Source organism: Erythrolamprus reginae, chromosome Z (assembly GCF_031021105.1).
Source record: "Erythrolamprus reginae isolate rEryReg1 chromosome Z, rEryReg1.hap1, whole genome shotgun sequence".
Classification (NCBI taxonomy): Eukaryota; Metazoa; Chordata; class Lepidosauria; order Squamata; family Dipsadidae; genus Erythrolamprus; species Erythrolamprus reginae.
Window position 1 is genome coordinate 8,955,006 of NC_091963.1, and position 131,401 is coordinate 9,086,406.

Sequence of the window (131,401 nt, forward strand, 5' to 3'; positions counted from 1 at the left end):
AACAGAAAAGGAATAGGAATACAGTATCGAAATAGAATACAGAAATAGAAATGAATAGAATAGAAATAGAATGGAATGGAATGGGAATAGGAATAGAATATAGAAATAGAATAATAGAATGGAATAGGAATAAAAATAGAAATAGAATAGAATAATAGACTAGACTGGAATAGGAATAAGATTAGGATTGGAATATAGAAATAGAATAATAGAACAGAAAGAGAAATGGAATATAAATAGAATATAGAAACAGAATAAAATTAGAATGGGCTTTATTTTCACTTTAAATGTATCCTGTAATCAGCATACATTAAAATGAAATAATAGCTCTCAAAGGCTCTCCACATCTAATATAAAGCTAAACATGACAAGATAAATTTGGGGTCTCCTCTCCGATTGGGGGTGTCTTTTTTTCCCTTCTTCCCACGTTACTGGAGAGGGAGGCTTACGTCAGCGCAGGCTCTTTCCCGGAAGCCATCTATTGCTAAGGAGTCCTATCCCAAATGCAAGCACTGCACTTCCCGGGAGGGCCCCTAGAGGGCCACAGCCGACCACAAATCGTGTGTGTTGTGGGAACCCTGTTTGACAGCCTTTCCATAACAGAGCAGCCCGGGAGGAGGGGGAGAGGAGTCGGAGGAAAGCCAGGCACGCCCTCTCCGACGCGCATGCCCATACCGACCTTCGACGACAGGCGATAAGATGGCGGCGGGAGATGAGACCGCCCATTACCCCGCCTCCCCTCCGCCCTCGGCAGGGCGGAGTTTTCCCCCCGTCGGCGCAGGAGCGTTCTCTCGCTTTCGTTTCTGACGTCTGACGGAGCCATTCGAACTTTATTTCCCCCCACTCCCGTCACACACCCTACTTCGCCGGGACCGCGCGCGCCGGAGAAGAGCTCGCGAAAGTGAGTGGGTTGTGACGCCCGCGGGCGACAGCCTGGGCGGTTGGGGGGGGGGGGCTCCGTCATCTTCCTCCCTCAGGGACGCCGGGGTCAGCCGCTGACGGGGATCGCTCCGGGCCGGTCAGCCGGCCGGCCGGCGTCTCTCTCTCTCTCGACAAGCGGGCTGGAGATCCTCGAGGGAGGGGTATGTGGGGTGTTTTCCCTCAGAAGGGTCCCTCTTTGTCTTTCACCTGAGCCTCCAGGTGAGCTGGGTTCCATCTTGGGGGATTGGGACTCGGGAATGTGGGGATGATAAGTGCCACCTTCCCCAAGATACGGTGCCATTTAAGGAGGCGCGTGTGACGTCACAGCACAAAGGACCGACGCTCGCGTCGTGACGTCACAGTGCAGGTCCCACCCTTGCACCGTGATGTCATCGGGCATGCCCCTCCCCCTTTCAACTCTGCTATCGAGACAAGCTCCACCCTCTTTGGAATTTCAGGTCAGCCTCCCTATATAAGTGGATGGGTGGACTTCAATTCCCAGCATGCCCCAGCCAGCATGTGCTGGTTGAGGCATGCTGGGAGTTGAAGTCCACCGGTCATGAAGATGGAGAAACCTGCCTTCATAACATCTTTTTTGTCTCTTGTTGGGGGGGACATTCCATAGCCCCAACCCCCACCCCCCATTTGCCTAAGTAAACCCTACAATATAATTTTGGGTGATTCGCTTCTGCTCATGGCATTGTTGTAGCAAACAAAGTAAACTCTTCCAAAACATCTTAACCAAGTCAAACCCAAATAATATTTATTTTATTTAGACATTTATATACCTGCCCCATCATATAACATTGGCTTGGATTTTTTTTCCTGGCATCACCATTTTTTATAAAAGTATTGAGGGTATGGGTAACTAGAGTTGTGGTGGCACAGTGGTTAGAGTGCAGTACAGTGATCCCTCGATTTTCGCGGGTTCAAACTTCGCGAAATGGCTATACCACGGTTTTTCAAAAAATATTAATTAAAAAATACTCCGCGGTTTTTTTCCTATACCACGGTTTTTCCCACCCGATGACATCATACGTCATCACCAAGAGTCACTTCTCTCTCTCTTTCTCTTTCTTTCCTGTCATTTTCAGCTTCAATCATTTTCTCATTTCTTTTTTTCTCCCCTTTTTTCTATCATTTCTCTCTCTCTCTCTCTACCTTCCACTCTCCCCCCTCTTGCTCTCTCTCTCTCTTTCTCCCTCTCCCTCTCTGTGAGAACGCCTGCCCCACCTCTCCTGCAGCCCCCTCGCTGATAGCTGGGACGAAAGTGCTCTCAGCTAAGGGACTGTGAGAGGGGCGAGGCAGGCATTCTCAAAGCGCTCAGAGCGGCTACCAGCCGAATGAGGAGGATGAGAAGCCGTAGCCGCCAGCGCTGCTGCGGGAGGACCCGTGTCCGAAGAAAGCCAGTGAGAGGGGTGGATCGGGCGGGCGGGCGGTAGCGGCGAGGGGGGCGGAGGTGCTGGGGGGGCGGGGGCAGCCGACATTCAAAGCAATCTTTGCCGGCCTCCGCACTTTCGTCGCTCCCTGCCCTAATTTCAAGCCCGGCTCCTTGCGCTGCCTTGAAAAAGGGTGCGTGGGGGTAGTTATAGGCTGTCCATAGCCAAAAATGGTGTTTTTACTTCCGCACCGCTACTTCGCGGAAAATCGACTTTCGCGGGAGGTCTTGGAACGTAACCCCCGCGAAAATTGAGGGAACACTGTACTGCTAACTCCCAGCTGTCTGCAATTTGGCAGTTCAAATCTCACCAGGGCACAAGGTTGACTCAGGTAAAAATGAAGACCCAAATTTCCATATGCTGGGTCTGTAAACCATGTAGAGAAAGATGTGAAGCATTATGAAGCGGTATATAAGTCTAAGTGCCATTGCTATTGCTAGAGTGAAACTATGGAAATACCCAGCATAAGGTTTGTTAAAGTGGACAAAAAAAAGCTAAGTGTCAGGCCGAAGCCATCCTTTGGAGTTAGAGACTTTAGCCTTCCACAATTAGAATAGTATCATGGGAAATGGGAGGGGTGATTGCATGAGAGAGAAAGTTACTAGCCATAACAAATTCCTTCTTGAAAGTCCAAGGTCATCCTTTGTTCAGCATCAACAGAAATATGGAGGAGGTCCCTGAACTTGCAGACAATCAAACTGGCCCACGTGATGAACTTGTGGGTGTGGGGACGAGAGATGAACCATAACCTGGGTGGGAAACTGTAGGAACTTTAGTACCGATTTGACTACTATTAGTTACCAGCATGATTCTGATAATAAATTGGAACTTGGAAGAAAGCCAAGGTTTGGAGTCTGATTTATTTCTTGGATGTTATTGGGAAGGCTGACACCAAGAAATGATGTGGTGCCTTACAATCCAAAAATTTAAACACTCTGCAAGTAGTCCTTGACTTACAACAGTTCGTTTAGTAACTTTTTGAAGTCACAGCGGCACTGACTTCACAATTGCAACCATTGCAGCTTCTCTGTGGTCACACTATTCAAATTCACCCCCTTGCCTCCTATTTATGACAGTTTGCAGTGGCTTGGGGTCATATGATCCCCATTTGCAACTTTTTGACAAACCAAGTCAATGGGGAGATCAGATTCACCTTTGCCAGAAAAGGTTGTAAAATGGAGCAAAACTCACTTAACAAATGTTTCACTTAAAACAGAAACTTTGGGCTCAGTTGTGATAATAAGCAGAGGACTACCTGTATTCACTTTACACTTGGATTCAGCATCCATCTCCAGTGGGCACAAGTTACAATTACATACAATAATTTTTTTTTTCGGTGGATGAGATTTTATGATGGTGCCCTGACAGTTGCTGCTTGTAATATGAGAGCAACTCCATGAGCAAATAGAAATAAAAACTATTCACCAAACTGTGTCCTATTGACAGACTGTTTGTTACTCAGTTTCCTCTATCTTATGAGTAGAAAGTCCTTAAAATCTGAGGTTCAGGATAATGGGATACTAGGAGGATTTTTACAGTTCTCCGCAATGTACGAACTTTCACCTAAAAGTCAACTTGTTTATGAACACTCGAAAGACAAGTCATGGGACAGTGGTCTTGAATTATTCAGATACCCTCAAGAGATTTTGGGAAGCTGTGTACATGTATAAAAATAAATATAGTGGGATGAATTTTCCTTTGGTGGAAATGTTATAAAATAGCCTTCCTTTTACAATCGCAATTGGGACCAGAATTTCTGCTGCTAAGCAAGATGGTTCTTAAGTGAACTGCTAGATCTGATTGTATGGGCTCTGTGCCACAATTGTTAAATGAATCACATGATTGTGGGGGGAAATCTGTTTTCCCTCGTTGACTTTGCTTGTCGAAAGCTGAATTTTAATCACACAACCATGGAGTATGCTGCAACAGTCCTTTGTGCATGGACCAAATTGTGAGTTCCTTTTTCTTCAAAAAGTGGCTAAACAAGTGGTTGTAAGTTGAGGACTACGTATAGATGAAATAGGGATTCATACCATGGCACTGGACCAGAATATCTCCGAGACCGCCTTCTGCCGCACGAATCCCAGCGACTGATTAGGTCCCACAGAGTGGGCCTCCTCCGGGTCCCGTCAACTAAACAATGTCGGTTGGCGGGCCCCAGGGGGAGAGCCTTCTCTGTGGCGGCACCGACTCTCTGGAACCAACTCCCCCCGGAGATCAGAACTGCCCCTACTCTTCCTGCCTTCCGTAAACTCCTCAAAACCCACCTTTGCCGTCAGGCATGGGGAAACTAAACATCTTCCCCTGGGCACGTTGAATTTATATATGGTATGCTTGTGTGTGTGTATGTTAGTATAGGGGTTTTTCTTAAATTTATAATATTTTAATTAATTGGATTATGTATTGGATTGTCTTTTCACTTGTTGTGAGCCGCCCCGAGTTTTCGGAGAGGGGCGGCATACAAATCCAAATAATAAATAAATAAATAAATAAATAATAAATAAACGTTTTCCTTTTTTAATTTTTTATTTTAATGCCAGGATGGCGCAGAACAAGTTTCTTGCAGCGAAGCTGAAAAGCTATTTGCGTGAAGACAGAATTCAGCTGTGGAAACCTCCATATACCAACAGCAACAAGGAAGCTGGAGAGGAGCTGAAGGTAAGTAAGCGAGCACATTGCCTCTCCTGTCGGGTTATGCATTTTTATGGCTTTTGGTATTCTTAGCAGATTCATGTGTTGTTTTTTTAATTGTCCTAGGATCTCACCCGGCAATATTCAGCCAGGCTCAATTGCAGTGACAGTACAATAGAAGCTCTTCTTGAAGAAATACGTTGCAAAGCTGTGGACAGAGGAATAGGAAATGAAGCTTTTAGGTCCACCGGCGTGGCAACCCTTGAAATAGCCTTACCACCAAGGATGGGCAAAGTAAGCAGCTGCTTCCCGTTATCCGAAGAAAAGCTCCGTCCACTGGGCATGAGGAGAGTGCGTTTTTGTGAGATATCAGAACGATAATTCAGGTGGTCCTCGACTTATGACTGTTGCTTAGTTATGACCTACAGACTTATGAACTGGATCCATCCACCTGATGGCCGCATTCCCCCACCCCCACCCCAGTCATATAGCCTTTGTTTTATGACAGTTTTGCTCAAATCAATCACTTGCAGTTGCAGCTTTCCAGATTCATATGATCACCATTCAAAACCTTCCCGCCCGGCTTTGGATAAGCAAAGTCAATGGGGGAAACCAGATTGGGTTAACAAGTACATGACTCAGTTAACAACTGCACGGATTCATTAAACAGCTTGGCAAACAAGGGTTATGAAAATGGATGGGGACTCGCTTAACAACTTCCTTGCTTAGCCATCCCAAAGTTTGGCCCCAAATTGTGGTCATAAGTCAAGGATTATCACTATTGAATTCTTAAAGACAAAGGACCTGTGTATTTACTTGAATTTGGTGCTTCTTGTATTTTAGTACAGGGGGCTCCAACCTTGACAACTTTAAACCTGGTGGGTTTCAAAGCTGGCTGAGGAATTCTGGGAGTTGAAGTCCACCAGGCTTAAAATTGCCCTAGTTGAAGATCCTGCCTTTAATAGTATTAATATCAGGAACAATTTGCAAGTGAAGAAATTTTCAAGACTGTCTGTTTTGCCAAAATCTTTCAGGTTTCATAGGGATTATTGCTGTTGTTAATTCTAGAATTGAGGCTTGCATTGTTCACTGCAGTTTCTTTTCATTTCCCCTCCACCTCTGCCTTATGTATGTGTGTTTGTAGGACTAAATTGAATATTAAGATTCCCATTTGCTCTGTGTTTACTAATGCATGTAAATTTGAAAGAAAAAAATTGAGAAAAGTTAGGAAGGATTGGAATGAAACCAAATTTGCGTTAAACAATGCTGCTAAGCTGGTCAGAACAATATCCAAAATTCCAAAATGTAAATACTGAAATTTTAATGTAGCGGTCCTACTCAGCAAATAAGGCCAACATGCTTGAACACCCCAAATCTTTTATATCCTCTTTAAATGAATCAGTATTTTCTGTTGTTCATAGACGCAAAAGAATATACTGGAAACCAAATTGGTTATCACAGGAAAAGAGCTGCGATCCCAGTAAGTATCTACTGAGTACTTGAGTGCTCTGCTAAAAGTTCCTGTAATTTATATAACTGCATACTATAATTATAGCATACATGCCATACAGATCATTTGTGTATATTCGTCTCAGAAAGGTAAAAACATAGAAGAAATTTATTTTACCTGTTCCTCAGTTTGAACATAAAAATAGATTTTCAGAGTATAGGGACTCTTCCATTTATGACCACAATTGTGCCTGGAATTTCCATTAAAAGTCACCGGGCTATAAAGCATCACATGGCCAAAAAGTACTTATCAGTATAATCATGAAGCTGAATTGTTTTGTGTAACTATTATGCTTCTTCCCAGAATAGTACCGAGGTGGAGATTTGAAGAAGAGTACATTAAAGTAATTATAAATAAGAAGCAATTGACATGCAAGATAATTTTGCAAAGTTAGCGGTTTTTTTCTTGAAAAGGTACATGGTTGTATAATGTTGAAGTTGAATTGCTTTTACTAGCTATTGTTCTTTTCCCAGAATAGCACAAAAATATGGATTTGAAGAAAACTGCATTAAAGTAATTATAAACAAGAAACAACTGGAATTAGGTATGTATCTTGGGTTTAAATGCATTTTCAGAATAATTGTTCGTTCAGCTTCTCAACAGAGCTGTTCAGAGCTAAGTGCTGAAGTTTCTACTTCGAAATATTCCCGCTGGCTTTGGCTGCAGCATCAATCCGCTTCCATTTTACAGGAAAGACGCTTGAAGAGCAGGGTGTCACCCACAATGTCAAAATGATGGTGCTTGAGCTGAAGCTGAGCGAGGAAGAAACCAGGAGAAAAATCCGTGAAGAAGAGATACAGTATGAACAGGAGGCCTTAAAGAGCAAAGAGATCAGTCAAAGGATGAAGAGGACCAAAAGGGGACTAGAGATACTTGCTGAAAGAGGTAGAGGAACTTTTCTCTTAAGTCGGCAATATGGTAAATGATTTAGCTTTACTAGATAAATGGTCAAAGCAATGGAAACTGCAGTTTAATGTTTCCAAATGTAAAATAATGCACTTGGGGAAAAGGAATCCTCAATCTGACTATTGTATTGGCAGTTCTGTGTTAGCAAATACTTCAAAAGAAAAGGATTTAGGCGTAGTGATTTCTGACAGTCTCAAAATGGGTGAACAGTGCAGTCAGGCAGTAGGGAAAGCAAGTAGGATGCTTGGCTGCATAGCTAGAGGTATAACAAGCAGGAAGAGGGAGATTATGATCCCGCTATATAGAATGCTGGTGAGACCACATTTGGAATACTGTGTTCAGTTCTGGAGACCTCACCTACAAAAAGATATTGACAAAATTGAACGGGTCCAAAGACGGGCTACAAGAATGGTGGAAGGTCTTAAGTATAAAACGTATCAGGAAAGACTTAATGAACTCAATCTGTATAGTCTGGAGGACAGAAGGAAAAGGGGGGACATGATTGAAACATTTAAATATATTAAAGGGTTAAATAAGGTCCAGGAGGGAAGTGTTTTTAATAGGAAAGTGAACACAAGAACAAGGGGACACAATCTGAGGTTAGTTGGGGGAAAGATCAAAAGCAACATGAGAAAATATTATTTTACTGAAAGAGTAGTAGATCCTTGGAACAAACTTCCAGCAGACGTGGTAGATAAATCCACAGTAACTGAATTTAAACATGCCTGGGATAAACATATATCCATCCTAAGATAAAATACAGAAAATAGTATAAGGGCAGACTAGATGGACCATGGGGTCTTTTTCTGCCGTCAGACTTCTATGTTTCTAAGTCCCAGACTGCTAAGAGTAGGGGGCACACACACACACACACACACACAGAGGGAGACCTTCTTTTTTTCCTTCAGATCTTCCAACACTTTTCATGCTACTTCTTTTTCCTTTAAATATCACTTTTACCGATCTTGTCAACTCCATCCAACCAGGATTTTCTTGGTCTTCCCACTGACTTGACCTTATATTCGTTTTGCAGTTTAGTAGTCATTAGCATTGGACATGCATTTCTGTTCAAGCTCAATAACCAGACCTATTTTTTTTGTTATGTCATGTAGATCTGGCCGAGAGTAGAGAAGTCCAAAAGCAACATGTAAACTTGTGTGGCTGAAAGTAGAGAGTTAATCTTAGATAAAATATGGCCCTCCCTCCCACCCCACCCCACAAATATTTGCTAATCATTGAGATATTATTTAGAAAGAATTATCCTCCCTTATTTTGTAAAATAAGCAACTCTTCTTTCACAACTATGGAAGTTAGTTAGCTTAGCCCACAACAATAGAAAGAAGCATGGCAGCTTCATAAAGCTAGCCTCTTTAGCACAACATTGTTATAGAGTTTTAATTGAGAAATTGAAAAATTCAGCATTTTGGGATGCAACATGATTCCTGATTGGGGGCCTCCTATTAAAATTATTGTCTGCAAATAACGAATGAGGGGATTAGATCAGGGGCCATTGTGATCCTAGTTTTATGGGCACACGAAGGAACTCTTGGTCCCCATTTATTTAAGGACTGCTTATCTGTTATTAGGCCTCATCCCTTTCAGCAGTTTGCTAGCTCAACCTTCCAAGAAAGCAGTTAAATAAAGCAAGGTTTTCCATATCATTTTCATTAAAAGTGTAGCGCTTGTAAAATTGTATCTTTTCTGTCACATTAAACATTAATGATAATGGGGGGGCAAATCTTCAGTACCTACACTAAAATCTTGGGGCAAGGGCTGTGCGGCCCTCAAAATTTAGGTTGCTCTCCTTTTATTTATTTTAAAATAAGTCGGGTTTATTGAAATGTGTTCGTTTTGTGTTTCTTTTTTAATGTGCGTGCTCTGTTACAGAAAATTCTTTTGATCCAGACACTACACCTTACCTAGACATAGCAAACCAAACTGGAAGAACTATCCAGATTCCTTCACAAGCCAAAAAAGTAAGCATGGATTTTTACAAAAGTTGTGTTTCTCTTCTTCCTGTCCTACTCCCCCACACCGCTTAATAACGTGTTTTGCTTGAAGAGCAATTTCTTTAATCTTTTCTTTTGGCAGGCTCTTCTGATAGCCATGGGGTACCATGAGAAGGGCAGAGCTTTCCTGAAGAAAAAAGATTATGCTGTAGCATTGCCATACCTGTTGGATGCAGATAAACACTTTTGGTAAAAACAAAAAATTTAAAAATCTCGCTTTTCTTTTTTTGCAAGACTTCTTTCAGCACTAATTACAGTGCTTCGCCTAGCAATTTTATGTACTTGTTAAAATGGGCCAAAAAACATTTCGCTTCTGTTCTTGTCATTTCCAAGTGTGCTTTGCCAACAATAATAGAAAGAAGCATTGCAGCTTTATAAAGGTAGCCTTGGCCTCAGCTTTATGGGCAATGCTGTCACTGAACAAACAATCCCAGAACGTGGCCATACAGTACAGATAGTCCTCAACTTATTGATTGACTGGTTACTTAACGACCATTCAGAGTTACAAAAGCTACTTAACGAGTCTGGTTCCAAATTGCCCATGTCCCACAATGGCACGGCTGAATTTTGATCCCTCAGAAACCAGCCCTCATTTATGGCTGTTTGCGATGCTCCAACAGTTTTGCTGGAAGAGCCTTTTTGCTTTTGGTTTCCAGAAAAAACTGGTTTTGCTTGAACGACCACTACAAAAAAGGTTGCAAAGTGAGTTCCAGTAACATGGTGGCCCACAATTTACAATTGTCACAGGTAGCAACCTTAATTATCGGGCTCCGTTGTGGTGGTAAAACTTGAGGACTATCTGTACTCAGAAAGGGAAAGAGACCTGTTTTGCTAGCAAGTCTGAAGATAAGGGCGTAACAAACTCAAGCTGTAGGCGTTAAAAGTTTGTTCGAGAGAAGCTGCAGGAAATACTTCATGATCCACCCTGTTAAGCATCCCTGACTGAAACCAGTTCAGCTCCTCCTAACAGTCTTTGGACCAGTTTCCATTCAGTCCACTCTAGCCAGTTTGTAAAGTTGTGTGGTTGTGGCTCGGAGAGAAAGGAGTCGACACATTGGTGTTTCTTTCGGGAATCGGGCATATCCCGCACTTACCTTGTTTATATTTTGGCTGTTCACTGTGTCCTTCGATGGACATTGCTGCTCCCTACCCTTCTTTGGGGATCACATTCCTGTCATGCTATTTCACTCATCCTGCCCCACAGATGTTCGGTGTAGGGTCCTGTCCTTATCCCCCTAGCTTAAGAGATCCCTGATACGAATTGCGGCTGAACCGGTAGTCCTTGGCTTATCATCACAGTTGAGAATCAAATTTTGGTCGCTAAGCAAGGCAGTTAAAAGTCAAGTCGCACCCGTTCTTAACGTTTTCTGCCACAGTTGTAAAGCAAATAATAGCAGTCACTAAGTGAATCACATAGTCATTAAGCAAATCTGGCTTGATATGGAAGGTCTCAAATGGTGATCTTGTGGCGCTGCAGCCAGGCGCATTTTTAGTGCTGTTGTAATTTTGAACGGTCACTAAAACAAACTGTTGCAAGTTGAGGACTACCTGTATCTCACACCCCTAGTATCTCTTAAATTCCACCTGCATTTCAGAAGCTCCTGTGTCCAATATGTTCTGCTTTTCAGTGAATGTGGCTCACACCTCCACACCACGGTGGATAATTACGCCGTGCTGCAGCTGGACATTGTCTGGTGCTATTTCCACCTGGGCCAGCTGGAATGCCTTGACGATGCCGAGAGAAAGCTCTTATCAGCCCATGACTGCTTCAGAAAGTGTTACGGAGAGAACCATGAAAGGCTGGTCACCATAAAAGTAGGCTGGTTACGTGTGTTTTAACAAGCCCCCATAGTCAGATACGTTGAATGAATATTGTACATGAAAAATAACTTTTTATATTTCCAGTTTTTGTTGCAAACCAATCCAGAGTCATTTTGGGTAGTGTAATACATAAATTTACTAATAAACGAAACTCTTCCTCATTTCCGTTGGATTAACATTAAGCAAGATATGCTGGAAATAGTATTTATTCCAAAAGCTTCAAGGAATTAAAAGTTTGAATGTTTATAGGCAAAATATCAGAAGCGTTTGATGGTGTGCCTCTTAAAATCATTTCATGTAATTCTGCAAAGTTTTACCAGCTCGGAACCAAACTGTTCCTCGTAAATGATCCTTGTATAGAACCCGCTGTTTACAACCCAGCTTCTAATTCTTTTGCTTAATCCTACTCAAATATCAGTGATTCCTAATTGGTAAACTTGGTTTGTTACTCTGCAACGCCCCTTGCATATTGACCCAGTTGTAAATGTTTCTTTTTTCTTCAGGGGAGCTCTGGGAGAGAGAAAGCTTTATATTTGAGGCTCTACCTGCTTGAAGGCATAAGCCATTATCACAATGGCCGAGAAAAAGAGGCTGCCGAATGTCTTCAAAGAGTGAGTTATCGTGCTCTTATCAAGGTTTAAAATCCTTTCCTAAAATTTGTAAATCTTCACATGTAATTCCTTGGATTAAGCCTCCTTGAATACGATTTCATTTATAGTAGATTAATACTATAATCTACTAAAATGCATGGAGTTTTCACCGCTGCACCTCTAAAGAGTAACCAATTTCTTCTGTAATTTACTCTTCTTGTTTCTCTCCCTTCCTCTCTTTGCAGGCACATAGCTTATTCCAAGAGCTGGTCATTGACCCAGAAAAGATCAATAGCTTGTTACTTCTGGGTTTCTCTGCTCAAGAGGCTCGCCTTGGTCTCCGAGCTTGTGATGGCCATTTGGAGCATGCTGCCAATCATATTTCCAACAGGAGGGAGGTAATATGCCTATTTTTGGGGCACCATGAAATTTCATAGAATAGTATGCAGGAAGTAGTGCAATGTTAGTTTAAAAAAATCACATTTCAAGCATTGGGTGCAGTGTTTCTCAATCTCAGCAGCTTTAAGGTGTGTGGATTTCAACTCCCAGAATTAGTGAGCAAAGCTGTCAGGGGAATTCTGGCAATTGAAGTGCACACTTTTAAAAAAAAGCTGCTGAGGTTGAAATCTTGTATTTCCCGTGAGTGTATTGTCTTACCTCAGTAACTCTGCTTCTCTTACAACATTGAAATGGCCAATTTCTCCTCCGTTTGCACTGAAATTACCAATAAATCCCACTATTTTCTCGCCGAATGAATGATTTCTAACTGTTGGCAATAGTTATTCTTAACAAGTTCAGTTCTGAGCTGGGATTAGGGGAAAAAACCCGTTGTATGAAATTAAGTTCTTTATTCTTCACCTAAGAGCACTAACAGCAAGCTGTTCGGTGAATGACCAGATTGCCTTCTCTATCCAGCACAGATAATGTTCATTAAAATCAGATACACTCCCTTACCCAGGCTCCCATTTCTCATCTCAGTATCATTCCACATGAGGAACTTCCTCCTCCCTTCTTTACCGAGGCCTCTTGACTTTTCTGGGAACACATTTATCTAAACATAAACTGACTTTGGAATGTACACCTTATCTCCCTTCAGGGCCCTTGGTAGTCTCTGATCTTGGTTGTTTTCTCTCACCAGATGTCTGGTGCTCCCCAATCTTGGTTGCTTTCTTCCTTTCGGACATCTGGCATTCTCAGAGCTTGGTTGTTTTCCCCCAGACATCTGCAAGAAAACAACCAAGCTGGAGAAAACCAAGGACACCACAATTCATCCTTGAACGATAAAATATTTTCTTCTATCGGTTATCTCACTTCCTGGATAAGCTTCTTTCTAGGCCTGTGAACAGTGAGGAGTAAGTAGGCCAGCCAAACTTAAAAGAAAACAAAACGAGACGTGGTTCTGAGTCTTAATGAAATCATAAATGCTCAAACAAAACTACAAAATATTACATTCTATTAAATATTCCAACCAACTGCTGAAATGAAAGAATTATTTTGACAGAAGAGTCCAGATTCTTAGAGAAGAATCTCTTAGACAATTTCGTAATTCCACAATGAACATGAATATCAGTATTTACAGGGTTGGGTTACTACTAGTACCAGATCTACGAATCAGTACTAGCGGCAGCAGGCTCCGCCCACCTACCCCAGACGCACGAACCAATAGCGGCAGGATTTGCAATCCATTAATGAGCTTTTAGCTAAAATAGCGCTATAAGCACACCTGGCTAAGGATAGATGGAAGAGAAAATTATGTATCTGTGTGGTTGCTAGAAATTGGCAGTGATTTTAAGACTTTGTGACCTGGCACGTGGTCGAAAGGGAGGGGGTGCATTCAAAGTTGAGAAACGATCTATAGATAAGAAGAAGTTGGGTGTGGAAGTGCAGTTTTGTCGATTATGTCTTTCTGTTGTTCTGGTGCAGGAAAAAGCTCTAATACGGAGGGAGGAGAAGGCAAAAAGGAGAAAGCAATTAGAAGGCATAAACTCCTTGAAAAGTATGGGCTATTCGGAGCGAGCAGCCAGAGAGGCACTTCAGAAATCAAAAGGGAACATTGAAGAAGCAGTGAAGGTAGCTCTTGTTCCTTGTTACTTATCTCTGTTCTCATTAGGTCAAAACATTGCCTGCTTTAGACAGTCCCACTCAACTCTACGGCCATTAATTAATGACATTTAAACTTACAGCAGCACTCAGAAATATGACTTAAAACCAGCCCTTGTATTTAACAACTGTTGCAGCAGCTCCACAATCACATGATAAAAAAAAAGATCTGGTTGCTTGATAGCCAGCATGTATTCCCACTGTTTTGCAGTGTCATTTGTGACTTTTCCAATAAGCAATGGGGGAAAGCAGGAATCATTTATCAACTGTAGTATAAATGTCATAAAGACAGGGCACTAATGACTGCAATCCTTAATGATGGATCCTCTGGCCCAGTTTTCATAAGTTGAGGACTGCCTATAAAGTGGAGGCAGTTGGTATTATCTTGGAATAGCCCTCCCTGATTTACTTCCTTGTGTTATTCATTTTCTGCTCTAGATTATACTTGATAATCCCCAATTGCTGTTACCAAATGATGATGCTTCTACTCCAGGGGAGGATTTTCAGGTTCCCCAGCAAAGTATTGAACAGGTAAGTTGGCAGCCTGTGTCTTGTGTGTATTTCCTGTTCTGTTCTTCTCTTAGCGGTCTTGTCCATTGTTTCCAACTTGTTGCAAGTTACTCATCCCATCTCCAGAGCATCTTGGTAGGGTGCAGAGGAGCATTGCAACTCAAAAATAAAAATAAAAATCCCAGTGTAACCAAGGAAGAACTCATATTGTAAGAAATGCTTTAAAAATCTTAGTTTTAGTCAGAATTTCTTGTTTGGAGAAACCCAGTTTTTCTTTGCCTAGTTTGGCTCAAATCTCTTTTTTGTCAAAAAATGCTAAAATAATGTGAGCCAACGTGGACAGAGTGTCTATTTTAATGTTCTCTGCCAGTGTCTATTTTAATGTTCTCTGCAAGTGTCTATTTTAATGTTCTCAGTTCTGGAGACCTCACCTACAAAAAGATATTGACAAAATTGAACGGGTCCAAAGACGGGCTACAAGAATGGTGGAAGGTCTTAAGCATAAAACGTATCAGGAAAGACTTAATGAACTCAATCTGTATAGTCTGGAAGACAGAAGGAAAAGGGGGGACATGATCGAAACATTTAAATATATTAAAGGGTTAAATAAGGTTCAGGAGGGAAGTGTTTTTAATAGGAAAGTGAACACAAGAACAAGGGGACACAATCTGAAGTTAGTTGGGGGAAAGATCAAAAGCAACATGAGAAAATATTATTTTACTGAAAGAGTAGTAGATCCTTGGAACAAACTTCCAGCAGACGTGGTAGATAAATCCACAGTAACTGAATTTAAACATGCCTGGGATAAACATATATCCATCCTAAGATAAAATACAGAAAATAGTATAAGGGCAGACTAGATGGACCATGGGGTCTTTTTCTGCCGTCAGACTTCTATGTTTCTAACCTAGTCAGATGCCAGCGAAGGGGAGGAAGAGGGGGGGAAGGTTTATATTTTAGAAGCTGTTGTAAGCTCCTGAACAATTCTTGTCAATAATTATAACTTTGAAGCCTATTCACCTGTATACGTGTGTGTGTGTTTTGTGTGTGTGTAATCCTTGCTTAGCAGCCCAATTAGGACAGATAATAGTTAAGCACTTCAGTCATTAAGTAGGTAAATCAATCACAGTGGTGGACTTTGCTTCTATGTTCTCCATGGAAGCTTGTCGCAACTTATTTGAGAAGCCTGCAAACAGCGATCACATGAACATGGGATACTCTGATGAATGGACATAAAAGCAACAATTGGTCACACACCTGAGGGTTTTTTTTACATCACTGTAACCTCAAACAGTCACTAAACGACACAATCCATAAGCAAGGACTACCGATGTATCCTCAGATTGTCTCCAATATAGTGCAAGAATCAGGCGGCGCAGTGGTTAGAACTCAGCAGGCTAACTGCTCACTGTCAGGAGTTCAATCCCGATGGGGCTCAAGGTTAATTCAGTCTTTGACCCTTCTGAGGTTGTAAAATGAGGACATAGATTGTTGGGGCATGGGAGGGGCAGGATGCTGAGAGGGTTGTAAAGCACCACAAAGTGATATATATGTACTATTGCTATTGGTCTCACAGCTGGACTTACTAACATCGGCATTCTTGCATTGTGCGTACTTCCATCTCCAGAATTCCCCAATCAGGACGGGCATTGCTGAGAATCTGGGATTCTGCCTGTTGGGAGTTACTTGAGGAAGGTGATTAGTGTCAGAGTTTGTTGCAGAAAATTAAATCCAGAAAGCACAGACTGATGCAGCAGACTTAATTTAAATAAGGAACTTCCTTATAAACAAGAATTTTTATTTATTTATTTATTTATTCATTCATTCATTCATTCATTCATTTATTCAATCGATTTTTTTTAATGCCACCCTCCAGGGCGGCTCACAACATGTTAGCAATAGCACTTTTTAACAGAGCCAGCATATTGTCCCCACAATCCAAATCCTCAATTCTATACAATTTATATAATACCAGTGTAGATTATTCTTCAAACAATTACAAGCAAACACACAGGCAGGAGAGAACAGTTAATTTCACTTCAGAGTTCAGAGTGGATTGAGCCAAGCTCAGCCTTCTAGCTTCAGTTTCGATTCTCTGCACAGACTCAGATGTGTTTTAAGCTCTCATGGGCTGACTTAGTTGCTATGCCTATTCATTGGCTCACCTTGTTACCATTGGCTCTTCCAGTTTATGAATAAACTGACAGTTAGAATCCATTGGATTCATGTCTACCTTTAAATTTTCCATCCATCTCTGAAGTTCTAAACTGCTTTCTTTATCTTTCCTCTCATATTAGGAAGTAGGTCTCTTCTGGGACAAAGGTATCAACCCTAAATTTCTTGGAAGGCGATTAAAATGTGGCTTCATTTATGTTTTCTCTTAGCTGGTATACATGGGATTTAACCCTGGCGTTGCGGAGCAAGCTCTGAAAGTATTCCGAGGCAACGTTCAGCTGGCGGTGCAGACCCTTCTTCATTATGGGGGATCCCTCCCTGCTGATTGGCAGACCCCTTCGGACAGCACCACCACCACGTCCAATGAATCCAGCTCATCCAAAGACTCCCCTACCGATTCTGCAGGTAAAATAGCCCAGTTCACGGATGACAAGCAGGGAATCGGGAGAGATGACAAGGCTCTTAATGTTACGTAGCATATGAAGATGGAGTTGGTAGAAGAACTATGAGTTTCTGTGCGCTGCAGAGAAGCCACATGATGTGTTGGAGATTTTAACATGAAGGGCATTTGATCTAATGCAGGAGTCCCCAAACTTGGCCACTTTAAGACTTGTAGACTTCAACTCCCAGAATTCTGGGAGTTAAAATCTGCAAGTCTTAAAGTATCCAACTTTGAAGACCTCTGGTGTAGTGGTCAAGGCACCAAGATAGAAACTGGATTGTATTGTCACTTTACGACAGGAAGAAAGTCAGCTGGGTAACTTTGGGCCAATAATTCTCAGCCTAACTCCAACAATGGTTTAACTAATTCTCACATTCATTTAGTGACTGTCACATAAAAGGCTGTACAATTGGATGGTGACCCTTTTTTACAATCAGTCACAAGCACAACCATATTTTTAGGGCTAAATTGTAGTTATAACACGAGGATTACCTGTACAAGCAATTCTCATGTTTATGACTATAATTGAGAATGTTCAAAATTTCTTTTTCTTTTTGCAAAAAGTTTTTTATTTTTTTCTCCATCACTCCACATATAAATCAATATACCTTCAAATATGGCAATATTACAATGAAATACTAAGTTATACTTTACTCCAGGTATATTTTACTAAAATAGTACTGCTTTTAAAAAAGGGGGGGAAATCTAATTTTGTTTCCTGGAATCTACCAATTAATATTAAAAAAAAATATTTTCCTCAAATTGACTGCTATTTGCTTAATTTACCAAGATAGTTATTCTTTCTATTTTTTTTTTCATTTTAACCCATATTGCTTCTTCGCCTATCTTAATATTTTTGTTCATAATTCATTTTTCTTGTCCCCTATTTTATCATAACCAAATGCCCCATAAAGATCAATACTCAGTTTTATAATTTTCTTAAGCTGTCGTAATGTGTCTCATATTAGACTTCATTATATACGTTATTCCAAGTCATTTTATTCTTCAAGTCTCAGCATAATGGATTTTTCAAATACATCCAAACCAATCTCATATATAAAATAATAAGCTATCATAATAACCTTTTTTGTTTGTTTGTTTGGTCTATTTCTATTCTCTCTAATTTTTAGTTTTCCACACTTATACTGTTAATTAATTATATTGAATAAAAAAATTAGTCTATCACCATTATCAATTCATCCATCTAATGTACGATATCAACCTATATAAACAGAACAGGAAACTCATCACTCTTAGTAAAATAATTATATTAGTTATATATTTCGAATTCTAAACAATTAATATGCTGATCAAAATTATATCTAGGATAGTAATTATAATAAAGGGAAGAACAAAAAGAAAAAAAATATTTCTATAGCATTCCATTTACTTTTAATTTCTCAACTACTTCCTATAAATATATGTATACTGCTCAAAAAAATAAAGGGAACATTTAAACAATACAATAACTCCAAGTAAATCAAACTTCTGTGAAATCAAACTGTCCACTTAGGAAGCAACACTGATTGACAATCAATTACACATGCTGTTGTGCACATTCAACTTTGTACAGAAACACACCCACCCCTCTTTTTCTCCTTCTTAAATCTGTTTTCTGTGTATATCTAATTTCCATACATTTTATCACCTGATACTTCTCAAAGTCATCATCATCAAACTGGACATAATCATTTTTTAATATCTTTTTCTCTTTTATCACTCTAAACCCCAGTGGAATCATTATAAGTTTCAATAGATTCATCAGAGTAATCATTAATCAATATTTCATTGTTAATATTCTTTCCCTTATCATCATTTATAACATTTTCTATCAGTCTTCTTTTCTTCTTCTGCTAACTTCTCCATTTTTTCCACTTGTGTTTCATAATTTCCTTTCTCACATATTTCAGTTCCAAGAGATGATCTGAGATCATTAAGAAGTTCTTTTTAAAAAATCCAACCAACTCTTCATAATCAATTTCCTCCATGACTTTAAAATCACAGTTCTCAGATTAAAAACAATTTTTTTTTGACAGGTTCAGCCTAATTTCAAATTTCATTCAGAGGTGTCACCAGTCCTTAATAATCGCTTGTCTCCATGTCTCAAAGTCACAAATCATTAAGTTTTCACACTCTGTCCAGTTGCTAATGAAAATGTATTCCATAGCCTTTTATAATTTGTAAATTTTTATTTGGTATTTAAAAAGACCTTCCTTGCCACCTTTGTGAAGGGAACATAGAAGATTGACAGCAGAAAGCGACCTCATGGTCCATCTAGTCTGCCCTTATATTATTTCCTGTATTTTATCATAGGATGGATATATGTTTATCCCAGGCATGTTTAAATTCAGTTACTGTGGATTTACCAACCACGTCTGCTGGAAGTTTGTTCCAAGCATCTACTACTCTTTCAGTAAATTAATATTTTGAAGATGTTGAATGAATAGCACAGCTGTTAAATGAATCTGGCTTTCCCGTTGATTTTGCTCATCGGGTGTTCACAAAAGGTGATCCCATGGCAACTGGATGCTGCAACCATCATAAGTGTGAGTCAGTTGCCAAGCATCTGAATTTTGTTGATGTGATCCTAGGATGCTGCAGTGGTTGTAAATGTGAAAAAAAGAGGCATACCTCGCTTTTTTTCAGTGGCGTTGTAACTTTGGTCACTAAAGGAACTGTTGTAATTCAGGACTGACGACCTGTGTTTCCATTTCCCACTGAACTTCATCAAAACCAGGAACGGTCTTAAACCTTGAGAAAATGCTTTCTGGTTTAATTAAGCACATTATTTCATAGAGGAGGTAAGAAATTATGGCGTAATCTATCACTGGCCAACTCCCATCTTCTCCTGGAAGATGCCCTGCGTAGAGAGGCTGGATTAAAAGAGCCTGGGAAGTGAACCTTTGCTCTCTGAACTTTTAGTTTTACATTTCTGTGAACTTTTAGTTTTTCATTTGTTTGTAGGCACATCTGGGGCTTCTACAGATGAAGATATGGAAGCGGATGCTGTCAGTGAAATCTTAGAAGATATACCGGAACACGAAGAAGATTACTTGGACTTAACTCTGGAAGAAGAGGAAGTTGTCATTAATGAGTACCTGTCCTATATAGGACATCTGCAGATCCCTTCCAAGTAGAGTCCAAGACTTTGGGAAGCTGCACCTCAGTTACGTACTTCTGGGTCTTTTGGGCTAGATCAGGCAGAGTTAGTTGCTTTTAAGTCTCGTGGAAATCAGCTAACTTAAGTGGAACTAATTTAGTCTCGATCCAGAGCTTAAGGTTAGGTTGCTTTCTTATATTTTGCCAGATGCCTTAAGTAGCTGCATAGTTTTGAAACGTTGGCATGCAAAATAAGTCTATTTAACCTCGATCTAAGGCCACCACTGGGGACAGTATTGTCAGTCGTAGAAGGGAAATATTTACAGAAATATTTTTGTAGAACACTTCAGCATATATATGTTGATGCTAAAATTGATTTATTTAAATCATAGCCTGAATAAAATCCATTTTGCATCCCTTCACAGCAATAGATTTTTTTAAAAAAAACAACCACCAGGGATTGATCTCAGTAGGGCAGCCCTTGAGTAGAGTCCCGTGAAGATTAGTCCTGGTATTCTCTCATTAGAAATAAGGATTTCTATGTAGAGCAGTTTTTCTTTCCTTCCTTTTATAATACAATTGTAAACCTATTGTGTGTGGAATTGAAATACCTTTTCTAAGCAGTCTTACTAATGCACTACTAACCAATAAAAATACATTTATCATGGCTACAGTGTTTTGAAAAGCTGAAAAATTACTAGCAAGAACAAAGGCTGTCTTGAAAACGCAGAAAAGAATGAGTGAGGGTGGGTGGAGGAATAGGGAAAGTCTGTGTGTATGAATGTGTCGGAGAGAGAAATAAAACGTCTCTGAAATTTCTCCCCTGAATTTTTGTAGCAATTCTCAGTCATCCTGTCGTGGTTGTCCCAAAGGTGCTTTTTCAGGAGCCAACTGGACTTTCTTGTTCTTATTACTTTTTCTTTTGAAGGTGTTTAGCTTCTCATCCAAGAAGCTTCTTTAGTTCTGTCTGGATTCCATTCCTCACCATCCCGTCAGAGCCGAAGAAACATAGAAACTTAGAAATATAGAAGACTGACAGCAGAAAAAGACCTCATGGTCCATCTAGTCTGCCCTTATACTATTTCCTGTATTTTATCTTACAATGAATATATGTTTATCCCAGGCATGTTTAAATTCAGTGACTGTGGATTTACCAACCACGTCTGCTGGAAGTTTGTTCCAAGGATCTACTACTCTTTCAGTAAAATAATATTTTCTCATGTTGCCTTTGATCTTTCTCCCAACTAACTTCAGAAGCTTCTTGTATGAGAAGCGAAATGCCTTCAAAAGAAAAAGGAATAAAAACAAGAAAGTCCAGTTGCCTCCTGAAAAAGCACCTTTAGGATCCCCTGAATGTTATATTTATATGGTCTTCCTTTTCACAAGAACCTGACTGGCTGGCGAGACCACACTTGGAGTACTGTGTACAGTTCTGGTCACCGCACCTCAAGAAGGATATAATGGAACTGGAAAAGGTGCAAAAAAGGGGCAACAAGTATGATCAAGGGAATGGAGCACCTCCCTTATGAAACCAGGTTGCAACGCCTTGGTCTCTTCAGCCTTGAAAGAAAGCGTTTAAGGGGTGACTTGATGGAAGTATATAAAATCATGCATTGGATAGAAAAGGTAGAGAAAAGATTCTTTTCTCAATCACAATACAGTGTTCCTTCGATTTTCGCGGGTTCAAACTTCGCGAATAGCCTATACCACGGTTTTTCAAAAAAATATTAATTAAAAAATACTTTGAAGTTTTTTTCCTATACCATGGTTTTTCCCACCCAATGACGTCATATGTCATCGCAAAACTAATAATTTTTGCAAATAAATAACAACAAAAATAATTATTGTTAATAAATAATTATGTTTATAAATATTAGGATCACTAAGTGTCTTATTCAATGGTGAGTACCAGTAATAATGGTGAGTAAATGGTTGTTAAGGGAATGGGAAATGGTAATTTAGGGGTTTAAACTGTTAAGGGATGGCTTGTGATACTGTCCATAGCCAAAAATGGTGTATTTACTTCCGCATCTCTACTTCGCGGAAATTCAACTTTTGCAGGCGGTCTCGGAATGCATCCCCCACGGAAATCGAGGGAACACAGTACTAGGACGAGGGGGCACTTCCTAAAGCTCATAAGTAAGAAAGCACAAGGACAAATAAAGGAAAATATTGGTTGGTTTGTGGAATTCACTTCCAGAAGAGGTCATCACAGCTGTCAGCCTGGATAGCTTCAAGGCAGGATTAGACAGATTCATGGATGCCAAGTGTATCGTGGGTGGTGATTGAAACGGATGTCCAAGTGCCGCCTCTATGTTGGTTGAGGCAGGCAGGATTCCCTCGAGTACCATTTGTTGAGGGTCAAGGGAAAGAGGGTTTTGCCTTTCTGCTCAAGATCCCCATGTACAATTGGTGGGCCATTTTGACACAGAATGCTGGACTTGATGGGCTTTGGCCTGATTCAGCATGGCTCTTCTTATGTTTTTATGATTTGCCTCAACTTTGAGACCCTGGCTTAGTTTGATTGCTTGCTTGCTTGTTTAATTTTTATGCCGCCCCACTCCCTATGACTCAGGGCGGCTCACAAGAATGGGTATAAATCAATGGGTTTCAATTTAAAATAGTCATCCATAAATTTATGGGCCGACCTCGCCCATCTCCCAGAGGTCAGTGGTCCTAGGTCTGTCGGAAAAGCCAGGTCTTTACAGCTTTCTCGGAGGCCAATAAGGTGGGGGCAGTGTGGATCTCAGGAGGAAGCTGAATTCAGAGAGTTGGGGCCACCACAGAGAAGGTTCTCCATCACGGACCCACCAACTGACATTGTTTAGCTGACGGAACCCAAAGAAGGCCAAATCTGTGGGCTCTCACTGGTTGCTGGGATGTATGTGGTAGAAGGCAGTCTCGGAGATACTCTGTCCCTCAACCATGTAGGGCTGTAAAGGTAATAACCAACCCCTTGAATTGTGACTGGAGACCAATAAGAACCCAGTGCAGCTCGCCAAGAATAGGTGTAGTTCAGTTCTATTTGGAGGCATCCACAACAGCTAGCGCGGCTGTATTCTGGACCAACTATAGTTTCCGAATACTCTTCAAGGGCAGCCCCATGTATACCATATTGCATTTCAATTTAAAATAGTCATCCATACATTTATGGGCCGACCTCGCCCATAAATCTCTCCCCGAGGTCTGTGATCTTTAGAGAAAGTGACATTTATTTGTTTATTTGTTTTGTCCTATAAGGGTCCAGAAAGAAATGCACCACATTTTTTTTCTTCAACAATTATTTATTGAACGCGATGAAGCTTACACACAATAAATAATGGTGTTTCTTGTGCACTCCCTGTTTTTCCATGTAATCTCCGTCCCATTCTATGGCCTTCTTCCAGCGAGACACAAGGGCGTGTATGCCCTGTTGGTACGACTCCTTGTTCTGGTCACAAAGCCATTTCTGCAAATCACCTCTTCGTCATCCTCAAAATGTCTTCCATGATTAACTGTACTTCTGTCAACTGCAGATTCTCCATAAATTGTACACAAAACGTTTGTGAATGTTCCCAACAGTTTCTTTCTCTGCATTGAGAAATGCTGCTTGTAACATACATCACTTACAGAAACACTTCTGCAGCTACGCTACCTGCCTGAAGAAATGCAAAATTTACACACCAACTCCTGACAATTCAAATACTAAAGTTTCGCATTCGTACCCTTACTGTAGACTAGGGGGGGAAATGTGGATTGCTTTCTGAGCAATCCTTGTATGTTTGTTTTTATGAATAAGGCAGCAAACATTTCCTGCTCCTATTTTCCCCTCAGCAACAACAACCCTGTGGAGGCTGAGAGAGAAGAACTGGCCCAGAGACACCTAGCTGGCTTCGATGTCTAACATGAGACTAGAACTGGTGGTTTCCCCAGTTTTTAGCCCAATGCTTTAACCATTAGACAAAACGGGTTCTCTTTGCCAGCTTCCTTTATTATCCTAAGCATCCACAACATGGCAAAAGGCAAAATATCACTATTATTAATGCAAACATGCAATTAATTGGACCAGAATTTCCATGCAAGCAAGGCAGTTGTTAAGTGAATCAGATCCAATTTTGTGAGCATTTTATGGTGGGTGTTAAGCAGATTGGTTGTTAAATGAATCATACTGGCATTAAATGAATCCAGCTCTGCTCATTGACTTTGCTTGCCAGAAGCTGACTGAGAATGGCAGTCACATAAACATGGGTTACTGCAGCCACCCTAAATATATACCAGTTGCCAGGGACCTGAATTTTGATGATAGAAACATAGAAACATAGAAGACTGACGGCAGAAAAAGACCTTGTGGTCCATCTAGTCTGCCCTTATACTATTTCCTGTATTTTATCTTACAATGGATATATGTTTATCCCAGGCATGTTTAAATTCAGTTACTGTGGATTTACCTACCACATCTGCTGGAAGTTTGTTCCAAGGATCTACTACTCTTTCAGTGAAATAATATTTTCTCACGTTGCTTTTGATCCTTCCCCCAACTAACTTCAGATTGTGTCCCCTTGTTCTTGTGTTAACTTTCCAATTAAAAACACTTCCCTCCTGAACCTTATTTAACCCTTTAACATATTTAAATGTTTCGATTATGTCCCCCCTTTTCCTTCTGTCCTCCAGACTATATAGATTGAGTTCATGAAGTCTTTCCTGATACGTTTTACGCTTAAGACCTTCCACCATTCTTGTAGCCCGTCTTTGGACCCGTTCAATTTTGTCAATATCTTTTTGTAGGTGAGGTCTCCAGAACTGAACACAGTATTCCAAATGTGGTCTCACCAGCGCTCTATATAGCGGGATCATAATCTCCCTCTTCCTGCTTGTTATACCTCTAGCTATGCAGCCAAGCTTTCCCTACCGCCTGACTTCCATTTTGTAAAAAGGATACCCCTCTTGCCGCCATTCGGATACCTTTTTTCATACATAATAATAATAATAAAAGTTATTATCTCGCAGTTGTCGAGGCTTGTGTTCTGAAAAGGTGTTGGGCAATTCCTAATGTGGCTTAATGGTTTTGTCCTGGATTGGACAGAAAACCAGGACAAAACCAGGACTCAAAATCCCTTGAGTGAGGAGCTAATACTACCATTCTGCCTTTAACAGTTTAACAGAGTTGGAAGGGACCTTGGAGGTCTTCTAGTCCAACCCCCTGCTTGGGCAGGAGACCCTACACTACTTCAGACAGATGGTTATCCAACATCTTCTTAAAAACCTCCAGTGTTAAACATGTTAATTAGGTGTGCAAAGATGTGGAGGAAATAGGGAGTAGGCTTTTCATGAGTGAAGTGTACAGGTTTTCCTAGTCTCCATAAATACACACACACACACACACACACACACACACACACACACACACATTGTGTTAGGTTTCCTGCACAATATGGCAGAGGCTAAGGATTTCAGACATTTTTGTGACTAAACTACAAATAACCAATTTTCAGAACCAAGATGGCATATTCTAAGGAAGATTTTAATTTGTTAAGAGTTGGAAGGGACCTTGCAGGTCATCTAGTCCAGCCCCCTGCTAAAAGCAGGAGTCCCTACACCATCTTAGACAAATGGCAGTCCAATCTCCCTTTGAAAGTCTCAAGGGTTGGAGTTCTCACAACCTCCGCAGGCAAGTTATTCCACTGGGTCATCACGCTCACTGTCAGAAATTTCCTCCTTATTTCCAGATTGAATCTCTCCTTGGTCAGCTTCCATCCACTATTCCTTATCTGGCCTTTGGGTGCTTTGAAAAACAGCCTGACCCCCTCCTCTTTGTGGCAGCCCCTCAAATATATATAAAGTTGTCGTGGTTGGCTCTGGCCCAGCTCCTGCCCCAAGGAATGTGGAGGTGGATGTGGGGGAAACATCCATATGCCACAGGCCTGTTTTGCTCCCGATAGAATCTGCCGACGAAGTCTCCTCTGATGAAGGAAGCATGAGTAGCAGGGACGAGGGAAGTTTGGCAGACAGCCCAGGAGGAGATCAATCATCCTTATCATCCCTGGATTCTGAACAAGAACTTATGACGGACCCACGCATGCATAGAGTGATGCATAGGAGAGAACAACTGAAGGATTATTACAGGAGATAAGTGAGGCCACCTGTGGTTGGGTGGGGCTGCTGTAATTAGTGCTACAGATAAAAAGCAGCGTGCTGGTTTAGCCTCATGGAAGTTTATCTGATTCATAATTTCGTCAAGATCGTGGTTTTCCTTCTATCCTGTGGTGTGTGTCTTTTTGGGCTAATTACCGTATAATTATGGGTGGTTGGGACACGCCGGCAGAACATAAAGTATATATAAATCAAGGATATAACCCTGGTGAATATTTAGCTATTTAAAATGGTCTTCAATGGGGATGGGATTCATTCAATCAACTTGGGAGGAGATGAACTTACAATAATAAATTCATACTTACATGTTTGTTTCCCCCATACTTGTGTGCACGCAACCTAGTTAAAGGGAGACTTTGGAAATTTGCTTGATAAGTGATCTATTTTGTTATTCTGCAGTTATAACTGCAGACATACCATTGCCTGGGGGTGGGTGGGACTGGGATCAATAACAATTTCCAGCCTATCTCTTCACCTTCAATAAATCACTTTGTTGCAAGAGAGCTAAAATGCAGTGAATTTAGATTACAGTAGTCCCTCACCTATCGCTGGTGTTACGTTCCAGACCTGGCCGCGATAGGTGAAATCCGCGATGGGGAATTTATCAACTGATAGTACTTATTTAAGTATTTATATTGTAATTGTTTGGTAAGTTTTCATTGTTTTAAGTGTTTATAAACCCTTCCCACACAGTATTTATTTTAGATACAGTATTTAAATACAATATTTACAATTTTAGATTTATTTATTTTTTTTGAAAAACTTGCCGATCGAGTTCGGCGGGCTGTTTAAATCTGCCGATCGGCTTCCTCAGAAACCCACGATGAAGTGAAGCCGCAGTAGGTGAAGCGCGGTATAGCGAGGGACTACTGTATCTTGCTTCTGTTTTATAGTGTTCAGTGGAAATAGACCTTCTCAGTTTTAATTTAATTTTTTTTTTAAATTTACAAATACGGCAGCTTAGTTCTCTCGCATGCTGAAGAACCATTTCTGAGCATCAGAAGAATCACTTCTCTGTGGTGGAAATGGAAAAACTGGATTCTTTCAATCTTGCCCAAATTAAAATTAAATAATAATTTAAAAAAATTAATAAAACAATGCAACCACTAGAGGGAAGATATGTCTATGTTTTCAGATCTTCCAAAGCATGGTCATATTTCCTAACTCAGGTTTCTTCCTTGCTTTATTGAACCTACTAACCTTGGACTTGCTTGGTCTGGGGAGGAAATGACTAGAGCATCCATTGCCCACAGCATCAAAGCAGCCATCAAGTTTGCTCCCAGTCAAAAGGCTTTTGAAGCTGACCGACTGCATGCCTAGACATCGGTGTGTGGCAGCGTTTTCACTTTTTCAAGCGCTAGCATTACCCAAAGCTCATCCCAATTGGTTTCCATGCTTCCTGTTTACAAGTACAAACCAACATCTGGGGGATGAGGAACACCGAGCGTCACCACAATGGAGGGCTGGAGTTGCTCCCTATTAGTGTCATTGTTCTGCCTTGCAGCTGGCAGCTTACAGTAGCTTTTTATTTTAACAGCGTGAGGCCAGCAGTCTTATAGGAATTCATGCCAGGGAGAAAGAAACAAACAGTGAGATATGGCGGGAAAGAGGGAACAACTAACCAGTCTTTGTTCTGTTGGGCTCTCTGGTAGAATCCTCCCAAAAATTCACAGGTACAAATTTCAGACACACACACGTTTGAAAATTCAAAACAATGTTCTTTATAATGAAAATTCACTTAAACTAAGCCCTCTTTTGGTATAGCAAAGAGCACTCGTCTCCAAGCAAACTGGTAATTTATACAAGTCCCTTATCAGTTCTGTGATACTTAGCTTGCAGCTCTGAGGCAATTCACAGTCCTTCTTCTTTCACAAAGTGAAACACACTTTGCTCTGGTTTAGTTTCAAAGTGGGGAAAAATCAGCACACAAAAGGTCAAAGTCAGTAAAGCAGTCACGAAACACAAGGATCAGATAATCCTCCACAATGGCCAAACCCACAGGTTGCTATTTATAGCAGCCTCACTAATCACCACAGCCCCACCCAACCACAGGTGGCCTCATTTTCTTTGATAATAATCTCTCAGTTGTTGTTGCCTATGCATCGCTCTCCGCATGCGTGGCTGTATCATTAGCTCTTGTTCTGAATCCAAGGAGGAGCTAGATAATTGATCTCCTTCTGAGCTGTCTGCCACACTCTCCTCCTCCCTGTCACTCATGTCTTCTTGGTCAGAGGAGCCTTCATCAGCAGATTCCACAGGGGGCAAAACAGGCCTGCAGCATGTGGATGTCTCCCCCACATCCACAGTCCTTGGGGCAGGCGCTGGGCCAGAGCTAACCACAACAGTCTTCTGAGAATGTACTTGTAGGTCTGTGATGGCAAACGCATGGCACTTGTGCCACAGGTGGCACGCGGAGCCATATCTGAGGGCACCTGAGGCGTTGTCCTATGTCAGCTCCAGGGTGCATGTGTGTGCTGGCCAACTGATTTTTGGCCTCCCAGAAGGCGGGAAGAGGCCATTTTCGCATTCCCCAGGCTTCAGGAAAGCCTCCAGAGCCTGTGGATGGCAAAAAACAGACCTGGTGGGCCTACCGGGAGTTCAGAAAGGCTTTAAGAATTTCTTTTTGCTTTAAGTTTCTGAGTCAACTTTGACAGGCTGGAAATTTTTTTCATGTTCCAACTTCAGTCCCTTCCATGTTTCTTTTATTTCAGCAAGAGGTGTGGACTTCAATTCCCAGATTTCCTTGGTCAGCTCAATACTAGTTTGGTTTAATAGTACCAAGTTGGAAAGCTTTGAGTTCTATTTAATCCTGCTTTAATAAGCATGAAAGTTATTTTAGGCCAATCCTTCTCTCTCAGTCTAATTTATCTCACAGGGTTGTTCTGAGGAAAATAGGAGGAGGAAGGAATATTAGGGCTGTTCATCACCTAGATTTGATTATTTGATTATTGGAAACTTCAGATCGTGCAGAATGAAGCTGCAAGAGCAATCATGGGCTTCCCTAAATATGCCCATGTCACACCAACGCTCCGCAGTCTGCATTGGTTGCCGATCAGTTTCCGGTCACAATTCAAAGTGTTGGTTATGACCTATAAAGCCCTTCATGGCACCGGGCCAGGTTATCTCCGGGACCGCCTTCTGCCGCACGAATCCCAGCGAACAATTAGGTCCCACAGAGTGGGCCTTCTCCAGGTCCCGTCAGCTAAACAACGTTGTTTGGCGGGACCCAGGGGAAGAGCCTTCTCTGTGGCGGCCCCGGCCCTCTGGAACCAACTCCCCCCAGAGATTAGAATAGCCCCCACCCTTCTTGCCTTTCGTAAGCTTCTTAAAACCCACCTCTGTCGTCAGGCATGGGGGAACTGAGATATTCTTTCCCCCTAGGCTTCTACAATTTATGTACGGTATGTTTGTATGTATGATTGGTTTTTAGCTGCTTTAGTATTGGATTATCGCATGTTGTTTTTACCACTGTTGTTAGCCGCTCCGAGTCTACGGAGAGGGGCGGCATACAAATCCAATAAAATGAAATGAAATGAAATGAAAATTATGGTGATGAGGAGGAGGAAGAAGGAGGAGGAGGAGGAGGATGAGAAGGAGAGAGAGTGGAATGGAATGGAATGGAATAGAATAGAATAGAATAGAATTCTTCATTGGCCAAGTGTGATTGGACACACAAGGAATTTTTCTTTGGTGCAGATGCTCTCAGTGTATATAAAATGTCAAGAATCATGAGGTACAACACTTAATGATTGTTATAGATTACAAATAAGCAATCAGGAATCAATCAATATTAATAAAAATCGTAAAGCTGAAAGCAATTAGTTAAGTGGGAGGAGATGGATGATAGGAATGATGAGAAGACTAATACCCTGTTTCCCCGATAGTAAGACACCCCCGATTGTAAGACGTATCGGGGGTTTCAGGGGGGGGCGGCTAATATAAGCCGTACCCCGAAAGTAAGACATATGTCTTACTTTCAGGGAAACACGGGGGTATTGCCGCCTCCCTCTCATCTAGCTGCGCGCCGCCTCCTGCCCACTTCCGCGCCGCCCCCCCTCCATACGTCACCGCGTCTGCCGCCTCCGTCTGTTCAGGTTGTTAATAAATGTTAATTTTATGGTTAAAACAAAAAATTCGACAATTTTTTTCCAATATAAGACATACCCCGAAAGTAAGACATAGTGGGGCTTCTGGGGATAAAAAGAAAGTAAGACACTGTCTTACTTTCGGGGAAACACGGTAGTAATAGTAATGCAGATTTAGTGAATAGTTTGACCGTGTTGAGATAATTATTTGTTTAGCAGAGTGATGGCGTTTGAGGAAAAATGTTCTTGTGTCTAGTTATTCTGGTGTTCTATAGCATTGTTTTGAGGGTAGGAGTTGGAACAGTTTGTGTCCAGGATGTGGGGTGTCTGTAAATATCTTTTTGACTGGTGCAGTATTCAGGTCCTCAATGGGAGGCAGGTTGGCAGCCATTGTTTTTTTCTGCAGTTATCCTCTGAAGCCTGTGTCTGTCTTCAACCCTACCAGACAGTTATAGAGATGCACTTGACAGACTCAATAATTCCTCTGTAAAACTGTATCAGAAGCTCCTTGAGTATTTTGAACTTCCTGAGTTGGAGCAAAAAGATCATAATGGAATAATAAATAAATATAAACATCAGGAGTGATTACATTGATTTGATGCTTTCATTTTCCATGAGAAGTTCTCACACTGATTAACGGTAACCATTATATAAGCAAGGCCCAGGTATAAGCCATCGCATACCTATATTTAGTGAAGGGCTACCAAATTTTTTACTACCACACTGTGGGCGTGGCTTGTGTAGGACGCCCTGCATTTTCTTCCAACATCTTGCAGTGCAAATTGGGTGCTGTGGGTGGAATTCCATTTTTGCTACCCCACTGCGTTTCCCTCCATGTCCGGGCAGCAGCCGACCCCTGCCTATATTTACAAAGTGATATATAGTGGCACCTCTACTTACAAACTTAATTCATTCCGTGACCAGGTTCTTAAGTAGAAAAGTTTGTAAGAAGAAGCAATTTTTCCCATACGAATCAATGTAAAAGCAAATGATGCGTGCGAATGGGGAAACCACAGAGAGGGTGGAGGCCCTATTTCCTCCGAGGAGATTCCTAGAGAGGCCCCACGGAGGCTTCTCCCTGCTTTTTCCAGCCCTGTTTCCTCCCAGGAGATTCCTAGAGAAGCCCCACGGAGGCTTCTCCCCACTTTTTCCAGCCATGTTTCCTCCCAGGAGATTCCTATAGAAGCCCCGCGGAGGCTTCTCCCCACTTTTTCCAGCCCTGTTTCCTCCCAGGAGATTACTAGAGAAGCCCCACAGAGGCTTCTCCCTGCTTTTTCCTGCCCTGTTTCGTCCCAGGAGATTCCTAGAGAGGCCCCACAGAGGCTTCTCCCTGCCTTTTCCAGTTACAGTTTCGGGGGCTCGGGTAAGTGGAAAATGGTTCTTGAGAAGAGGCAAAAAAATCTTGAACACTCGGTTCTTATCTAGAAAAGTTCATAAGTAGAGGTTTTTCTTAGGTAGAGGTACCATTGTATTGGTGTCTGTATAGATTCACATTTGAAAACAAAGGTAATGGGTTGGAATTCCTGTGCTGTCACCTTCACCTTTTCATAGTAATTTTAAATAATTAGAGTCCCATTTTCCTTGCTTCCAGTTAAGGATTTTGCTTCAATGTTGTGGGGTTTGTTTGTTTGTTTGTTTTCTGTTCTGTCTGGGTCACTCCAGAAGCCAATACCAACCCAAAAAGAGAAGCCAGACACACTGGTAAAAGGCAAAGGCAGTTTTATAAAATGCAAGAAAAACACAGGTAACAGAAAATGTCCTTACAAACAGGAAAACGCTGTAGCTTCAGATATATCCACGAAGGCAAAAGTCCATGCAGAAATACAGAATTCTTGCTGCCAAGCCGAGGCTGTAGATAGCAGACCTACACCTCCCACGGGTCTTCCAAAGCTGCTGGGCCACAAGCCAGGAACAGAGACGCCGAGAAACAAGACAGGATAACGCAACTCCAAACTGATAACACTCCACATGGCTTCAAGGGCTTGCCTGCCTTTTAAACCCTGCTAAGGAGGACCACACCCAAACCCAGCTGTTCCTAATTCAGTGCTGATAATACTTCTTTAATTGCTCCTTTCTTTGATCTGACCGTCTCTGTCGCATGTCAATGACGGCTTGAGCTTCATCACCTAATGACTCCAAACTACTGGCTGGGGAGAGCCCCCCCCCCCCGGGGCTCTCATGCTGTTCTCCTTCATCCCATTCCTGATTTTCCTCTCCCCCGTCCGACTGTTCAGCCCCCTCCTCTTCGCTGTCATCCGCCTCCGGGCATGGAGCCAGCAGAGACACAGCCGGTCCCTGAGCAGCCTCAGGCTGAACCACAACAGTTTTCATACCATCATTTTGTTGAGTTCTGAGTTTGAATTTGATGACTGCTAATTACTAAGAAGAGCCAGGCGTTTCTTCTTTGAAAGTTCACAGCATCAAAACCAGCCACTCCAAGGAAAATTTTGCTCAAGTGTTTGGAATTATCAAAGAAAAGGTATCGGCAAAAACATTAATCATGCATTCGACTCAGAAATAGGAAAAAAAACATTAAAAATGCATCCATCCACCTCAGTCAAGCAGGAGGAAGAATCGTGTGTGGAAACCACCCCAGCCTTTGCTTTTCCTTGAGTTTGAAGGAAATGAACCAAACACCGTCATTGTCACTTTCGTTTTGCCAATCTTCGTCTTCACTGTAATTTGTCAAAGCAAATGTAGAGCTTCGGGCTGAACTGAAATTCTTTAAGTCAGAACTAGGCTCAGAAGCGAAAAGAACAGATGAGATCTATTGTGATGGAAATTTACCATTTTTAACAAATGTGCCTATCTTCAGGATTGCAAGCCTTTGAGAACGTGGGTGTAGCCCCCCTCCCCCCCCTCCGGTTACATCCACAATTGGGAACAGAATTTCCGTTGTTAAATAAAAATACTTATTTGCTAAGTGAATCACATCTTCATTAAGTAAATCCAGCTTTCTCCATTGACTTGCCTTGTCAGCAGTGAAGGGCTGCAAAAAATTTCATTACCACTCTGTGGGTGTGGCTTGCTGGCCATGTGACCCGGTGGGAGTGTCTTGACGATCATGTGACCAGGGTGGCTTAAAGGTCATGTGACTGCCTTAAAGGTGGCCAACTTGACATCACTCACGTCAAGGGTTAGGGTTAGGGCGCTTCGCCTCAAAGAGATATAATTTCCCTATCTATTTACTATTACTGAACATCCAAAATATACTATTTAATTCTATGTATATATGCCATATGTGTACATACATATTACACACAGGCACACAAAAATACATCTACTATATAAACTTTATGTGTATGTACACGCACGCACAGCTCTTCTAAAATTATACACATCCAACCTCATTTACTGCGATAGGAAAAACATACCCAGAGCCCAGAAGGGGAAAAAAGAAAAAAAAATCAAAATTTTTCTACTGGTTCTGCGTACCTGACTGTACCTATAGGAGCCCATCACTGCCTTCATCACACCTAGAGAGTTTCCTTGACTGAAGGGTTTACCAGCTTTTTCAGGTAGACCAGAACAGGAAACAGACTCTGCAAGTCTAGCTAAAACTACACTTTATAGATGTAGGTGATAGTAGGCGAAACTTGAAAACCTGACTGAGCTTTCCTTGCCTTCCTTCTAGCTGGGAACTTCTGAGAGCTGAAGTCCAGACATCTTCAGGTTTCACACGTTTGAGAGACACTGCTCTAGTGAATTAAGGAGGAGCAAGTTTTATCTTCTTCACATCTTCTGTCCTGGCCTTAAAACGTGCTTCTGTTGTGTTATTTCTCTAAAGTTATTTCCTTGGCTTTCTATAGGAGGAAACATAATGCAGATCTCCCACTCTTTGTCCAGTAGAGTAGAGTAGAGTAGAGTAGAGTAGAGTAGAGTAGAGTAGAGTAGAGTAGAATAGAATAGAATAGAATAGAATAGAACAGAACAGAACTGTGTACCTGACCAAATTTTTTCTACCAGTTCTGTATACCTGACCGATGGTAGAAGCCTATCACTGTTTGTTAGGCACCCACTGGGAAGATTCTCTGTCCATTTGCCACAGGCAACCAGCTGAGGGACAAACTCATAACAGTAATAGAGCTACACCGATATAGAAGAAATGGCGGAATAGAATCCTTAAAGAAAGGATGCAAAAGGAGGGATAAAATAAAACATGAATGACAAAAAATTATATATATATATTTTTAAAATTGAATAATTAAATTGAATTGTTAAATTGTCCCGTGGCAAGTTGGTCATGGTGAGTTGGCTGTGGTGATTTGGTCAAGAGTTGGCCGCTGGGAGGTATCCCATTCTGAACTGGAAGGTTCACAAACCAACCATTGTAAATATATCCCAGTTACCAAGTGCTCAAATTCTGAACATGTAATTGGGATTGCTGTGGCAGATGCTCATTGTAAGGATTGGACATAAGTTAGTTTTTTCAAGGTCATAATTTCAGATGATTGCTAAATACCGTGTTTTTCGGACTAGAAGATTACGATACAGGATTTTAAGCAGGTGAGTAAGAAAAAAAAAGTTTTTTCTTCTACTGTTTCTTGATGAAGAATGTCAAAAAATGTCATTTCTCTTCTCCCAACCTTGGCTTACTAACACCATATATTTGAACTATCCTTCTGAGAAGATACTTTCCTGGATGGAGATACAAGATTATAAATTAGCAACAATTTATTATATTTTTTTCAGTTTCAGTAATGTAATTGGGACCGAAAAGATGCTTCTTCTTTTGCACTTGTTATGACCAAAATCAGTCTAAACTAAACCACAACATGTTCTCTTTAAAAGAATATTTATTTTCCAATTTCTTTTATCCCTTCCCTCCCATGGACAGTGATAGGATTACAGTATGTACCAAAGACCCCACCCCCAAAGTACACAAATGATTTTTAAAACAAAATTCAGCTAAAACAAAATGCACAATAACTGTTACATACTTATGGCTCAGTGGTTATCTAAACAAATACCAGGAACAGAGAAAAACTAGGATGAGTTTCATTCCCAGATACAAAAGCTCAACCAACCAGGAAATTTGAAGTATTCCAGAATTCTTCCCTCTTTGTCTTCTGAGAAATGAATTTGTTATTTTACAGCTGTTGCTCTGAACTTCTATTCTCTACCTCAAAATCAAGAGAGAGCCACATTAATTCATTCTGAATTCTGGAACACATTCCCTCAAGGATTTGTAGTTCAAGAAAGGACCTCTTTGGATAATCCATCCTATGTCACCTTCACTTATGAAAGACTTCCTCTCATTAATGCTCTAAGTCCTATGACAATTAATCAAAATGTCCCTTCTCCCAATAACTGACTGGGAGAGCCAAGGTAACAAGGTCAGCCAATGAATAGGCATAGCAACTAAGTCAGCCAATGAGAGCTTGAACACATTTGAGTCTGCGCAGAGAATCGAAACTGAAACTGAAACTAGAAGGCTGGGCATGGCTCAGCCCACTCTGTACTGACTGCTCTGAACTCTGAACTGGAAGCTGCTTGTAACTGCAGCAATGTTAAAGAAGAACTCTGCTAGTGGTGTTGTAAATACGCATCTGTTATTATGTATATAAATAAGTTAATGAATCCAGCTGAACCAGTTTGTCTGTGTGTGCTTTCTGGAAATTAATTTCTGCAACAAACTGTAACACCCTGCAAACTTTACATCTTCTAATCTAACCAATGGAATCTAAATCAATATTTATATCGACTTTCTCAATTTCAACAGCCGTGAATTTCAATTTCCAGAACCCCCAGCCAGGGATTTATCTCCAGAACAGAAGCACATCTTCCTAAGAAGAAGAGCTTGAATCAGAACTGAAAGTTCCCTTGGATCCAGTCTCTATAAAAACAAAAAAATGAAAACTACAAGGCGGGGTCAACGAATAGCATCTACAGAAAGTCCTTAATGTGTATGGCACAACAAACTGGTGCTTCAATATTCCTTGATACTCTGATGCCTTCAAACTATTTTGCTTTGCTGACGGATAAGTGCATCTTCTTAACTAAGCAATTGACAGTGGATTCGCTTTTAGAAACATCTCAAAATCTTTTTTCACATTTGGAACAATGGCCTGTTGAAAATGTTTCCAAATTGAAGTGTAAATTTAATCTTTTTTTAAAAAAGAAAAAGAGCAATTGTACTTTTTGTGGGTTTCTTACAACATGTGGAAATTAATACTTTCTTGGTGTTTATCTTTATACCTATCTATCTATCTACCGGTATCTATCTATCTATCTATCTATCTATCTATCTATCTATCTATCTATCTATCTATCTATCTATCTATCTATCTAATCTATCTGTTCTTTTCCAATGAAAAAACTCACTTCCTTTTCATTATCAGCAAACCTATATGAATGTAATTTGTTGCTTGTATTTTTAAGATTTTTATTAATATTGTTTCCTCATTGCTTATGGCAATCATTAATTGTTGTACCTTATGATTCTTCACAAATGTATATTTTTAATGTACATTGAGAGCATATGCACCAAAGACAAATTCCTTGTGTGTCCAATCACATTTGGCCAATAAATAATTCTATTCTATTCTATTCTATTCATATGTGGTGTGTGTGTGTGTGTGTGTGTGTATAACCCCAGACATCTTGGGTATTCAAGCCAATTCAGAGGAAGAGGAGATTACAGGAAATCCTTGATTTATAACCATACATTTAATGACTTACAATAACACTGAAAAAAAGGAATTTAAAATCAACCCTAAGGACTGTTGCACTAGTGAGTTTCACATATTTTTGCTTCTGGTTTGGAACTGTGAACACATGTGCACAGTGCTTCTGCGCATACACAGACTCTCCCTGATGACATCAGAGCAGATGGGCGGAGCCTCCCGCCACAGCCGCTACCAGTTTCCCTGATCTAGGGCGAACTGGTAGCAACCTACCACTATGTCGCAGTATCCAAGTCTGTGATCAGAATTTGAGTGTTTGGTAATTGGTATGTTAGAGTTATAGTTACAGTTTCCTGGGTCACGTGATGTCCATTTTTGGTCTTCTCAACCAACCTGTCACACGCAAAAGTGGGAGGGGGAGCAGGAACCCAAATTCATTTAATAACTGCGTCATTCGCTTAACAACTGCAGCGATTTGCAAGTGGGGGAGGAAAAGTTGTGGAATTGGTTGCAACTCACTTAATAATCATTGCTTAGCAATTGAAATTCTGGTCTCATTTGTGGTCATAAGTCAAGGACTGTCTGTAAGTCTAGCCTGCCAGTTGGCAGCTCAAAACTTGCTTTTGTTGGACAGGTTCCCCTGAGAAAGATTATTATTTACAATAATTGTCCAAAGAGCTATTTCTTCCATCAAATGTAGTTTTGTCTGGCCAATAATGTTGAGAAACATCGAAATTCATTTGTTCACATCTCGTTGCTAGCATTTGAAAGCGGTACCAAGCAATATGAAATTTATATTAAAATATAAATTTAAGCAGCCATCACACTAGTGTTGTCATGCTCAATTGTTTTAAGCTTCCTCCAGGCACCTGTGGAATTCACAGCATAGAATGATATTTTTTTTTAATGTAAAAATAATATACACCCTTGGGGAAGCAATGGTGGGAAAGGTGTGTGTTAAGGAAAGTATGATACATAGTTGTGATGTTTTTAAATCATTGGTGAAAACTGGACCGAACGGAATAATGGTTAGAAGTGCACAGCAGTGTTTTTTCAGCCTTGGCAACGTTAAGATATCTGGACTTCAACTCCCAGAATTTCCCAACCAGTTCAGTTCAACTGCCTGGGGAATTCTGGGAGTTGAAGTCCAGATCTCTCAACATTGCCAAGTTCAGGAAACATTGGCATAGAGCTCTGACAGAATGCCCTGTCGGTCTAAAATAGATTTATGCTGATTACTAATTAGTCAAATTCAGGATGCAAATTCAGAGTTGTTTTGGAGTGAGAGGGGGAGATAGTTTTCTCAACTATAAAACATGTTCAGCTGGATTCCAACTTGGCCTCAACAATCTGTAAAAGAAATGGGACCAAAATTAATTCCCATGAAGAGCATCTATTCTTTTTCTTATGTGTTTCTTAGTTGTTCCCTCTATCCAATTTGATAAGTACTGCATACCTGTTTCTTAAAAATCTCTTTCTCTATCCCTTCAAATAGTATTGGTTATTTGGAATTCAAGCCCTGGACCACATAATATAAACAATGTTTGGGCATCATCCTATGATCCACCAATCAAGAAGCAGTTCCACAGTTCAACAAACTAGCAGTGTTGGCCTCCTACTTGATTACTGTAATGGGCTCTACTTGGGGCTACCCTTGAAGAACATTTAGAGAGTTCAGCTAGTTTAGCATGTAGCCATGTTGGACGTATCAAGTTATTCCCACATTAGACCAGCACTGTGTGCTGCACTGGCTACCGATTGGTCTCCGAACGCAATTCAAAGTGTTGGTTATTACCTAGAAAGCCCTATATGGCATTGGACCAGATTATTTACGGGATCACCTTTTGGCGGGTCCGCAGGGGAGGGCCTTCTCTGTTGTGACCACCAATCCTCTGCAACCAGCTCCCCCTGGAGATTCGTACTGCCCCCACTCTCCTTGACTTTCGGAAGGCGTTAAAGACACACCTGTGCCAGCAGGCCTGGGAACTGCGAGTGACCGTTTCGCTACGGTCATTGCATGAAAGAAGTGGGGTTTTAGTTATTTGTAATGTTTTAAATTCTATTTACTGTAATTGTTTCTATTTTATTTCTGGAAGCTGCCCTGAGTCCGCGAGGAGAAGGGCGGCCTACACATCTAATAAACATAAAACCTCAACCTAAACCTTCATAACACTGGGGATATATTGGATTCAAGACTGCGAGGAAGCATTGTTCTAGCTCGTTAGAAATTGACCTCATATCCAGGAGGCTCATATGCTTTTCCAGTGATGGCGGACCTATGGCACAGGTACCACAGGTGGCACATGGAGGCACATCTGCTGGCATGCAAGCCATTGCCCTAGCTCAGCTCCAGTGGGCATGTGTGTGCCGACCAGCTGATTTTTGACTCACACAGCGGCTCTGGGAGGGCGTTTTTGGCTTCCAGAGAGCCTCTATGAGGACGAGGGTGGGCGTTTTATCCTCCCCCAGCTCCAGGGAAGCTTTTGGAGCCTGGGGAGGGTGAAACACGAGCCTACTGGGACCACCAGAAGTTGGGAAACAGGCCGTTTCCAGCCTTCAGAAGGCCTCCAGGAAGCGGGAGAAGCTGTTTTTGCCCTCCCCAGGCACTGAATTATGGGTATGGGCACTTGCACTTGAACAATAGCACACGCGCATTCTCTTTCGACCCCCGAGAGAAAAAAGATTTGCCATCATTCTGCTAGTCTGTTACACTGTCATATTCTAATCTCTCGTTTTCTAATCTGTTTCTTCAAGTGAAACAGAATCCCCAGGTAGACGCATGGCAGTGCCAACCAGGCACAAAGCAAAATGAGGCTTTGGTAAGGTTGAGCTCCAGTCTGCTGGTTATGGGTTTCCCTGGCTTGCTACTCATGTTGCTCATCCCCTCCAGTTTTCACTCGAGTTCCATCGTTTCCCGCGGTCCTCCGTTTTCCTGATGGAGCACGCAGCCCACTTTGTTGTTGAAAAGGCGAGGTAGGCTTCCCTTGTGGAAATGTCTACCCTGGACAGACCGCTCCTTCAAACGACGCTTGTTCCGTTTACAGATCTGCCGGATGTCCCAGATCCTCAGTGTGCCATCGTGGGAAGCTGTGTACAATAATTCATTGTGAATCTGGAACAACAGGGCCATACTTAGACTGCTTAGCATCGACAGTCACAACGCGAGGCGGAAGCAAAGACAGAGCTCGCTCGCTTTCAGAGCAGAGGGGAATTATTGTGGAAAGCACGGTTCAATCCAATACGTACAACTGAAGAAAAATCTAAACTCAACCACCCCGAGCTACAAAATCTAAAGTCAATTCCTCGTTTGCAAACAAAGGAACTAACGTTAGAACATTATGGGTGGATCGTATTTCTTTAGTACTTTGTTTTATTTCTTTTTGCAATATTTTTTATTTAGTTCCACAAAATTTCCATATACAGTGATACCTTGTCTTACAAACTTAATTGGTTCCGGGACGAGGTTCTTAAGGTGAAAAGTTTGTAAGATGAAACAATGTTTCCCATAGGAATCAATGGAAAAACGATTAATGCGTGCAAGCCCAAAATTCACCCCTTTTGCCAGCCAAAGAGCCCGTTTCTGCGTTGCTGGGATTCCCCTGAGGGTCCCCTCCATAGGAAACCCCACCTCTGGACTTCCGTTGCCAGCCGTTTTTGCGCTGCTGGGATTCCCTTGCTGGAATTCCCTGCAGCATCACAAAAACACGGAACTCCGGAGGTGGGGTTTCCCGTGGAGGGGAGCCTCAGGGGAATCCCAGCAGCACAAAAACAGGTGCTTCGCTGGCAACAGAAGTCCAGAGGTGGGGCATCCCAGTGGCGGCGGTGGGTTTGTACAGTGAAAATAGTTTGAAAGAAGAGGCAAAAAAATCTTAAACCCCGGGTTTGTATCTCGAAAAGTTTGTATGACGAGGCGTTTGTAAGACGAGGTATCACTGTATAGCCTGTACAGTGGTACCTCATCTTACTAATGCCTCTTCTAATGAACTTTTCAAGATACGAACCCAGTGTTTAAGATTTTTTTGCCTCTTCTTCTGAACTATTTTCACCTTACGAACCCAAGCCGCTGCTGCTGGGATGAAGGGGTTTCTTTTTTCCCCCTTTTTTGAAGAAAGAAAAGGGAGGGGCGGCTTGGAGGGGGAGAGTTTGCATTTTAAAAAGTAGGAGAACAAGGTGCTTGCACAGACACTGAAAGGGTGTCTTTTGAAGAAAGAAAAGGGAGGGGCGCCTCCCCCTTGCCTTTCTTCCTTCCCACTCACCCTTGAGCCTAGCCTTGCTTCTTCCACCCGCCCCCTTTAGCTGCTCCTCCCTGCCCTCTGTTCGCCTCCCTTCTATAAAGTTTGGGATTTTCCTGAAGGATTTGCATGCATTATTTGCTTTTACATTGATTCCAATGGGAAACATTGTTTCGTCTTATGAACTTTTCACCTTACGAACCTCCTCTTGGAACCAATTAAGTTCGTATCATGAGGTACCACTGTATATAGCAATGCATATACCTTAAAATATGTCAGTAACAAACATAATTATACATTTTTTTCAGTGAATCATAATTCAGTATCCCGTTTTGCACCGATTTATATTGATAATTGTTAATTCATTTCTTTTCCCTCCCTCCATCTCCATCCCTCCCCTCCACCTTCTTAACCCTTCTCTCCCCCTCCCTCCTTCCCTCTACTCCCTCTCTTCTTTTCTCCACTTTTTTTTTTTAACTGTAGGAGTTATTTATTCAGAACATTTTGAATACCTCAACTGATTCACCCATAGTAAAAACAGAGGATTTGAAATGCTGACATCTTACCTGGATACAGTTAATAACCAACTTATGGCCGCGAAACACTCTTTGCAGAATACCAGTCTTTGTATTAAAAGCTCGCGCACAAGCATCGCCACTTCCAGTAAACACTGATGAGAAACAGTAAGGATGGGAGACTTAGTCAGAGTATTTTAAGTTGTCATTTCTTAGAATATGTGTATCCCATTACATTATAGTCCCAAAGGAAAGGAAACAGTTGTTGTGGCACAGTGATTAGAACACAGAATTATTGCAGGCTAATTCTACTGACTGCCAGGTGTTCGATTCTCACCAGTTGAAGATTGACTCTTCATCTTGAGGTTGCTAAAATGAGGATCCAGATTGATGGAGGCAAAAGGCTGACTCTGAAAACTGTTTAGAGAGGGCTGTAAAGCATTGTGAAGCAGTATATAAGTGGTACATAATATAAGTCTAAGTGCTAGTGCTATTGTTATTGCTATTAGGCTACTACAATAAAATTAAAAATAAATAAGGGAAACAAAATATAATGCTGTAAATATAATACAGTGGTACCTCTTCTTACAAACTTAATTCGTTCCGTGACCGGGTTCTTAAGTAGAAAAGTTTGTAAGAAGAAGCAATTTTTTCCCATAGGAATCAATGTAAAAGCAAATAATGCGTGCGATTGGGGAAACCATAGGGAGGATGGAGGCCCGGTTTCCTCCCGAGAGATTCCTAGAGAGGCCCCAGGGAGACTTCTCCCTGCCTTTCCCAGCCCTCTTTCCTCCCAGGAGATTCCTAGGGAGGCCCCACGGAGGCGTCTCCCTGCCTTTTCCACTTACAGTTTCAGAGGCTCGGGGTTGTAAGTGGGAAATGGTTCTTGAGAAGAGGCAAAAAAAAAATCTTGAACACCGGGTTCTTATCTAGAAAAGTTTGTAAGTAGAGGCATTTGTAGGTAGAGGTACCACTCTACCAAAGATCAAGTTTAGGGACAAATCAGAAAGCAAATCTGGTGAAACAAAAATAGAGAACAAAATGGATGAAATATTAAGTCTTTTGGATTACCTAAACTCAAATCTATATTGTAAACAGGACAAAAGATTACTTCCTATAAACAATATCTATGAGAATCAGTGGTGAGTTTCAATTTTTTTTACTACTTGTTCTGCGGGAGTGGCTTGATGGGCGTGGCAGGAGAAGGATACTGCAAAATCTCCATTTCTTCCCAATCAGCTGGTATTTGGGAGGCACAGAATAGATGGAGACAGGGCTAGTCATATTTACTAGTTCTCCGAACTACTCAAAACCTCCGCTAACAATTGCCCAGAATTGGTCAGAACCTGCTGCTGTTGTTTTGCTGTTGAAATAAACCTTTCAAGTAGGCTACGAAGAACCCACTTTGTAGGTATCGATAAAATTCATGTGAAAGGGATTCTGAGTCCATTTTTGGGGGGAATGGGTTCTGTGTTCATTTCAGTTTATTTTCATCCTTTATAGAGTTTACTTGTCTGACTATATTTTTATTCCTGGAAGCTGTAGTAAATACTACCCCAGCTTAGAACTGTGATGGAGCCTGTGATTTTAGTTTTAATATGTGACAGTTGTAAAACAGGTAGCCATATCAATGTGCCTGATTTTACTACCTTTATGTAGCAGTCATTAAGCAAACGGGGAAGGGATCAATGGGCCACTTCAAACACAGGTGGAAAATAGCTTTTCCAGAGTCTGTTTTAAATTGAATGGTTGCTAAGCAACTGCTTGTAGGTCAATACACTACCTGTAGTGGAGATGTGCTTGTTTTTCAGAAAACCATGCCTAGTTACTGTACGTTGATTTATAATACCGTACTACGAGCTGAAACTATCATCAAGGAAATTACTATTAATTGTAATTACAGTAATTCAATGTGATATACAAAACTAAATAACCATATGGTGGAATTAGTATTTAAAGTGACTTTTTATTTTATTGCTAACATGAAAAGTCCAATAATGATGGTTTTGAGTGTCTAATGAATTCATTATATAGAAACAATTTAATAAGAAGAAAACAGGAATTAATACTTTTTGCCACAGACAATAGAATTTCCTTTACATCAATTGAGTGATGGATGGGGCAGAGCAAATCTGTATTTTAACTTCAGGGCAATTGTTCTGCTACATTTAGCTTATTAATAACAAAGCAAATCATCCATTCAGGGAAGCTAATTTAACAATATCTATTTGGGTTTTATTGGATTTATTGCAATCAATTGCAATTTATTAGGAACACCAAGTGACTTTTGAAATGTTTTACTAATAGAACCTCATTAGCAATATAGGATGGACTATTTTACCAGATGAATCTTGCTATTTATTGATGAGGAATTCACAATTAAAGGGATTTTTAACAGTAAACAACAAATCTCCGTTAAGTATTTGTGCCCTGCCCTACTCAAGATTTAATTTCTTAACATTAAAGTGCTCAAATAATTCCTTCTCCCTCCAAAATAGTATCGGCAGGCAAATTGTCAATTCTTGAAAACGCAAAAGGTCTTCTGCAGTCATGACATAAGCCTAAGATTGAAATTCAGGCTTGTCAGATGTTACATCTTTTTACTTTTTACTTTTTTCGTGAGCCTTTGTTCATTATGAGCTTTAGCTTTCCTCGCTTCATCTTTACAGGCTCGGGCTATTTGCTGGTATTCTGCCTTAGTTATTTCCCCTTCTTTTCACTTTTAATACTTGTCCTTTTGGTCTTTCAATTTGTCTGAGAGTTCTATATGCAGCCATGCTGGTTTCTTCTGATATTCTGCTAGTGTGGGCTTTTATAATCTCACTTTTCAAAATTTTCAAAGCTTCTTGAGTTGCTATCCCCTTGACAATTCCTATCCATGGAATCTTTCCCAAGTTCTCTCTAAGTTTATTGAAATTAGCTCTCTTAAAGTCCAGGATTCTAGTTTGAATTTGTTCTACGGTTTGTTTTTGCTTAGTGTTGAATTCCAATATTGCATGATCACTTGCCCCCTAGGTTCCTGTAGCTTCAATACCTTATTTATTTATTTTATTTATTCATTTGTATAATACATAAATACATAGGAATAAAATAGACATGTGATAATATAAAAAGAGGGTGAAGGTGAACTTAGAAGAGAGGATACATGAAAGGAAGAGAATATATAAGATAGGTGAAAAAAAGGAAAGACAATTGGACAGGGGACGAAAGGCACACCAGTGCACTTATGTACGCCCCTTACTGGCCTCTTAGGAACCTGGAGAGGTCAATCGTGGAGAGTCTATCATTTCATCTCTGTTAGTGAGAATTAAGTCCAATTTGGCTGATCCCCTTGTTCCCTTCTCTACTTTTTGGGTAACAAAATTATCCACTAGGTTTGTTGGATCTTCCACTTGGTGCAGAGTTTGTTTCCCAGTTGATGTCAGGATGGTTTAAATCCCCCATTACTATTGTGATATGCTTCCTACATACTTTAGTAAGCTGACTAGCAAAAAGTTCATCTACTTCCTCTGTTTGATTGGGTGGCCTATAGTACAGACCTATGGTAATGTCATTTCACACAAACACACCCTTTCATATTGACCCAAATGCATTCAAGAAGATTTACATTATCGATGTAGTTATTTCTTATATATACTGCAACTCTATCTCCTCTTTTATTTGGTCTGTTTCTTTTAAAAAATTTAAATCCCTCTAGCTGTATATTCCATTTGTTAGTTTCAGCCCACCAAGTTTTTGTAATGGCAACTACATCACATCTTCCCTCGTTTACTTGAATTTCTAATTCACCCTGTTTATTTCTCATATTCTGTGCATTGGTGAACAGTAAGACCTCACCTATCGCTGGTGTTAAGTTCCAGACCCGGCCGCGATAGGTGAAATCCGCGATGTGGAATTTATCGACTGATAGTACTTATTTAAGTATTTATATTGTAATTGTTTGGTAAGTTTTCATTGTTTTAAGTGTTTATAAACCCTTCCCACACTCTTACAAAATACATATCACAGTAGTACATATATAATATAACTTAAAACTAATAAAAATAATAAAAAACAATAAAGCAACAACATTCTCTTTCTCTCTCATACGTATACATAATCTCTCTCTCTCATATATCCTAAAAATATTTCTTGAAAACCCGCGATGAAGTGAAGCCGCGAGGGACTACTGTATAGACATTTATGTTCATTTTGGTTGACCCTATGTTTACTATCCACATAACCTTTGTTGTGCCTGACTGCCCCTACTTTCTTGCCACCTGTTAGTGCCACTCACTATTAAATTATTATTATTATTTATTAGATTTGTATGCCACCCCTCTCCGCAGACTCGGGGTGGCTTGGCTTTGCTTGACAGCAGGGCTGATGAACTTAATCCCACTCATATCTATGTTGTGTGCACTGTTAACCCTATTAATTTTAGATTTATGGGGACAGAAATGATCTGTATCAATTAATTCTCTGTCCCTGCTGTTCAGTTTAAAGGTTTATCCAGAAAATCTGTGAATTTAATATCAAGCAGCTCAGTCCATTTCTTTGATGGATACAAGCCATTTCTTTTGTACAGTTTTTCATTGGAGTAGCTGCAGACATCATGACTAATAAAACCAAAGCCTTCCCTTTTCTATCACTTAGAGATATTTATGGATCCTTAGAACAATCACAAGTATTGTAATGAATCATATACACCAGCTAAGTCTGGTATTTCCTGATTAAAAAGTTAGTTGTTTTAAACAATAGAACAATTCACTTTCTAATCTAATGTCTTCCCAAAAGGCTTTTTCCAGTGGAATGCGATAGCTTCTCCCCACCAATCCCAATTCCATCTGAAAGATATCTACTACTGAAAATTACTCCAGGTTAGTATGTCAAATCCAACAGACCAGCTGTTACCCTTAAAAGCCAGGCATCCCAAAAGCCAAAAAACAACTTAAAAACTTACAAGATTGGAAACAAAATTTTACAGCTGCCATACTGTTCCAACACTGATATCAATAAACCTTGAAATTATTTCCATCATCTAATCTGGGTGGGGTAACTGAGTCATTCTTTCTGAATGCCTCCAAAGACATTTATAGACTGCTGTAATGAAGCCACTCAAAAGTTTGGCCCATGCTTTATTTCTTTCATTACATAGATGGCTAAAGATTTCTTTTTGAGATGAACTTCATCGTCATAGTGCAGGTAGTTCTTCAGTTACAAACAGATGTTGTATTCAGCAGGTTCTGACCAGCTTTGGAGAACCGGTAGAGGAAATTTTGAGTAGTTCAGACAACCGATAAATACCGCCTATGACTGGCCCCGCCCCCATCTATTCGCTGCCTCCCGAATCCCAGCTGATTGGGAGAAAATGGGGATTTTGCAGTGCCCTTCTTCTCCACACCCACCAAGCTATGCCATGCCCATGAAGCCACGCCCACAGAACCGGTAGTAAAAATTTTGGAATCCCACCACTGCTTACAACCATCCGTTTAATGACTATCTGAAGTTCGAGGGGCACTGCAAATAGTGACTTACAACTGGTCCCCATATTTAAGACTGTCACACTATCCACATGACTAAAATTAGGGTGGATTTATGATGGTTACAGCCAGGGGCCAGGGGAGTCCCATTACCGCTGCCACCAGCTGTACATCTGGTGAGGTATGGGGTGAGGTATCATCAGTACGCTGATGATACCCAGTTATACATCTCCACCCCATGTCCAGTCAATGAAGCAGTGGAAGTGATGTGCCGGTGCCTGGAGGCTGTTGGCGCCTGGATGGGTGTCAACAGACTCAAACTCAACCAGGATAAGAATGGAGTGGCTGTGGGTTTTGCCTCCCAAGGACAACTCCATCTGTCCGTCCATTACCCTGGGGGGGAAGTATTGACCCCTTCAGAGAGGGTCCGCAACTTTGGCATCCTCCTCGATCCACAGCTCACATTAGAGAAACATCTTTCAGCTGTGGTGAGGGGGGCGTTTGCCCAGGTTCGCCTGGTGCACCAGTTGCGGCCCTATTTGGACCGGGAGTCACTGCTCACAGTCACTCATGCCCTCATCACCTCGAGGCTCGACTACTGTAATGCTCTCTACATGGGGCTACCTTTGAAGAATGTTCGGAAACTTCAGATTGTGCAGAATGCAGCTGCAAGAGCAATCATGGGCTTCCCTAAATATGCCCATGTTACTCCAACACTCCGCAGTCTGCACTGGTTGCCGATCAGTTTCCGGTCACAATTCAAAGTGTTGGTTATGACCTATAAAGCCCTACATAGCATCAGACCAGAAAATCCCCAGGACCGCCTTCTGCCGCACGAATCCCAGCGACCGGTTAGGTCCCACAGAGTGGGCCTTCTCCAGGTCCCATTGATTAAACAATGTCGTCTGGCAGGACCCAGGGGAAGAGCCTTCTCGGTGGTGGCTCCGACCCTCTGGAACCAGCTCCCCCCAGAGATTAGGATTGCCCCCACCCTCTTTGCCTTTCATAACCTCCTTAAAACCCACCTCTGCTATCAGGCATGGGGGAATTGAAACATCTCCCCCTTGCCCATGTAGTTTCTGTGTATGATTCGACTGTGTGCTTGTTTTTTATATATTGGGGTTTCTTTTGGATTTTTTAACTTAAAACTGTAATTTAGGTTGCTAAATGTTAGATTTGTTAGTACGTATTGTTTACCATTGTTGTGAGCCGCCCCGAGTCTACGGAGAGGGGCAGCATATAAATCCAATAAATCTAATCTAATCTAGTATGTGCATATTAGCGTGTTCTTGTTTCTGCGCATGTATAGGAAGCAAAATCTTGCGAGGGGATGCGGCACGAGAAAGGATTCGGTAATTTTCTTTTGCTTCCACGCATGCGTAGAAGCGAAGAATCACCAAAACCTTGTGCGTGTGTCCCCTCGTGAGATTTTTCTTCCTGCACATGTGAAGAAGCAAAAACACACTGGGATGCATACACACACGCGTGCGCAGGTGAATAGAAACTGTGCACGCAGCACAATCTTCGCTACGGGTGCGCCGTCCACATCCATACCGGTATCAAACCAGTGCAGCATCCAAAGATCATGTAACCTTACCTTCTGTCTTCCGGCAGGTGAAGTCAATAGGGGAAGCCAGCTTCACTTAATGACTGCATGATTCATAGTGACTGCAGTGATTCGCTTAACAACCATGACTAAAAAATGGTTGTAAAATCAGCTGGGACTGATTTGAAGACTACCTTCTTCGTGCGCCTTCTGCCGCACAAATCCCAGCGACCGGTTAGGTCCCACAGAGTTGGCCTTCTCCGGGTCCCATTGACTAAACAATGTTGTTTGGTGGGTCCCAGGAGAAAAGCCTTCTCTGTGGCGGCCCCGACCCTCTGGAACCAGCTCAACCCAGATATCAGAGTTGCTCCCACCCTCCTTGCCTTTCGCAAGCTCCTTAAAACCCACCTCTGTCGTCAGGCATGGGGGAATTGAAATTTTCCCTTCCCCCTAGGCTTATAGAATTTATACATGGTATTCTTGTATGTATGATTGGTTTTTTTTTAATTGGGGTTTTTTAGATTAATTTTAATATTAGATTTGTTTACATTGTCTTTTTTATTGTTGTTAGCCGCCTGAGTCTTCGGAGAGGGGCGGCATACAAATCTAATAAATACAAATACAAATACCTTGCTTAGCCCAAAAAAAATGGTTCTAATTGTTATAAATTAAGGACTACCTGTAAAAGTATGTATGCATGTATGCCTGTGAATGTAAAGCTTTAATCTTGTTGGAAGCACCTAAAGTTAGTTATATAACATTTGTACAGAATATAATATAATATAATAGAATGGAATAGAATAGAATAGAATAGAATAGAATTTTATTGGCCAAGTGTGATTGGACACACAGGGAATTTGTCTTGATGCAGATGCTCTCAGTGTACATAAAAGAAAAAGATAAATTTGTCAAGAAGAACCGTTGTACATACCTGAACGGTCTTCTCGATGCACTGGAAGGAGAGTCCAACATGGGTAATTCACCAATCTTATTGGTAGAGACTGAGTTAATTTAAATATTTAAATATGAGGTAGTCACCGCCCCTTAGCAGCCCCCAATACCTCAGTTTTAAAAACGAAGCCAGTTTAAGGAAAACCTGTTTATTGAACAATAACCATATAACCTCATAACTGTTTAACTTGTAGTCCCAAACTCCGGCGACCTGGCGAAACAACCATGCCGGGTGGGTTTGGACTCTCCTTCCAGTGCATCGAGAAGACCGTTCAGGTATGTACAACGGTTCTTCTCCACTGCATCTGGAAGGAGAGTCCAACATGGGATATGCCAAAGATTACTGCCCATGGGAGGGAAAAGGCTGAGCTACGGTCGCAGGAGTTGAACACACTTGCTGCAAAACCCGTCTCCCAAACGAAGCTTCTGCCGAAGCTACTGAGTCCAGTTTGTAATGGCGTATAAAGGTGGTAGGAGACGCCCACGTAGCCGCCCTGCAAATGTCCTCTATGGACGCCTGAGTTCTCCAAGCCACCGAAGTGGCTGCACTTCTAGTGGAATGTGCTGTTACCCCGGTTGGTGGTACCTGAGACCGGGCTTTGTAAGCTTCCTCAATACAATCTCTCAGCCAGCGACTGATGGATCTAGCTGACACTGCCAGACCCATTGATCGCTGACCAAAGGACACAAACAGCCGCTCAGATTTCCTGAAATGTCCAGTCCGTCTGATGTAGATTTTCAAGGCCCTCCGAACATCTACCTTGTGCCATCTCAGCTCGAGAGGGTGCTGTCCATGTGTGCAAAAGTCTGGCAACACTAACTCTTGAGCCCTATGAAACCCAGAGTTAACCTTGGGGATAAATGTAGGGTCTAACCTCAAAACTACCCGATCCGGGTGGAATATACACAAATCTGCACGTGTAGACAGGGCCGACAGCTCCGACACTCTGCATGCCGACGTAATTGCCACTAAAAAGGCAGTCTTTAAGGAGAGCAATCGTACTGGAATCGTCCTCATCGGCTCGAAAGGAGGGGCTGTTAACGCCTTGAGTACCAGGGAAAGGTCCCACGTCGGGAATCTGTGCACTGGAGGCGCATGGGTGTTAATCGCGCCCTTAATAAAATCCCTAATCCAAGGATCTTGTGCCAGGGAGCGAGCGTGGGGTACCCGGATGATGGTTGCCAGAGCAGCTAAATGCCTTTTCAAGGTATTCAGGGCTAACCCTTTCTCTATCCCTGACTGTAGGAATCGTAAGATTGACACAACCGAAGCCTCCCCCGGATTAAGGTGGTGATCCGAACAAAACTTACAGAAGGCCGCCCAAGTGGCCTGGTAGAGTCTTACCGTTGATGGGCGACGTGCTGCCTGAATGGTGGATATAACCTCGTCTGGCAAGGCTTGCTGTCTCAGACCCGCCCTTTCAAGTGCCAGGCGGTCAGTTTGAACCACTGAGGGTCCGGATGGCAAACTGACCCCTGAACTAACACTACCTCAGAATCTGGAATCCTCCACGGGGGAGACACCGACAGGGCTACTAGGTCTGCAAACCAAGGCCGTCTCGGCCAATAGGGAGCCACCATGATCAATTCCACCCCCTCCCGAATTGTCTTGTCTAATATCCTTTGAATGAGACACGTGGGGGGAAAGGCATACAGTAACCCCTGGGGCCATGGTGACCATAGGGCGTTGACCTCTTCCGCCCCTGGCGTCGGAAACCGGGAGAAAAACCTCTGTAATTGGGTGTTTGCTGGGGTTGCGAAGAGGTCCACCAATGGAAGACCAAATCGTAGCACTATCTGCTTGAAGAGTGCCGGGTCCAGTTGCCACTCCGAAGGATCCAAAGTGGACCTGCTCAGCCAGTCCGCCTGCACATTGCTGGTCCCGGCAATATGCTCCGCCGTCAGAGAGGCCAGATGAGATTCGTCCCAATCGAAGAGGTCCGTGGCTTGAGCCATGAGGCGATGAGATCTCGTACCTCCTTGATGGTTCAGGTGGGCTTTTGTGGCCACGTTGTCCGTCAGAACCAGGACATGCCTGTCCTGAACCCAGGGAGCGAAGGCCTGAAGGGCTAAGAAAACCGCTCTGAGTTCGAGAACGTTGATATTGACCTGGGTTAAGTCCTCCTGAGACCACAGGCCCTGAGCTATATGAGGCCCCATATGGGCGCCCCAGCCCGACAAGCTCGCGTCTGTTGTGATAATCACACGCTCGTGGCTGTGAAGAGGAGAACCCTGGATCAAAGCTGGGGACAACCACCATGCCAGCGACTGCTTGACTGAAGCTGGGAGTCGCACCTTTCGGTGGGAGTGACTCACCTTGTCCCTCTGGGCCGGAAGGAGAAACCATTGGAGGCCCCTCATGTGATGGCGAGCCCATGGCACAATCCCTATGGAAGAGACCATAGTCCCTAGTACCTTGGACAATGTTGCCAACGGTGTTTGTCTTTGTCGACGAAGGCTGGTTACCAATCTCCGGATATTGAGGACCCTCTCTGGCGTTAGTGAGACCGTGTCCTCTGCGGTGTCTATGATGGAGCCGAGGTGTTGTATTGATGTGGTGGGATGAAGATGGCTCTTCTCCACGTTGACCGTGTACCCATGCCTCTCCAGAGTTTCCCGTGTGAGCGCCAGATGGTGTTGCGCTTGGACCATAGACTTGGACATAACGATTATGTCGTCCAAGTATGCCATAACTCTTATGGACTGGGCCCTTAGATGTGCTGTCAGAATGTCCATCAGCTTCGTAAATGTACGGGGAGCCGAAGATAGGCCGAACGGCATGGCACGGTACTGGTAGTGGACCCCGTTGAGACAAAACCTGAGGTAACGACGATGAGCTGGCCAAACCGGAACATGCAGGTAAGCCTCTTTGAGGTCGATAGAGGCGAGAAAATCGTTGTGCCGAACAGAGGCCAAAATCGATTGTAGGGAGTGCATGCGAAATCTGCGATACAGAATGAAGGTGTTCAGGAGTTTCAGGTTTAAGATCATCCTGAACCCCCCCGAAGACTTCGGCACTAGGAACACAATGGAATAGAATCCCGTGCCCTTGGCATGTTCGGGCACCTTCTCTATCGCTTGTATTTTGAGAAGGTGTGTTATCTCCAGTTGTAGATGACGCCTTTTGAGTGGGTCTCGCGTTAGCGGACAGGTGACAAACCGGTTTGGTGGGGGCTGCAAGAACTCCAGGCGCAGTCCTCGTGATATTGTGGCCTTTGCCCATTTGTCGGTGGAGGTAATCCTCCAGGAGGCACTGAAGCGTTGAAGTTTGTCTCCTATGGGCTGTAATGGAGCCAAGTCATTTTGTGCGCCTGAAGCCCCGTTGGTTCCCTCTAAAAGGACGCCGAGACTGTTGGTATCCTCTGGGCCTATCCTGAAAGGCCGCTCGGTCCCCTCTAAAGGCGGGTTGGCCATACTGATTTTGAGTGTATGACCTATTGCTCTGTCCAGCCGAGGAAGAGGGGTCCCAACGAAATGGCTGACGGCGAGCGTAAGGATTGGGTCTACGCTCTTGGCGTCGGTATGCTCTGGGGAGGGTCTTACGTTTGTCCTTATCCTCAATGAGGACAGGGTCCAAGGCTTCTCCAAAGAGTTTCTCCCCTTGGTATGGAGATGATGCCAGGTTCCATTTGGACTTCAGGTCCGCTGGCCAGCTCCTCAGCCAAAGGAGGCGTCTGGATGCAAGTGACGCCGCCATTCCTCTAGCCGAAAACTTTGCGGCATGGAGAGTTGCATCTGCTGAAAACTCCGCAGCTGCCAATAATTTACTGAGGTCCTGACGTAAGCGACCTTCTTCTGGACCTAGGCGGGCCTGTACCTCCTGTAACCACATTATGGAGGCCCTATTGAAAAATGAAGCTGCGGTCGCTGCCCTAAACGCCCAGCTTGCCATATGATGGGATTTTCTTAGCAAAATTTCCGCCTTTCTATCCTCCGGTTTCAAGCTATCGCCGGTTTCAGATGGTACTAAGGCCTTAGAGATCAAGGTCATTACAGGCTGATCGATGGGCGGAAATTCTAGCAGCTTCTCCATGTCATCATCCAAGGTATAAAACTTCCTTTCGATGACTGAAGGACCTTGAGCTGCTGCAGGCTGTTGCCATGGGCGTTTGATGCTCTGTCTAAATATATCCGAGGATGGCACATGTTCAGTCTCGGGTTGGGGCTCTTTGAAAAGCACTGCTGAAGGCTTAGGGTCCTCTGAGGCCTCGGAAGCCTTGGTGGGACCCGGTAAGTCTGCTACCTGTTTAGCTTTGTGTAGCAGAATTTTGAAAAGAGGAGCCTTAAAGAGTCCAGCTGTCACAGGAGGATCTGGAGCTGATTCATCATCTGAAAAGTCGTATTCTTTTTCAGTTTCCTCTAGGGGGGACGGCTCCTCCATCCAGGACCCCATACCCGAGGGGGGCGGTGCAGCCCACAGGTTCTTGGGCTGTGCAGAGCGGGGGTGTTGGGCCGTTTGTTGCACCCCCACAGCCATCCCTTGTGAGTAAGCATCAGAGATGAGGCCTTGCAAGGCAGGGGACATCTGCTGCCAGGTGTCAGGTAGCACACGCAACCCAGCCGCAGTGGGTGTAAAGGTGGCAGATGGTGCACTCCTTACTGAGTGGCTGGCAGACCCTGGTCTCTGTTGCTGAGGCCCAGTTGGAGGAACCACCTGAGGCATGAAATACTGCCTCTCTGGAGACCACTCTCTCTCTGATACAGTCTCTGATGGTCTCAAATTACATTGGGCTGGTGGATCCCTTGCCTGCAATAAGGGAGAGGTGGTCCTAGGAGTTAAGAGGGCTGCCTCCAGTCTCTGCTCCAATGCTTTAATGCGCCTCTCTGCCTCCTTAAAAGAAGAAGAGGCTGGGGCCTTAGATTTCTCTTTTGACTTCCCCTTGCCTTTATCCTGAGGCAACCCACTGGGGGAAGAAGCCTTCTCCAAGGTTTTATCCTCCATTACTCACGGTTAACAGTTTTTCTATTATTAACAGAAGCTGAAACACGCTGACAGATATAGCTGTCACTGAGCAAATGCACTCAAAATGGCGTTTTGGCACCTCAGAGCCTACGCCTGTGTTTGACAGGTTGGTCGCGCCCAGTGATTGGGCGGAGAGCAACCTTATACCCACCTAAACAGGGCGGGCGCAGGCATCCGTTGCCTCAAAATGGCGTTCCCGCTCTTTTTTGCCGCCCTCGCCAACTCAGGGAGCTTCCAGCAATCGATGCCCCCCACACACAATTCGCTTTCTAGAGCCAGCCGATCCAAGCGGCTTCCCGGCTCTGCAAACGGCTTTTCGGCTTCGGCGGCAACGGCGGCGTCAATCAAAAGCCGCCGAACAGCTGAGAGGCGCTGGCCTGGCGCCAAATCAAGCCGCCTTCATTCTCTGCGGAAATCCTGCAGTTCTCCGTTGAAATTCTGCAGTCCAAGCTTCCCAGTGAGGGGGGCGGACCCCCTCACCTTCAGCTGACAGCCGGGTATAACCACTGAGGTCGGGGACCCTAGGCTGAGGTGCTCCTCGTTAGGCATGGTACCCTCTGAGGGAAGGGAAGCCCGAGGAGAGTAACGGTGGGGGTGATTCTGCCCACGGAGGGCAGAGACCCCTTGAAACCCTTTTCCTGATTCACAGCACCTGTAAATAGAAAGGGAAGAAATAACAGAAAAATTAATAAATTTTATTATGATTATTATTATTATTATTATTATTATTATTATGATTATTATTAAATGCTTCATCAGAGAAGCAAACTCAACAGTCTCTACACTAAGACTGAGTTTTTAAAACTGAGGTATTGGGGGCTGCTAAGGGGCGATGACTACCTCATATTTAAATATTTAAATTAACTCAGTCTCTACCAATAAGATTGGTGAATTACCCATGTTGGACTCTCCTTCCAGATGCAGTGGAGAATCATGTGGTACAACACTTAATGATTGTCATAGGGGTCAAATAAGCAATGAAGAAACAATCAATATTAATAAAAATCTTAGGATACAAGCAACAAGTTACAGTCATACAGTCCTAAGTGGGAGGAAAAGGATGATGGGAATGAGGAGAAAAACTAGTAGAAGCAGAAGTGCAGATTTAGTAAAAAGTCTGACAGTGTTGAAGGGATTATTTGTTAAGTAGAGTGATGGCGTTCGGGGGGAAACTGTTCTTGTACAATAGTTGTACAGTAGTTGTACAAATGCTTTAAATCAATGAAATAAAGGTACAGACAGTGCATTCTCATAAATCCAATGTTTCATGGGAGTCTAAATTTGATTTTGAGTCCTTTGAAGTAGATCCTTTGAAGCTCCAAATTGCAAGCTTTTGAATTCTTGCAATTTTGACAGGAATTGAACCTTGTCATTTCTGGGCCTTAGTTCTACACCATATTGAATCTGGTTAATAAGAAATTGGTAGAACCCTAAAGGAGATAATGGTCCATCAAGCTAACTTTATCCCCCAAATGTTCCCATATTCTATAGAGTGAAATCAGTGTTTTCTGAACAGGGAGATTTCAAGATGTGTGGACTTCTTCAATTCCCAGAATTTCCCTGCCTGCAGAAGTACCACACATCTTAAAATTTGCTAAGGGTGAGAAATGCTGGTTCTGACTGACTCACTTAGGAATGTTGTGAAAACACCAAATCTGGCCAACTGTTTCTCCCAGGAGCATCAAAAAGAGCTGCACAGAAATTGCAATTGGGAAAAAAAACCTGGCCAATGACAAAGAATGAGGTGGATAGCAATGGATGGATAGCAATGTTTTGGAAAGGCTCTTCCCCTGGAGAAGGTGGGGAGGGATTCGATATTCCCCAAATGGCAAGTTTTGATTTTGTTAGTGTGCGGATGAGATCCCCACGCCTGCACTGGCTGCCGATCGGTTTCCGGTCACAATTCAAAGTGTTGGTAATGACCTTTAAAGCCCTACATGGCATTGGGCCAGAATACATCCGGAACCGCCTTCTACCGCACGAATCCCAGCGGCCGATAAGGTCCCACAGAGTTGGCCTTCTCCGGGTCCCGTCGACCAAACAATGTCGTTTGGCGGGCCCCAGGGGAAGAGCCTTCTCTGTGGAGGCCCCGGCCATCTGGAATCAACTCCCCCCAGAGATTAGAACGGCCCCCACCCTCCTTGTCTTTCGCAAATTACTCAAGACCCACCTTTGTCGCCAGGCATGGGGGAGTTAGGATATTCCTTCCCCTAGGCCAAGTTACGTATGGTATGTTTGTGTGTATGTTTGGTTTTTATAATAAGGGTTTTTAGTTGTTTTATTAAATTGGATTGTTACATGTTGTTTTTTGTCATTGTTGTTAGCCGCCCCGAGTCTGCGGAGATGGGCAGCATACAAATCCAATAAATAATAATAATAATAAAGATGTTCTGCTATAGCTAATTAACAGAATGGCAGGTTTGGAAGGGACCTTGGAGGTCTTCTAGCCCAACTCCCTGTTCAAACAGGAGACTCTATACCAGTGATGGCAAACCTATGGCACAGGTGGCACACGGAGCCATATCTGTTGGCATGCAAGCTGTTGCCCTAGCTTAACTCCAACATGCATGTGTGTGCTGGCCAGCTGATTTTTGGCACGCACAGAGGCTCTGGGAGGGCGTTTTTGGCTTCCAGAGAGCCTCTGGGGGTCTGGGGGAGGGCATTTTTACCCTCCCCTGGCTCCAGGGAAGCCTTTGGAGCTGGGAGAGGGTGAAACACGAGCCTACTGGGCCCACCAGAAGTTGGGAAACAGGATGTTTCCAGCCTCCAGAGGGCCTCCGAGGGGACAGGGGAAGCTGTTTTCGCCCTCCTCAGGCATTGAATTATGGGTGTGGGAACTCACGCATGCTTTTTCGGCACCAGAGGAACAAAAGCTTCACCATCACTGCCCTTTACCAGTGGTTCCCAGCCTTTCTGGTTTTGTGGACTCGTGGCAACAGTGGAGAGGGAATGGTTCCTGGCAAGTGCACAAGGCTATATGGAGTTTCACATGCTCCCATGTTGCTTGCACGCCCATTTCCCAATAGCCCACAGTCAAGAATTGGGAACCCCAGCCCTCGCCATTTTGAACAAACGACTGTCGGTTCTCTTCTTAATGGTTAAAAGGCTAATAGTTGAAATACATTGTGCAGAATAGTTAGCCTAACGAAGAGAAAGCATCATAGGGTGTCCACGTTAGCAGTCTTCCAATATTTGAGGGGCTGCCACAGAGAAGACGGGGTGTCAAATTATTCTCCAAAGCACCAGAAGGCAGGATGAAAAGTAGCGGATAGAAACCGATCAAACAGAGATGCAACCTGGAATTAACGAGAAATTTCCTGGCAGTGAGAACAATTAATCATTGGAATGGTTTGTCTCCAGATGTTCTGGGTCTTCCACAGCTAGAGGTTTTAAATAAGAAATTGGATAGTCATTTGTCTGGAAAGGTATAAGGCATATATAGTAGCTCCAACTACTCAGGATATCACGCCTAATCGACAACCATTAACTAATCAGCATACCTCAGTTACATCAACAACCCCAGGTGTTACCCCACTGACTCACCAGGAAGTTTCTACACAGCAGGCAATTGCTGAGCCATCAAACCACACCCAGCCACCAGTATTTATAGAAGGAAGGCAGCTCAGGTCTCGCTGTGTTCGCCCTAGATCAAGGACAGAAGCACCAGCCTGAAGATGACGAGTGGGACCTCGTCGAAACGTAGCCAGAAGTTTCCAAATCCTACACGGGAAGAAACCCGAATATACCAAGACCATCATACCTGTACCCGTTAAAATCTACGAAAAAATATATCACGGGTACAGGTATGATGGTCTTCTTCGCCCTAGAACAAGGACAGAAACACCAGCCTGAAGATGACGAGTGGGACCTCGTCGAAACATCGCCAGAAATTTCTAAATCCTATACGGGAAGAAACCTGAATATACCAAGACCGTCATATATATATATATGTGTGTGTGTGTGTGTGTGTGTGTGTGTGTGTTTTTCCGTAGATTTTCATGGGTATATGTATGTAGATTTTTCTGAGTTTGGGTTTTACTCCGTATAATATTTTGAGTGTCTATGTGACGTTTCGGTGAAATCACATTCACCATCATCAGGCCTGATATAAAAATATGTAACTCTTCCCTGGTGCAGAGCTGAAGGGATTGGATACTATAGCCTAGAGGATAATTCTCTGCCTTACAAGGCAAAGGTTGCAGGTTCAAGTCCCAGTGGGTATGGCTAGCTGATGAGGCCAAAATAAGGCCGAAATAGATCTAGTCTCCCTTAATTTTCAAATTCAGCAAAAAAAATGTGACATATATACATATCCAAATATGGGTGGAGCTTAATGCTTTCTTTTGCCTCAGCCCAACCCAGGACCATATCCATATACAGTACAGTATATCCATCTATATCTATATCTATATATCTTTATCTATATCTATATCTGTCTGTGTGTGTTTGTGTGTGTGTGTGTTAGATGGACCATGTATGTGTGTGTGTATAATATTGCTACATATCCACAATACAAATGAGTTGCTAGTGTCAACACATCCTGAAAGGATATGAAATTTTAAAAACTCTTTTCCTCTTCTCACTGACAAAAGAATAAATCAAACCCGCTTTGCCAACTGCTGGGATAATTATTTTGTACCATCTGGAAGCATTTTTTTTTTTTTAATGAACAAGACTCAGTCTGCTGCTCAAGAAAGGGAGAGGGTGACTGCACCCTGCCTGCCTTCTTCCGAATATTTACCAGAAACTGCCTTTCATTTCTGAATTGCCTTCCAGGAAGAAATGGGATGTAGTTAACCAAGCCCTGGGACAGTGATACATCTTTAGGAAAGTCAGAATGGAGGATGGACTTTCCATATGGTGAAAATAGAGGACCAGGGTCAGAGGTGGGTTCCTATCGTTGTGGCCCTGATGTGTTGCTCTGTTAGTGGCCCACCGATTACACAGTTCTGGTGTGACGGCTCCAGAGCTGTCTTTGACAGTCTGTCCACACCGCCATTTACCCCTCCTGATGTTCAGCGATTTTTCAGCTCTCTGAGCATGTGCAGAAGTAAAATCATCCCTCTGCGGTTGTGGGGAAGCGAAATTACACCGAAACATCGCAATCCACGCTGATAGGAAATGGTAAGAGGAACCTGCCCCTGACCAGGGTGGAAAGGAGTGGTGTGTTTCACATTTTCTTAGCACTGGTTCGCTTCGCATGGGCACACTCGATTTGCACACCCATGTGCCTTTCACACATGCCCGGCATCCCATGCATGTGCTTTGCTCTCTCGTGCATCTTTCACGCATGCACCTGTCCTAATAAATGTGCCTAAATAGGAGAGCATAGAGCCGGAACAGCTAGGCAGGTCCACCTGCAATTTTTGCAACCAGTTCGGGCCTTCTGCCGCACGAATCCCAGCGACCGGTCAGGTCCCACAGAGTTGGCCTCCTCCAGGTCCTGTCGACTAAACAATGTTGTCCGGCGGGACCCAGGGGAAGAGCCTTCTCTGTGGTGGCTCTGACCCTCTGGAATCAGCTCCCTCCAGAGATTAGAACTGCCCCTACCCTCCTTGCCTTTCGAAAACTACTCAAAACCCACCTCTGTCGTCAAGCATGGGGGAACTGAGACATCTCCCCCTGTCTATGTAGTTTTAGTGCATGATATGACTGTATGTATGTTTTTTATATTGGGGTTCCTTGTTTTTAGATTTTTTTAAATGTACAATTATTATTTTAGATTTTAAATTATTAGATTTGTCAATACATATTGTTTTTATCACTGTTGTGAGCCGCCCTGAGTCTGTGGAGAGGGGCGGCATACAAATCTAATAAATAATAATAATAATAATAATAATAATAATAATAATAATAATAATAATAATAAATAAATAAATAAAAAATACCACTTCTGTTGGTGAGATCCAGGTTTAATCCCAGAAACTATTATAGAAGCTATAGAATGACTTTGGGCCGGCCAGCCTCTCAAGCCCATGAGGCAGTGTGATGTAGTGGAGCGGATACTGGACAAACTGTTTCAACTCCTACCCTCAAAACAACACTATAGAACGCCACACACCAAGCTAGACACAAGAATAGTTTTTTTTCCCTGAACGCCATCACTCTGCTAAACAAATAATTCCCTCAACACTGTCAAACTGTTCACTAAGACTGCACCACTATTCAGCTTCTCATCATTCCCATCACACCTCCCACTAATCACTGTATGGCCATAATTTTGTTGCTTGTATCCTTACAATTTATATTGACTGGTTCCTCATATGATTGGATTGCTTATTTGTATGCAAACTATCATTAAGTGTTGTACCTTATAGAAACATAGAAGTCTGACGGCAGAAAAAGACCCCATGGTCCATCTAGTCTGCCCTTATACTATTTTCTGTATTTTATCTTAGGATGGATATATGTTTATCCCAGGCATGTTTAAATTCAGTTACTGTGGATTTATCTACCACGTCTGCTGGAAGTTTGTTCCAAGGATCTACTACTCTTTCAGTAAAATAATATTTTCTCAATATTTAACCCTTTAATATATTTAAATGTTTCGATCATGTCCCCCCTTTTCCTTCTGTCCTCCAGACTATACAGATTGAGTTCATTAAGTCTTTCCTGATACGTTTTATGCTTAAGACCTTCCACCATTCTTGTAGCCCGTCTTTGGACCCGTTCAATTTTGTCAATATCTTTTTGCAGGTGAGGTCTCCAGAACTGAACACAGGATTCCAAATATGGTCTCACCAGCGTTCTATATAGCGGGATCATAATCTCCCTCTTCCTGCTTGTTATACCTCTAGCTAATGATTCTTGATGAACTTATCTTTTCTTTTATGTATATGTACCAAGGACAAATTCCTTGTGTGTCCAATCCCACTTGGCCAATAAGGAATTCTATTCTGTTCTGTTCTATTCTACTCTACTCTGTTGGACAAAGAGTGGAAGATCTGCATTATGTTTCCTCCTATAGAAAGCCAAGGAAATAACTTTAGAGAAATAACACAACAGAAGCACATTTTAAGGCCAGGACAGAAAATGTGAAGAAGATAAAACTTGCTCCTCCTTAATTCACTAGAGCAGTGTCTCTCAAGCGTGTGAAACCTGAAGATGTCTGGACTTCAGCTCTCAGAATTTCCCAGCCAGAAGGAAGGCAAGGAAAGCTCAGTCAGGTTTTCAAGATTCGCCTACTATCACCTACATCTATAAAGTGTAGTTTTAGCTAGACGTGCAGAGTCTGTTTCCTGTTCTGGTCTTCCTGAAAACTCTTCAGTCAAGGAAACTCTCTAGGTGTGATGAAGGCAGTGATGGGCTCCTATAGGTACAGTCAGGTACGCAGAACCAGTAGAAAAATTTTGATTTTTTTTTTCCTTTTTCCCCTTCTGGGCTCTGGGTATGTTTTTCCTATCACAGTAAATGAGGTTGGATGTGTATAATTTTAGAAGAGCTGTGCTTGTGTGTGTGTTTGTGTGTCTACACACACATACAGTTTATATAGTAGATAATGTATATTTTTGTGTGCCTGTGTGTAATATGTATGTACACATATGGCATATATGCATAAAATTAAATAATATATTTTGGATGTTCAGTAAATAGATAGGGAAATTGTATCTCTTTGAGGAGAGGAGAGGCCAGGCACCCTAACCCTAACCCAAACCCTTGACATGAGTGACGTCAAGTTGGCCACCTTTAAGCAGTCACATGACCTTTAAGTCACTCACAGTCACATGATCATCAAGCCACTCCCACCTGGTCATATGGCCAGCAAGCCACACACCCCAAAATAAGCCACGCCCACAGTGTGGTAGTAATAAATTTTGTAGCCCTTCACTGGATGAAAGATAAACCTGGCCCTGGGAATAGGCGAACAAACTATTAGGGTAGTAGAAGATTCAGGAAACACTGCTCAGTATCTCAAAGGAGCAGAAAGAAACTCAAAATAGCTCTGCCTTGTTTGGTGTAAGATAAACTCTGGCAGGTTCTCAAAGTTCAGTTATGATGTCTACAACAATAACAACAGGAATAGCATTTAGACATGTACTACAGTGATCCCTCGATTATCGCCAGAGTTCCGTTCCAAGACCCCTTGCGATAATCGATTTTTCGCGATGTAGGGTTGCGGAAGTAAAAACACCATCTGCGCATGCGCGCCCTTTTTTTCCCATGGCCGCGCATGCGCAGATGGTGGAGTTTGCGTGGGCAGCGGGGAAGACCCAGGGAAGGTTCCTTCGGCCGCCCAGCAGCTGATCTGCTCGGCAGCGCAGCAGCAGCGAGCAGACGAAGATTGGGGTTTCCCCTTTGCGTGGGCGGCGGGGAAACCCCGATCTTCGTCTGCTCGCTGCTGCTGCGGCCGCCCAGCAGCTGATCTGCTCGGCAGCGCAGCAGCAGCAAGCAGACGAAGATCGGGGTTTCCCTGCCGCCCACGCAAAGGGGAAACCCCGATACGGCTCCTCGCTGCTCTGGCGCTGCCGAGCAGATCAGCTGCTGGGCAGCCAAAGGAACCTTTCCTGGGTCTTCCTCGCTGATGCCCCCGCTCGCCCGCCCGCCCGCCCGCCACCCGCCGCCCGCCGCCCGCCCGCCGCCCGCCAGCAAGAGGGGGAGAGATAGAGAAAGAGAGAGAAGGAAAGAAAGAGATGAGAGAGGGAGGAAGAGAGTGTGAGAGAGGAAGAAGCAAGAGAGAGAAAGAGAGAGAGAAAGGAAGATGAGAAAGGAAGGAAGAGAGTGACGTCATCGGGTGGGAAAAATCGCGATATAGCGTTTCGCGAAGAACGAGATCGCGAAAATCGAGGGATCACTGTACTCCATAATGCTTTATAGAACTCTCTGGGATGTTTACAATGCCAGCCTCTTCCCCTCAACAATTCTAAGTCTTCATTTTACCAACCTCAGAAGGATGGATGGCTGAGTTAATCTTGAGCTGGTTAGGATCAAACTCTGAGTTGGGCGTCATATACTGCAACAACCTGTTTGCCCAGAAGCAAAAATGTGAGCGTATGTGCTCAGCATCCCTTTGGGGGTCGAACAACCGTTTCACAGGGGTCGCCTAAGACCACGGGAAAAGACAAATTTCCCATGGTGTTAGGAACTAAATCTTCTATTCTGGTGCCTTGGGACATATTTTTACAATCCGACCAATCAGGCGCTTACGGTGGGGGTGTCCCTCTGACCTTCCTGCCAATCAGCTTAAAGCTCTGTTGGGAGAATTAGCGCTAGACTTATGGTTAGGGGTCACCACAATATGAGGAACTGTATTAAGAGATCACGGCATTAGAAAGGTTGAGAACCACTGCTCCATGATAAGGAAAAAGTTACAAACACTGCTCTACCCCAAACTGGCTCTTTACATGGGGTAGGACTAGAGTGCAGCTCTTCTCTCTCAACTCAAACTATTTCAGAGAACTGTTGTTGTGGCAAGAATAACAGGAGGATGCAGGTTTCAGAACATAAACAGAACACACAAGTGAGCAAACACATGATGGTGCCAGTAGGAACTTACATATTCCAGCATGGTATTTCAGAGCACTAACAGTGTGCTTATGAGCCTTGTAAGTCCGTATCCTCTCTCCAGTGTCCGCCAACCAACACTTTACTGTTTTGTCCGTGCTACCTGAATACAAGCATCGATTCACAAGCTGAGGCAGACAAAAAAAAAAGAACAGAACATTAAGGAAGTGAGATTGATGGAAGTCACAGTTACCTTCCATCTGTTCTTTCTCTTCATTAACTGAAGGAGGTACATACAGTAACAGCAACGTTGAAAGTGTAAAGTAGACCTTTGAAAATACATTGTGTATTGAATTAAATCCTAGTGACCATTGAGAGAGCTCAGAAAGTAGGTAGGGGGGATGTTTGCTAAAATCTTTGTGTAAGATGAAGCTGGTCTTTAACACTAGTGAGGCAGTGCTCCGTAGGACCCATGGGTTTGTTTGGTCCAAGCAATGTTTTTATTAATTGCATTTGATTAAATTTACAGGGTACATTTCTGGGGATAATAAACATCATCTGAAAAAAAAAATTTAGTCCACAACCCCGTGTGAGCAATAGAAACATAGAAACATAGAAGTCTGACGGCAGAAAAAGACCTCATGGTCCATCTAGTCTGCCCTTATAGTATTTTCTGTATTTTATCTTAGGATGGATATATGTTTATCCCAGGCATGTTTAAATTCAGTTACTGTGGATTTATCTACCACATCTGCTGGAAGTTTGTTCCAAGGATCTACTACTCTTTCAGTAAAATAATATTTTCTCATGTTGCTTTTGATCTTTCCCCCAACTAACTTCAGATTGTGTCCCCTTGTTCTTGTGTTCACTTTCTTATTAAAAACACTTCCCTCCTGGACCTTATTTAACCCTTTAATATATTTAAATGTTTTGATCATGGCCCCCCTTTTCCTTCTGTCCTCCAGACTATACAGATTGAGTTCATGAAGTCTTCCCTGATACGTTTTATGCTTAAGACCTGTATTCTGTAGATAAACTTCGCATTCCCTCTCAATTTTATCAGCCCAAGATTCCCACGTATGGGCGTAGTCTTTCTTTCTATTGTAAAATTTAGATCACAATTGCCTAGCTTCAGCGAGTACTCCATGTAGTGTGCCATCAAATATTAACAGATTAACAGAGTTGGAAGAGACCTTGTAGGTCATCTAGTCCAACCCCCTGCTCAAGCAGGAGACCCTACCCCATTTCTGACAGATGCCAGCCCAGTCTCTTCTTGAAAGCCTCCAGTGATGAAGGTCCCACAATGAGGAAAGTTTGTTCAAATGTTAATTTAAAAAAATGGGTTAAAGCAAATTCAATTACTTTTTAGATTTTTTTTCCTGTCAGTCATCTGCAGCAGTTCGTGTACATTGCTTGGAGCATTATTAATTTTTTTTTAGAAAACTGTATTGTTTTTTTTTTTAATTCTTTAAAAACAATAACATAATTATACTTTTAGTAATTCTGCATTGATACATGAAAAAAAGAAAATCCCCCGGAGATCAGAACTGCCCCTACTCTTCCTGCCTTCCGTAAACTCCTCAAAACCCACCTTTGCCGTCAGGCATGGGGGAACTAAACATCTCCCCCTGGGCACATTTAATTTATACATGGTATGCCTGTGTGTGTGTCTGTTAGTATATGGGTGTGTTTTTTTTTTTAATCTTTAAATATTTTAATTAATTGAATTATTTATGATTTGTTTTACACTTGTTGTGAGCCGCCCCGAGTCTTCGGAGGGGGGCGGCATACAAATCCAAATAATAAATAATAAAATAATAAAATCACATATCTACATTTCATCACAGTACTTTCATTCAGACATTGTTTCCTTAACATAATATAATTATATATTTCTGTTTACAATTACATATTTTTATATCTTTCTATTTACATATTTACATTTTCCATTTTTACTACCAGCACAAGCAGGTGTTGCAGGGGGCCCATTTCCTCCCCCCTCTTTTCTCAACAGCTGATTGGCACCCATTCACCTAGCTACCCAGCCTGAGGTGGGGGGGTGACCCAGGAAGGAGAGCGTAGGAAACGCGAAGCATATTGTCACCCCAGAGAGCGACACTGGTGAGGTTGTAAGTCGAGGACTTAACAGTTCATTTGAGCGATGATGATCATTCAAGCCACTCCTACCTGGTCACATGGCTGGCAAGCCACTCCTACTCAGTCACGTTACCATCAAGCCACACCCAGAAAATAAGCCACACCCACAGTGTGGCAGTAAAATTTTTGGCTGCCCATTAGTGCGCGTATGGACACGCGACCATCATAAGAACACAAGAACATAAGAAGAGCCATGCTGAATCAGGCCAAAGCCCATCGAGTCCAGCATTCTGCGTCACACAGTGGCCCACCAATTGTCCATGGGGATCTTGAGCAGAAAGAGAAGGCAAAACCCTCCCTTTCCCTTGACCCCCAACAAGTGGGACCCAAGGGAATCCTGCCTGCCCCAACCAACAAAGAGGTGGCACATGGACATCCGTTTCAATAACCACTGATACACTTGGCATCCATGAATCTGTCTAATCCTGCTTTGAAGCTATCAAGGCTGACAGCTGTCACGACCTCTTCTGGAAGTGAATTCCATAAACCAAGGACCCTCTGGGTGAAGAAATATATCTATCTATCTATCTGTCTATCTATGTATCTAGTCTGTCTGTCTGTCTGTCTGTCTGTCTGCCTATCTAATCTGTCTGTCTGTCTGTCTGTCTGTCTGTCTGTCTGTCTGTCTGTCTGTCTGTCTATCTATCTATCTATCTATCTATCTATCTATCTAGTTGTCTGTCTGTCTGTCTATCTATCTATCTATCTATCTATCTATCTATCTAGTCTGTCTGTCTATCTAATCTGTCTGTCTGTCTGTCTGTCTGTCTGTCTGTCTGTCTGTCTGTCTGTCTGTCTGTCTGTCTGTCTGTCTGTCTGTCTGTCTGTCTGTCTGTCTATCTATCTATCTATCTATCTATCTATCTATCTATCTATCTATCTATCTATCTATCTATTAGATTTGTATGCTGCCCCTCTCCGTAGACTCAGGGCGGCTAACAACAATAATAAAACAGCAAATGACAAATCTAATATTTAAAATAACTAAAAAAAACCTTATTAAAAACCAAACATACACTTTGTCCTCGCTTTCTTACCTATGAGCTTTAGGGAGTTCCCTCTCGTCCTAGTGTTGTGTGATAGAGAATAGAATTTTTCTCTATCCACCTTTTCTATCCCATGCATGATTTTATACACTTCGATCAAGTCACCCCTTAAACGCCGTCTTTCAAGGCGGGAGAGACCAAGGCTGGCCTTTGTGCATAGGGACTTGCCAGAAACCAGAAGGGTTGGTCTTCTATTTTCCGGCATGAGAATGCATGCTAGCCAGCTGATTGTTCCGTGCGCATGTGCAACAGTAATTGGGAGACTTGCTGGCCAGAAGTTCATTTTCCAGTGTGTGTGTGACTCCTGGGCAGCCCCACTTCCTGGTTGCTTCCCAGGTGAGTGTGTGCTCCCTTCTCAGCACTCAGTGCCAAAAAGATGTATGATGTTGAATAAGACACCCAGACCAGTGATGGCGAACCTTTTTTGGTCTGCGCACCAAAAAGGGGAGTGTGCGTGTGCTAGGATGCGCACACCTGCCCACATCCATTCCCTGCCCCCATTCATGAGCATTCCCACTACTGCCCTGCGCATGCACACAATCCCCGCCAATCCCGCGCATGCATACAGGCCTCACTGAAGCCTGGGATGGACTAAAAAATGGTCAAACTGGAAGATCGGAAAAAACAGATTTCCGGTTTAGTCCCTTGTGCTGTTTTTCTCCTTCTGGAGCCTTCAGGAAAGCTCCAGAGTGCGAAAAACAGGATAACAAACAAACCAGAAGTCTGTTTTCTGCGTTGTTTTGCTTCCCGGGGCTACGCAGAAACTTTCCTGAAGTTTCCTGGAGAGTGAAACAGGGTTCACCAGGCTTGCAAATCAGCTGGCTAGCACGCGCATGTACATTGGAGCTGACATAGGGCAACCCCTTGCGTGCCCTCCGATATGGTTTCATGTGCCGCCTGTGGCACGCATGGCATAGGTTCGCCATCATGGGCCTAGACAGTCTGAGCATTGAACCATGTGAAGGCTGAGTGGCTTTAAAAATATTAGAGAAGACCCTTGAATTAACTTCTTTAACAGGGGTGTCAAGCTCAAGCCCTGTGGGCTGCATCTGGCCCACAAGGGTCCTTAGATCTGGCCCATGGGGTTGGGCCGTCCTGGAAACAGCAAAGAATGGGCCATGGCGCCTCTGCCAGTGAAAACAGAGTTTGAGAAGGCCACATGCAGCCCCCCTGGGCCCCATTTTCACTGGCAGAGGGCTAGAAAAACAAACTAAAAGCAAAACAAAACAAAAGGAGAAATGTTTCCCCTTTCGCCTTCGAGCATGCAAGAAGGGACAGGAGAGGAGAAAGGGAAAGAGGAAAGAAAAAGAAGGGAAGATGGGAAGAGAGGAAAGAAGGAAAAAGAAGGAAAGAGGGAAAGGAAGAAGAAAGGAGAATGAAGAGGGAAGGGAAAAGAAGGGGGGAGGGAAGGAGGGAGGGAGGGAGGAAAGAAGGAAAGAAGGAAGGAAGGAAAGAAGGAAGGAAGGAAGGAAAGAAGGAAGGAAGGAAGGAAGGAAAGAAGGTAGGAAGGAAGGAAGGAAAGAAGGAAGGAAGGAAGAAAGAAAGAAAGGAAGGAAAGAAGGAAGGAAGGAAGGAAAGAAGGAAGGAAGGAAGAAAGAAAGAAAGGAAGGAAGGAAAGAAGGAAGGAAGGAAGGAAAGAAGGAAGGAAGGAAGAAAGAAAGGAAAGAAGGAAGGAAGGAAGGAAGGAAGGAAGGAAGGAAGGAAGGAAGGAAGGAAGGAAGGAAGGATATTATAATCAGAGTGAGGGAACCCTTAACACGAATTACTTTGAGTGGCTATGGTCGCACCTACCCTGGCCATACCAACCCCATCCCCCCAGAGGTCAAACACAACCCTGATGTGGCCTTCAATGAAATTGAGTTTGACACCCCTGTTCTAATTAGCACATTATTTCTCAACCTTGACAGTTTGAACATATGTAAACTTCAAATCCCAGAAATCCCCAGCAGGCATGCTGGCTGGAGAATTCTGGGAGTGGAATTCCATACATCTTCAAGCTGCCAAAGTTGTGCAAACATTATGTATTACCCTGTTTCCCCGATAGTAAGACACCCCCGATTGTAAGACGTATCGGGGGTTTCAGGGGGGTCGGCTAATATAAGCCGTACCCCGAAAGTAAGACATATGTCTTACTTTCGGGGAAACACGGGGGTATTGCCGCCTCCCTCTCATCTAGCTGCGCGCCGCCTCCTGTCCACGTCCGCACCGTCCCCCTCTCCATACGTCACCGCGTCTGCCACCTCCCTCTGATCTTAATGAGCACCACCTCCTGCCCACTTCCGCGCCGCCCCCCCTCCATACGTCACCGCGTCTGCCGCCTCCGTCTGATCCAAATGAGCGCCGCCTCCTGCCCACTTCCGTGCCGCCCCCCCTCCATACATCACCGCATCTGCCGCCTCCGTCTGATCCAAATGAGCGCCGCCTCCTGCCCACTTCCGCGCCGCCCCCCCTCCATACGTCACCGCGTCTAAATGTTAATTTTATGGTTAAAACAAAAAATTCGACAATTTTTTTCCAATATAAGACATACCCCAAAAGTAAGACATAGTGGGGCTTTTGGGGATAAAAAGAAAGTAAGACACTGTCTTACTTTCGGGGAAACACGGTAGTGAGTTTGAAAAACACTGATACCTCTGAAGGGGCGTGCATAAGTGCACCAGTGTGCCTTCCGTCCCCTGTCCAATTGTCTCTCCTTATCTCATTTATCTTTTCTTCCTTTCAAATACGTTCACCTATACTTTTATATCTTATCTTCTATTCTTTTCTTTACTTATATTATTACATATCTTTCTCTTTCAATGTGTATTATGTATTGGACTAACTAACTAACTAACTAACTAACTAACTAACTAACTAACTAACTAACTAAATAAATAAATAAATAAATAAATAAATAAATAAATAAATAAATAAATAAATAAGAGATTAAATAAGCGCTGTGGTGGCCCAGTGGTAAGAATGTGATATTGCAGGCTAATTCTGTTGACAGCCAGCAGTTCGATTCTCACCGGCTCAAGGTTAACTCAGCCTTTTCTTTCCGAGGTTGGTAAAAATGAGCATCCAAGATTGTTGAGGGCAATAGGCTGACTCTATCACCCACTTAGAGAGGATTATAAAGCTTCCTGAAGGGGTGTATAAGTTTAAGCACCATTGCCAAGGTTAAAACGATCTCCGCTTGTTGCATTTCTAATTTAAAATTTTCTGGAATCTATATTAAGGACAGATACTGTATTTCTGAATGAACTGTGAAAAGCAATTCAATTCAAACTAAAAAGTTTGAAGCAAGATCGTCTGTAAGTATTTACTTAATAACGTTCAAACATAAAAGTAAAATCTACATTTTTTATTTATTCTGCCAATGTTTGTATTATTGAAAATCTTCCCTCCTAGGCAACGTTTCTCAACTTTGGTAGCTTTAAGACACGAGGATCTCAGTCCCCAGAATTCCCCAGTCAGAATGCTGGGATTTGCAGTTCATATTTATGAATAGTCACGCTAAGGGCTTGATTATTTACAGTGCTGTCTCCTGCCACGTGCCTCCCGGAGACCAATAAGATCTCACAGACTCGGCCTTCTCTGGATCCCATCGACTAAGCAATGTAGGTTGGTGGGACCATGAGGGAGGGCCTTCTATGTGGCTGCCCCGGCTCTATGGAACCAACTCCCCCCTGCTCCCATTCTACTGGCCTTCTGAAAGGCTGTCAAGACCTGGCTTTGCTGGCAGGCCTGGGGGTCGTGAATTTTAACATCTGGAACGGCCAAGTCATGTTTGATTGGTATGTATGTTGTCTGATAGATTGGATTTATGGGTTCTATAATGGGGGTTTATAGCTTTAGCATATTAGTTATTTAATTGGGTTTTTTATAGTTTATTATTGATCTTTTGACTTCTTTTTATTTTGTGTTATATTTGTAGTGTTGTAAGCCACCCGAGTCCTACAGGATTGGGCGCCCTAGAAGTTAAATAGATAGGTAGGTAGGTAGGAGATAGATAGATAGATAGATAGATAGATAGATAGATAGATAGAGCTGCCAAGATTGAAAACCGCTGCTCTGCAGAAAGTTTTTGGCAAATACTTGATTAATATTCTTTTTTACAAAGCTTCCATGTGCTGCAAATCCATCATTCCATTCTCAAAAATCTCTTGAAGGAATGAATGCTTCTAATAGTGATCCATTATTTTATTTTATTTTTTTTTAAAATGTCCATGCAATCTCCCACAACATTCATTTGGCTAATGGGATGGAAAAATAACCGAGCCTCGGGCTCAAAGTATCCTATATCACCAGACACATACCAAGTACATTACAAGGAAACCTATGCAGGTCCTCTGCTGTGTTTATTGTCAAAATAAAATAAAGTGGTCAATCAAGGAAAAACACACTTTATTTTTTTCCCCTCTCTTTCATTAGAAAGACAGACGTGCCATTCATCAACAAAAGCAAGGATTGATTTTGCTTTTAGGGAGAAGGGCGGCATACAAATCTAATAAATAATAACAAGAACAACAAGAACAACAAGAACAAGAACAAGAACAACAACAACAACAATAATATATTTTCTAAGATTTGGAAGGGACAGAAGTGGTAGTCGGAAAAAGAATCTTTTTAACAATAGTTTTTTCAAATATACCATGTTTTTTGGAGTATAATAATAATAATTAATAATAATAATTTATTGGATTTGTATGCCGCCCCTCTCCGTAGACCTTTTGCCTCCCTAAAAGAGGCTGATAATTTAGGTGTGTCTTATACTCTGAATGTAGCATTTTTTTCAACCCTAACTAGAAACATAGAAACATAGAAGACTGACGGCAGAAAAAGACCCCATGGTCCATCTAGTCTGCCCTTTTACTATTTCCTGTATTTTATCTTACAATGGATATATGTTTATCCCAGGCATGTTTAAATTCGGTTACTGTGGATTTACCAACCACGTCTGCTGGAAGTTTGTTCCAAGGATCTACTACTCTTTCAGTAAAATAATATTTTCTCATGTTGCCTTTGATCTTTCCCCCAACTAACTAGTTGCTAATGATCTTCCCAGCTCTTACCTTGCAGGCCCTAAGTCTTTGCAGGTTTTTTCATAGCTCTAATTTGCTCTAACCAAGTGCTAACGACGTTCCCAGCTCTTACCAACTTGCAAGCTCTTTCATTGTTTCTCTCTGTGAAGAATGTTTTCCAAGCCCTAAGTCTTTGAAGGGCTTTTTCCATTGGTCTACTTGCTCCTATTGTTTCTTTCCAGGTGCTAATGATGTTCCCAGCTCTTACTGGTTTGCAAGCACTTTCATTGTTACTCTCTCTGAATAAAGTTTTTTTTAAAGCACTAACCATAAAATAATGTGTTGAAGCTGACCAGACTAAGGACGCTAGTTAGATGAATACCTGGGAAGCAGATTCTTTCCCCTATTTTTCTCCCCCAAAACTAAGGTGCATCTTATACTCCAAAAAATATGGTACATAGTCCTTGATTTACAACGATCCATTTAGTGACCTTTCAAAATTACAGCAGCACTGAGAAAGGGGACTTACAACCGTTTTTCACACTTACAACTGTTGCAGCATTTCTTTGGTCACGTGATCAAAAGCCAGACCTTGTCAGCTGACTCATATTTACGACGATTGCGGTGTCTAAGAGCCATATAGTCACCTTTTGTGACCTTCTGACAAGCAAAGTCAATGGGGAGATTAACAATCATCTTATTAACAATTGCAGAGATTCGTTTAACACATGAGTTATAAAATGGGGCAAAACTCAGTTAACAAACATCTCACTTAGCAATATAAATTTTGGGCTCAGTTGTGGTTGTAAGTCAAGGACTACCCTGTTTCCAGGGGCGGGTTGCACTTATTGCTGCTACTGAAGCGGATATGCTACTGAAGCGGATATGCCAGCAGATATGGCTCTGCGTACCACCTGTAGCACCCGTGCCATAGGTTTGCCATCACTGGACTAGGGGGTTGAGTTCGTGCTAGTGCTGCGTCCATGAGGCAAGGCAAGTATTGGGGCAAGGATGGCCTGGATTTGGGGGCCCGGCTGTGAGATAAACCCATGTGGCAGAGGTCTTCAAACTCGGCAACTTTACGACTTGTGGACTTCAACTCCCAGAATTCTATAGCCAGCAAAGTTGGCTGGAGAATTCTGGGAGTTGAAGTCCATAAGTCTTAAAGTTGCCAAGTTTGAAGACCTCTGCCATGTGGGGTGTGTGGGGGCAGCTCCACTCTGCCCCACCTCACGGCGGCAGCATTGATGAGCCACTGCCGCAAGCAAGCAGAAGATGTGGGCCTCCCTTACATGGAAACAAAATAAGACACCCCCCCCCCCAAAATAGTGCATATTTTCGGACCCAAAAGAAAATAAAACCTGGTCTCATTTTCGAGGCAATGCGGGGTACCTATACAGTATATTTAGTTTTAGCAATAACTTTTGTAAAGCATGGCCAGAGAGAGACAATTCCAATTTATAATCCGAAGATGGCTTAGCTGGTCTCCTCAGCTGGCTTTGAAAAAGGTTTTATTTGCTCTGTTGGAGCATGGCACAGATCACAGGAAGCAAGAACAATTTGACTCGGAGCCTGTTCCAAGCCTTGATAAAAGATCAAAATATTCCTGGAAAAAGCAGATGCTAATATTTCATAGGTACGTCAAAGAAATTTGGAACACTGTGGATTCCTAGAAGAATTTATTTTTATTTATCGAAATTATTTATATAGCAGCCCGTCTTCTAATCTAACCAAATGTCTCCTGCACACCCACTGGCAGAAAACAATTATTTATATTTCGAGTAACCAATTGCTGTAATAATCACTCCATCATGGATTCTTTTCCCCAAAACTATCCATAATTTTAAGGTGAGCTATCCAGCCATCTGCTTTTCTAGGCACAGGTAGTCCTCATCTTACAACCATTTGGTCAGTGACCATTCAAAATTTAAATGAAAAGAGTAATTAGCAACCAGTTATCGCAGTAGTGGGATGCTGCCAGAAGTGATAATTTTGTGCTGCTCCATGGCTCTGGAGTGCAAGTGTGGGATCGAGCGCAATTTTGCTTCTCACACCTGTGCAGGTAGCAAAATCTCACACAGGGATGTGAATGCGGGCGCGTTTCGGTGAGGTTTTTTGCTTTCCTGCACAATTTTGCTTCCCCGCACGTGTGTCCAGGGGTCGGCAGCAGGCAGGATGGGGTGGAACACAGTTCCACCAGCGGAAATGAAGATGTGTGCGCAGCTGCAGCTGATCGGTGGCTGTCACTTCCTGGATTACTGGTCTCGGCTTGGCTCTCCTTTTTTCCCCTGCTGCTGCTGCTGTGTCTGTGCTCCTTGCTTTTTTCCTCTTTCCTCCTTCCTGGCCTCAGACGAGCTTCCCTCTCTCCTGCCCGGCTCCCCTCCAGCCTCCCGCGGCCACCTCCCGCCTGAGGTGCAAGCAGAAGGCGTGGGTGGAAGCGGTGCTGGCAGCATCTATGCTTCTGGCCGCCCCCGTTCGCCTAGCTACCCAGCCTGAGGCAGGGGAATGACCCAGGAAGGAGAGCGCAGGAAACGCAAAGCAACCCCAGCGAGCGACACTGGTAAGGTTGTAAGTCGAGGACTTAACAGTTCACTTGAGCGATGATGACCGTTCAAGCAACTCTCACCTGATCACATGGCCAGCAAGCCACTCCTACCCAGTCATGTGACCATTAAGCCACACCCACAAAATAAGCCACACCCACAGTGTGGCAGTAAAATGCTTGCCTGCCCATTACTGCATGAGATTTTGCTACCTGCACAGGTGTGGGAAGCAAAATTGCCCTTGACCCCACACTCGTACTCCAGAGTCATGGAGCTGTGCACAATTATCCCTTCTGGCAGCAGCCCCCCAATGAGTTATCACCCTTATGACTGTTAGAACAGCCTTGATCACAAATTTGAACTCTCGACAACTAGAATGGATTTATGATGGTTATACAGGGTCCTGGGGTTACGTGATTTCCATTTGCAACTTCCTATCTGGCTTCTGATAAGAAAAATCAACGAGGGAAGCCAAATTTCTTTAATGACCATGTGTTTCACTTAATGACCACTTTGGTTAACAATGGAAATTCTGACCCCAATTGCGTTTGTAAGTTGAAAACTACCTGTACCAAAGTATTACTTTTTCTTAATTACCTTACATACATATTAAACACTTTCCTTGGAATCTATGATTTGGCTTCACTGCAGGTATTATTGTTCAACCAAGAAATAATAAAAACAATACTAAGAAAGAAAAGGACACACCGACTGACATCTATTGATCTTACTTTTGCTCCCCAGAAATTCTCCAGGTTTTGCTACGCATGAGTATACGCATCTCCAACACTACTTCCTCATATGATTGCTTCCAACTCCTTTCCATGGTTTTTATAAACTATGGTTCCTTGAATAAACCACAATATGTGGGCCCACAGGTTACTGTCCTAAATCATGGGTTAGAAACCACAATAGCTAAGTTTTTCTAATGGTATGATCCAAAACCCACATTATGGATAACAGCAGTCAAGTTAGTTTTCTTCTATTCACCATGGGATAGGCTGGATTGTGAATCTGCTCAGCTAGCTATCTTATGGATTACAATTCTCTCTTAGCAAGAATATTTTTTTGTCATTTTTACTTTTTTTAGAAGTAATTGTCTTTTAATGCTTTCAATAGTGTAAGCCACCCAGAATTGTTTTGAAATGAGATGAGTGGCAAAAAAGAATTAATAAATCAGATCCATAGAGGATGGAAGGATGGATGGATGGATGGATGGGTAGATAGGTAGGTAGGTAGGTACGTATGGATGGATGGATGGATGGATAGATGGATGGATGGATATAAGACAGATGATAAATAGATAGATATACTGTAGATAATATAAAGATAGGCAGACGACAGACTCTACACAAATAGAATGGAATGGAATGGAATAGGAATAGGAATGGGAATAGGAATAGGAATAAGAATAAGAATAGAATAGAATAGAATAGATGAATGGAATGGAAAGGAAAGGAAAGGGAAGGAAAATATAGAATGGGATGGGATGGGATGGAATAAATTAGAGTGGAGTGGAGTGGAGTGGAGTGGAGCGGAGCGGAGCGGAGCGGAGCGGAGCAGAGCAGAGCAGAGCAGAGTAGAGTAGAGTAGAAAGACAGACAGACATAGATAGATCTGTTAGGATGCTGCTGCTTTGTTAAGAATCCTTCCCCAATTCTATATGTCCAGCTCTTCTGTCGTTCCTTCTTCAAACCAGTTTCCTGTCCTGCACTTCTTCCTCCCCACAAAAAAAATTTCAGTTGCACACATGCTGCAAACGTCAATGCCACCTTTGGGAGAAACGGAGCCTCTCTTACCTCGAGGCAAATGATGGATCCTTGGTGCTCTTTGAAGACTCTCAGCTGTTCCCCTGTCACAATGTTCCAAGTCCGGATGGTGTAGTCAGTGCTTCCCGAAAAGAGCTCCCTATTCGGAGCGTCAAGTATCAGGCATAAGACGGCCCCAGTGTGTCCCAGCAGGGTCTGGTGGCAGCGCCCAGTGGACACCCACCAGACCTTGACAGTGCAGTCCGTGCTCCCCGTCACCAGGAAGTCTTGGCTTAGCTCCTCCACCTCTTCCATCGCTTCCTCCATCTCTTCCTCTTCAAGGACGTCCTTCGGAGAGTAGAGCGCCAGGGCCAGGACGCAGTTGCGATGGCCCCGAAACTCCTGGATCGGTTTTTCCTTATCCACACTCCAGCAGCGCGCAGTCCTGTCGTAGGATCCACTGAAGAGGTAGTCCTTGAAAACTAGGATTCTGTTGGGAGAGAAAAACGCAAATTTGAGCCGAGGTGGTGCAGTGGTTAGGGTGCAGAACTGCAGGCCACTAAAGCTGACTGCTAGATCTGAAGGTCAGCGGTTCAAATCTCATCACCGGCTCAAGGTTGACTCAGCCTTCCATCCTTCCGAGGTGGGTAAAATGAGGGCCCGGATTGTGGGGGCAATAGGCTGGCTCTGTTAAAAAGTGTTATTGCTAACATGTTGTAAGCCGCCCTGAGTCTAAGGAGAAGGGCAGCATTAAAAAAATCAAATCAAATCAAATCAAATCAAATAAATAAACAAATAAAATAAATAAATAAATAAATAAATAAATAAAATAAAATAAATAAAATAAATAAAATAAATAAAATAAATAAAATAAATAAAATAAATAAAATAAATAAAATAAATAAAATAAATAAAATAAATAAAATAAATAAAATAAATAAAATAAATAAAATAAATAAAATAAATAAAATAAATAAAATAAATGAATGAATGAATGAACGAACGAACGAACGAACGAACAAACAAACAAACAAACAAACAAACAAAAAATAAAAATAAAAAAATAAACAAACAAACAAATAACCAAACAAATAACCAAATAAATGAAGTGGAGTACGTGGGAAATGGTTCTTGAGAAAAGGCAAGTAGGTAAGTAGGTAGCAGTAAAAGAGGAATGGAAAAATCCCTATTTGTAGATCAGTGTTTTTCAGTCTTGGAAAGTTTAAGGTGGGCAAATGTCATGCTCTCTGGGGAATTCTGGGAAAGAAATCTGAGAAGGAGAGAGGGAGAGGGACAAAGAGAAATAAAGAGAGAGGAGGGAGCAGGAAACATAAGTAATCACCCTTAGTATGTACCTATTCACAATGGATGTATGTCCACGATAAATAGCAAGACACCTTCCAGTCATCATATCCCATTTTCTGATAGTGTGATCTGCACTGCTGGTGAAAGCAACTTCGTTTTCTAAGTGACAAAATGTGATGTAGCTTTCATGGCCTGGAATGAATGAATAAACAGAGAGACAGACAGATCAATCCTATTGCAGTCATTTCAATGATGGATCAGGTAGGAATAGCAATAATATTTAGACATATATACTGCTTCATAGTGCTTTTACAGCTCCCTCTAAGCAGTTTGCAGAATCAGCCTATTGCCCCTAACAATCTGGGTCCTCATTTTACCCACCTCGGAAGGATGGAAGGCTGAGTCAACCTTGAGCTGGTGGTGAGATCTGAACTGCAAATTTGAACTACAGCTAGCATTTAGCTGCAGGGATGGACTAAATTCCAACAGAAATGGATCCACTATTGGAAGTTCCGAAGGACCAGATTGGAGATACAGTAGTTCACCCTGGAGAAAACCAATCTCTGTGGTTGTTGGGGGATCAATATTGACTAGATAAGGGGTCTCCAAGCTTGGCAACTTTAAGCTTTGCTGGCTGAGGAACTCTGGGAATTGAAGTCCACAAGTCTTAAAGTTGCCAAGCTTGGGGAGTCCTGAATTAGATGGTTCATAACCCAGGCATACAAAAATATTTTTTTTGTAATCATCACAATTTATCTTGCACAAGTGCATATAGTTTTTCTGTAGCAGGTATAGTTTCCATGGAGCAGACCATTATTATAAGGAATAGAATAGAATAGAATAGAATAGAATTTTATTGGCCAAGTGTGATTGGACACACAAGGAATTTGTCTTGGTGCATATGTTCTCAGGGTACATAAGAGAAAAAGATACATTTGTCAAGAATCATGTGGTACAACACTTAATGATTGTCATAGGGGTCAAATAAGCAATGAAGAAACAATCAATATTAATAAAAATCTTAGGATACAAGCAACAAGTTACAGTCATATAGTCCTAAGTGGAAGGAAAAGGACGATAGGAATGATGAGAAAAACTAGTAGAAATAGAAGTGTAGATTTAATAAAAAGTCTGATAGTATTGAGGGAATTATTTGTTTAGTAGAGTGATGCGTTCGGGGAAAAAATGTTCTTGTGTCTAGTTGTCTTGGTGGGTGTTGTGGTTAGCACTGGCCCAGCTCCTGCCCCAAGGAATGTGGAGGTGGAGGAAACATCCACATGCCACAGGCCTGTTTTGCTCCCGAAAGAAGCATGAGTGACAGGGAAGAGGGGAGTTTGGTAGACAGCCCAGGAGGAGATCAATCTTCCTTATCATCCCTGGATTCTGAACAAGAACTTATGACAGACCCACACATGCGGAGAGTGATGCATACAAGAGAACAACTGAAGGATTATTATAGGAGATAAGTGAGGCCACCTGTGGTTGGGTGGGGCTGCTATAATTAGTGCTACAGATAAAAAGAGCAGTGTTCTGATTTAGCCTTGTGGAAGTTTATCTGATTCATAGTTTTGTCAAGATTGTGGTTTTGCTGTTTCCCTGTTCAAGACTGTGTGTGGACTTTCTGGACTTTGGACTTGGACTCAATTTCCCAATTACTAGGTGAGAAATTAATTGCATTTAACCTGTGCCTTGTGTGTATCAGAAAATCTCTTTTACAGTTTAAAAGGGAGTTTTTTCTGTTTTCTGTTGATAAAAACTTTTGGTTTTCCTTCTATTGTGTGGTGTGTGTCTTTCTGGATTAATTACCCTGTAATTACAGGACACGCTGGCAGAACAGTGTCCAGTGCTCTGTAGTGACATTTTGAGGGTAGGAGTTGAAACAGTTTGTGTTCAGGATGCGAGAGGAAATATACTGGCGACATTAAGAAAAACAGGCATTCAAAAAAATATTTTTTGTAAACAGTTGGCCTTGTACTTTTCTGAATCATTTTTTTGTTCCGGTTTCAAAAATGTATATAGTTTTTCTGTAGCAGGTATAGTTTCCATGGAGCAGCATCATTATTATAAGGTATAGGAAATATACTGGCAACATTAAGAAAACAGTAACACAGGCATTCAAAAAAATATTTTTTGTAATCATCACAGTTGGCTTGTAGCAGGTATAGTTTCCATGGAGCAGCATCATTATTATAAGGTAGAATAAATATACTGGCAACATTAAGAAAACAGTAATTACCACATACATTGAAAATGTAGATATAACGTAATAACAAAAATGCTTCTATATCAGAAACTTTATGTGATAGAGCAAAACTAAGCATATTTTTGGAATCAGCACATCAAACTCCATAAAACAGACATATTACCTTTGCTGATGGTTTTGTGTGTATGTGTGTGTTGACCAGTGTAATCAATTTACCATATTTTTGGAGTATAAGACGCACCCTTTTCCTCCCTAAAAGAGACTGATAATTTGGGCGTGTCTTATACTCTGAATGTAGCTTTTTTCCAGCCCTAACTAGTTTGTTTGATTGATTTGATTTGATTTGATTTGTATGCCGCCCCTCTCTGCAGACTCGGGGTGGCTAACAACAGTAAAAAGACAACGTAAACAAATCTAATATTAAAAAATCTAAAAACCCCAATTTAAAAGATCAGTCATACATGCAGTCATACCATACATAAATTTTATAAGCCTAGGGGAAGAGAATGTTAATGACCTTCCCAACTCTTACTTTGCAGGCTCCTTCATTATTTCTCTCTGCAAAGAATGTTTTCCAAGCCCTAAGTCTTTGCAGGATTTTTTTTTATTGCTCAAACTTGCTCCAAATAAGTTTCTCTCCAGCCCTAACTAGGTGCTAACAATGTTCCCAGCTCTTACCAGCTAGCAAGCTCTTTCATTGTTACTCTCTGCAAAGAATGTTTTCCAAGCCCCAAGTCTTTGCAGGGTTTTCCCCCATTGCTCTACTTGCTCCGAATGTTTCTTTCCAGGTGATAACGATGTTCCCAGCTCTTATTGGCTTGCAAATTCTTTCATTGTTACTCTCTCTGAATAAAGTTTTTTAAAGCCCTAACCAGGGGATAAATAAAGGGATAAAATGTGCTGGCTAAAGATGCTAGCCAGATGAATACTTAGAAAGTAGGTTCTTTTCCCTATTTTCCTCCCCCAAAACTAAGGTGCGTCTTATACTCTGAAAAATACGGTATATCCCAGAACCAAAAGACAAATTTTGGACCAGAAGATCCCTACCGTCCCTCCCAACTCTGTTATTCTGTAATTTGCCTACCTTGAAAGTGGGCCTGGCATTGGTTGTTGGCAGTGCTCCAGAGTCGTGCCGTTCCATCTTCACTGCCTGTTAACAGCCACTGCCCGTCGGGACTCAGGCTGATCCAGTTGATGCCGCCTTGGTGATCAGTGCAAATTTTGAGGGCTGAAGAACTGCTCCCCATTCTGCCACAAGGCAGGAGCTGGAATGGGAACACCCATCAAGTCCAGATCATCGTATGGTTAGGAGAAAGCCTTTGAAAAACAAACATTGTGAAATCTAGTTAAGCCATTTTTTTGGGGGGGGGGGGATCAGCAACGAGCCGTTGCTTTCTGTTACGAACACATAACATTCAAATGATACATTATCCTAAATTACTCAGGCGCACAACTGTATTTCCTTAGCCAGAAGTGCAGCCTCATCAAACAAAGCACATATTACTCCATAGTACATCATGAAGCTGACCTTGAAAAAAAAAAAATGTCAGGAGACTTCCGGTGATTCAGAATTTCACAGGGAGGGATATGGACCCAAACCTACTGAAGTGCTGACATCGTTCTCAATTTTCGAACAGAAAATAAGGGCTTTTGTTTGTTTGTTTTGTGCAAGAAAAGCAAAAAAATACAGGAAGTTCTCATCTATATACCATATTTTTTGGAATATAAGACACACCCTTTTCCTTCCCTAAAATGGCTGATAATCTGGTGCTTCGTATTATTATTATTATTATTATTATTATTATTATTATTATTATTATTATTATTTAGATTTGTATGCCGCCCCTCTCCGAAGACTCGGGGTGGCTCACAACAGTAATAAAAACAATATAGTAGTGGAACAAATCTAATATTAAAAACATATAAAACCCTATCATTATTTAAAACAGTACAGTGGTACCTCGAGATACGAGTTTAATTCGTTCCGGACCTGGGCTCTTAAGTCGAGCAGCTCTTATCTCGAACGACTTTTCCCCATAGGAATTAATGTAAATAATTTTAATTGGTTCCAGCCCTCAAAAAACTCACAAAGTTAGTCTAAATTATGCAGAAAGACATGTTTTTAATGAGGAAATGTACATGTACATATAAATGAATAATGAAGTTTCTTTCACTTAACTTGTAAACTTTCTTAAACTTTTAAATTTACATATGTTCAACTTCTCTGCCACCCAATCCTGTACGACAGAGGTCCCCAACTCTTTTTGCACCAGGGACCGGCTTTAAGCGATCAAGAGAGGAATGGGTGAATGAATGGACGGAGAGTGGGAAGGAAGGAAGGAAAGAGGGAAGGGACAGGAACAGAGGAAGGAAGCAAGGAAACTTATGAAAGGGGAGAGTAAGAGAGGAATGAGTGAAGGGAGGGAGGGAGGGAAGAAGGTGGGAAGGAGAAAGAAAAGAAGAAATAGAGGAAGGGAAGGTAAAAGAGAAAGAAAAAGAGCAAGCAAGCAAGCAAGCAAGCAAGAAAGAAAGAAAGAAAGAAAGAAAGAAAGAAAGAAAGGGGGAAGGGACAGGAACAGAGGAAGGAAGGAAGGAAACTTATGAAAGGGGAGAGTAAGAGAGGAATGAGTGAAGGGAGGGAGGGAGGGAAGAAGGTGGGAAGGAGAAAGAAAAGAAGAAATAGAGGAATGGAAGGTAAAAGAGAGAAAGAAAAAGAGCAAGAAAGAAAGCAAGAAAGAAAGGGGGAAGGGACAGGAACAGAGGAAGGAAGCAAGGAAACTTATGAAAGGGGAGAGTAAGAGAGGAATGAGTGAAGGGAGGGAGGGAAGAAGGTGGGAAGGAGAAAGAAAAGAAGAAATAGAAGGGAAGGTAAAACAGAGAAAGAAAAAGAGCAAGAAAGAAAGCTGCAAGCACCCCCCCGAGCCCCCCAGGCCGGCTGCAACCTTTTAAAACACGCGCGCCGCTTCGCAGCTGTCTCCTGAAGCCGAACGCGGAAGTTAGCGTTTGGCTTCAGGAGACAGCTCCTTGGCGCTTGTATCTCGAATTTGGGCTTGTAAGTAGAACAAAAATATCTCTCCCCTCCCAGCTCTTATCTCGAGTTGCTCTTAAGTAGAGCAGCTCTTATGTCGGGGTTCCACTGTACATTCATATATATATACTCTGAATGTAGCTTTTTTTCCCCAGCCCTAACTAGCTGCTAACAATTTTCCCAGCTCTTACCTTGCAGGCTCTTTCATTATTTTCAAACATTCTACAGATAATGTTTTCCAAGTCCTAAATCTTTGCAGGGTCTTTTTCATTGCTCTAACTTGCTCCGAATAAGTTTCTTTCCAGCCCTAACCAGGTACTAATGATGTTACCTGCTTCCAAGCCCTTTCATTGTTACTCTCTGTGAAGAATGTTTTCTAAACTCTGCCTTTGTAGATTTTTAAAAATTCTCTACTTGCTCCAGATGTTTCTTTCCAGCCCTAAGCAGGTGCTAACAATGTTCTCAGCTCTTACAAGTTATTTCACTGTTACTCTCTGCAAATAATGTTTTCCAAGCCCTAAGGCTTTCTAGGTTTTTTTTTCATTGCTCTAACTTGCTCCGAATAAGTTTCTTTCTAGCCCTAACCAGGTTCTAACAATGTTCCCAGCTCTTACCGGCTTGCAAGCTCTCATTGTTACTCTCTAGGAAGAATGTTTTACAAGCCCTAAGTCTTTGCAGGGTTTTTTCCATTGCTCTATTTGCTTTGAATGTTTATTTCCAAGTGCTAATGATGTTCCCTAGCTCTTACTGTCTTGCAAGCTCCTTCAATAATTACTCTCTCCAAATAAAGTTTTTTTAAAGCACTAACCAGGGGATAAAATAATGTGCTGGAGCTGACTAGACTAAGGATGCCAGCCAGATGAATTTATTTTATTTATTATTTAGATTTGTATGCCGCCCCTCTCCGAATACCTTGTAAGCATTATTTTCCTTGCCAAAAACTAGGGTGCGTCTTATAATCCAAAAAATAGGGTAAATAAAAATGAAAATGTTTGTTTGTTCATGATCTAAAATCTCTGAAAGTTCATCACAAATTGAGCAGGGGTTGGACTAGAACACACCCAAGGTCCCTTCCAAAGTCTGTTATGAAAAAATTGAGCAAAGGGTTCAACTACAAGACCTCCAAGGTTCCTTCCAATTCTTATTGTGAATAAAAGTTGAGCAGGGGATTGGACTAGAAGACCTCTAGGTTCTTTCCAACTGCATTACTTAATTGATAAATAAATAAATACTGCTGGCAGTGGGCAGAGATTGCCTGCAAGGCTGCATACTAACCATTGTGCCACTATACAGTACAAATAACACAATCACATTTGCAATAAATCTCACACCAGTGATACAGCAGTATTTGTGCCGTTAGTGGAAAAAGCTGTTCAGATATGCTGGACTGATTCCCTGCATTAAGCTACTTGAAGCCTTAATGCTTTGTTTTTATAAGGCTTTTTAATGTTTTTTAAAAGTATAGATAATTTTTAGATACTTATTGTTTTAGCTTCGTTGTACATCGTCTAGAGACCCTTGATCAGTATGTTGAGCTACATGAAGTGGACAAATAAATAAATAAAATAAGTGAAATAAACTCCGGAATTGCAAAACATCTGGGATAATTCCCATACCACTATTGTAACTGAAAGGTGATACGCCATTCACCTCTGGATCAACTCTTCAGTTGCATAAACATTTCTTACTAAGACAGCAAAAAAATATTCAAATAAAATAACATAAAGTATTAGGCACTTACGATTCACAGGAAGCACAATTTATAAAGCACCTACAATTCGCAGGAAGTCAGCAACTTTGGGGAGTTTTAGAGACTTTTCAATGTGAATGAGATTACCTGTTGCAGGGCCTGGACAAATCTTTTTTTCATCATAAAAGCTTACAGAGATCTTGCATTGAGCAGTTTTATACTGCTCTATTCAAGTAGCTTAATATAATAATAATAATAATAATAATAATAATAACAACAACAACAACAACAACAACAACAACAACAACAACAGAATTGGAAGGTACCTTACAGGTCTTCCAGTCCAACCTCCTGCTTAGGTAGAAACCCTACACTATTCCAGACAGATGGTTATCCAACATCTACTTAAAAACCTCCAGTGCTGGGGCATTCACAACTTCTGGAGGCAAGCTGTTCAACTGATCAATCGTTCTGACTGTCAAGAAATTTCTCCTTAGTTCTAAGTTACTTCTCTCATTTAGTTTCCACCCATTGCTTCTGCTTCTATCTCAGGTGCTTTGGAGAATAGATTGACCCCTTCTTCTTTGTAGCAGCCCCCGAGTTATTGGAAGACTGCTATCATGTCTCCCCTGGTCGTTCTTTTCATCAAACTATCCATGCCCAGTTCCTGCGACCATTCTTCATATGTTTTGGCCTCCAGTCCCCTAATCATCTTTGTTGCTCTTCTCTGCACTCTTTCTAGAGTCTCAACATCCTTTTTGCATTGTGGAGACTAGAATTGAATGCAGTATTCCAAGTGCGGCCTTACTAAGGCCTTGTAAAGTGGTATTAACACTTCATGTGATCTTGATTCTATATCCTCTGCTAATGCAGCCTAGAACTGTGTTGGCTTTTTTGGCAGCTGCTGCACACGGCTGGCTCCTATTTAAATGCTCGTCCACTAGGACTCCAAGATCCCTCTCACAGTTACTACTGTTGAGCAAGGTACCATGTATACTGTACCTATGCATTTTGTTTTTCTTGCCTAAATGTAGAACCTTACTTTTTTCACCATTGAATTTCATTTTATCAACTTGACCTTGAGGTCCATTCTAAATGAAAGGACCAAGTCACTTTTTTCAGGGTCACTAAATGAATGGATTAGATCTGGATTCCATGCATGCACAGCAAGCAAAATCTTTTTTTTAAAAAAAACTTTATTAATTATTAACATTAAAAACAAGACAAAACTAATACAGAACGAAGACTAAAGACCAAAAATAAAACAAATATAAATTTGCCAACCTACTTGTTGGCATTGCAACTACAGCTTTCTAACTATTATTTTCTATAAGAGTCTTAGCCGTGATAATTTCACACTTATGTCCAATATTTTGAAAAAGATTTTGCAAGCCAAATCTTATGAGGACATGTGCACGAGCGAGATTTCGGTGATTTTTTTCAGATATTTTTGCTTCCGTGCATGCGCAGGAGCGAAAAATCGCCCAAAATCACTTAAATCTGGCTTGCGTGAGCATCCTCACATGGGATTTCCCTTGCTGCGCATACACAGAAGCCAAATCTTGTGCAGGGTGCACATGCGCACTTCATGGGTGTGCAGCTGCGCATGCATCCCATAATTTCCTACTGGGACAGAGCACTTGACCGCACCGGCTGCTGTCCATCACTGCTGGCATTCCATTTGCACTGGTCCTTCTGGTTTCTGGCACATGATGCCAGTAGGTCAGTGCACATACAGGAAATTGGAAGATCATGTTCCCGGCATGCGCATGTGCACCGAGTGGCTCTCTTCCAGTTTCCAGTGCTGCCCTGCATGTAAAGACCAGCTGGCTGGCATGCCAGAACCCAGAAGAGCAACGGGCGACAGTTTGTGTGCCTGGAGAGATGGCTCTGCGTGCCACTTCCGGCACACGTGCCGTAGATTTGTCATCAGGGCTCTATACATCACCCATCATGTCCAAAATAGACAACATTTTTGATGGAAGTTGCAGAGATGAAGCCCTACATGGCATCGAACCAGATTATTTACGAGACCGTCTTCTGCCTCATGTCTCCCAGCGGAAGGTCAGGTCCCACAGAGTCGGCCTTCCCCAGGTCCCATCAGCTAGATAATGTCGCCTGGCAGGGCCTAGGGGAAGAGCCTTTTCTGTGGTGGCCCTGGCCCATTGGAGCAAACTCCCTCCAGAGATTCGCACAGCCCCCACCCTCTCTGCCTTCCGCAAGAGTCTAAAGACCCATCTTTGCCGACAGGCTTGGGGCCGCTAAGATCAACATCTAGCCCCAGCTGACGAATTAATTCATGCCTGAATATGAGTGACTGGTTTTTTAAGAAACTGGGGTTTTTAGTATGCTTTTAATTTTAGATTTCTACATGTGATGTATTATTTTGTTGTGAGCCACCCCGAGTCCGAGAAATAGGGTGGCATAAAAATCAATCAATCAGTCTAACTAACTAACTAATAATATCCTTTGAATCTTTGCATTTTGATTCTAATCTCTCCCCTTTTTCCAAATAATGCCCCGAGGAGGTGCCTGGGAGCCGAAGGGAAGCCTTAGTTACCTTCTTTGCACCCTTAGATTAGTGTAATATGTAAATATTCATAAATCATTTTGCTCCAGGAAGCTGGTTGTAATGTATAAATATTCATAATTCATTTTGCTCCAGGAAGCTGGAGGCATATCAGGGAAGCGTAAGGCCCAACTCGTATTAATTCATGTTCTGTTGCGATCTCATATTGGAATGTCATGCACCGCGGTACCAAAGTTTTGGTGTTGCGTTTCATTGTTTTGTGTGGCACTTAGTTACAGGCACATGAAAAATAAATCAACTAATTTTGCTCTCTTTATCACCGGATTTTGCAAAGCACCATTTCTCAACCTTAGCAACTTTAAAATGTTTGGGTTCCCCAGGCAGCAATTTTGAGAATTGAAATCCAGACATCTTAGAAGCTGCTGAGGTTGAAAAATGCTTCTCTGGAGTCCAAATTATATTTCTTTTATCGCCGAGACTTGAATACTGTCCACCAACAGGCCACGGCAACTTCATATATGACATCATGGCAAAAAAAGACACCCGTGATGACATTTGGATCATTTTCATACAGTTATCACTTGCTCCATGAATACCAATGAACTACAAACAATCCTCAACTTATGACTATTTGTTTAGCAACTGTTTGAAATGATGAGTGTGTTTAAAAAACTAACTTAGGGCGGTCCACATACAGTGATACTTTGTCTTACAAACTTAATTGGTTCCAGGACGAGGTTCTTAAAGTGAACAGTTTGTAAGATGAAACAGTGTTTCCCATAGGAATCAATGGAAAAGCGATTAATGCCTGCAAGCCCAAAATTCACCCCTTTTGCCAGCTGAAGCGCCCGTTTTTGTGCTGCTGGGATTCCCCTGAGGCTCCCCTCCATGGGAAACCCTACCTCTATGTTTTTGCGATGCTGCAGGGGAATCCCAGCGTCGCAAAAACGAGCGCTTCATTGGCAACGGAAGTCCAGAGGTGGGGTTTCCCAGTGAAGGGAGCATCAGTGAAATTGCAGCATTGCAAAAACACCAAAGTCCTCAAAACCCCACCTCCAGACCAGTGTTCCCTCTAATTTTTTTTTGGGGGGGGCCCGGAAAAGTATAGTGTCTGAGCGGCAGTCCTTTCAGGACTGGGCGGCACAGAAACAATAAATAAATAAATAAATAAATAGATAGATAGATAGATCGATAGATAGATCGATAGATAGATAGATCGATAGATCGATAGATCGATAGATCGATAGATCGATAGATCGATAGATAGATAGATAGATAGATAGATAAATAGATAAATAGATAAATAGATAAATAGATAAATAGATAAATAAATAAATAAATAAATAAATAAATAAATAAATACCCCACCCTGTTTTGCCTCAGAGAATTTCAAAATAAAATACTGTACTGTACTGTAAGTGAGCTCATAATAGGGCAACTCTATCAATATCAAAATGCCACTTAAATAGTTGAGCTACTTTCAAACTAGATTTTGATTTTCTTTCTCTCTTCCTTACTCCCATTCTTTTTCTTTCTCTTTTCCTTCCTCTCTTTTTTCTATCTGTTTCTCTCTCTTCCTCTCTCTCCCCTTCCCTCTCACTCTTTCCCTCTCGGCTTCTGGGCAGGTTTGGAAAACTCTGAGTTGATGATGATTTTTAAGTGAGCGATTGCTCACTGCTCAGCTTAGAGGGAACTATGCTCCAGACCTCTGTGTTTTTGCGATGCTGTGATTTCACTGAGGCTCCCCTCGCTGGGAAACCCCACCTCCGGACTTCCGTTGCCAGCGAAGCGCCCATTTTTGCGCTGCTGGATTCCCCTGCTGGGATTCCCCTGCAGCATCACAAAAACACAGAAGTCCAGAGGTGGGGGTTCCCATTGAGGGGAGCCTCAGGGGAATCCCAGCAGCGCAAAAACAGGGGCTTCGCTGGCAATGGAAGTCCGGAGATGGGGCATCCCAGTGGCGGCGGTGGGTTTGTAAGGTGAAAATAGTTTGTAAGAAGAGGCAAAAAAACCTTAAACCCCGGGTTTGTATCTCGAAAAGTTTGTATGATGAGACGTTTGTAAGACGAGGCATCACTGTACTTATTTTCATCACTCTAAGGCAGTGATGGCGAACCCTTTTTTGGCTTGAGTGCCAAAAGGGTGAGTCCGTGCACGCCATAGTGTGCGCGTGAGTGCGCACAACCATAATGAAATGCTCCCCCTCTGCACATGTGCACAACCCCCATGCATGTACACAAACACCCACACCCACTTCCACCCGCGCGTGCACCTAGGCCTCACTGAAGCCTCTGGACTTCCAGGAAGCCCATTGGGGTGTTTTTCACTCTCCCCAGGGTTTGAGGAACTCTTCTGAATTCTGGGGAGAGTGAAAAATGACACAATGGGCCAACCAGAAGTTCTCAACTTTCTGTTGGCCAGTTGAGCCATCTTTCACCATCCCCAGGTTTCGGCTTTCCTGAACCCTGCAGATGGCAAAAAACGGCCCAACAGGCCAACCAGAAGTTCGTTTCTGAAGTTCCAATTGGCCTCTTGGGCTGTTTTTCACCGTCGCCAGCCTTCAGGAGGCTTTACTGAGCCCTAGGGTAAGCGACAATGGCTGAAAAGGATGAAAATCAGCTGGCCAGCAAGAGCACACCTGCTGGATCCGATATAGGGCAATGACTTGCGTGCCCTCAGATATGGGTCTGTGGCACTGATGTCATAGGTTCGCCATCCCTGCTCTCCGGTCATCTGAATGCAATTCTGGTGCTTGATAATTGGTATGTATTTATGATGATCGAATGGCTCCTTGCCTGTCCATCAACTAAGTCAATGGGGGAAGCTGAATGGATTTTGCAGAAAAATTGGGCAAAGTCATATTTATCTATTTATTTATTTATTTTGACTTCTATGCCGCCTGATCCCGAAAGACTCAGGGCGGCTTACAACACTTATTATAAAATTATAATAACAGCAACAAGAAAAAGAAGTCAAGAAAAAGGACGACAAATTTAATAACTGAATCACTTGATGTTAGAATTCCGGTCCCAATTCTGCTTGTAAGTTGAAGACTACTTGTAGTTTACTATTCCCCAACTATAGGTAGTCCCTGACTTATAAAAGTGCACTTAGTGGCCATTTGAAAAGACAACAGCACTGAAAAAGGCGACATGCCCGTTTTTCACACTTATGACCATTGCAGCATCCCCAATGGTCATGTGGTCAGAATTCGGATGCTTGGCAACTGGCTCATGTGATCCCCTCCTGACAGGCAGAATCCTCGGAGAGAGGCGGCATATAAATCCAATGAATGAGTGAGTGAATGAATGAATGTCAAATGGGAAAACAGATTCTTTTAACAAACAAGCTGTTACTAACTGAACTATTGTAGCGATTTGCTTAACAACTGCAGCAAGAAAGGTCATAAAGTGAGGCAAAACTTATTTATTTATTTACTTATTTGTTTGTTTGTTTATTCATTCATTCATTCATTCCTTTTTTAATTAATTAATTAATTCAATTTTTATGCTGCCCTTCTCCTTAGACTCAGGGCGGCTTACCACATGTTAGCAATAGCACTTTTAAACAGAGCCAGCCTATTTCCCCCACAATCCGGGTCCTCATTTTACCCACCTCAGAAGGATGGAAGGCTACGTCAACCTTGAGCCGGTGATGAGATTTGAACCGCTGACCTACAGATCTACCATCAGCTTCAGCAGCTGACACTACCTGCTGCACCACTACCTACTCTATTAAACAAATATCTCACTTAGCAATGGACATTTTGGGCTCAATTGTGGTCATCAGTTGCATACTGCCTATTCTTCCGTGAAATGGGTGGGTTCCAGGGCCAGATTGCTACTGCTGCTGCTCCCGGTGCGCTGCATGTGCAGTTTCAGTTGTGTTGCATGTGTTTTTTCTTCGGCACATACACCGGAAACAAAAATGCACTGAAATCTCATGAGGAGACACACGCGCATGTGAGATTTTGGCATTTTTTTGCCTCTGCACACGCGCGGAAGCAAATAATTGCCGAATCTCTCTCGAGTGCATGTCCCCTCACAGGATTTGGCTTCTGTGCATGCGCATGAAACAAAAAATTATGAAAAAAGTTGGCGGCACCCATAGGACTGCTACCAGAGCGACCATGTGCAAATTGTGCAATCTGGCGGCCGCTACTGGTGGGTAGTCCGCTACTACACCAGCAGCAACCCACTACTGGTAGGATCCATAGTTTAATGCAATATAGTTCAGGGGTGTCAAACTTCCGGTATCACACTGGCCACGCCCACCTGCTGGCCACATCCACACCATTTAGTGAAGGAGGGGAGTTGTGATACGTCACATGATGACACCGGAATGATGCAAGTTTGACACCCCTGATCTAGGTTATTATGTGGGGGGGGATATATAGACCCCTTGCAATCCATGGCTGCGGTGAAAGAATAAGCAAGGACATCCATTATTTTTTATATAAAATTTTTAAAATTGATTTTTATAACAACAAACATTCACGCAACACATAACACTGTGCTCAGTGTTAAGTGACCACCACCAAACAACATTCATACCCCTGCACCAAAATGGGGGCATAATTTATACATACCATTTTAACTCAAGAACAATATACATCTATTTACATATTTAAAACGGGATTCTAATTTATTCTTTATAGCTTGGTCTCAAAGTCTACTGACCACGTATCCCATTGTCCCATAAGTTCCCGCAAATTAGTTTCATTCAGCCGAATTCATCCTCTTATCCATAATCTCAAATTGAATATGATCCACCATGTACCAATACCCACAAGGATATCCATTATAAACAATAATTATTTGTATGAACCAGTGACAGTATCTATGCAGCAGGTTACTCTATGCAGAGTTGCCAGTTCTTCAGGGCTGACTTCGTAAGCCACATTGACATGTGATTTGCTTACTTTTGGCTTAGCCATGGTACTTATAAATCATGGTTTATGATTTAATTGGTTGGGCTAAGACAGCGATTAAGAAATCCCAGAAGGTCAGGGCGACCTAATCTAAGTTCTGCTGAAAATAGTATGTGCCACAAACAGTACCAAGAATTCACAAAAGGAATAGAATTGATTATAGGAAGGTAAATAGAATCAGAGAGATTATTCTGCTCTTCTTAATTTTCTTATTTCACGAGACTTGACTTGGCTGATCTCAAAAAGCTAATTGTAGGTAGTCTTCAGCTTATGGTCACAATTGAAGCCAGAATTTCCCTGCTATACATGTTGTTTAGAGAGACATGCCTAATTTGACAGTGTTGAGGGAATTATGTTTAATAGAGTGATGGCTGTGAAAAAGCTGTTCTTGTGTCTAATTGTCTTGGTGTGTAGTATTCTATAGCATCTGTTTGAGCATAGGAGTTGAAACAGTTTGTGTCCAGGATGCAAGGGGTCAGTAAATATTTCCGCCGCCCTCTTTTTGACTCGTGCTGTATACAGGTCCTCAATGGAAGGCAGGTTGGCAGCAATTGTTTTTTCTGCATTCTGATTCTCCTTTGAAGTCTGTGTCGGTCTTGCTGGGTTGCAGAACCAAACCAGACAGTTATAGAGGTGCAGATGACAGACTCAATGATTCCTCTGTAGAACTGGATCAGCAGCTCCTTGGGCAGTTTGAACTTCCTGAGTTGGCGCAGAAAGAACATTCCTTGTTGTGCTTTTTTGATGTTTTTGATGTTAGGTGACCATTTTAGGCCTTGAGATATGATAGAACCTAGAAGTTTGAAGGTCTCTACTGTTGATATTGTGTTGTCTAGTATTGTGAGAGGTGGTAATATAGGTTTTCTTCTAAAACCCACCACCATTTCTATGGGTTTTGAATGTATTCAGTTCCAGATTGTTCCAGGTACACCACAAGGTTAGTTGTTCAACTTCCCATCTATATGCAGATTCATCATTGTCTCAAACGAGTCTGGTCACTGTTGTGTCATCTGCGAACTTAGTTTAACAGATGGATCGTTTGATTGGTATAGAGAAATGGAGAGAGCACACAGCCTTGGGGGGGCACAGGGTGCTGTGCTAATTGTACAGGTATCTGATGTTATACTGCTTAGCTTCACCTGCTGCTTCCTGTCCGATCCGAGTTTGCGGAGAGGGGCAGCATATAAATCCAATAAATCTAATCTAAATCTAATCTGTTAGGAAGCTTATGATCTATCTACAAGTGTGTTCAGGTACTGCTAGCTGATTCAGCTTAGTTAGAAGAATGTCCGGTATGATGGTATTGAATGCTGAGCTAAAGTCTACAAAGACCCTTGCGTAGATCTTTGAAGAATCAAGATGTTGTAGGAAGTAGTGCAGAGCATATTAACAGCATCATCGATCTATTTGCTTGGTATGCAAATTGCAAGGGGTCTAACAATGGATTCATGATGGTTTTCAAATAGGACATCAATAGCCTTTCCAATGTTTTCATAACTACAGATGTTAGAACAACAGGTAGTTGTCCAGTTCTTTGATGGTGGGCTTCTTCGGCTTTCAAAGACTTGTATGGAATTTGGGGAGCTGAAGTCCACAAGCCTTAATGTTGGCAAGGCTGGACAACCCTAAATGTCATTTTAAAAGGAAAACTTCTTTTTCAGGGTGGGATTTTTAATGGGGTGGCAGGGAAGAGTTCCTAGCAGCTCATATTGGCACCCAATCCAAACCTTTCCAAGCTCAATGTGGCTTCCTATTAAACCTGTTTAAGAGCATAAGTGACATGCTCTTATGTCCATTGAGAGCATATGCACCAATGACAAATTCCTTATGTGTCCAATCACACTTGGCCAATAAAGAATTCTATTCCATTTCATTCCATTCCAGCATTGGATTTAAATCAACGCACCCTGCTCCTCTTAGGTACATGGGTGTGCATAAGTGCACCAGCGTGCCTTCCATCCCATTGTAATGTTTCTTTATATTTTTTTTACTAGTATCATGTATATGAATATTATAGCATCTAATGTTTTTTCTTATTTTTCTTTTTAGTATCATGTATTAATAAATAATAAATATTATTATTATATCTTGACATACGTACTTGGATAAATAAATAAATGCATACATAAATAAACCTTTATTCCATGATCCTCGGCCAAATAGGTATGAGGGGGCTTTAAGATCCTCACATCTGGAAGGCACCAGATGTGGGAAAGCGAAACCCAACCTCAGCTTGGGGCCGAGATGGTCTTCGCATTGGGAGGGTAAGAGGAAGGGGAGAAGACAGGGAGAGGAGGAAGACCTTTCCCCTTCCACGGGGTTGCCCCCTGCCCACGTCTGGGCGATGTAGCTGAGCGCGTGCAGAGCCCGAAACCCTCCCCAACTTTGCGCCGCCGAGATTTCCCCCTACCCAAGACCACAAAGATGACCCCACTTTTTCTTGGGGGGGGGGGCCTACCCCACCCCCAGCCAGCCTTGGCTCGCTGCTTCCTCAACCCTGGAGGCGCCTTCCGCCCCCTCCCCTCGCCTCCCCGCGGCGGAGCAACGCCCCCAACCCAACCCCCGGCGACTTCGCCCGCTTCCTCGCCAGACGCGCAGCGCTCATTCCCAAAGACGCCCCCTCGCTTTTGTTTCTTTCTTTCCTCCCCCCCACCGGCGGGAAGGGGGGGGGAGATCCGGACGCCCACTCCCTCCCTGGTTTCTATCTTCCAGGCTTGCCATCCCCTTAGGACTCCCCCCTCCTCCCTGCGCATTCTCTCGCCACCTTCCCTCCTCACTTTCGCTGAGTGAGACGCGCCGCCGCCGCCGCCTGGCGCTCCCTTGGCACGCAACCGTTTCCACACGCGCGCACCTCCCCCGCCCCACTCCGCCCCGACCGCCGTATCTCCACGCGGGTGTAACACCCACGCGACCTTGAGAGACTGCCCTTGAGCGCGCGAGTAAAGGAACCCGCAGCCATACGCACGCACGGTTTTTTTTTCTTCTCGAAAACTCACCCAGTATTTGGTGAAAGTTCACTGCTTCGTTTAGATCTGGAATGCACGTACGCATGTTGCCACATTTCCCCTTCTTTTTCAGAGTGACAGTACCCCCTTATCTCCCCACCCCCAAATATCTCACAAGAGTATTTTCCCTACTTTTGGCTCCTTCAGTTTTCCAAGTGATTATATAGTTTGTAAGGACAACCACACATTGGTTGTGGGCTTCATATGCAAAGCCTACCTTGCAAAAAATGACTCCGTTTTGCTTCCAACTGCTCCAGAGCCTTAACTTCCTGGGAGGGGAGGCAGGGGCCAATTTACAAATGACCCCCGCCCCCCCTCCAACCTTCAAAAGAAAATCTACACGGCTTGTCTTTTTGAATGCAAACTGCCCAGGCACACCCCCCAAAACATAAAATATTAGAAAGCACAGCAATTTTCATCTTACAAAATTATTAATATTTAGGGGGGTGGGGGAGAGAGAATCCTGGAAAACCCAAATTCCAGAAAAGAAGCCAGTCTTAAAGAGTGATGAAACTCACTTCCTGGCGGATTATGATAACAAGACAAGAAAATGCAGCATGGAATGAGGGAAAGGAGGGGGGGAAGGAGAGGATACCTTGTTAGAATGGGTCTTGTCCGCAGCTTCTGTAATTCTCCAATCCTAACTCTGTAGATTGTTGGTTTGCTTTCTCCAGAAGATGATGGGGGAATGATCTTAAATCGGAATATAGTTTTAATTTGTTCGGCTGGCTGCTACGGCATCCCAGATGGAGGGGGATCCTGGATTTTTGTGCCTTCTTGTTTAAAAAAGTCTTCCTGCCTTTGTTTCCAGCTCTTAGCCACTCTGGCTGTGTTTGAAAGAGTTCCATCTGAATTCCCCACCCACCTCCATCTCTTTCGCTCTCTTTCCCCCCCAAACCTTTTTCCGCTTGTTTCTTACATTCATACCATTAGTTGTGCAAAGCATAACTTCTCCGTTTATTCACGCTCTGCAGGGGATCAAATACCACCCCTCCGATTATTTTCTACACGGTCCTAAAGAAAGCAGCATTTACAGCAGAGGAACGCCAGAAATTCAGGAGGCCCCGGCCAGTGCGGATTTCAGAAGAAAAAGGCCAATGTTGTAGACCTGCAACTTCCCCCCAGGACCTTGGAAGGATGAGACGGGACAGCGGAGAGTGAGGGGCTTGGCAGAAAGCGGGAGGTGACAAATGACGCAACACTTCTGCATTTATTAATAAGATCAACACTTTTCCGCATTCCGAATCTCAAGGCGAGTTATAGGTATCCCTTCACATTCAAGCACAACGGACTCCCCTCAAATTTCTGTTGTTAAGCAAGGCTGTTGTTAAGTGAGGTGTGTCCCGCTCTACGACCCTTTCGGCCACTGTTGTTAAGCAAATCACTGCAGTTGTTAATTGAATATGGTCATTATCCCCCGTTGGCTCTGCTTATGGAAAACTGGTTGGGAATACCGCAAAGCTTCTGCTCAGGCAATCTCACACTACTCACAAGAACCTACAAAACGTTTGCCAGACCCATCCTGGACTACTGCTCATCTGTCTGGAACCCATACCACATCTCAGACATCAACACCCTTGAAAATGTCCAAAGATATTTCACCAGAGGAGCCCTTCACTCCTCCACTCGAAACAGAATATCCTACGAAAATAGACTAACAATCCTGGGCCTAGAAAGCCTAGAACTACGGCGCCTAAAACACGATTTGAGTATTGCCCACCATAGTTCCCTCTAAGCGGAGCAGTGAGCAATCGCTCACTTAAAAATCATCAACTCAGAGTTTTCCAAACCTGCCCAGAAGCCGAGAGGGAAAGAGTGAGAGGGAAGGAGAGAGAGAGGGAGAGAGGAAGAGAGAGAAACAGATAGAAAAAAGAGAGGAAGGAAAAGAGAAAGAAAAAGAATGGGAGTAAGGAAGAGAGAAAGAAAATCAAAAACTAGTTTGAAACTAGCTCAACTATTTAAGTGGCATTTTGATATTGATAGAGTTGCCCTATTATGAGCTCACTGTTATAGACACACAGTACAGTATTTTATTTTGAAATTCTCTGAGGCAAAACAGGGTGGGTTTTTTATTTGTTTGTTTGTTTGTTTGTTTATTTAATATTTCTGTGCCGCCCAGTCCCGAAGGGACTGCCGCTCAGACACTATACTTTTCCGCCCAGCCCCCCCAAAAATTAGAGTGAACACTGTTGCCCACAAGATCATATGCTGCAACGTCCTACCGGTCAATGACTACTTCAGCTTCAACCGCAACAACACAAGCACACGCACCAGATTCAAACTTAATACTAACCGCTCCAAACTTGACTGTAAAAAATATGATTTCAACAATCGAGTTATCGAAGCGTGGAACTCATTGCCGAACTCAATTGTGTCAACCCCTAACCCCCAACATTTCTCCCTTAGACTCTCCACAATTGACCTCTCCAGGTTCCTAAGAGGCCAGTAAGGGGCGTACATAAGTGCACTGGTGTGCCTTTCGTCCCCTGTCCAATTGTCTTTCCTTTCTCTCATTTATCATATATATTTTCTTTCATATATCCTCTCCTCTAAGTTCACTTTACCCTTATATATATTACTACACGTCTATTTTTCTTCCTATGTATTTGTGTATTGGACGAATGAATGAATGAATAAATAAATAAATGGGCATCAGGTGAGCCTGAACCAGGGATGGATTGCTTCCGGCACAGTAGGTGACTGCGCACCAGTAGTGGCCGCCAGATTTCACAGTTTGAATGCGGACCGCTTCAGCGCCAATCCTATGGGCGCCACCATCTTTTTTCTTCAATTTTATGTATTTTTTGCTTCATGTGCACGCACAGAAGCAAACTCTTGCAAGGGAATGTGTGTGTGTGCAATTTCGGTGATTATTTGCTTACGTGCATACACAGAAGCAAAAAATCGCTAAAATCTCACACACATGTTTATCCCCTCACAAGATTTCAGTGTGTTTTGGCTTCCTACACATGTGTGAAAGCAAAAACACACTGTGGTGCACGCATGCACTCAAGACAACCACAGCGCACTGGTAACACCCGGTAATAGCAATCCATCCCTGTCCTGAACATGTAATTGTCATGAATGCATGCCAGTTTCCAAGTACCTGAATTTTGATCATATGAATGTAGGGATGCTGCAACACACCAGTTGTGTGTCACTTTCTTTAGGGCTGATGCGACTTTACTAGCGTGATTGGCTCAGGAATTCTGGGAGTTGAAGTCCACAAGTCATAGAAGAGCCAACTTTGCCTACCCCTGCACTAAATGGATGGCTGTGGAGGACAACCTGTGCAAAGATCTCCACAAGGAAAGGTCAAAATAATCAAGATGGCCTCTACAACAAAAGCAACCAAAACCACATCTTTTTTTTAATGCAACCGTTGTGGTGCATTGTAGGAATGGAGTGTGACTTTGGCTGCAGAGATGTGGCCCCTGTTTTAACCTCCTAAAAACACTCTTGGGGGAAAAATAAAAAATTGTTCCCATCATGGCAACCCTGTGAGGTAGATTGAACCCAGACTCACCTGATGGGTTTCTATCGGTCAAGAGTGAATTTGAATCTGGGTCCACACGCCACAGCATGCTCAGGCATGGATTATGGCTTGCAAACGATGCTGGTGAAGATCAGAAAACACACTTTGTGATGAACCAGAATGCATCAGAGAAACTTAAAAAACAGAAACCAAAATTATGGGATGCTTCCAGGGGTGGGCTGCTACCGGAACAGTTGGGATCGCTGATCCGGTAGCAGAAATGGTGATGCAGGTGCATCCCTGACACATGCACACATGCCCCTATGTGAGATTCAGCTTCTGCACATGCACAGAAACCAAATCTCTCACGGCATGCGCACCAATGCCAGATCCGCTCCTACCACTAGGAGTGTTCCGGTAATGTCGGCGGGCGGGCGGCCCTTCGCTGGATGCTTCAGATCAGAAGAGATTCAATATGTGACAGATTATTTCACCAATTGATTTAGAAGTGATGCTAAACCCAGGCATCTGGAACATACATTGCACTAAACCTAAGAGGGTCAAATCCAGGCTGAAAATATTCGAAGAGTCTCTAGGGGCAGCAATGATCATTTCATTATGTATTTACTGCCACCTAGTGACACAGAATATGGTGGCCCATATTTATACATTAGGAGCTGCATACCTTTACTTCACTATGAAACTGAACTCCTTGGCATGGAGTAGAATGTGTAAACTCACAGCGGTCTGGATGAGTCATGCCGACTGGCATTTGGAACAAAGTTATTTTCAGGTGGGGAGGGGGAGTAGAACATCTAACTCCTTGGCATCAGAGTGTATGAATAGTAATATAAGAAATCATTAATGGTATGATGGTCATTTTGTAAAATCCTTTCTTAGCAAGCACCTAGAAGCCAACTTTAAACAAGGGAGGCAGTGAGTCACGCCCGATTTTACAACCATGGTTCTTCGACAAATAACTGCATTTATTAAGTGAATCATATGAGTCTGGTTTTCTCTATTGATTTTGCTTGTCAGAAGCCAGAAAGGAAAGTCACAAATACCTGTATGATCACATGACCCCAAGATGCTGCAACCATTTCAAATGCCAATTGCCGAGTGTGGGCTTAGAGGTGTGGGGATATTGCAATGGACATCAATGTGAGGATTATTGATAAGTCACTTTTTTCAGCACCGTTGTAACTTCAATTGGTAGTAAGTCGAAAAGTACCCTACATTAAGCCATTATTTGCTTTATTATAGTTTTTTTTCAATCAAACTACATCACTCTTATATCTACAGTGGTCTGAGCGATACATTTAAAGCTTTGCTTGGTGCTATAACTACATATGCGTGGACATGGCTGCAGGAATCAGCGGAAAGATGTTAAGCTAAGTTAGTGAGCAGGACTAATGAAAGATCCATGTTCTTGGTTAGCTTACTTTGGGGACCCTGCTCTAGTTCTAACAAAATATGCTGAAAAGTCTACCATGACCTTAGTCCCGTTTCAACGATGTCCTCAGAGTAGGTCAAGAAGTTGAGTCAACAGCCTGGATGCTAGAATCAAACCTTTCCCTGGTCTTTATTTGCACTTTGCCTATAAAGCAGGCAAAGCTTCAACTGTACCATCATGGCAACCAGGGGTGGGTTCTACTGCTTGTTCACTCAGGGATGCACCTGAAGGCAAACAGCCCTCCCCCAGTGGGTCGACCTCTAGGGAGGCACAGAATGCCATGATTGCCACATCAAAATGAAGCAATGGAGAGAATTTTCTCAATGAGACGACCTCGGTTGAATCAAGATCACTCCTTTTATTGTATTTCACTTTTCCTGACATGTGGTACAGAATAACCAATTCGCGAACGCCACATACATTAAGCCATCCTCCAACTACCATTCACTCATGCGCTGTATAAGGCAACCTCCTCGTGACTTCCCTATAGATAATTAACGGAAGCTCCATTCTTTGCCTTTTCCTGGATTGTGTGTTTACTGGTGATTAGCAAAGGAATGAGAGTAAGGCATATATTTCCTTATATGGAAGTTAGCTTTAGGTTTTCTTCATGTTGTATATCAAGTTAATTATTTTCCACGTGGTCATGGATTCTGCAGCTTGCTTACTCAGCCTGGACTTTGCTGCCCCTTCATAGAGGAAGAATAAGGTTTATACAGCACCCATTAGGCTAAAACATCACTCTTCAGCAATATTCCATTCCAATGTTCAGTGCCTAAAAACCTATGATTACAACATGCGCCCAGTGAAGGGCTACCAAAATTTTTACTACCACACTGTGGGTGTGACTTATGCAGGATGCCCTGCATTTTCTTTCAACATCTTTCAGTGCAAATTTAGAGCTCTGGGTTAGAACTCCATTTTTGCTACCCCACTGTGTCCCCCCCTCTGGGTCTGGGCAGTAGCACACCCCTGGATGCACCGTAAGGGTGGGTGTACTTCACATGCGGACGCACACCCCTGTAGAACTAAAAAAACCTGTGCATGTGCAGAAGCAAAAAACAAGATGGCGGCGCCTATGGCGCTGCTGAGAGAACAGGCTTGGGGGCGTGGCTGGCTGGGGTCACTGCCGGTTCCAGCAATCCAGGCTGTCAAGTTATGAACTTGTCCGAACCGGTAGAAACCCACCTTTCAACAGCCCCATTTTCTCTCTGAAATATACGGGGCCCAGGAGAATATGACAGTGAAGTTAGATCCATCTCTATTATGACAGATCTGGAATGCATCCCGTCAATGATTCGAGAAAAGTGTGTCATAGATTCATGCATCCTGCCAGTTCTGTGTTATAATATATTTCACAAGAGGCAGAAATTTGGGGAACAGGCCACTTCTTTCAGCCTCCCTGAAATCTGGTGGTTTCCTATCGCTGATGGCTCCTTATGTCAAGTCCCCTCAAGTTTTCCAGTGGGATGTCTCCAAATGTCTTCGGACTACAACTCCCATGACGGCTAGTTTGGGGTATCAGTTAATGTAGTAGCCTAGAAACTAGGAGACAGTGAGTTCTAATCCAGGTTTAGGCCTGAAAGTTAGCTTTTGAATTTGGACCAATCACCTGGAGATGGCGAATTCTAGTTCCATCTTTGACATGAAAGCCAGCTGGGTAACTTGGGTCCAATCACCAGGAGACTGTGAGCTCTAGTCCTGCCTTGAAAGTGGCTAAGGATTGACTTTTGGGCTAATTGTTAGGAGATAGTGAGTTATAGTTCTGTCTCAGGCATGAAATCCATCTGGGTGACTTTGAGCCAATCACACTTCCCCAGCCTAACTCACCTCACAAGGTCGTTGTTACGGAGAAAACAGGAGGAGGAGGAAGTGCTATGTATTGTTGCCATCTTGACTTATACATGAATAAACAGAATAGAATAGAATTCTTTATTGGCCAAGTGTGATTGGACACACAAGGAATTTGTCTTTGGTGCACATGCTCTCAGTGTATATTAATTAATTAATTAATTAATTAATTAATTTGTTAGATTTGTATGCCGCCCCTCTCCGAAGACTCGGGGTGGCTCACAACAGCAATAAAAAACAATATAACAGTGGAACAAATCTAATATTAAAAACATATAAAACCCTATCATTATTTAAAAACCAAACAGCAACATTCATACCAAACATAAAACAAAGTATTAAAAAAAGCCTGGGGGAAAGGTGTCTCAACTCCCCCATGCCTGGCGGTATAAGTGAGTCTTAAGTAGTTTACGAAAGACAGGGAGGGTGGGGGCAGTTCTAATCTCCGGGGGGAGTTGGCTCCAGAGGGCCGGGGCCGCCACAGAGAAATCTCTTCCCCTGGGGCCCGCCAAACGACATTGTTCAGTTGACAGGACCTGGAGAAGGCCAACTCTGTGGTACCTTATCGGTCGCTGGGATTCATGTGGTAGCAGGCGGTTCCGGAGGTACTCTGGTCCAATGCCATGTAGAGCTTTAAAGGTCATGACCATGTATATAAAATAAAATACTGTATACATTTGTCAAAAATCATGAGATACAACACTTGATGATTGCCATAGGAGTCAAATAAGCAATGAGGAAACAATCAATATTGTTAACAATAATATTAATGATATTAATAAAAATCTTAAGGATACAAGCAACAAGTTATAACAAGCCATACAGTCATAAGTGGGAGGAAATGAGTGATAAGAAATTAGAAAAAACTAGTAGTAATAATAGTACAGACTTAGTAAATAGTTTGATAGAGTTGAGGGAATTATTTGTTTAGCACAAAGATAGCATAAAATATAATAAATAAATAAAAACCTGAGAACTATTGTCCCTGAACAACATCTGGAAGGCACTGGGATGCAGACATGAGGTAAATAGGATAAGGACAGCAAATGGAGGTTCTCAGTTTACCTCAGAGTTCAGAAGTTGAGCACATCTGGGCAAATATAATAACCTAGACTGGTTCATTAAGAGAGCTATTGTTTGCTCTATTATTGAATAACCTACAATTGACAGAGTTAAACTTTAAATAAACCAAATTAAGTCTTTTTCTGTGGCTATACCTGTGATGGCGACCTGTGGCACATGTGCCAGAGGTGGCATGTGGAGCCATATTGAAGGGCATGTGAGGCATTGCCCTATGTTAGCTCCAGTGCTCATGAGCATGTTGGCCAGCTGATTTTTGGTCTTGGATGAGACCGTTTCACCCTCCGGAGGCTTTAGGAAGCTTCCTGAAACCCCGCAGGGTGAAAAATGGCCAAATGGGCCATGGAAATGGAGGTTCGGAAAAACGGACTTCCAGTTTGCCCATTGTGCTGTTTTTCGCACTCTGGAGGCTTCAGAGAAGTTTCCTGAAACCCCGGAGGGTGAAAAATGGCCAAATGGGCCATGGAAATGGAGGTTCGGAAAAACGGACTTCCAGTTTGCCCATTGTGCTGTTTTTTGCACTCTGGAGGCTTCAGGGAAGCTTCCTGAAACCCCGGAGGGTGAAAAATGGCCAAATGGGCCATGGAAATGGAGGTTCGGAAAAACGGACTTCCAGTTTGCCCATTGTGCTGTTTTTCGCACTCTGGAGGCTTCGGGGAAGCTTACTGAAGCTTGCCTGTTTGCCCATTTGGCCATTTTTTCACCATTCCAGGCTTCAGTGAGTTCTATGCACATGTGCAGGGGCAGCACGGGGTGTGTGTGTGTGCATATGTGGGGGCCTACACTATGGAGCATCACATCCTTCCAAATCAAGTGGGATAAACATATATCCATCCTAAGATAAAATACAAGAAATAGTATAAGGGCAGACTAGATGGACCATGAGGTCTTTTTCTGCTATCAATCTTCTATGTTTCTATGTTTCTAAGTCAGCTCCTGTCTTGACTAGCATTTGGGAAAGCCTTAAAAATGCGCCTGTTTTCCTGGGTATGTTAGTTGAGAAGTTAATGGCACTTGTGACATATGTGCCCTCGAAGTGCTTCTTAATGCCATTGAGCAGCACTGTATTTTTATTGTTATTGGTTGTCTTTTGTTGAGATTTTGTTTAGTTTCAATTTAGGCAATGGGGGTGTCCCTCTGGTCTTCCTGCCAATCAGCTTAAAACTCTGTTGTGAGAATTGGTGCTAGACTTAGACTCATACAAAGCCAAAATGGAATAAATTGCACTACTATTTAGTATGATATGGGAGTTAGATCACAGGCACGCAATTTATTTTTCATCAGTTGTTTTGGTTCATATGAGGTATTGGGTTCACAGCTTGTAATTACCAGATATTAAAAGCTATATTAATGCTCATTCAATCAACCAAACAGCCACAATATTTCTTTATGAGAAATATGAGGAACTGTATTAAGGGGTCGCAGCATTAGAAAGGTTGAGAACTATTGTTCTAAGCCATTTTTTTACTCATCCAATGGCTCATACAAAGCCAAAATGGAATAAATTGCAATACTATTTAGTACGATATGGGAGTTAGATCACAGGCACGCAATTTATTTTTCATCAGTTGTTTTTGTTCATATGAAGTACTGGGTTCACAGCTTGTAATTACCAGATATCAAAAGCTATATTGATACTCATTCAATCAACCAAAGAGCCCCAATATTTCTTTAGTTATTGACTACCAAAAGCTTCAGATAACATTCTCCTCCTCTCTGGACAGCCAACAATATTAAAAGTGACTTTATATTTGAATTTCAGAGAGTGAACCCAGAGTACCCTTGATGATTTGGCTTCTTTCTGGTTGTTTGTATTCAGCCTCCTATAACAAGTTTCAGTTGTACTTGGATTAAAATGAAAGAAAATCCAAAAGTGCCATTTGATCCTGTACTGTTTTCTTTTCAGGATGCAAATAGCTTTGATTTTTTTAAAAAAAAATGATTTATATTTAATAAGTAAACATCTGCATTAGTTTTTATAAAGAGAAGAGAAAAGCTAATGATGCTTCTGTTGGAATACACATATTGTAAGTACACACACAAACACACAAAATGTATATGTATATATATATAAAATAAACTCTAGGGAACCCAAAAACATTTTCATTTTGTTGTAGGAAATCAAGGCTTTAAGACTCTTATAAGCAGATCAAAACAAAATGAGAACAATTCATGCAATTAACTTTTTTTAGGAGATTAGTGTTATCAGGTCATCCAGCTGCCTAGGAAAATGGCTATTTTAAACCCACACATCTGGAGGTCAACCCTGTTGAGGTGGGTCTTCCCATAACTCTCATTTATTTTTTGTTTATTATTGCTGTGAGCCGCCCCGAGTCTACGGAGAGGGGCGGCATACAAATCTAAGAAATAAATAAAATAAATAAATTTATTTCCAAGTTGCTTTTAGAAAGATATAAGTTCCCAATAAAGGAGAATATTTGTGGGCCGAGAATTGAAATAAAGGGTCCCATGCAATGAAGGGCTACCAATTTTTTTACTATCACACTGTGGGCATAGCTTATGCAGGATGCCTTGAATATTTTAAAACATCTTTCAGGGAAAATTGGGTGCTCTGGGGTGGAGCTCTATTTTCATTATCCCACTGCGTGTCCCCCCCACCTTCCGGGAAGTAGCCCACCCCTGGTCCCCTGGTGCAGTGGTAGGTTTCACTTACTTTTGTGAAGGGTTTGGGAATGGGAGCGCGCAGGAGCGCTAGTGCGCTTTGTGCGCATGCAACACTTCTGCACATGCGCAAAGCATTTTTGATGACGCCCACTACTGGTTCGCTTGATCTGGGGTGATCCACCACTGCCTTTGTGCTCTCTGAGATTGCTTGTTTTCTTGCAGACATTCATGAACTGGGAGAGCCATGTTAACAAGATTAGCCCATGAGTAGGCATAGAAAGTGAATCAGCCAATTGGAGCTAACCTCTTCTGAGTCTGTGCCGAGAATCAAAATTAAGGCTGGGCGTGGCTCCAGGTCCACACTTTGTGCTCTCTCATTCTGAACTCTGCTGAAATGAAACTAACTGTTCTGTGCTGTCTGTACCTACTTGAAGAACAACTTTGCTAATGGTATCATAAATTCATCTGTTACTATGTTTATAAAGAAGTTTATGAATCCGACTGAATCAGTCATGTGTATGTGCTTCTGGTTTTGATTTTTGCAACAAATTAATAATTTCATTATCCAAACTAGGTAACATTTCATTACTCAAATATAGGAAGATCATCAGGACTAGCATTGATGATGTTACCTAGTTTGGATAATGAATTATCTGCAGAAAAACAAGAAAGCTCAGAAAGCACCAAATATACAAATATATCTCTACCTAAGAACGCCTCTACTTATGAACTTTTCTAGATAAGAACCAGGTGTTCAAGTGTTTTTTTCCCTCTTCTCAAGAACCACTTTCCAGTTAAAAACCCAAGCCTCCGAAATTGTAACCAGAAAAGGCACGGAGAAGCCTCCATGGGGCCTCTCTAGGAATCTCCTGGGAGGAAACAGGGATGGAAAAGGTGGGGAGAAGCCTCCATGGGGCCTCTCTAGGAATCTCCTGGGAGGAAACGGGGAAGGAAAAGGTGGGGAAAAGCCTCCATGGGGCCTCTCTAGGAATCTCCTGGGAGGAAACGGGGCTGCCACCCTCCCTGTGGTTTCCCCAATCACAAGCATTATTTGCTTTTACTTTGATTCCTATAGGAAAACTGGTTTCTTCTTATAAACTTTTCTACTTAAGAACCTGGTCACAGAACGAATTAAGTTCGTAAGTAGAGGTGCCACTGTACCTCGGAGATATAAGAATTGAACAACTACAGACATGACAGCTGTCAGAGCCTCCATACCCCGGAATTACGGTGTATACTTTTTATGACACTGAGGGCAGTGAAGGGCTGTCCATTGCTGGCGCTACTGGTGTTCTCCTAACAATGGGTACAGGCGCGTCTGGCATGCGCACATAATGGTGCAAGATTTGGCTTCTGTGCATGTGCAGAAAGCAAAGTGTCGCATGAGGACGCTCATGTGTGTGAAATTTTGCTGAAGCACGTGGACATGCACGGAAGCAAACTATACACACACACCCAAAAAATTGCAAAATTTCATGTGCACGAGTGTCCTCGCGTGAGATTTTGCTTCCTGTACATGTGCAGAAGCTGAATCACACCTGGCCACGGGTGTGCATGCGTCGATAATGTGGAGATGCATGCTATCATTCGAGTCTAACCTTCTGGTCCCAGAGCTGGGGAGCATGCAGTAAACAGGGAATTTCTCATGTTTTCATCACACAGCAAGCCTTAGGAAATTCCTATGTGCTTCAGAGAATATTCCTGTCTAATATAGTGTTAAAAAGAAGTTTCAATTCTGGTAAGACAGATTTCATTGTAGTTCAAGCTCAACAGCTGTGCTCATTTTCAGCTCTGCTGCTATTTGTTAGATTTGCCTCCCCCGATTTTAGCATCCTTCAGAAGTGTTCAGACTTCCATAGCCAGAATAGTCACCACTGAGAATTTTGGGAATCAAACTCTGTGGAGAAGGATGGTTTAGCTTGAGACAGTAAGGGAAGGATTTGGCAAAATTCCCATTCATGCTGTATTCATACAACATATTAATCATACATTCTTATCTAGTTGCTACAAAAAATAATCTGTTTTGGAATATGGATGTTGTGGAAACCAGAGTAGAATATTAGTTGAATTCTAAATATTCAGAACTTTGGTTTCATGGTTTTGGCCATCATTTTGACTTTTTTTAAAAAAAAAATCCCGTGATTTAAATTAAGCAGCAGATAAAGGAAAAAGAGGGATTCCATAAAGCATCAGTTATGATTAGTGATGGGCCAACCCAACAGTGTTCGGGTTTGGCAAGTTCGGATGAACTTTACGCAAAATTCGGACGAACCCGAACTGAACCCGAACTCGAACCAGAACGGGGAATCCCTCCCATGAACAGATTCCGGGGGTGGAGCTTTGACGTCACCGGCAGGTTGCTAAGGACGCCAAGGTGATCACTTCCTGGATTCCATGGAATCCAGGAAGTGATCACCTTGGCGTCCTTAGCAACCTGCCGGTGACGTCAAAGCTCCGAACACCGAACACGACCTTGAACTTTGCCCAAAGTTTGAAAAAATTTCAAGTTCGTGTTCGGCATACCAAACACCGCAAAATTCAGCACGGACCCGAATTGTGCGGGTTCGGTTCGCCCATCATTAATTATGATTCTTATATCAGAAAGAATATTGGATCCTCTCTTGGCTTAAGCAACCTTCCATCTTCTCTGAGTTTTTAGAATAAATTCATAATAAAAGCCACAAAATACTTTTGACAATTACTTGGTTACCACCTTTTCTCCTGGCATAATATTTTCTTTGCCACCTTTTCTTTCCTTGTTCCTAAGTAGGGGGAGGCAATAAATCTCCATTTGCTATATATTCAGTTGACTCTCAAAAGTCCACAAAAGATATATCTTTCATCTGATTTGAAATCAGTCTTCTCCAGCTTGTCCTTTGCAACCCAAAATAAAATAAATTACTCTAAGTGTTACTCTAAGACAGATGCTTTCCTATTGACAGTCATTATTATAAATAAAAATAAAATAAAATAAAAATACATTTCCATATTGAGATTCCAAACACAGATTGATGCCAACTGTAAATTAGAAGACATTTTTACTCACAAAGCCCCATCTTCATTCTTCCTGGGCTATTTACATTACTCCCAATTACAGGAAATACAGGAAGGAAATAATTTAATGTCACTATTCCAACTAATGGTTTTTACCTTTGCATTATTAACCCAATTAAGGCAAGAGCTGCATTAAATTGGACATTAGTGCCCTCTTTCATGGATACCCAGTTTTTCTCTGCTGTTAGTAAATTCTGAGCTAAGTACCTTTCTGTTTCATTAATGAAGTTAGTGTAGATGTTCTTATTTTAAGGTGTCTTAAATATTAACAGCTAACATGCAAAAGGAAAGCAATTCCTTTTAGCATAATAAAAGCATTGTGCTGTTTTGCAGCTTTGCTGTGCTATCTGAAACCTATGGCAATATGTTCTTTAAAAAAATTGAGCTCAAGTTTTAACATTCAGGAGAAATCTTTTTGATTCCAACTAATAACCTTCCTGTGAACCAAGCTATTTTATGTTTGAAATAAAGGCTCGAGAAAATAGTCAATGAAAGGTTTGCAGGTAGTCCTCACTTAGTGACTGCAATTGGAACTGGTAACAGTCACTAAGTAGGTGCGATTGTAAACAATCACATGGCCACACCTGATTTATGATAGCAGCTCATCGATTCTGGATGAGGTCATTAAGCAAATCAACATGAGTTGTTAAGCGCAACTTCCTTGTGACCTCAACTTAGTTCCTGCCAGCTTTTTGATTGCTTCTGCATGTCAGAAGCCGGAAGCAACAGCTGTAAATGGTGATCATGTGGCTATGGATGCTGCAGCTGTCATAAATATGTGTTGTTTGCCAAGTGCCCAAGTTGTAATCACATGAGTGCAGGGACATTGCAATAACTCATCTTCTAAATCTTGTTGTAAGTGTCCTTATGCAGCACTGTCATAACTTTGAACAGTTACTGAATGAATGGGTGGTAAATAGCAATAGCACCTAGACTTGTATGCCACTTCACAGTGCTTTACAGCCCTCTCCAAGCAGTTTACAGAGTCAGCCTATTGCCCCCAATAATCTGGGTCCTCATTTTACCTTGGAAACATGGAAGTCTGAATCAACCTTGAGGTGGTCAGGATCGAGCTGCTGGCAGTCAGCGGAATTAACCTGCAATACTGTATTGTAACCACTGCATCACCATGACTCTTGAGGATTATATAAACCAATGTTTCCCAACCTTGGCCACTTGAAGATATTTGGACTTCAACTCCCAGAATTCCCCACTGGCTGGGGAATTCTGGGAGTTGAAGTCCAAATACTTTCAAGTGGCCAAGGTTGGGAAACACTGATATAAACTGTATGTAAAGTGGCTGGGAAATTCTGGAGGTTAATGTCTACACTTCTTCAAGTTTCCAAACTGCCTGGGGAATTCTGGGGGTGTGACATCTACACCTTTCAAAGTTGCTAATATGCAGAGTTATGGATCTAGAAGAGCTGTGAAGAATTTCCAGATCTTAAACCCTCATTGACCATCGGAAGCTGACCAATCTCTGTCCCCAGGATCCTCACAATCTAAAATCTTCCTGAGAGAGGCGACAAGGTCAATGATGGTGAAGAATGGAGCTTTCTGTCTTTTCAATGTATTAGAGTTTTTAATGAAGTTGGAAAAGAGGATAAACAAGGACAATTGAAAACTCACTCTTCTCTGTAAGAGCTCAATGGATCCAGGAGAGTTCCCGGTCTCTGCACGGAACATTCAGATCTCATGTCACAACTCAATTTGGAAAAAAAATGTTGTTGTTGTTTATTGGATTTATATGCCGTCGCCCCCTCCGAGGACTCGGGCGGCATACAGCATATTAAAAAAAATACAAAATCAGAAATCCAATATTAAACTAAAACTAACAATCTAAAACCCCAATTTAATTAATCCAGTCATTTCTAGCAGACCAAACATACATTCCATTTAACATACATTCATTCATAGGAGGGGCTGATGACTAATATCCCCAGGCCTGTCAGCACAAGTGTGTCTTCAGACTCTTACAGAAGGCAAGGAGGGTGGGGGTAGTGCGAATTTCCGGGGGGAACTGATATCAGAGGGTCGGAGCCCCCACAGAGAAGGCTCTTCCCCTAGGCCCCACCAAGTGACACTGTCTAGTTTAGTTTAGTTTATTTAGATTTGTATGCCGCCCCTCTCCGAAGACTCCGAGCGGCTAACAACAATGAAGAAAACAATGTAACAAATCTAATATTAAAAAGTAATCTAAAAACCCCCAATTTAAGAGACCAATCATACCAACAAGCATACAATGTATAAATTCTATAAGCCTAGGGGGAAGGGAGAAAAAATTTTCAATTCCCCCATGCCTGACGACAGAGGTGGGTTTTAAGGAGCTTGCGAAAGGCAAGGAGGGTGGGGGCAACTCTGATATCTGGGGGGAGCTGGTTCCAGAGGGTCGGGGCCACCACAGAGAAAGCCCTGCTCCTGGGTCCCGCCAAGTGACATTGTTTAGTCGACGGGACCCGGAGAAGGCCAACTCTGTGGGACCTAACCGGTTGCTGGGATTCGTGCAGCAGAAGGCGGTCCCGGAGATATTCTGGTCCAATGCCATGAAGGGCTTTATAGGTCATAACCAACACTTTGAATTTGTCTAGTTGATGGGACTTGGAGAAGGCCAACTCTGTGGGGTCTAACCGGTCGCTGGGACTCATGCAGCAGAAGGCAGTCCTATAAGTAATAAATATCCATAACAAGCCACCCTCCATGGAAGAATTATTTGCAAAAATGAGGGAGGTTAATTAAAACATGTTCTAGATGTGCTAAATCATCATTCCTTGTCTACACCGAAAAATGGCTAATTCATAAGCATCCTGTTTTCATTTGTGACAGACCAATGGTGGATTACTTCCAGTTCGGCCCGGTTCTAAGAGCCGGTAGTGCCAGCAGTGGGAGGCTCCGCCCACTCACCTGGGGCTCCTCCCACCTACAGAAATGTTGCGGGCGCAGTTGCGGGCGCGCACACACCGGCAGCAAAAGGTTCTAGAACCCACTGCTGTTGGAGACTCAATCCCCTTAGTCTGCTGGGTGCATTTTCAACTCAGCTATGGTAAGCTGATGATCTATTTTGCACTTAAATAAAGGTATATATGTGTGTGAATGTGTGTGTGTGGAAGAGGAAGGGAGGGAGAGACTCCATAATGATATTATCTAACTGCAGATAGATGAAAACAGAAATCTTCTATGTATTTTCTTTAACCATCTGGTTTGGAGCAGACAGTCCTCCAGCTCAATTTACACAGGGTAATCTTGTGGTTTTGTTCTGGCAAACAGGAAGTGCAACTCTGAGCTCTCTGGTTTCAAGGGAAAACAGGAGAGCCATGGTTATGTAGTTAGAATTTTGTCAAGCAAGCAAAGGCCTGCACGGACTATGACAGCGCTTGTCCCTTCCTCTTGTGCTAATAATAATCATTATGCCCCTAACCCAGTGTTTCTCAATTATTTTGTTTTACACCCCGCCCAATTCTCCACTGGTACAATTGTTTGCAATATTCGGCACGTTTTTGCTGAAAAAAATCAAGTGGCTTATCGACGTGATTGGGGTGTAATGTGTTTAAGTGACGCCTTAATTTATTGGCTTCATGCTGTCCGCTGTCAACATTTTTAGACCCAGTAAACATCCCGGTCTTTCCTCGTCTCCCACCATAGTCACAGTGAAGCCAAGCGCTACATATGTCCAGTTCCACATACAAAGAGAGGTTGATGGAACTGAGCATGAATAGTCTAGCAAAATGGAGGTCCAGAGGGGACATGATAGCAGTATACTGATATTTGAGGGGTTGCCACAGAGAGGAAGGGGGTCACACTTTTTTCCAGGACATCAGAGGGACAGACCAGGAGCAACGGATGGACAGAGAGAAGTGGGTCAGACTGTTACCCAACGCACCAGAAGGTCAGAGAAGGAATAATGGGTGGAAGCTGACCAAGGAGAGATTCAACCTGGAAATAAGGAAGAACTTTCTGACAGTGAGAGTGGTCAAGCAGTGGAACGGCCTGCCAGCGGAGGTTGTGAATGCCCCATCACCAGTGTTCCCTCTAATTTTTTTGGAGGGTGGGCGGAAAAGTATAATGTCTGAGCGGCAGTCCCTTCGGGACTGGGTGGCACAGAAATAATAAATAAATAAAATAAATAAATAAATAAATAAATAAATAAATAAATAAAAAACCCACCCTGTTTTGCCTCAGAGAATTTCAAAATTAAATACTGTACTGTGTGTCTATAACAGTGAGCTCATAATAGGGCAACTCCATCAATATCAAAATGCCACTTAAATAGTTGAGCTAGTTTCAAAGTAGATTTTGATTTTCTTTCTCTCTTCCTTACTCCCATTCTTTTTCTTTCTCTTTTCCTTCCTCTCTTTTTTCTATCTGTTTCTCTCTCTTCCTCTCTTCCTCTCTCTCTCCTTCCCTCTCACTCTTTCCCTCTCGGCTTCTGGGCAGGTTTGGAAAACTCTGAGTTGTTGATGATTTTTAAGTGAGCGATTGCTCACTGCTCAGCTTAGAGGGAACTATGCCCATCACTCGACACATTCAAAAGAAAATTAGACTGTCATCTTGCTGGGGTGGTGTAGTATTTCCTGCTTGAGCAAGGGGTTGGACTTGATGACCTGCAAGGTCCCTTTCAACTCAAATAAATAAATAAATAAACAAACTTTGTCCTATTTCCTCATCTTAGCTTTCGGGAGACTGACGTTTGTCTCATTGTCTCCGTCTCTCTCCTCCTTTCTTTTCATCCCTGTTAAATATTTTTCCATGGTGTCTCTTAAGGGTTTGTTATCTGCACTTCATATCTCCTGCTCTGTGCTGTGTGCTATTGTTAGGTGCAAAAACCCCGCTACTTTCTGTGGCAAAAAAGCCCAACCACATTTACCGGGCTCACACGCCCCCCCCTGTGTTCTGTCGGGCTCTCTGGTAGACTCCTCCCAAAAATTCACAGGTACAAATTTCAGACACACACACACACACACACGTTTGAAAATTCAAAACAATGTTCTTTATAATGAAAATGCACTTAACCTAAGCCCTCTTTTTGTATAGCAAAGAGCACTGTCTCCAAACAAACTGGATAAATGGTACCTCTGGTTAAAAAAAAGGAATTATCTAAAAATTACCCATCAAGAAAAATATCCAACAAAAACAACTTGAAAAAATAGCAATTTACATCACAAATCATAACATCAAACCGAAACAACAAACTGTAAACATCGATCGACACGAACTCCAACTTTACAAAGAAAATAAACCCCTAAATGAATTATATATATTGGCACTAAAAACTACATTCAAAACATATCGATAAAGCCTTAGGGTAAAACACACCAACTACGAGCTCAAACTACAGGCCGCAAATCATGAAAGACCCAGCTCTAACGCTGGTTTTCGCTTCTCTATCCCCCCCTCCTTCTTCTCCCTATCCCCCTTCCTTCTATATCTACTTCCCTCCCTTCACAAACCCCTTCTCCCACTCCCCAATTACTACATAAGTAGAGTGTAAAAAAATGTACAATATGCATATCTCTTTTGTCTTTCTGTATTTTGTTTTTATTGTATATATTTAATAAATTTATTTTTTAAAAAAAAGAAAATTCAAAACAATGTTCTTTATAATGAAAATGCACTTAACCTAAGCCCTCTTTTGGTATAGCAAAGAGCACTGTCTCCAAACAAACTGGTAATTTGTACAAGTCCCTTATCAGTTCTGTGATACTTAGCTTGCAGCTGTGAGGCAATTCACAGTCCTTCTTCTTTCACAAAGTGAAACACACTTTGCTCTGGTTTAGTTTCAAAGCGGGGAAAAAACAGCACACAAAAAGTCAAAATCAGTAAAGCAGTCACGAAACACAACGATCAGATAATCCTCCACAATGGCCAAACCCACAGGCTGCTCTTTATAGCAGCCTCACTAATTACCACAGCCCTACCCAACCACAGGTGGCCTCATTTTCTTTGATAATACTCTCTCAGTTGTTGTTGCCTATGCATTGCTCTCCGCATGCGTGGCTGTATCATTAACTCTTGTTCTGAATCCAAGGAGGAGCTAGATAATTGATCTCCTCCTGAGCTGTCTGCCACACTCACCTCCTCCCTGTCACTCATGTCTTCTTGGTCAGAGGAGCCTTCATCAGCAGATTCCACCGGGGGCAAAACAGGCCTGCAGCATGTGGATGTCTCCCCCACATCCACAGTCCTTGGGGCAGGAGCTGGGCCAGAGCTAACCACAACACCTTGGTACTGCTCCAGACCGCCCCCCCAGGAGGGCCGGCTCCACTATTTGAGAAACACTGCCCTAACCCATTCATCCCCTAAATCAGAGGTGGGGAACCATGGCCTTTTTATGAATGGGACTTCAACTCCCTTACTGGATCCGAAATTCTGGGAGTTGAAGTCCACAAGTCATAAATGGGACATGGCTCCCCAACTGTGGCCTGAATTAATATTCTGTATTGTGTTGATCTTCTTCAATTTCAAGTGGACACGGAAAAAATTACATTTGAAATCCAGGGATTAAGTCTGCTTGGCAGATGTCCCTGTTACATGGCCTTCAACTTTGTAATTTTTCCATGGTGCATAGTATCCAGCCAACGGTGACAGGAAGTCCTTGATTTACAATAGGTCATTTAGTGACCTTTTTAAATTTCAGCAGTATTGGAAAAATAAAAGACTTTTTTCACAGATTACAGAATACGGATTACAGATTGTTACGAGTTGGAAGGGAACTTGTAGGTCATCTAGTCCAACCCCCCGCTCAAGCAGTAGTCTCTACATCATTTTGGACAAATGGCAGCCCAATCTCCCTTTGAAAAGTTCAAGTGTTCGACCTCTCAAAACCTCTGCAGATAAGTTATTCCACTGGTTGATCGCTCTCATTGTCAGAAAGTTCCTCCTTATTTCCAGGTTGAATCTCTCCTTGGTCAACTTCCATCCATTATTCCTTCTCTGACCTTCTGGTGCGTTGGGTAACAGTCTGACCCACTTCTCTCTGTCATAGCCCCTCAAGTATTGGAAAACTGCTATCATGACTCCCCTGGTCCTTCTCTTCACTAAATTGGCCATGCCCAGTTCCTGCAATCGTTCTTCGTATGTTATAGTCCCCAGTCCCCTCATAATCCTGATTGCTCTCTTTTGCATTTTCTCTAGAGCAATGGTTCTCAACCTGGTGTCGGAACCCCTTTGGGGGCCAAACGGCCGTTTCATAGGTTACCTAAGACCATGGAAAAAGACAAATTTCCCATGGTGTTAGGAACTAAAGCTTCTATTCTGACACCTTGGAACATATTTATACAATCCGACCAGTCAGGAGTTTACAGTGGGGCTGTCCCTTGACCTTCCTGCCAATCAGCTTAAAACTCTATTGCGAGAATTGGCACTAGACGTATGATTGGGGGTCACCACAATATGAGGAAATGTATTAAGGGGTTGTGGCATTAGAAAGGTTGAGGACCACTGGTCTAGAGTTTCAATGTCTTTTTTATAATGTGGGGACTAATGATTGCTGCTGCCTGCCCAGGGTCATGTGATCAAAATTCAAATGCTTGTCAATTGAGCCATATTCTTGACAAGGTCCTGGGGTCGTGGGATCATGTTGCCCCAAATTTACTTGGGAAGACTTCAATTCTCAGATTGATAAAAGGAGAATACAGTGGTACCTCATCTTACGAATGCCTCTTCTAACGAACTTTTCGAGATACGACCCCGGTGTTTAAGATTTTTTTGCCTCTTCTTCCTAACTGTTTTCAGCTTACTAACCCAAGCCGCTGCAGCTGGGATGAAGGAATTTCTTTTTTTTCCCTTTTTTGAAGAAAGAAAAGGGAGGGGCGGCTTGGAGGGAGAGTTTGCACTTAAAAAAGTAGGAGAACAGCGTGCTTGCACAGGCACTGAAAGGGTGTCTTTTGAAGAAAGAAAAGGGAGGGGCGCCCCCCTTGCCTTTCTTCCTTCCCACTCACCCTTTAGCCTAGCCTTGCTTCTTCCACCCGCCCCCTTTAGCTGCTCCTCCCTGCCATCTGTTCGCCTCCCTTCTAAAGTTTGGGATTTTCCTGAAGGATTTGCGCTCATTATTTGCTTTTACATTGATTCCTATGGGAAACATTGTTTCGTCTTACGAACTTTTCACCTTACGAACCTCCTCCTGGAACCAATGAAGTTCGTATCATGAGGTACCACTGTACTAAAGTCTAGTATGTATCTACCACAGGGGAATCCTAAAAGTTCTAAGCTAAAGTATCACCTGAAATTAATTTTGGGGGATGCATAGAGAACTGCACCTTGTTCTTGATTGAGTGGAGAAGGCACAAGAGGGAACTGACAGCAGGTGTTGTAAATTCAGATCTAATCTGGAAATTGGAATGTGCCAGTTGACCATCCAACCCATGGGAAGAACTACCGTGTTTGTTTCCATACCAATTAAAGAGACACTTTGTAGCTTCAGGTTGAACTTTGGGGGTCCTTGGTGCTTTCTGAGCATCAAGCTGAATTTTTTTTGCACACTTTTCATTACTCAACTAGGCAACGTCAACAGTGCTTGAAGGGAATGGTCTTTGCTTTCTCGCTATATATTAGTGACTTGTCAGCATTGGTGGCCATGTTCTTGATTGTTCCTTGATTAAGCTTTTGTTTACTGCTTCAAGCAGTACCAATACCCAGTCGAGGAATACCCACTCATCAAGCAGTGAACCCCACTCTTTTCTACCATTGATGGTTATCTACTTGTGTAATGTATAAGGAATAGAAGAGACCCATCCTAGACTACTGCTCATCTGTCTGGAACCCATACCACATCTCAGACATCAACACCCTTGAAAATGTCCAAAGATATTTCACCAGAAGAGCCCTTCACTCCTCCACTCGAAACAGAATATCCTACGAAAATAGACTTACAATCCTAGGCCTAGAAAGCCTAGAACTACGACGCCTAAAACACGATTTGAGTATTGCCCACAAAATCATATGCTGCAACGTCCTACCGGTCAGCTTCAACCGCAATAACACAAGAGCATGCAACAGATTCAAACTTAATACGAACCGCTCCAAACTTGACTGTAAAAAATATGATTTCAACAATCGAGTTACCGGACTCAATTGTGTCAACCCCTAACCCCCAACACTTCTCCCTTAGACTCTCCACGATTGACCTCTCCAGGTTCCTAAGAGGCCAGTAAGGGGCGTACATAAGTGCACTGGTGTGCCTTTCGTCCCCTGTCCAATTGTCTTTCCTTTCTTTCACCTATCTTATATATTCTCTTCTTTTCATATATCCTCTCCTCTAAGTTAACTTTCACCCTCATATGTATTACCACATGTCTATTTTTCTTCCTATGTATTTGTGTATTGGACAAATGAATGAATGAATGAATGAATGAATAAATAAATAAATAAATAATAAAAAGTTCAGAGTTGAACTGGTGGATTGACCTTGGTGCTATCTGAGCTTGGTTGATTTTTTTGCAAATGTTTCATTACCCAAACCAAGTAACATCACCATCCATTTTTCAGGAAGCCAAGATACTACCAGGGTACTGTCAACGTTCTACAAAGGATGCCAACTCTCAATTCATTTGTACTTAATATGGCATGGCATGTACCAGCTGGAACAAAAAGATTGGATTTTCTGCTTTTCCATAATAGATCCATTATTTAATTAACCCGGACAGAATATAACACAACCCAAATTTGGGGTGCTAATCACAATGCAGTTGACTTAACCATCATTTCAAAATCATGAACGTTTCTTCAAACGTTACAAGAAAAAGATCAAATTGAAAGCACAGACACTCTGTTTACAATAGCATTGCTACAACGGCATTGCTCAGAATGGGAAACAGGCAGGTTTTTATATATCTGTGTGAAAGTTTATATACTAACAGCTCTTCTTCCAATGGCAAAGAAACTTTTTTTTATTATTATTATTATGAAAGTACCCTTTGATATTTCAGAACTGATAAAAGCAGGGCTTATAAACATGAGTCCTATTTTTGATGAATATTATTGCAGGTTCAGATGACCCCAATGTTATTTCTTGTGAGAAGCCAAGATAATCACGTCCCACTGTGCAAGTATCAGCACTTTTCACTCTCTGCATGCTTATATTTCGGAGAAATTGCTTTTCTGGAAACTGATCACGTGGCCAGGCAGTTCAGTGCAACAGCAGAAGCAGGATCAGGCAAGATTGCATTAGGCTCCAAAATTTTTGTTTTTTCTTTCTTTCTTTTTTGTCTCCAACTTTCTGGTGGAGAATCTTGATATATATCTTTTTATAAAGTGTACTTTAAGTGGTAAACGGAATTACCGCTTGTCACCTAATTATTTCCAGAAGGGATTGATTTGCTATTAATCAGATTAAGGGCAAATGAGTTCTAGAAGGACTCTCTTTAGGCAAAGCTGGGTAGGGCATCATTGAAAAGCAAAATACGAAGCTGAAAAGGTGCTGCAAATTCAATCACAGAAAAGAAGGGCAACCTTCATTCTCACTAAAACCCTCATTGTGTATTGGACAAAATAAATAAATAAATAAAAACAGCTAAGGTCGGAGTGTTTTGTAAAACACACATATAGCATATACTGAAAACATGGAGGACAGTTATCAACCCTCCCAGTCAAAAGACACAGGAGCTTTTTGATGATGATGATGATGATGTAATTCTGAAGCTGATATAGTTCAGAGGTGGGGCATAGATGATTTAAGGACTATTTTTAACCTGGAATAAGAACCAAGGTTGAGTTAAAGATTGGCAGGAGCTGACTTCTAAACACCCGGAGGGACTTAACAATAGAAACAATATGATGTTATGGTTTTTCAAAATAGCAAAAATCACAGAGAATGCATCAAAAAGGAAAAAGTGGAGGACTTTTATTTTCCTTAACTAGCAAGCAGCAGTAGCATCCAGTGATTGCCAATGCATCTTTAGGCTGATTTAATATTGACTACAATGCTGTGGAGTCTTGTCTCGTCTATCAATCCAAGAATCAATGGTCATTAACTATAAAGCCCTACGTGGCTTAGGGCCAGGCTATCTTCAGGACCGTCTTGTGCCACATACCTCCCAAAGACCAATTAGATCACACAGAGTTGGCCTTCTTCAGGTCCCGTCAACTAAGCAATGCAGGTTGACGGGCCTGCGGGGAAGGGCCTTCTCTGTGGCTGCCCTGGCCCTATGGAACTAACCTTCCCCCTGATGTTCATATTGCTCCCAGTCCCACCCTACTGGGGGCCGTGAATGTCAGCATCTAGGTGTGGCTGAACAATGATTGACTGGTATGTATGTACCTTTGATTGTATAATGTGTCAGGGTTTTTAGAATGGGTTTTTTACTGTTTTCATTATCTATATTTGACTTCTGCATCTTGAATTGTATTATTCACTGTTGTAAGCTGTCCTAAGTCCCAGAGGATTTGGGCAGGATAGAAGTCTGATAAATTAAAATAAACTAATAAATTAAATTGTGCCGACTGAATGGAATGCTGAATTATGAGAACATTCCAGGAATCAGACTATTGATATTAACTATTATCTTTCTGATAGCGAAGTTGGAATTGATGTTTTCTGGTCCTGTTCCTAGAACTACGAGTATATTTTCTAAGGAATAACAATGTGAGCAGTAGAATGTGAGAGATGGAATGTAAGAAATCCCAAATACTAGAGCTGTATTCCTGAGCAAACTCATACTGTACAGCTTTCTTCTTCAATTTTTTCTTCAGTATTTCCCCTCACCTGGTAATCATGCTGAAGGCTACATTAAGAAAGGATCGTTGAACTTACCCGATCGGTCTTCTCGATGCACTGCAAGGAGAGTCCAATGTGATAATTCTCTAGTCTGATTGGAAGGGACTGAGTTTAATTTAAATATTAGGCAGGTACCGCCCACTAGCCCTCCAGTCAATAAGAAAACGAAGCAGCGGTAAACCATGAAATTTTATTAAACAACTGGAAGGCCCAAAGGCAACCTTAAGAACTATAATAACATGAACAACACAATGGCCCTGGTCCAGAAGCCGTGCGGCTTTGGGCTCTCCTTGCAGTGCATCGAGAAGACCATTCAGGTAAGTTCAACGGTCCTTCTCCAATGCACTTGCAAGGAGAGTCCAATGTGGGATATACCCAAGCCTTAATTATAGGGAGGGAGAAGGCTGGACCAGGGGCACTGGAGCTGAGCACACCCTTTGTAGCACCTGCCCCCCAAAGACCACCTCCAAGGAGGCAAATGAATCAATGCGATAGTGCTTAATGAATGTGGACGGAGCTGCCCTCATGGCTGCTCCGCAAATGTCTCTGTGAGACACCTGCGTGGCCCAGGCCGCTGATGTGGCCGAGCTACGAGTAGAATGTCCGGTTATTCGCTGAGGAATCTGATGACCTTCTGCTTTGTATGCCTCTGTGATACAGTCTCGCAGCCAACGGCTGATGGTTTGAGATGAAACCTTTGTGCCCATGGCTCGAGATGAAAATGACACAAACAAGGCTTCGGAAGTCCTGAATGGCTGCATTCTGTGGACATAGATTTTCAAAGCCCGGCGCACATCCAACTTGTGCCACCTCAACTCCGAGGGATGAGTTCTGTGTGTGCAAAAGTCTGGCAAAAGTACTTCCTGGGCCCTGTGGAACCAGGAGTTTACCTTCAGAACAAATGCCAGGTCTAGTTACAAAACGACCCTGTCCAGGTAAAATTGGCAAAGATCTGGTCTCACTGATAAAGCCGATATTCCATCAGGATACTTAATTATTTTCATGGTCTGTTCTAGGCTTCTAAATTGATTAAATCTATCACTGAACTGGTCAAGTAAGGAATCTAAAACATGCTGGTACTTTATATGCAAGGGTTCCATTTCATTTTGTACAGCTGCACTGGCCTTCTCAAAATACTTTGTTACTCGAGGAAAATACTTATAAGTTTTAGTTTCTACATCTCGCTTGAAAATTTTAAGTTTGCTTTCAAAAGCCTTTATGTATCCAAACATAACGTCAATACTTTTACCAAAACCTTGTAGCTTTAAGTTCAGTTCATTAATATGAACAGAGAGATCTGTAAAAAACATCAGGGTGTTGACCCACTTATAATCATAGAGCTGAGGAAAGTTTCCCAGACCCTTATCCTCAAGAAATACCTTAATTTCTTCAAAGCACTCCACAAAGCGCTCAAGAACTTTGCCTTGGCTCAGCCATCTTACATTATTGTACATCAGCAGTCCACTGTAGGTGGAATCAACCTCCAGTAAAAGTGCAGAAAATTCTCGCTTGTGAAGGGGGCAAGCAGCTATTAAATTAACTATTTTTGTAACAACTGTCGTTTATGTCAGTGAATCCTGCTTTGGCACATAAAGCCTCCTGATGGATAATACAATGAAAAGGCACAATCGGGTGTCCAATAGCTTCTGTAAACAATGTAACAAATCCGACTTTCCCCCCCACCATGTTTGGTGCCCCATCTGTCGTCACTGACACAACTTTAGAGATATCAATGCTTAGGTTTCAGAGATCTCAGCAGTTTGAGCCGTCTTGATCCCTGTTTGTAGGAATGGCTCATCTTCTGTGAGGAGTTTGTTTCGTACGGCTGCATTTTTCATGCTGAATATCAAGGCATCGATGAGCCGGGCTTCAGGGTTGTCAAACTTGCATTTTGACAAGACGGTGCGAAGACGGGTCACGTATTGGTTGATAGATTCGGTGTCGAGCTGGCTCATTCGGGAGAATTGGTGCCGGAATACGATGTCCGGTTTGGTGGGCTTGAAATGGGCGGCGAGCTTGGACTTCAAGGCGTCCCAAGTCACGGAGTTTGCCGGCAATGGGTCTATCAGCGTCTGGGCAAGATCGTAGATTTCGGAGCCGCAGTAATTGAGGAAGATGGCTCTCTTTCTGTCGCTGTCAGTGTCTTTCATTCCCGCAGCTTCCAGGAAGATGTCGAATTTTGCTATGTAGTTGTCCCAGGTGGACTTTTCTGGCTCGAAGAAGTCAGGAGCTCTTCCGACAGGCAGGTTGTCCATGGTGGGAGATCGTAGGTTCGACCGTCCGACGTCGCCAGTGAAAAGTCTGAAGCAGTTGGTTCCAAAGAATTTTCTTTATTCGTTCAGCTCTTAGTGGAAAGTGACTTCAGCTAGGAATGCGACTGGTTTTACACAGAGCCAGACGCTCCTTTTATACTCTTTAACTTCCCGCCGAAACCCAACTGTCAAAGTCTCAACCAATCAGAGACGCTCAACACAGATTCAACTATTTACATTGCTTCAATGCATATTTAACACACAGAATGTTTGCATAACAACCTTACATATTTCGCTTCCTGATGTACTTGTTGGCACTGATACTAACTTTATCAACTCTTCTCTCATTGTGAGACCATCAGAATATCGACCAATAATGGCCAACTGAGCATGTGATGTGACATCAGTAGTTTAATCAAGAGAGATTGAAAAATATTTACAATTACTTATGTCTCTCTTTAATTGATGTTGTATATTTGTGTTCAGTCTCATTATTCGGTCTTTTATGATATTTCTACTGAGTGGTAACTCAGATATTCTCTTACTAATTGCATCTTTATTCTGCATATCGTGAAATAGAACTGGTGCACATCTTAAGAGAGTTTCTTTAATAAATTCTCCCTCACTGAGTGCTTTTCCATGCTGAGCTATGGAGTGAGCAATACTCAGACTTGCAGATGTTAAATTTGTAGAGCTTTTTACAAATTTAAGGATGGAATTAGATTGGCTCTTATGAAGGTGTAGTTGCCTGGAAATGTATTCCTTCCTTTCATCCTCACTTTTTTTCAAGAACTGGGAATGATTAGTTTCAAAATGTCTATTTATATTCCACGTTCTGCTTACTACCGTTTCACTACATAGAACACAAAATGATCTGCCATTTTTTTCTATGCCATACATCTCAGTCCATGTCTCTTGAAAGGGTCGGCTACTGCTACTACCACTTCCTTGTTTTTTTTTATTTTTTGGCTTCTCCATCAGAGGGGCAGTGACAGAAGATTTATAGATAGCCCTGCAGGCAATTAGGGGTTAACTGTCTTTTAGGAAAGGGCAGAGTTAATAAGCAAAAATAGGGGTTAATAAGGGTGCGCAACAGTAATAGTGGTGAAATGGAGTCTGTACTATGCTGCAAGATGGCGTTCACTACATTCCCCCTAATGCAATATCTTAAAGAGACATGCCTAAATATCCAACTATCTCTGTCTCTGGGGACAGCACAGCCACAAAGAAGAGAAGGTCAAACTATTCTCCAAAGCACCTGAAGGCAGGGCAAGAAATAATGGATGGAAACAAATGAAGGAGAGAAGCGATCTGGAATTAAAGAGGAATTTCCTGACAGAACAGTTAACCAGTGGAATAACCTGCTTCCAGTTGTGAATGCTCCAACGCTGGAAGTTTTTAAGAAGAGACTTGATAACCATTTGTCTAAAATGGTTTCCTGCCTAAGCAGGAAGTCAGGCTAGAAGACCCCAAGGGTCTCCCAGCTCTGTTATTCTATTCTAATGTAATGGAGAGTGATGGGAACGGTCATTAATCACCTAAAGGAACTTCAGCAACAGAAGACTCATTTGAGAGTATGGCAATAATTTTAAAAACAGGTATCTCCGCTCACACGCACATACACACACTCCCCTAATGAAACAGAAATGTGGAGTGTTGGTATTCTCTGAGCTTGGCTGCTTTCTTGCAGAGGTTTCATCATTACCAAGGCTAGATAACACCATCAGTGCTTAGATTGGGTGCATTACCTAGATTGGGTAATGAACTGTCTTCAAAAAAACCAACCAAACTCAGAGAGCACCAGGTACTCCTCATTTCAACTGTGAACTGCAAATATTCTCCTTTATTAGACGCAGAATAACAAAGTTGGATGGGGTCTTTTAGTCCAACCCTCTGTTCAAGACAGAGAGACCTGATATCATTCCTGACAAGTGATTGTCAGAATCTCTTCTTTAAAAAATCTCCCACAATGGCGCACCCACAACTTCTGAAGACTGATTTCCAAAGATTAACTGTTCTGTCAGGAAATATCCCTTTATTACTAGGTTGGTTCCCTCCTTGATTATTTTCCATCCTTTGCTTCTTTGTTCTGCCTTCAGGTGCTTTGGGGAATAGAGCATGTGTTTTAAATCAATGGTTCTTCTTCTCTTGCTGCTGTTTCTGTTTGTTTGTGCAGCATCTCACTGTGGAGAGCTCATGGTGTGGAGAACCTCCAGAATAGTAACAGATCTTTGTCCAGCTTTGCTCTGTGGTCTGAATGCTATCCCTGGGTCTCATGCTTTCTTTCAATAGCCAAGCAAATGCAGAGCAGAAGGCACTGGCTAGCTATGAACCATCTTGTGAATATTTTTCAGCAAGCTGATGACTCAAAAAGTTGTCTCAAAATTGGAGGTGGCTTCCATTTCCATCCGTCAAGCATTTGAATGCAAATATTCGTACACACCCAGGCTTCTCTGGAACTTGCCAAATTCGTTCTTATCTGTTGCTCACACCAACTCCGTGATTCTCACTCAGAGCCTCTTGGTCCTAAGCTACCAGTCTGCGTTTTGATAATTTTGATTTAAGAGCAGCCCAGCCTGAATCACCATCAGCCTATGGAGCAAGAAGGCTGCACGGTTTCTTGATCTAAGTCAGATTGCTTTGGGGAGAAATAGCTGTTCCCAGCTTTCTCCGCCCCGCAGCTCACATAGAGGATGAACTCCAGGGCAGCAAGCAGCATGTGCATACATTCTTCCAGCTGTTCATTATCGAAAGTGAGCAGCTCAGCTTCCCACTACACAGCCGAGATGAAGAAGACGACGACACTCTTGCTGGAAATGAGCAGATTCAGGTAGATCACTCAGCAGATTTTCTGGTAAATTTGACGTGAGATCATTTTCTTGCTGAGCAGACCAAGGCAGCCAATGGCACTCGGGAATATCTGTCTAAATGCTGTGCCTTGATAGCCAGTAGCAGTCAGCATGAATTTACTTTGAATAATTTGCAAAATAAAATTTTGAAATAAAATGAATTTATGAATTTATACCAGATATTCTGACCTCATGCGAATGTAGGTCTGAACGTTAACTTCCATAATTCCATCATGTTCTTGATAATCCAAATAAGTTGTTATAGAAAATGGATTTTGAAAGCTTTCAATTTATAGATAATTAGAAATGCAGATGGAGATCCTGCCCTTTGGATGAGAGATATGATGGAATGATGGCTCAATTGCAAGAAAACATATCAAGCATGCTAGTTGAGGAATGCTAATAACTGAAGTCGACATGTTTTCAAGCTGCCAATGTCGAGAAATGTTTGATAGTTCTTGACATACCCATTACAATTGTAACTAGATTTTAAAGCTTTATTTTGTGGGAGTCATTAAACATTAAATAAATTTGTATGGACATGATTTTACAAAAATTGGAAATGCCCTAAGTTCAGTCATGTGACTGCAGAGGGATGATCAATAATAAAAAGTAATAATTTATTAGACTTGTATGCCGCCCCTCTCTAAAGACTTAAATCAAATCTAAGTCAGCCCTTTTTTCATGTCAGTCAGAACTTCAAATGGTCGCTAAGTGACTGGTCGTAAGTCAAGATCCAGTTGTAAAGAATCTGGCACATCATAACAGAAGCTAAGAGAGCAGAACGGTGGATGATTTTCCTGAAAAGCTCAAACTAAGCATCTCAAAGCAATTTGGTCAGATGGTTGACGGGCCAGGCTAGAAAGCTGGAGATTGTGAGTTCAAGTCCCATCTTAACCATGAAAGCCAGCTAGGAGACTTTGTTTGGGCCAATCTCTAGGAGATTTTGAGTCCTAATCATGTTTTAGCCATGAAAACCAGTTGAGTGGTCTTGGGCTAGTCACTCTCTCTTCACCCAATGCATCTCGCAGTATTGGAAAATAGGAAGAGGAAAGTATGTTGGATATGTTCACAGCCTTGATATATTTGTAAATGTAATAAAGATGGGATACAGATAACAAGAAAAAAAGCTTCCCTTGCTTCTGTTTCTTTCAACAATAACATACATTATGTGTTGGGATAACAACATCAGGGGCTGTTATTAGTAAGGATTTGCTTTTCCTTAGCATCTTAAAGGGAATCAGCAGGAATTAATTCAGGCTGCAGACTTAATTGCACTAATTGGCATTCATGCTTCTCCGATGTCTTGCATATCATGTAGCTGATATTCTGCAGTATCTATTCTTCTGCTGGATTTCCGGACAACTCATAGTGCCTTTGGAGACAGTGAAGGGCTGCAAAATGTTTTACTACCACAGTGTGGGTGTAGCTTAATTTATGGGTGTGGCTTGCTGGCCATGTGAACAGGTGGGAGTGGTTTCACAATCATGTATCCAGAGGATGGCTTAAAGGTGGCCAAGTTGACATCATTCACATCAAGGGTTTGGGTTAGAGTGCCTAGCCTTTCCTCGCATCAAAGAGATATAATTTCCCTATTTATTTACTGAACATCCAAAATATAATATTTAATTCTATATATATGTACATATATATTACACACAGGCACACAAAAATGTACATTATCTACTATATAAACTGTATGTATTTGTACACACACACACGCATGCAAAGCTCTTTTAAAATTATAAACATTCAACCTCATTTATGATAGAAAATACATACCCAGAACTCAGAAGGGGGCAAAAGAAAAAAAAAATCAAAATTTTTCTACCGGTACTGTGTATCTGACCAAATTTTTTCTACCAGTTCTGTGTACCTGACTGTACCTGTAGAAGCTCATCACTGCTTAGAGATTGAAAGACCAAGTGTCCTCCCTACAAGAGGGGAAGAGTTGCCAATCCTTACAACCAGCTGTTATCTTCCACTTCCAGGTGTCCTTCAGATGTTGTCCAGGCCAGCTGGAAAATTGCGACAGCTGCAGTCTAATGTATTTGAGAAACCTGTTGGGGAAGATTAATTTACTACAATTATAAAAGAATCTTACCTATGTCAGATTTAACTCAAGGGTTTGGATCAGATGACCATTTCTCCAGGGTCCTTTTAAGAAAAGCAACATTAAACACTTCTTTTTTACCTACAGCAAGCTATGGATTGTAGCAAGGTGCACAAAACAGTGGCAAGGATGCATGCTCCTTGCACTGTGAAAAACATGTTAAATATAAAGGATTGAAATGCATGTTGCTATTTCCAAATCTCTTTCTCTGCCTGAGGTCTATTGTGTTCAGCATACACCATCTAATAAGAGTGATTGACATGCTGTGATTTTTTTTCTGTAGAGTTCTAAAAATACTACCATATTTCGTAGTAAAGAGTGATGGCCTATTTAGCACCTTATGTTTGTTTGTTTGTTTGAATGGATGGAAGAATTTATGCACTCCAAGGACAGCACTTGAAGCCTGAATCAAATCAGATACAGGATAGGTAAGGATTTCCTTCCTTCCTTCCCTCCTTCCTTCCTTCTTTCCTTCCTTCTTCCTCCTCCTCCTCCCTTTCTAATATCTCTTTCTCCTCCCTTTTTCTTTTTCTCTCTCTCCCCCTATTTATTTGTTTGTTTTGTGATTTATGTATTGGTGGTATACAAAGATATAAAATTATATACATGATACTAGTAAAAGAGAAACATTAGGACAGGGGACGGAAAGCATGTTGGCACAATTATGCATGCTCCTTACTGACCTCTTAGGAATCAGGAAGGGTCAACAATGGATAATCTAAGAATAAGGTTTTTGGGGTTAGGTGATGATACTATAATCTGGTAGTAAGTTCCATGCATAAACTACTCGATTATTAAAGTCATATTTCCTGCAGTCGAGTTTAGAGCAGTTTACTTTAAGTTTGTATCTGTTGTGTGCTCCTGTGTTGTTCTGGTTGAAGCTGAAGTAGTCGTTGTCAGGAAAAACATTGTAGCAGATGATTTTATAGGCTATGCTTAAGTCCTATTAAGGCAACATAGTTCTAAGCTTTCTAAACCTAGGATTATAAATCTAGTTGTCTGTTACGAGCGGAGGGCTCTTCTAGTAAAATATCTCTGGACATTTTCTCCTTCTCCTTGTGAAAATGGAACAACAGAATTCCCCATTGTTTGAGAAGGGAGATGATACAAATCCATTGGAAATGGACATTCCCCCCCCCCCTGCCAACCTGACAGTTTTGCCAGAAGAATCTGGAAACTTCTAAAGACTACCTTGAGGTGTTAAGCTGAGAATTTTTCTGACCATTGCTGTACCTGATCCTTTTTTAAAAAAATTAAGTGGGGGGGGGGAGAAAGGGAAATGTGTGAGGGGATCCCAATACAGCAACAATCCTGCCCCATTGAAAAATGCTGCGTTTTTAATTGTGTTAAGAATTTTTTTTGTTGATGCCTCAGAAGAAAGAGACCCTCCCTAGCCACAGCAAAGCATTGGCAGGGAATTTCAGACCCTTTGGCCGGCAGGCCTAGAATTATTGCCTTCTGCCCTCCTTTGAGATTCTCTCTTGGGCTCGATCCAGCAAGCATAAACTCCAGCTGTGCCTTGCGCAAACCAAGCACTCCCTGACTCCAGCGGAGAGCTCTACCCCCTTTGGCGTCCTCTGGCACGCCTCCCACACACATGCCTTCTGATAGATGGGTTGGCACATCCAGGGGAAGCGCATGGTACAAGAAAGGAAAAAAATCCGACAGTGAGGTCAGCATTCAGCCACTTGTCAGGGGATGAGGCAGAAATGGTGGAATCCTTCCTCCTTCGGCTCCATCCCTGAGGGAACATTAATATCCAACCAGATAAATTGCTGAAAGCCTATAGGGCAGGGTCTGCCATGGCAACTGCACTTGTGTTCTTGTTGATTTGAGCTGCTTTGCTGCCCATCACAGCAGCTTCTTCAGTCTGAACAAGTTGGTTAAGGGAATCTGAATAGGAGAGCCGTTGGAATGTACCAACTCCTAAAATTCTTAGGGGCATTTTCACATCAACCTCAAGGTTTCTTCCCCTGTGTGGCAATATGTTGATGAAGATTCTCGGTCTTCCAAGTAGAATGATGTGGAAATTGAATCATGGTAACTGACCTATTAACCACAAACTTTGGGAAGGAAACCCTGAAGTATGTGTGGGAACACCCCTAGGAAATTTACAAGTTGGCACATTCCAACTGCTCTCTACCTACTCAGTTTCCCCTAACCAAGTTGTTCAGATTGAAGAAGTTGCTGGATTAGTCAGAGGAATGTCTCAAGCCAGCAAGAAAATAAGTTCAGTTGCCATGACTTAACTTCCAGACAATTATATCTACATGGCTGAGAATTGTCAGTAATCTACCATAAAAGACAGTGTTTCTCAATCTCAGCCACTTGATGCTGCTTGGACCTCAACTCCCAGAATTCCCTAGCCAACCATCCTCGTTAGGGAATTCTGGGAACTGAAGTGCACATATCTTCACCCTTCTGCTGTATGAATCCCAGCGACCAATTAGGTCCCACAGAGTCAGCCTTTTCCAGGTCCCGTAAGCCAGATAATGTTGCTTGGCCTTCTTTGTAGGGGCCCCGGGCCTCTGGAATCAGCTCCTCCCGGAGATTCGTACTGCCCCCACCCTCCTTGCCTTCCGTAAGAGTCTTAAGAGTTACCTATGTCACCAGGCTTGGGGTAGTTAGGTCTCAGCCCCCTGGCCAATGAAATGAGATATGTTGTATGATTGAACTGGTATGATTGTTTTTAAATATTGGATTTTTATATTGTAATTTTAAATTTAATTAGATTTGCTGTTGTACTGTATTGTTATATGCTGTGAGCCACCCCGAGTCCTCGGAGAAGGGCGGCATACAAATCTAATTCATCATCATCATCATCTTAAAGTGGATGAGGTTGAGAAACATAGCTATAAGGGCAACTCTGTGTAATTCTCCATTCTTGAGGAAAAATGCCAGGTGCCGAAGGCAGAAGAAGAGGACATGGTTTGTTCTTCTGGTTCATTAGCTTGGCCTGATCCTATAGTACAATTGACAAACATTCATTTAATGACTTTGAAATTGCTGTGGCACTGAAAAAAGTGACTTATCGCTGGTCCTTGCAATTATCTTACACATCTGCACAGTTACATGATCAAAATGTGATTGCTTGGCAACCAGCATGCATTTACAAGGATTTCAGCACCCCTGGGGTCACATGACCATCATTTGTGACCTTGCTGGTGGCTTCTGGAAGCTCACAAGGAAAGTGAAGAATGAAAGATCAAGCCTCAAACATTGAAAAAGGTCAGAATTTGAGTTAAAGTGTGGGTACATTTGTGTATTTATATGTATGTGTGTATTGCCTACTTTTCCCTACAAGTCTTGCTCTTTCTTGCACTTGTTTGACATTTACTCCCCTGTTTTATATATATGTTTTTTCTGTTGGATCACCCTGGTATATCAAATCCCAGGATCAAATCCCAGTAAGGGTATGGCTTGCTGATGAGGCCAGAACAAGGCCAAAATAGCGCTATCCTAGTCTCCCTTAATTTTAAATGTTCAGCAAAAATATGTGAGATATATATATATATATCAGCAAAAACATGTGATGTATATATATAAACCATTATAAGACCCTTATAAATATATATACTGTACAGTATATATATTTGTAATATATATATTGCTATATATTATTGCTATATACTGTATTATTGTTTCATATTG

The 131,401-nt window shown here is 42.3% G+C and overlaps 2 protein-coding genes across 3 annotated transcripts; one reads left to right on the plus strand and one right to left on the minus strand.

The window, feature by feature from the left end:
* The first annotated feature begins 618 nt into the window (after window positions 1-618).
* On the plus strand, window positions 619-20,822 carry NUB1 (negative regulator of ubiquitin like proteins 1). 2 transcript variants are annotated; one of them, XM_070729564.1, is made up of 15 exons: window positions 619-901; window positions 4,901-5,018; window positions 5,118-5,285; window positions 6,413-6,471; window positions 6,975-7,045; window positions 7,192-7,386; window positions 9,295-9,383; window positions 9,499-9,605; window positions 11,045-11,231; window positions 11,741-11,848; window positions 12,073-12,225; window positions 13,751-13,897; window positions 14,366-14,458; window positions 16,822-17,017; window positions 20,019-20,822. In XM_070729564.1, exons 2-15 carry the CDS (start codon window positions 4,902-4,904, stop codon window positions 20,189-20,191), a joined length of 1,863 nt encoding a protein of 620 aa, XP_070585665.1. In that variant the 5' UTR covers window positions 619-901; window position 4,901; the 3' UTR covers window positions 20,192-20,822. The 2 variants fall into 2 exon arrangements, with proteins under 2 accessions (XP_070585665.1, XP_070585666.1); XM_070729565.1 differs by having other exon boundaries at window positions 884-1,140.
* An 18,796-nt stretch (window positions 20,823-39,618) lies between these two features.
* WDR86 (WD repeat domain 86) lies at window positions 39,619-95,958 on the minus strand. The gene is made up of 7 exons (XM_070726462.1): window positions 95,887-95,958; window positions 81,193-81,425; window positions 77,956-78,097; window positions 76,652-77,090; window positions 64,156-64,291; window positions 41,792-41,895; window positions 39,619-40,105 (listed from the first exon to the last, which is right to left on the minus strand). The coding sequence occupies exons 2-7, from the start codon at window positions 81,353-81,355 to the stop codon at window positions 39,887-39,889; spliced, it is 1,203 nt and encodes a 400-aa protein (XP_070582563.1). The 5' UTR covers window positions 81,356-81,425; window positions 95,887-95,958; the 3' UTR covers window positions 39,619-39,886.
* Window positions 95,959-131,401: the final 35,443 nt, after the last annotated feature.

What these genes read in the sequence shown, in the direction of transcription:
- NUB1 (XM_070729564.1), top strand. Translation starts at nt 4,902, where the DNA reads ATGGCGCAGAACAAGTTTCTTGCAGCGAAGCTGAAAAGCTATTTGCGT. An exon ending in TACCACCAAGGATGGGCAAA is followed by an intron (nt 5,286 to 6,412) that starts GTAAGCAGCTGC and finishes TGTTGTTCATAG; the next exon opens with ACGCAAAAGAATATACTGGA. An exon ending in AAAGGCTGGTCACCATAAAA is followed by an intron (nt 11,232 to 11,740) that starts GTAGGCTGGTTA and finishes TTTTTTCTTCAG; the next exon opens with GGGAGCTCTGGGAGAGAGAA.
- WDR86 (XM_070726462.1), bottom strand. Translation starts at nt 81,355, where the DNA reads ATGGGGAGCAGTTCTTCAGCCCTCAAAATTTGCACTGATCACCAAGGC. An exon ending in ATGCCAGGCCCACTTTCAAG is followed by an intron (nt 78,098 to 81,192) that starts GTAGGCAAATTA and finishes CATTCATTCCAG; the next exon opens with GCCATGAAAGCTACATCACA. An exon ending in CATACATCCATTGTGAATAG is followed by an intron (nt 77,091 to 77,955) that starts GTACATACTAAG and finishes CTCTCCCAACAG; the next exon opens with AATCCTAGTTTTCAAGGACT.